The following is a 126,521-nucleotide window of genomic DNA, read 5'->3' as shown; positions in this document are numbered from 1 at the left end:
TCCTGCATGGCCATCACCTTTCCCTCAGCGGTCAGCCATCCCAGGGAGTCCGGCCCCTCGCTGGGGCCCTGGCTCCCGGCCCCTCGCTGGGGCCCTGGCTCCCGGCCCCTCGCTGGGGCCCTGGCTCCCGGCGGGACGCTGGGGCCCTGGCTCCCGGCCCCTCGCTGGGGCCCTGGCTCCCGGCCCCTCGCTGGGGCCCTGGCTCCCGGCGGGACGCTGCAGGAGGGGTGATGTGGTTATAAAGTTTCCTTCATATTTCTGCTGATGGTGTTTGGAAATGTGCGCTGAGGGAAAAGAGAGCATGAGGAGTGTGCATGTGGTTCCTCCTTCAGTCGACCAGCCTTCACTGTAAATGTGTGTGGATAGAAACTATTGAGCTTTCTCTGTTTGATTCTGAAGAATTAAATAAATGCAGCTTCTCAAAAGTCTAAATATATTTGTTTTGCATCTCTCTCTCTCTCTCTCTTTCTCTCTCTGTCTCTGTCTCTCTCTCTTGCTCTCTCTTGCTCTCTCTTGCTCTCTCTCTCTCTCTCTCCCCCTCCCCCCTGGGTCATCATAATGTTTATCTCTGACAAAAAGCTATTCTCTAAATCAATAATTGTTTTTATTAAACTCCGAGAGAAAAATCCCAGAGGAGATTTCAGCTTGTGGTCAGCAACACATTTCCAAAAGGTGTGTGCATGAGCACACACACATCGGTTCATCCTAGAACGTAACATGCTGCATGAGCGTATGATTCTGAAACCGTTGTTGTTTCATCACAACCTGTAAAACGGTGAGGTGTGTGTGTTCAGAGGGTTTACACACCGCAGCTCTTTAAGCAGGTCCTCCAGAGGCCTCTGCCACGAAGCAGGGTGTTTCCTTATCGAGGTAATGAACCCTGGTAATTCACCCCGACAACTTACTCTGAACCTCCAACCTGCTCTGGAGCAGGTTATGTTCGGGATAAGATCAGTGTGTACAAAAGCTCTGCCTCCTGACCAATCAGCTCTCTTGGAAAATGACCCGCCTATTTTTAGAAGCTCCTGATTGGTGTTCAGATTGTGAGAGGAGTTTTCAGGGAGAGGTGCACTCTTGTTGACGTCACAAAATAAAAGCTTGTCACTGAGCTTTGAAGGGTGATTTTGTTGTTCTTGACTCATTCCCAAGTCTGTTCAGTTCCAAGAGGATTACATCTGAAATAATGAGGTTAATAATAGTTTGTGATTGGTCAGATGCTGCAAGCTCCGCCCCATTTTACGTAAAGGCTCACTGAGCAAGACTGACAAAACCCTGGCTTGAATTAACGAGTTGATTACCTGCTTTGTGTTCACACTTGTCAATATGGAGGATATCTCAGTAAATCTACCCAGGTAACGGAGAGATATCCAGGTATGTTTGTCCTGTTAGGTCAGTCCTGGAGCTTTAACCTGGCTGAACATCATATCATCATATCAGTCCTACAGGCTCACGCTGGACAGGGTAGTGGAGTGGTACTGGTGCTCACACTGAAGGATGCTGGGTAGTGGAGTGGTACTGGTGCTCACCCTGAAGGACGCTGGGTAGTGGAGTGGTACTGGTGCTCACACTGAAGGACGCTGGGGAGTGGAGTGGTACTGGTGCTCACCCTGAAGGATGCTGGGAAGTGGAGTGGTACTGGTGCTCACACTGAAGGATGCTGGGAAGTGGAGTGGTACTGGTGCTCACACTGAAGGACGCTGGGTAGTGGAGTGGTACTGGTGCTCACCCTGAAGGATGCTGGGAAGTGGAGTGGTACTGGTGCTCACCCTGAAGGATGCTGGGAAGTGGAGTGGTACTGGTGCTCACACTGAAGGACGCTGGGTAGTGGAGTGGTACTGGTGCTCACCCTGAAGGACGCTGGGTAGTGGAGTGGTACTGGTGCTCACACTGAAGGACGCTGGGGAGTGGTACTGGTGCTCACACTGAAGGATGCTGGGAAGTGGAGTGGTACTGGTGCTCACACTGAAGGATGCTGGGTAGTGGAGTGGTACTGGTGCTCACCCTGAAGGATGCTGGGTAGTGGTACTGGTGCTCACCCTGAAGGATGCTGGGTAGTGGAGTGGTACTGGTGCTCACCCTGAAGGATGCTGGGTAGTGGAGTGGTACTGGTGCTCACCCTGAAGGATGCTGGGTAGTGGAGTGGTACTGGTGCTCACCCTGAAGGATCGCGCAGTTTGCACGACTGTCCACTTTCCGAAAGCAAAGTAAGTCATCATGTCATGATAAATATTATTGAAAGCTCTGTACTGCTCCTCTCCTCACAAACGTAAAGACATACCCACCCACTGCTCCCCTGATCTTCTACAAGCTCTGTGCAAAGTTGCTTTTAAAATTCTCAAAGGGAACATTCCGCTATCGTCTCCTCAATTTAGAAAACCGAGACGTCAGAAACAAATGATCAAACTACTGGCTGATAAGAAGGTGAACCTCGGGCCCTGAGCAGCAGTCAGGCGGGTTCGTCCGGACCCTCCTCGCAGCGGCAGTCCTGCTCCTCGGAAAGATCCTGATCAGAAAATAATGTCTCTGAAGACGGCAAACAAGATGTTTCTTGTTTCAGCCCATCAGTTGAAGAGTTTGACTCAACCCGACTCATCCATCCGGCAGCAGGCCGAGGACGCGTTGGATGAGAAAATGCGAGTCGGGGCGGAGTTCTAATGAAAAAGCCCAAACATACAGCGCTCTCCTGCAGCGTTACCTTACTCCAGTGAAGCAGGGGCAGAGTGACTCTCACTCTGAGACGGGATCTTGCGTCAGGTGTGTTGAAAATTCTGCGGCAGCGTGATCGGAAGAATGCGGGGTACATTATGCTGAGATTATCTGACAACGATGAGGGGTGGACCCCGAAGGGGGATTTTGTTCACAGAGGGGGTGTTGTGAACGGATCGCACATGATCGATTTATTGAAAAACCTCTCATCCTCTTCTAAAAGGAGTTTCTGACATACTCTGGCAGAGCTGAACTGACCCGGAACATCCATCAATGATGCTCACGCTGGCGAGCAGAACAGACGTCTCAAACCTTCTCAAAGAGAACAACAGACAGACAGACAGACAGACAGACAGACAGACAGACAGACAGACAGACAGACAGACAGACAGACAGACAGACAGACAGACAGACGTGACCCCTTCCCCACGGCGGACAATGTCTGGAGAGAGGCTTCCTAAAGGAGTTAAGGAAAGGTGTTAGGAGGCTTCCTGAAGGAGTTAAGGAAAGGTGTTAGGAGGCTTCCTAAAGGAGTTAGTGAAAGGTGTTAGGAGGCTTCCTAAAGGAGTTAAGGAAAGGTGTTAGGAGGCTTCCTGAAGGAGTTAAGGAAAGGTGTTAGGAGGCTTCCTAAAGGAGCTAAGGAAAGGTGTTAGGAGGCTTCCTAAAGGAGTTAAGGAAAGGTGTTAGGAGGCTTCCTAAAGGAGTTAGGAAAGGTGTTAGGAGGCTTCCTAAAGGAGTTAGTGAAAGGTGTTAGGAGGCTTCCTAAAGGAGTTAAGGAAAGGTGTTAGGAGGCTTCCTGAAGGAGTTAAGGAAAGGTGTTAGGAGGCTTCCTAAAGGAGCTAAGGAAAGGTGTTAGGAGGCTTCCTAAAGGAGTTAAGGAAAGGTGTTAGGAGGCTTCCTAAAGGAGTTAAGGAAAGGTGTTAGGAGGCTTCCTAAAGGAGTTAGTGAAAGGTGTTAGGAGGCTTCCTAAAGGAGCTAAGGAAAGGTGTTAGGAGGCTTCCTAAAGGAGTTAGTGAAAGGTGTTAGGAGGCTTCCTAAAGGAGCTAAGGAAAGGTGTTGAGGCTTCCTAAAGGAGTTAAGGAAAGGTGTTAGGAGGCTTCCTAAAGGTGTTAGTGAAAGGTGTTAGGAGGCTTCCTAAAGGAGTTAAGGAAAGGTGCTAGGAGGCTTCCTAAAGGAGTTAGTGAAAGGTGTTAGGAGGCTTCCTAAAGGAGCTAAGGAAAGGTGTTAGGAGGCTTCCTAAAGGAGTTAAGGAAAGGTGTTAGGAGGCTTCCTAAAGGAGTTAGGAAAGGTGTTAGGAAGCTTCCTAAAGGATTAAGGAAAGGTGTTAGGAGGCTTCCTAAAGGAGTTAGTGAAAGGTGTTAGGAGGCTTCCTAAAGGAGTTAGTGAAAGGTGTTAGGAGACTTCCTAAAGGAGTTAGGAAAGGTGTTAGGAGGCTTCATAAAGGAGTTAGTGAAAGGTGTTAGGAGGCTTCCTAAAGGAGTTAGGAAAGGTGTTAGGTTGCTTCCTAAAGGAGTTAGGAAAGGTGTTAGGAGGCTTCCTAAAGGAGTTAGGAAAGGTGTTAGGTTGCTTCCTAAAGGAGTTAGGAAAGGTGTTAGGAGGCTTCCTAAAGGAGTTAAGGAAAGGTGTTAGGAGGCTTCCTAAAGGAGTTAGGAAAGGTGTTAGGAGGCTTCCTAAAGGGGTTAGGAAAGGTGTTAGGAGGCTTCCTAAAGGAGTTAGGAGGCTTCCTAAAGGAGTTAGGAGGCTTCCTAAAGGAGTTAGTGAAAGGTGTTAGGAGGCTTCATAAAGGAGTTAGTGAAAGGTGTTAGGTTGCTTCCTAAAGGAGTTAGTGAAAGGTGTTAGGAGGCTTCCTAAAGGAGTTAAGGAAAGGTGTTAGGAGGCTTCCTAAAGGAGTTAGTGAAAGGTGTTAGGAGGCTTCCTGAAGGAGTTAAGGAAAGGTGTTAGGAGGCTTCCTAAAGGAGTTAGTGAAAGGTGTTAGGAGGCTTCCTGAAGGAGTTAAGGAAAGGTGTTAGGAGGCTTCCTAAAGGAGTTAGTGAAAGGTGTTAGGAGGCTTCCTGAAGGAGTTAAGGAAAGGTGTTAGGAGGCTTCCTAAAGGAGCTAAGGAAAGGTGTTAGGAGGCTTCCTAAAGGAGTTAAGGAAAGGTGTTAGGAGGCTTCCTAAAGGAGTTAGTGAAAGGTGTTAGGAGGCTTCCTGAAGGAGTTAAGGAAAGGTGTTAGGAGGCTTCCTAAAGGAGTTAGTGAAAGGTGTTAAGAGGCTTCCTGAAGGAGTTAAGGAAAGGTGTTAGGAGGCTTCCTAAAGGAGCTAAGGAAAGGTGTTAGGAGGCTTCCTAAAGGAGTTAAGGAAAGGTGTTAGGAGGCTTCCTAAAGGAGTTAGTGAAAGGTGTTAGGAGGCTTCCTAAAGGAGTTAGGAAAGGTGTTAGGAGGCTTCCTAAAGGAGTTAGTGAAAGGTGTTAGGAGGCTTCATAAAGGACTTAGGAAAGGTGTTAGGTTGCTTCCTAAAGGAGTTAGTGAAAGGTGTTAGGAGGCTTCCTAAAGGAGTTAGTGAAAGGTGTTAGGAGACTTCCTAAAGGAGTTAGGAAAGGTGTTAGGAGGCTTCATAAAGGAGTTAGTGAAAGGTGTTAGGAGGCTTCCTAAAGGAGTTAGGAAAGGTGTTAGGTTGCTTCCTAAAGGAGTTAGGAAAGGTGTTAGGAGGCTTCCTAAAGGAGTTAGGAAAGGTGTTAGGTTGCTTCCTAAAGGAGTTAGGAAAGGTGTTAGGAGGCTTCCTAAAGGAGTTAGTGAAAGGTGTTAGGAGGCTTCATAAAGGACTTAGGAAAGGTGTTAGGAGGTTTCCTAAAGGAGTTAGTGAAAGGTGTTAGGAAGCTTCCTAAAGGACTTAGGAAAGGTGTTAGGAGGCTTCATAAAGGAGTTAGTAAAGGTGTTAGGAGGCTTCCTAAAGGAGTTAGTGAAAGGTGTTAGGAGGCTTCCTAAAGGGGTTAGGAAAGGTGTTAGGAGGCTTCCTAAAGGAGTTAGGAGGCTTCCTAAAGGAGTTAGTGAAAGGTGTTAGGAGGCTTCATAAAGGAGTTAGTGAAAGGTGTTAGGTTGCTTCCTAAAGGAGTTAGTGAAAGGTGTTAGGAGGCTTCCTAAAGGAGTTAAGGAAAGGTGTTAGGAGGCTTCCTAAAGGAGTTAGTGAAAGGTGTTAGGAGGCTTCCTGAAGGAGTTAAGGAAAGGTGTTAGGAGGCTTCCTAAAGGAGTTAGTGAAAGGTGTTAGGAGGCTTCCTGAAGGAGTTAAGGAAAGGTGTTAGGAGGCTTCCTAAAGGAGTTAGTGAAAGGTGTTAGGAGGCTTCCTGAAGGAGTTAAGGAAAGGTGTTAGGAGGCTTCCTAAAGGAGCTAAGGAAAGGTGTTAGGAGGCTTCCTAAAGGAGTTAAGGAAAGGTGTTAGGAGGCTTCCTAAAGGAGTTAGTGAAAGGTGTTAGGAGGCTTCCTGAAGGAGTTAAGGAAAGGTGTTAGGAGGCTTCCTAAAGGAGTTAGTGAAAGGTGTTAGGAGGCTTCCTGAAGGAGTTAAGGAAAGGTGTTAGGAGGCTTCCTAAAGGAGCTAAGGAAAGGTGTTAGGAGGCTTCCTAAAGGAGTTAAGGAAAGGTGTTAGGAGGCTTCCTAAAGGAGTTAGTGAAAGGTGTTAGGAGGCTTCCTAAAGGAGCTAAGGAAAGGTGTTAGGAGGCTTCCTAAAGGAGTTAAGGAAAGGTGTTAGGAGGCTTCCTAAAGGAGTTAGTGAAAGGTGTTAGGAGGCTTCCTAAAGGAGTTAGGAAAGGTGTTAGGAGGCTTCCTAAAGGAGTTAGTGAAAGGTGTTAGGAGGCTTCATAAAGGACTTAGGAAAGGTGTTAGGTTGCTTCCTAAAGGAGTTAGTGAAAGGTGTTAGGAGGCTTCCTAAAGGAGTTAGTGAAAGGTGTTAGGAGACTTCCTAAAGGAGTTAGGAAAGGTGTTAGGAGGCTTCATAAAGGAGTTAGTGAAAGGTGTTAGGAGGCTTCCTAAAGGAGTTAGGAAAGGTGTTAGGTTGCTTCCTAAAGGAGTTAGGAAAGGTGTTAGGAGGCTTCCTAAAGGAGTTAGTGAAAGGTGTTAGGAGGCTTCATAAAGGACTTAGGAAAGGTGTTAGGTTGCTTCCTAAAGGAGTTAGTGAAAGGTGTTAGGAGGCTTCCTAAAGGAGTTAGGAAAGGTGTTAGGAGGCTTCATAAAGGACTTAGGAAAGGTGTTAGGAGGTTTCCTAAAGGAGTTAGTGAAAGGTGTTAGGAAGCTTCCTAAAGGACTTAGGAAAGGTGTTAGGAGGCTTCCTAAAGGAGTTAGTGAAAGGTGTTAGGAGGCTTCCTAAAGGAGTTAGGAAAGGTGTTAGGAAGCTTCCTAAAGGGGTTAGGAAAGGTGTTAGGAGGCTTCCTAAAGGAGTTAGGAGGCTTCCTAAAGGAGTTAGTGAAAGGTGTTAGGAGGCTTCATAAAGGAGTTAGTGAAAGGTGTTAGGTTGCTTCCTAAAGGAGTTAGTGAAAGGTGTTAGGAGGCTTCCTAAAGGAGTTAAGGAAAGGTGTTAGGAGGCTTCCTAAAGGACTTAGGAAAGGTGTTAGGTTGCTTCCTAAAGGAGTTAGTAAAGGTGTTAGGAGGCTTCCTAAAGGAGTTAGTGAAAGGTGTTAGGAGGCTTCCTAAAGGACTTAGGAAAGGTGTTAGGTTGCTTCCTAAAGGAGTTAAGGAAAGGTGTTAGGAGGCTTCCTAAAGGACTTAGGAAAGGTGTTAGGAGGCTTCCTAAAGGAGTTAGTGAAAGGTGTTAGGTTGCTTCCTAAAGGAGTTAGTGAAAGATGTTAGGAGGCTTCCTAAAGGAGTTAAGGAAAGGTGTTAGGAGACTTCCTAAAGGAGTTAGTGAAAGGTGTTAGGAGACTTCCTAAAGGGGTTAGTAAAGGTGTTAGGAGGCTTCCTAAAGGAGTTAAGGAAAGGTGTTAGGAGACTTCCTAAAGGAGTTAGTGAAAGGTGTTAGGAGGCTTCCTAAAGGAGTTAGTAAAGGTGATCACGGTGGTGAGGCAGTCAGACTTTCACTTAGTGACGTCATAATAAAGCGACGGCGGCTCTAGTTAGTGACGTCTGCCATGGTGGGGAAAGAACTACAAGTTTCTGAAAATGGACTAGAAAAAGTTCATCTGGGTTCTAGATGATTTCAAGTTGTTCTAGGCAGAAGCAACGAGCCTCCTTTCCTTTGCTTATTGAGAATTTGGACCGTCCTTATCATGGGGTTAAAGAAATGTCGATAGTGAAGGTGTTAGGAGGGACAAAGTAAGATCCTGTATGGGCGGGGACTGTGGCTGTGACTGTGTGGGCGGGGACTGTGACTTTGTGGGCGGGGATTGTGACTGTGCCTCTGTGGGCGGGGACGATTACTGTGTGGGCGGGGACTGTGGCTGTGTGGGCAGGGACTGTGACTGTGTGGGCGGGGACAGTGTGGGCGGGGACAGTGACTGTGTGGGCGGGGACTGTGACTGTGTCTCTGTGGGCGGGGACGATTACTGTGTGGGCGGGGACTGTGGCTGTGTGGGCAGGGACTGTGACTGTGTGGGCGGGGACAGTGTGGGCGGGGACAGTGACTGTGTGGGCGGGGACTGTGACTGTGTCTCTGTGGGCGGGGACGATTACTGTGTGGGCGGGGACTGTGGCTGTGTGGGCGGGGACTGTGACTGTGTCTCTGTGGGCGGGGACGATTACTGTGTGGGCGGTGACTGTGACTGTGTGGGCGGGGACAGTGTGGGCGGGGACAGTGACTGTGTGGGCGGGGACTTTGACTATGTGGGCGGGGACTGTGACTGTGCCTCTGTGGGCGGGGACTAGGACTGTGTGGGCGGGGACAGTGATTTTGTGGACGGGGACTGTGGCTGTGTGGGCGGGGACAGTGGCTGTGTGGGCGGGGACTGTGACTGTGGCTGTGTGGGCGGGGACTGTGGCTGTTTGAGCGGGGACTGTGACTGTGACTGTTTGGGCGGGGACTGTGGCTGTGGCTGTGTGGGTGGGGACTGTGAGGGCGGGGACTGTGGCTGTGGCTGTGGCTGTGTGGGTGGGGACTGTGGCTGTGTGGGCGGGGACTGTGGCTGTGTGGGCGGGGACAGTGACTGTGTGGGCGGGGACTTTTACTGTGTGGGCGGGGACTGTGACTGTGCCTCTGTGGGCGGGGACTAGGACTGTGTGGGCGGGGACAGTGATTTTGTGGACGGGGACTGTGGCTGTGTGGGCGGGGACAGTGTGGGCGGGGACAGTGACTGTGTGGGCGGGGACTTTGACTATGTGGGCGGGGACTGTGACTGTGCCTCTGTGGGCGGGGACGATTACTGTGTGGGCGGGGACTGTGACTGTGCCTCTGTGGGCGGGGACTAGGACTGTGTGGGCGGGGACAGTGATTTTGTGGACGGGGACTGTGGCTGTGGCTGTGTGGGTGGGGACTGTGAGGGCGGGGACTGTGGCTGTGGCTGTGGCTGTGTGGGTGGGGACTGTGGCTGTGTGGGCGGGGACTGTGGCTTTGTGGGCGGGGACAGTGACTGTGTGGGCGGGGACTGTGACTGTGCCTCTGTGGGCGGGGACTAGGACTGTGTGGGCGGGGACAGTGATTTTGTGGACGGGGACTGTGGCTGTGTGGGCGGGGACTGTGGCTGTTTGGGCGGGGACTGTGACTGTGGCTGTGTGGGCGGGGACTGTGGCTGTGTGGGCTGGGACTGTGGCTGTGTGGGCGGGGACTGTGGCTGTGTGGGCGGGGACTGTGGCTGTTTGGGCGGGGACTGTGACTGTGACTGTTTGGGCGGGGACTGTGGCTGTGGTTGTGTGGGCGGGGACTGTGGCTGTGTGGGCGGGGACTGTGGCTGTGGCTGTATGGGCGGGGACTGTGGCTGTTTGGGCGGGGACTGTGGCTGTTTGGGCGGGGACTGTGGCTGTTTGGGCGGGGACTGTGAGGGCGGGGACTGTGGCTGTGTGGGCGGGGACTGTGACTGTGTGGGTGGGGACTGTGGCTGTGAGGGCGGGGACTGTGGCTGTGGCTGTGTGGGCGGGGACTGTGAGGGCGGGGACTGTGGCTGTGTGGGCGGGGACTGTGAGGGCGGGGACTGTGGCTGTGTGGGCGGGGACTGTGACTGTGTGGGCGGGGACTGTGGCTGTGGCTGTGTGGGCGGCTGCCTTCGGAAGCGTTGCTGACATGACAAGTTGAGACAGAGTGGAAGGTGTGGCGCAGCGGGAGCAACACTCTCCCTCCCTCCCTCCCTCTCCCCCTCTCTCCCTCCCTCCCCCTGTGACGAGAAAACCGTGTGGAACCGTCGTTAATGACTGAACCGAGCCTGTGGCTGGAGCTGCTTCCTCTCAGGCCCTCCGGTTCTGGCAGGAACCGATCAGGACACACCTGGACTGAGCGTCACACCTGCTGGACTCTGATCAGGTAAAGTGTCCGAACTCATGGATCAAATTCAAACAAAAGTCGCTCCTGATGAGTGTTTAGGACATGAAGGCTGACAAGAAGGCTGACATGAAGGCTGACAAGAAGGCTGACATGAAGGCTGACAAGAAGGCTGACATGAAGGCTGACAAGAAGGCTGACAAGAAGGCTGACTCACCTGTCAGTCAGTGTTCATGGAGCTCGATTCACCTGTGTGAAGATAAGCAGGGAGACGCATTAACCCTTTAATGGCAAATTCGCAGTTTTTACCGTTTCTTCTAAAATACCTGTACTCGGAGACACAATGGAAATGTACCTAAAGGTTGTACTGTCAGATGTCTGCCACACAGCTCTGCAGCCACAACGAGCTTTCACTCAATATGGAAACCATCTGTCACAGAGATTCTTCTCACAGCGGGACGAGACAAATGTGAAACTTAAGATAAGATAAGATATCCCTTTATTTATCTCGCATGTGGAGAAATGTGAAACTTAAATCCGTAGACCTGTGGTCCCCTGCCCTCCTTTGGACTGCCAACAGGTTGGAAGGCTTCAGTGTAGGGGGCAAAGGACTGGCAACGAAGCGTGATAGAACGTTTTAGAACTGGTTCATGGGCTGATTGGTAAATGGTTTGTGTGTGTGTGTGTGTGTGTGTGTGTGTGTGTGTGTGTGTGTGTGTGTGTGTGTGTGTGTGTGTGTGTGTGTGTGTGTGTGTGTGTGTGTGTGTGTGTGTGTGTGTGTGTGTGTGTGTGTGTGTTAGGCTGTTTGGGCTGGGTAAACTCTTCTTAGGTTTTGGGATTTTGACACTAGCAGGAAATATATGAATATTCACTGTAGTATTTAAAGCTGAACTCCTAATGCCCTGCACTGAGCTATGGGCATCACCATCTGTAGAATGTAGTGCACTAGTACACATGTTCTCTAATTCAAATAGAGAAGAAGAGTATGCATTGTATACAAAAGGTCTTTTTTGAGCTGCTCTATATTGTCCACATCTGGGATGTGTAAAATGTACTCTTGAAATAATTTGGGAATTCCTTGCCTTCACAGAGAATGGTGTTGTTTTGTCATGACTAGTAGGATGTCCACTCTCTGCACTCCATGCAGTGCTAGAACAAGTACATGAAAGTCATACTTGAGTAAAAGTACAGATACCTTGTTTTAAATCTACTTTGGTAAAAGTGAAAGTGACCCATAAAATAATTACTTGAGTTAAAGTCATAAAGTACCTCATATGAAATGAATTTAAGTACCACAAGTAAAAGTACACAACTAGAAATACGCCTCAGAGCCAGAGGACTTACTGATAATACAATCCTGATTCCAACCATTGTTAGAAGCAGGTGTGCCGACTCTCCTCATGTATATATACATGATATAACAGCCCACTGAACAGAACGGGTCCTAAACAGTATGTTCTCTCTGTACTTCAACAAGACGTTCTCAGGGAAGCCAAAATGAAAGTATTTTGTACGTCATTCCTGGACATTGCATTCATGTCTGGTCTTGTAGAACAACTAAACAACAACAACAACAACAGAAAACCCCCAAAACAGTTTACTTGTTCAATAATAATACATTTTATAATGGGATCAGTACCTCTGTCCTTGTACTTGAGTAACATACACAACGGAGAGCTGCAGGCTGCACTGTCTCTCCAAAGTCCTAATACTGATGAATACTGCACTGTGTTTATGATCTGGAGTGTGTTCTGAAGTATAGTTTCACCACTTCATTAAACTGTCTGCAATGCATTCTGTAGAAGCAGTCACATGCGCTGGCAAAACAATGTAGACTTTCATTTTTGACTTTTTTATAAGTGCATTAGATTTATTTCTTTAATTTTAACCTCCTATTTTTTTCTTTTCTTCAGTGGCCCTAATACTCTTCCGTACTGGTTTAAAGTGTCGCGGGGTACGTCCAAAAACACATCGACGTTATAAAGAATAGACGCTGCATGAACTGCTACTACCTATTGGCGGTGGGGAGCACTGGCGAGCGGTGGTGAGCGGTGGGGAGCACTGGCGAGCGGTGGTGAGCACTGGTGAGCGGTGGTGAGCGGTGGGGAGCACTGGCGAGCGGTGGGGAGCACTGGCGAGCGGTGAGGAGCGGTGGGGAGCACTGGTGAGCGGTAGGGAGCACTGGCGAGCGGTGAGGAGCGGTGGGGAGCACTGGCGAGCGGTGGTGAGCGGTAGGGAGCACTGGCGAGCGGTGGTGAGCGGTGGGGAGCACTGGCAAGCGGTGGTGAGCGGTAGGGAGCACTGGCGAGCGGTGGTGAGCGGTGGGGAGCACTGGCGAGCGGTGGTGAGCGGTGGGGAGCACTGGCGAGCGGTGGTGAGCGGTGGGGAGCATTGGCGAGCGGTGGGGAGCACTGGCGAGCGGTGGGGAGCGGTGGGGAGCACTGGCGAGCGGTGGTGAGCGGTGGGGAGCATTGGCGAGCGGTGGGGAGCACTGGCGAGCGGTGGCGCCGCCATCTTGGTCTGGTCACCGCTCCGCTCAGTCTGATCTGTTACATGTAAACATGGAGGTCTGATACTGGACACATGTATATACGTATTGTAATGTCAATAGTGAGCTAAACAGTGATGGAATGTTCTGATTGGTGACATACGATAGGTCATTTGTAAAACACACACACACACACACACACACACACACACACACACACACACACACACACACACACACACACACACACACACACACACACACACACTGACAACTTCTCCTGTCCTGTCAAACTTATCCAGTTTAAAATTCTCACTGCAAACCACAGAGGACCCTCTCAGTGAATCCTTCCTCCTCAAAGCCGCCTCCCTCTTCTTCTTCAGATCTTCGTCTTTGAGAAAAACCTTCAAAAAGAAGAAGGGAGATTTGAGAGTCAAAACAAAAACCTTTAAAAAGGAGATGAAGCTCATTTTCTCCTCCTTTACTATTTTCTTCTACAATTTCTTACCTTTCTTCAACAAAACTCCTATTTTGATGCATAAATGTTGATAATAAACCAAAAGTAAGTTTGTTTCAATCTATTCTAGAGTCACATGTAGTGTCTCTGTCTGTCTCTCAGTCAGTGTCTCTGTCTGTCTCTCAGTCAGTGTCTCTCGGTCAGTCTCTCGGTCAGTCTCTCAGTCTGTCTCTCTCGGTCAGTGTCTCTCGGTCAGTGTCTCTCGGTCAGTGTCTCTCAGTCAGTGTCTCAGTCAGTGTCTCAGTCAGTGTCTCTCTGTCAGTGTCTCTCAGTCAGTGTCTCTCAGACAGTCAGTGTCTCTCAGTCAGTGTGTCTCAGTCAGTGTCTCTCAGACAGTGTCTCTCAGTCAGTGTCTCAGTCAGTGTCTCTCAGTCAGTGTCTCAGACAGTGTCTCTCAGTCAGTGTCTCTCAGTCAGTGTCTCAGTCAGTGTCTCTCTGTCAGTGTCTCTCAGACAGTCAGTGTCTCTCAGTCAGTGTCTCTCAGACAGTGTCTCTCAGTCAGTGTCTCTCAGTCAGTCAGTGTCTCTCAGTCAGTGAGGAGGAGACATGAGAGGAATCTGACTCCTGTTAGGGTGAAAGAATTACAAGTGTATAATCCAGCTGGTAAAATGTGCTGGTCAATAGTAATATTTGGTTTATTTCTACAATAGCATTCTTGTGTCAGTTGTAATCTCAGTCTGTGTTGTGGAACATTTGATTTATAAAGTCTCATTTGGATTAATAGTCAGAGAACAGCCTGTAAACAAAGCTTATGGCAGCTGGCTATGAGTTCACTGGACAAAAATAGAGTACAAGGTTCTATTCACAAAATTCAAACAATAATAATCTTCCATCTTACCTGTGAGAAGTAATCCCTTGAGCCCTGCTTTCTACAATCTGCCCATTTGTAGAGGAAAAACTCCACACATGTCTTGGCTTCTCTGCTGCTGCAGTTTGTGTTTACAGGCTTGATGACCGGACTAAGATGGTGGCTGCAGCATCTACTCTTTATTATGTCTATGAAAAACTACACTTATCAAAAATAAACGGACGCGTGGCGCCTTCATTTCCCATAATGCACCATTTTACAAGCCCACAACAGCAGTTTGGAATCTAAGATGGCCGACAATATGGATCGCCACCATCTTGTTCCAACTCACCGCCACACGCCACTGTCGGTGTGAGGTGGTAGTACATAAAATAGGTCCGCTTCTGCCGGTCACCGCCATTTTGTTCCAAAGCACCACCACAGCGCCGTATCAAGATGGCGGCGTTACGGGCGCCGACATACTTGTACATGGTCAATGTAATATTTAAATGGCAAAATGACATCAGTGGCTTCATGGATCATGTTCAGTTCTATGAAGCAGTGCTTTAAGTGGGCCGGTATGCACCAGTACACAGTACCGGCACTTTTAAATTTTACCCCTTGGTGTACTGGGACTTTTTTCTAGCGTACTTGAACTTTCCGTAATTTCCGGACAATAAGACGCTACTTGTTTCACACACTTTGAACCCAGTTGCTTAAATAATGAGGCTAGTTTGTTGATTTTTACGGTAAACGAGCTTCATATCGATAATACCTGGGTGATGCATTCAGGGGCATCACGTAACTTTGCGTTGCTGCACGCCGTGGCTGAGCAACGTCCTTCTCAGAGGAAAATATCCTCTCCTCATAATTACAATCCTCCAATACTATATGAACCCTCAGTGTTTGTGTATTTTTGCAGTAATCCACTTGCCCTCTCTCCCTCCCCCTCTTTCTCTCCCTCTTTCCCTCCGTCCATCGCCCCACCACTGAAGCAGTGTTTAAACCTCATTTTTTCTTTAAAAAAGTAAAAAATGCAATCCCGCTGTGAAATTCATGTTCCTGTTACAACGCAAACACCTGTGCTTCTAGACAAGTGTGGCCTATTGACCTTATTCTGCGCCAAAACTACAGCGCCGCCATATTGCATCATTTTGTGTGACAGCTTCCGGTGGGAGGGACGACTGTAGTGTGTCATTGTTCATAGTAGTGGCTCGTTCTGGACGGTGAACGGGATTGGCAATCTATCTCTGAATTAAGAGATTTAAACATTGCTCATGTGGATTGACGATCCGCGGCTGGCTGTGTGTGGATCAGTTTACTGTGTTTAGCCGCGGCTGGAGCTGAGTTGGTTGATGCTAGGGTTGTCAACTCCCTGCAAAAAAGTAAAGGACCCCCCACTGGCAGGCCGGCCGCCTCAGCTGGGTTCACCATGCAGTTCCTTGCATGCTGAATTAGTTTTTGCTTTTTTTTTCTGTGTGAAACTATTTTTTTTTACTATCTGACTTGAACCTGAATTTTGGTCGATGCATATTATTTGTGATAGGAACACATTTAAAACAAATTATTTAGCAATTTATTTTTATTGCAAAATACTAAAATTAACAGAATAAAATATGTATTTTTATTGAATAAATACATGTCTTGCTTCATAGAATAAAAATCGGTATTTCTTTAACAGAACTCCGTCTGACAAATTATAACAGAATAAATACAAATTTACTTAAAATTGTATGACTTGATGGAGTACAATAGAATGTAGAACATTCCTGTAATAATGCACATTTAGTGCAATAAGAAAAGTGCAAACAGAAACTGGAAAAGTTCTAAACATAAAATATTTGTTCCTCATAGTGAATGACGGCAGGAGTAAAAGAGAAAATAAGATTGAACTCATGAACTCAAAAGCTCAATGCTCCATCATGTACACTCAAAATAATAACTCATTGGATTAACTCGATTGTATTTTATGCAGGTTTTTCATCCAATAAAGTTTCTTTGCTCCAAATCAATCTGAGTTTGTTTCTGCTCAACAATCTAAAGGTTTTCATATTTTCCAAAACAAAACGACTCGCATATATGTAAGCTACTTTATTTAGTTCATTACTATTATTTTCAATTAAAGAGAGTTTCAACTAATTATTTGCATTGTCGTAATTATATAATTTTTCATTTGGTTAACCCAGAAAGACATAATTGAGAATGAATTTGGTTTTCTTAGATTATAAAGAAACACGAGAGTGAACCTGGTTGAGGTTTTCTTTAATTTAAATGTAATAAAAGCTTTACACAATGTACAGTGGAGGTCACATTTCAAAGAACCAACAATGTGATGAATAACATTCAAATAATAGAGAAAAACAGGAGTTGGACCCTTCGCGCATTTTCCAAAGAAGAGTATATGATAACACAATTGGCTTAAGATAATGTAGTAAGTTGAAATATTAAAAACATATCTATACTTAAGATACAATACAAATATATATCAAAATTCAACAGGTTAAAAGTACTGCTCTAGGCAGCAAAGCACCAGGGAGGAGCTTGTACAGAATAATGATCACTGTCTCACCTAAACCAAGTATGTTGAGAAGGGACTTTTACAATTTGTTGGTAAAATAAAGTACTTTTGAGAACTAAAACTGAGGTTCAAGCTACTAAGCCAAGCAATTGATTTTGATTGGGCAGCGACAACATCAACTCTAATGACAAAGCTTTGTTGTGTGGAGCCCAAACCATGTTCACAGTTCAAACCAGGATCATTTCACTGCAGAACAAACTGGGTTCAGTTCGGATCGGACTGAGTTCAGTACGCTGTCGTGTTCAGGATGGTGTGTAGTGACGTCCACTCAGCTCGCTCTCTTTCTTTCCTTTGATTTTTTGGGGGGAATTTTTAAAAATCTGCGCTTTTACTTACAACATGTATTTATAATATTTGTAGTTATTTTTAATCTCACACTGCTATAATAAAGCAGCCAGTGGATCCACACGCTGCACAAGGTGCCCTTATTTTACACTCAACACCTGCTGCTTCCCCGAACCCCTGAAGACGCTTCACCTAAACGAGCTGTTTTGGGCCTTTCAACCTGAAGAGCCGGTGCTTTAGAAGCATAAAAAGGGATTTTTTTGAAAACGGGTCCCAGAGTGGGGAAATTCTAAAACCCCGGCTCAAAGACGATCATCTGTGGAAAAAGATGACGTAATTGCCCCCTTCTCCCCCCACCGCGGTCCGCAATGTCATCAAATAACCACAACAATCGCGGACCACAAGCTCCGGTCACGCTGCAGAAGCTACTGACGCTAGTTATAAAGTTATAGAGTTGTAAAGACGTTTATGAGCAGGAGTCTACGTCTAGTTTACGCCATGGAACTAAAGTTCATTCTGTGTACACTTGCTGTGTACATGAAGGACAATGAAGTTATTTCAGCAAGACACTGCAGCTGTAACCACAGTGAAGCTCAGGGTCAGAGGTCAGCTGTAACCACAGTGAAGCTCAGGGTCAGAGGTCAGAGGTCAGCTGTAACCACAGTGAAGCTCAGGGTCAGAGGTCAGAGGTCAGCTGTAACCACAGTGAAGCTCAGAGGTCAGAGGTCAGCTGGAACCACAGTGAAGCTCAGGGTCAGAGGTCAGCTGTAACCACAGTGAAGCTCAGGGTCAGAGGTCAGCTGTAACCACAGTGAAGCTCAGGGTCAGAGGTCAGAGGTCAGCTACTAAACTGATCTGCCTCCTTCATTCATCCAGTGACAATGTGGCTGCATGAAGCAAAACAAAGGACCAGGATGGAGAATAACTGTAGTTTCTTCAGCAGGAAGGAGGAAATGTCCATGACAAACCTTCAACAAATACCTATGACAACTTTAAAAGAATCAAACCATCATAAATCATGTCATTGTTCTTTATTATATATACAAGCACAAGGATGTTTGGTGGGTCAGCCTGTGGCAGCGTGTGAGAACGTTCTCCCTCTGGTCATGGTGACCTCTGACCCCGGCTGGTTGATCCTTCAGACATCAGGATGTCGATGATCTAAAAAACAGTTACATGATGTACATTGGTAGGTTAACCAACAAATCCATCTTCTGTTGTGTAAAAACTCTCAGACTGACTGATGAGATGTTTTCTTACCTGCTGCTCACTGAAAGGAAACGTCCTCAGTTTGAGCTGCTGCTTCAGGGAAAGTGATGCTGACGACATCTTCCAGAGGTTTATTCTGTCTGAACAGACCCTCGACTCCATGACATCATCATGGAAGATCTGAAGACAAAGAGCAAAGAGAGAACATAGAGCAGCTCTAGAGAATAGAACCACTAACAGAACAGTTAGTTTCACTCTCCTTGATCTGCTCTCTGGAGAATACAGTCAGGATCTCCCCCCTTCTACACCTCAATCATCCTGCAGATTATAATCTGTTGTTAATCCAATAAAAGATGCAGCAGCAGCAAAGTTACTTTGATTAAAGTCAAACTGTCATTTAACAAGATTAATCAGCCAACTGGACACAAGATGTAGAATCAGTTGATGTTTTACTTTGACAATGTGATCAAACAACGGTTGATGGTTCAAACCCCTTTAGGAATGTAGTGATGTCATTTAAAGACACAGCGTCCAACACAAAGAGTCCAGAATAAATATCTCAGCCAAGTAGTTCAGTCCTTTCTGATAGACAGATAACTGGTATTGTCATTCTGACAATCTACATCAGAGATGCACCGCAGAGCGAAATTCCAATGCAGGGTCAACAATAAAACACACAAAGCACCTGAGATTTCTGCCATACGACACACATCTATTGAAAAACTGCACTAACTATTGTTGTAGTACCTGGTGCTCTCATTCGTGGTGTTACAGCCACAGCTGGATGACTCGTCCAGATGTTGGTGGGATTTTAAGACACAGTTAAGGCAAAGTTTTCTCTGCTTCCATCCCAGCATTTCTGTGTCTGGAGAAAAAATCCTGCAACACAAGAGATGTATTCACATTATTTTTGTTTGTTTATTTCATTTAAAATATATGAAATAAAGAACTACTTAATATGAAAGGATGAAAAGGAGAGAAGAACAATCTTATAGTGATCTGCCTCCTACACACACACTCATTATGAACCAATGGCTGCAGACAAAGCACTACTCTCCCATCATCTCACCTGGCAGAGGCTGAAGAACCAGGTGGACCAGGTGAGATCTTCATATCAGAGGTTATGTAGGAGGAGGAGTGATGGTTCAGGTGTTACAGGTTGTTGGTTCAAACTCAAAGCCCTCAAGGCTGAGCAGAGTCTGGGTCCATGCTGGAGGCCTGAGTGACGAGGCTGAAGAGTCCGAAGGAAGGAGAAGAGAGGGTCAAGCTTAGTGGGAGGAAGGAGCTGGTGTCACTAACCAGGTGTTCCTGTTACCAGCTAGTCTCACTGACCAGGTGTTCCTGTTACCTGTTGACAACTAGTCTCACTGACCAGGTGTTCCTGTCACCTGTTACCGGCTAGTCTCACTGACCAGGTGTTCCTGTTACCTGTTGACAACTAGTCTCACTGACCAGGTGTTCCTGTTACCTGTTACCAGCTAGTCTCACTGACCAGGTGTTCCTGTTACCTGTTACCAGCTAGTCTCACTGACCAGGTGTTCCTGTTACCTGTTACCAGCTAGTCTCACTGACCAGGTGTTCCTGTTACCTGTTGACAACTAGTCTCACTGACCAGGTGTTCCTGTTACCTGTTGACAACTAGTGTCACTGACCAAGTGTTTCTGTTACCTGTTGACAACTAGTGTCACTGACCAGGTGTTCCTGTTACCTGTTGACAACTAGTCTCACTGACCAGGTGTTCCTGTTACCTGTTACCAGCTAGTCTCACTGACCAGGTGTTCCTGTTACCTGTTGACAACTAGTCTCACTGACCAGGTGTTCCTGTTACCTGTTGACAGCTAGTTTCACTGACCAGGTGTTCCTGTTACCTGTTGACAACTAGTGTCACTGACCAGGTGTTCCTGTTACCTGTTACCAGCTAGTCTCACTGACCAGGTGTTCCTGTTACCTGTTGACAACTAGTGTCACTGACCAAGTGTTCCTGTTACCTGTTGACAACTAGTGTCACTGACCAAGTGTTCCTGTTACCTGTTACCAGCTAGTGTCACTGACCAGGTGTTCCTGTTACCTGTTACCAGCTAGTCTCACTGACCAGGTGTTCCTGTTACCTGTTGACAACTAGTGTCACTGACCAGGTGTTCCTGTTACCTGTTGACAACTAGTCTCACTGACCAGGTGTTCCTGTTACCTGTTGACAGCTAGTTTCACTGACCAGGTGTTCTTGTTACCTGTTGACAGCTAGTTTCACTGACCAGGTGTTCCTGTTACCTGTAGACAACTAGTTTCACTGACCAGGTGTTCCTGTTACCTGTTGACAGCTAGTTTCACTGACCAGGTGTTCCTGTTACCTGTTGACAACTAGTCTCACTGACCAGGTGTTCCTGTTACCTGTTGACAGCTAGTCTCACTGACCAGGTGTTCCTGTTACCTGTAGACAACTAGTCTCACTGACCAGGTGTTCCTGTTACCTGTAGACAGCTAGTTTCACTGACCAGGTGTTCCTGTTACCTGTTGACAACTAGTCTCACTGACCAGGTGTTCCTGTTACCTGTAGACAACTAGTGTCACTGACCAGGTGTTCCTGTTACCTGTTACCAGCTAGTCTCACTGACCAGGTGTTCCTGTTACCTGTTGACAACTAGTGTCACTGACCAAGTGTTCCTGTTACCTGTTGACAACTAGTGTCACTGACCAAGTGTTCCTGTTACCTGTTACCAGCTAGTGTCACTGACCAGGTGTTCCTGTTACCTGTTACCAGCTAGTCTCACTGACCAGGTGTTCCTGTTACCTGTTGACAACTAGTGTCACTGACCAGGTGTTCCTGTTACCTGTTGACAACTAGTCTCACTGACCAGGTGTTCCTGTTACCTGTTGACAGCTAGTTTCACTGACCAGGTGTTCTTGTTACCTGTTGACAGCTAGTTTCACTGACCAGGTGTTCCTGTTACCTGTAGACAACTAGTTTCACTGACCAGGTGTTCCTGTTACCTGTTGACAGCTAGTTTCACTGACCAGGTGTTCCTGTTACCTGTTGACAACTAGTCTCACTGACCAGGTGTTCCTGTTACCTGTTGACAGCTAGTCTCACTGACCAGGTGTTCCTGTTACCTGTAGACAACTAGTCTCACTGACCAGGTGTTCCTGTTACCTGTAGACAGCTAGTTTCACTGACCAGGTGTTCCTGTTACCTGTTGACAACTAGTCTCACTGACCAGGTGTTCCTGTTACCTGTAGACAACTAGTCTCACTGACCAGGTGTTCCTGTTACCTGTAGACAGCTAGTCTCACTGACCAGGTGTTCCTGTTACCTGTAGACAACTAGTCTCACTGACCAGGTGTTCCTGTTACCTGTAGACAACTAGTTTCACTGACCAGGTGTTCCTGTTACCTGTTGACAGTTAGTCTCACTGACCAGGTGTTCCTGTTACCTGTAGACAACTAGTCTCACTGACCAGGTGTTCCTGTTACCTGTAGACAACTAGTCTCACTGACCAGGTGTTCCTGTTACCTGTAGACAGCTAGTCTCACTGACCAGGTGTTCCTGTTACCTGTAGACAGCTAGTCTCACTGACCAGGTGTTCCTGTTACCTGTAGACAGCTAGTCTCACTGACCAGGTGTTCCTGTTACCTGTAGACAACTAGTCTCACTGACCAGGTGTTCCTGTTACCTGTAGACAGCTAGTCTCACTGACCAGGTGTTCCTGTTACCTGTTGACAGGTAGTTTCCTCACAAGGAGGTAAAACTAATTGCCTGGTAGAATTGCAGTGACGTACGTCTCCACACTGGGAGTTCCTGTATCAGTAGGATATTGTGGATTTTATGGAGCAGCAGTGACAAACGGACCTGCAGATCTCTGAGCCCAAAGTCTTTTGTGGGAATTGAACCACTCACCATGCTGGTGTTTAATTTCTTTTAGTCAGGTCCTTGTTAAAAATGATGGTCAGTGTGAACAAACTGAGTGGACATGCCGGTGTGTCAGTTATATGTTCACTTCTTCTTCTTCAAACATTTAAGGCGCTTTATCACGTTGTTATCTAACAGTGGGAAATCTGTCATTCAGAGACATTTAGAGGCTCCAACATTTTAAATAAGTGCAATTAGGAAAAAGTATTTTAGGTAAGGTAAATTTCTTTCTCTTAGCCTCGTTTCCACAGTGCCCCTTGGTGCCGGTGTGGGTTGGGTGGGGGTCGGCTATCCGGAACCAGACCCGTATCAGTGCCACGTTTCCATTACACGGGGTACGGTTTGAAATGTAGGCGGGGTTATGAACGGTGGTGTAATCACGCAGGATGTGACGCCATTACGTGGCGGTCAACGCGGGAGATATTGAGGAACAAACATGGAGCGCCGTGTTCTTTCTCTATGTTCTCCTCGCCGATTATGGAGAGTAGCTCTGCGCCTCCTGAGTGGACCATGGCTCCGTGGACATTTTCAAAAAAGTTTCCTGATTGCTGCAGAAGAACTGATTGGCTGCTTGCTGGGAGAACAGGGCGTCACGGACCAATGAGCAGACGGCAGTGTTGAAGCTCCTCCCCCTCATATCCAGCACATTGTGCCTGGTACCCCAAGCAGAGGGGTAGCGAGAAATGGTTAGCAATGGTACCGTTTGGTACCGGTTCTGAGTCAGTGGAAACACACAGCAACCGGTCCCGACCTGACCCGTACCGGCACCAAGGGGAACCGGTACCACTGTGGAAACGGGGCTGAAGCAGCATTCAGACATGACGCCATTCACAGCTTTACAAAGAAATAAAATGAAAACATTTAAACAAAGATAAAGAAAGGCTATAAAAGGAGAGTAAAGTAAAAACTATTAAGAAAAAGGTAATTAAATAAGTTAAATCTATTGTTCATGGAAAGCCAGAGGTAATAATAATGTTTTAATTCCTGAAATATAAGAAGTGAGTCAGCAGTCCTCAGGTATTCAAGAAGTTTGTTCTGCAGGTGAAGAGGGAGGAACTTAGAGCTGCTTCACCTTGTTTCTCTGGGAACCCTTAGTAACCCTCTCTCTCTCTCTCTCTCCCCCTCTCTCTCTCTCCCCCTCTCCCTCTCCCTCTCCCTCCCCCCCCCCCCCCCCCCCCCAGACCTTCGGTCACTGTTTGCAGTTACAATGCGCAGGTTCAACTCTGAGGGATCCCTCCTGGATCTGGACTTCCTGCCATGGAAGAAGGTGGCGCTAAAGGACCCAAGGTGTGAGACAAATCGTGAATCTGGACTCTACAGGCCTCACACCGAGACTCCCACCGTCCTGGAGCCTGGAGGGGGTCTGAGCTCGATGGGGGGCCACAAGCTGCAGAAGGAGCACAGCCTGAGTGTGGAGAACCTGACGGAGCTGGGAAAGCAGGACCAGAACCTCCTGCGGGTGTGTGGGCTCAGCGAGGGCTGCAGGGCCTACAGTGACGGCCAGCTGGTTCCTGATGCTCTGGGCAGCACCGAGAGCGTGGGGGGGGGCGAGCGGGCCTCCACCTCTCTGACCTCCTTCAAGCCCCAGCACAGACGCCCACACCGAGCCAAGCTGTCTGCGGCCAAGCTGCACCTGAAGAGTCTGTTCGGTCAGGTGAGTCATCGACTCAAATACCAAATCAAATACCTAGGCGTGTTATCGACAAAAGATCCTTTCCAGTTGAAGGATGGTTGGCAGATAAACAGAATGATGTGTCTAGAGCCGCTCCCCCTTGATCTCGGCTCTAAAATTCAGATAGCTAAAGTGAACATTCACTACCAGAGAAAACACCATGGAAACGTTAGGTACCTGCTGACAGCAGGGTCGTCACTGATTGGACGCGCTGCCAATGATACGCTCATCGCTGATTGGACAGAAGCAAAGTCCGTCTCTGTAACAGGAAGTCATTCCTGCTCGCTGAAGCACGGTCCGCGTTCTGTGGATAAGAGACTGTCTTCCATATATAAGAGACAAGATATTGTGTCCTCATTGTGTCCTCATTGTGTCCTCATTGTGTCCTCCAGGTACTGACGGCTTTATTGAAGCTATGATCGTTCAGTTTAAACATGGTTTGTTATTTAAGGCTCAATGACACACAGTGCTCGAGGACATGATGCCTTGCCATGAAACAGGAAGTGATGTGTAACTCTCTTCTACATGCTTCAATCTGACTAAAGCTCTGACGTGCAACAACCTGAAAGTGCAAATGCCCGACTATCTGAATAAGGTCTCAAATTACTAATTTCACCAGCTGTGTAAATCATTGAATAATGCAAAGTGATATATATATATATATATATATATATATATAGATATATATATCACTATATATCAAAAAATTATATTATATATATATATATATATAATATAATTTCTTATCCCAAGAGGATCGATTCAGTTGTTATAATAAAATAAAATAATTTGGAAAGAAGTGGGACAGTGAGTGGAGGGATTAAATCAGTCCTGTCTGGGTTCTTTCACTATTTAACAACCAGCTCACTCGTTATTATTCCCTCTGTACACATTACTTGTGAAAAGTGATTCCACAGGCGCTGGTGTGTACGCTCTGCTCATTTCTATATGCTGTACAAAGATCCTGCATCTTTTCCAGTCGGGCCTGTGTCAGAAGATCGTCTGCTGAAAACATTTAGTAGAATTTGTATTTGGTTGGTAAAACTGACATTTTTAAAACAGCCAAGCGTCCTGTGTCATAGCTACACGTGGGAGGTTTTTAACCAATCAAATGATTTGGAAATCAGTCCAAAATTCTCTGAATAGATCTTCTTTAAGATGGAGTACCTCTTATATTACCTCCATAGATGTACGTGCACTAGTGCTTCTGCTAGCCCCGTACCAGGATGGCGTCTACATGTATTATGTCTCTGCTGTGGCAGATGTGTGTTTGTGATGCTGTTTGGGAACCGGAGCCACACGGACTATAAATGCTACGGTGGTCTTACTTCCTCATGTCTGGTCCGTGTGGAAAGCATAACCCAGCCTTAATGTGCTGCGGATAGCCGCGGTGTCTGTGGAAACAGGTTAAAGCCAGCAACAACAGGGCAAGCTTCAGCAGGTGGTGTGTTCAAGGTGATCTCCCACTATCCAGTGGTGTGGGCACACACTGAAATGTACTCGCTGAAGAGTCGCGCACACACAGGGACATGATCCAATATGGGGCTTCATGTATGAGGGAGGAATACACTGAGCGAGACGGCTGTAAAACCTGACGGTGTGCTTTCCTCTCTAACAACGGAGCATTGGCTCAGCTGCTCAGGTAAATACAATTTAGGACTACTTTAGTTGAACTGCTGGCTCGCTAGTTAAACAGAAGATTTTAAGCCGATAAGAACATATTGTCCAGTAAATGGACGAAATATGTGATATGTTTTAAAGCTATAAACATAATGGTCTGTAGCAGTATGTTTCACATGATTGATAAAACCAGGTTTGATGATAGAACATGGAACTTCATTCTTTTTGTCTCAGTCAAAAAGAATGAATAAATATACTGCAGAACAGGGGTATTCAAGTAAAATGTTCAGAGGTCCAGTCGGACAAGATTTCTTGAAGCGAAGGTCCAGAACATCAGAATGTCTCACCGTTGGTGTGATATATATTCAAGTATACTCTGGTTTCACCCCACAGCTCAAAAACACACGTGAGGCTCATTGGTGACAATAAATTGCCCTGAGGTGTGAGTGTGGGTGGTTCTCTCTCTTTCTCTCTCTCTCTCTCTCTCTCTCTCTCTCTCTCTCTCTCTCTCTCTCTCTCTCTCTCTCTCTCTCTCTCTCTCTCTCTCTCTCTCTCTCTCTCTCTCTCTCTCTCTCTCTCTCTCTCTCTCTCTCTCTCTCTCTCTCTCTCTCTCTCTCTCTCTCTCTCTCTCTCTCTCTCTCTCTCTCTCTCTCTCTCTCTCTCTCTCTCTCTCTCTCTCTCTCTCTCTCTCTCTCTCTCTCTCTCTTTCTCTGTCTCTGTCTCTGCCTCTCTCTCTGCCTCTCTCTCTCTCTCTCTCTCTCTCCCCCTCCCTCCCTCCCTCCCTCGTAGTTCTATCAACGTCTGCATGTAATCAGCTGCTAATTGTCAAATCGAATGAATTCAGTACAATTCAGAAACATATTGATCATGTAAACTGGAGCTGAAAGTACACGTATGAGTAATAGAATGTTCTCTCATTCACTAAATAAAAGTCAGGCTCATTTTCAAAATGAGAGAAAATGACTAAAATAATATGTATGCATGTTGAAATGCAGAGCTTGACTTCAGAACAATAAAATACACTTTCCAGATAATAAATCTAAACACATTCACTTCTGGATAAAGACTCACTTTCTTCCTTGGTGAGGAAGCTGAGCTCCTGTTTGACCTGACAAGATATTCAACCTGGACTTAAAGGAGTCCGGACCGTCCTCAGACACAGGTGGAGGAGCTCACTGGAACCATATTTAGTTTGGATTGGTCATCGTGGAGAAAGCTGCCTGGCAGTTGTTTATGTACGGAGCTGCTTTCCTCAGACCGGCCAGATCTGCTTGGAGATCAACCATCAGCACCAGGAGAGGCCCAACATTTACTCATTGAAAGTTCTCTGTGACTTCCTGTGAGAACCTCCTGACGTCTGTGATGACAAATGAATGTGAATGAGCACGGTGAGCTGGAGTCCAAAGCTGAAGCTGTCAACAAGAGAAGACCCATCTGAGTGAATGTTAGGATCCTGGTGGACTGGTCATACTGGACTCTCAGACCACCGATTCTCTGTGATCGCACTTCTGATTTGAGTGGGTTAGTGTGTTCATATGTCGGTTTCATGTTTTGCCCCAGGATACCGTTTTACAAGGGAACTTTTAATAAGTGCGACGTTTTCTGAGCAAATGAGACTCGCAGGTTTAGTGCCGCTCGTGGGAAGTATGAACAGAAATGACTGTCCACCTGGATTAAATGCTCTATTTTCACTTCTTTCTTTGGTCCCTGCTTTTCCTCATCTTTCTTCATCTCATCTCCTTGTCGCTCTCAGGTTTTTCTGTCCCTCTCTCGGTCCCTCTCTCTCCCCCGTAGGGCCCGTTTACACAGCAACGTTTCATGTGACACCTAATCCATAAAGAAAGTGCAGTGTTTCTACTGCAGCAGCAGACACACTGACAATGATGTAGTGAGTCTGCCGGGCCATTGGAGGTGCTGTTGGTTGTTTTTGTAATGAAACCACACAGATGTGTGCAGAGAACAGTACGCTATAAATGAGAACAAAACAGAGAGAAGCCAACATTTGTGTGGACTGATGATGTCAGGGGAGAGTCTCAACTATGAAACTTCCGATATGTCTATAAAACTAGGATAGGCGCTGCGAGTCATACCACGATGAAGGCCGCCATGTTTGTTTACTGGCGCACGAGCAGAAGGAACTATTTATCATGGCGCATGTATTTGATGTGTCTATACTTTGGTCCTGTATCAACTGAAACCAGTCTGTTCATACTGTTCATTTTCAATTCAATTCAACTTTATTTGTAAAGCGCTAAATCACATCAACAAACATCTCAGAACCTCTTACAATGATAGAGAACAACAGAACCCAACTAAACCTTCCAGAACCTCTTACAATGATAGAGAACAACAGAACCCAACTAAACCTTCCAGAACCTCTTACAATGATAGAGAACAACAGAACCCAACTAAACCTTCCAGAACCTCTTACAATGATAGAGAACAACAGAACCCAACTAAACCTTCCAGAACCTCTTACAATGATAGAGAACAACAGAACCCAACTAAACCTTCCAGAACCTCTTACAATGATAGAGAACAACAGAACCCAACTAAACCTTCCAGAGCCTCTTACAATGATAGAGAACAACAGAACCCAACTAAACCTTCCAGAACCTCTTACAATGATAGAGAACAACAGAACCCAACTAAACCTTCCAGAGCCTCTTACAATGATAGAGAACAACAGAACCCAACTAAACCTTCCAGAACCTCTTACAATGATAGAGAACAACAGAACCCAACTAAACCTTCCAGAACCTCTTACAATGATAGAGAACAACAGAACCCAACTAAACCTTCCAGAACCTCTTACAATGATAGAGAACAACAGAACCCAACTAAACCTTCCAGAACCTCTTACAATGATAGAGAACAACAGAACCCAACTAAACCTTCCAGAACCTCTTACAATGATAGAGAACAACAGAACCCAACTAAACCTTCCAGAACCTCTTACAATGATAGAGAACAACAGAACCCAACTAAACCTTCCAGAACCTCTTACAATGATAGAGAACAACAGAACCCAACTAAACCTTCCAGAGCAGCAGATGGAACAAGCAACAGAGGAAACCAGGAAGAACTCCCTCTCAGGAAGAACAGTTCATAAGAAGTCCCTCTTCAGGAAGAAAGGGGGCGGAGCCTAGACTCTGGAAGGGGGGGCATCCGCCTTGACCGGTTGGGGGGAGAAGTACATGGGATAGGACAGGGAGAGAGAGGAATAGAAGAGGGAGAGAGAGGAATAGAAGAGGGAGAGAGAGAGGAATAGAAGAGAGGGAGAGAGAGGAATAGAAGAGAGAGAGAGAGAGGAATAGAAGAGGGAGAGAGAGAGGAATAGAAGAGGGAGAGAGAGAGGAATAGAAGAGGGAGAGAGAGGAATAGAAGAGGGAGAGAGAGGAATAGAAGAGAGAGAGAGAGAGGAATAGAAGAGGGAGAGAGAGAGGAATAGAAGAGGGAGAGAGAGAGGAATAGAAGGGAGAGAGAGAGAGGAATAGAAGAGGGAGAGAGAGGAATAGAAGAGGGAGAGAGAGAGGAATAGAGAGGGAGAGAGAGGAATAGAAGAGGGAGAGAGAGGAATAGAAGAGAGGGAGAGAGAGGAATAGAAGAGGGAGAGAGAGAGTGGCAGAAACATCCCAGCATGCTCACAGACACTGGAACATCATTGTTGTTGATGTTTAAATGCAGTGTCTGTAGTGAATCTGTATCTTTGTTCCAGAGTCCTCATTCCTCGCACTCTAACTTGGCCACCACGGACCAGAAAGAAAGGTGAGAGCTCTGCTTCTTGTAGCTCACTGACCTTTCAACCACTCACACTCATCATGTGACAGAATCACAGGAGCTCACCGGAAATCTGTTTGAGAAGCTTCTGTCACGACTCGTCGGCTACATCCGAATAGTCCCTCCTTTCTCCTTTCCTATCTACTTTCCTTAACCTCGTGGATGATATCATGGAGTTAGTGAAAGGTGTTAGGAGGCTTCCTAAAGGTGTTAGGAAAGGTGTTAGGAGGCTTCCTAAAGGAGTTAGTGAAAGGTGTTAGGAGGCTTCCTAAAGGAGTTAGTGAAAGGTGTTAGGAGGCTTCCTAAAGGAGTTAGTGAAAGGTGTTAGGAGGCTTCCTAAAGGAGTTAGGAAAGGTGTTAGGAGGCTTCCTAAAGGAGTTAGTGAAAGGTGTTAGGAGGCTTCCTAAAGGAGTTAGTGAAAGGTGTTAGGAGGCTTCCTAAAGGAGTTAAGGAAAGGTGTTAGGAGACTTCCTAAAGGAGTTAGGAAAGGTGTTAGGAGGCTTCCTAAAGGAGTTAGTGAAAGGTGTTAGGAGGCTTCCTAAAGGAGTTAGGAAAGGTGTTAGGAGGCTTCCTAAAGGAGTTAGTGAAAGGTGTTAGGAGGCTTCCTAAAGGAGTTAGTGAAAGGTGTTAGGAGGCTTCCTAAAGGAGTTAAGGAAAGGTGTTAGGAGACTTCCTAAAGGAGTTAGGAAAGGTGTTAGGAGGCTTCCTAAAGGAGTTAGGAAAGGCAATCCCGTTATTTTGACAATCCCACTGCACTTCCACTAGGTGATGTAATAACCCCACTAGGTGATGTAATAACCCCACTAGGTGATGTAATAACTCCACTAGGTGATGTAATAACCCCACTAGGTGATGTAATAACCCCACTAGGTGATGTAATAACTCCACTAGGTGATGTAATAACCCCACTAGGTGATGTAATAACCCCACTAGGTGATGTAATAACCCCACTAGGTGATGTAATAACTCCACTAGGTGATGTAATAACCCCACTAGGTGAAGGTTAGTGACGTCTGCTGTGGTGAAAAACGAACCATTTCCAAAATGGACTACAAAAAGCACATTTGCACCACTTTCCTCTGAGGTTCTAACCTCTGGTATCGTCTCAAATATCTCAGGTTTCAATGTCAATCAAAGGAAAAGAGGAACTAAAGGGAAACGGCTGCCAGGTGAATAAAGAACCAATCAGAGTGAGAACAGGCTGCTCTAAAACTGGACTTTACTGTGTTGGTTCTACAACATCCAGAACATCCTAGTTGGGATTTGGGTTCTAGATGATTTCAAGTGGTTCTAGGCAGATTATTACTTTGGTAACTTACATGATCTGCTCCTTTTTCAGTCATCCTGAGTTTCCCTGAACGCTCCGATGAGCGGGTTCCTTTAAATGTTGTCATCGCAAGGAATTGTGGGGGAACATGAGCTGGTCTCCTTTGGTAAAGGAACCATCAGTGGTTCCTAGGCTAAAGGAGGTTCTAAAGGATTCATCAGTGGTTCCTAGGCTAAAGGAGGTTCTAAAGGAAGCATCAGTGGTTCCTAGGCTAAAGGAGGTTCTAAAGGAACTGGTGGGACTAGTTGGAGAGCGGAGGGACTAGTTGGAGAGCGGAGGGACTAGTTGGAGAGCGGAGGGACTAGTTGGAGATCGGAGGGACTAGTTGGAGAGCGGAGGGACTAGTTGGAGATCGGAGGGACTAGTTGGAGATCGGAGGGACTAGTTGGAGAGCGGAGGGACTAGTTGGAGAGCGGAGGGACTAGTTGGAGATCGGAGGGACTAGTTGGAGAGCGGAGGGACTATATGGATTTACCTGTCAAGTCAGCTGTGAATCATGGCTTCTTCCTGAATTGTGTTGACAGCGATGTGTTTGGGTTCAATCTGCTCCTGCTGATGTTTTCTGCCTCTGTCTTTGTACCTCAGTGTGACGGAGAGAAGGTCTCGGCTCCTCTTCATGCGTCAGTGGAGTCAGATGGGCCACAGTAAGAAGAAGGTCAGTCGAGTGGAGCTGGAAATGTGGGCCGAGTCATTGGAGGGCCTGCTGGCCAGTCAAAGTAAGTCTTTCTTCTAACCCTGGAGTGTTCCAGTGGAACATCTTCACACTCTCTGATCCACTTGGAGGCGGTTGTGGCTCAGGTTTACAACCCCTGTGGGTAGAAAAGATTCAGAGCTGAAGTTTGAGGGTTGATGTGAAGAGATCCAGATGCCAAGTCAGTCACATGGGTCAGTCGGTCTTTAACGGAGGCTACAAACGGTGACCAGGAGCACAGGACGAAGGACGACGTGTCCCAGCTCAACACTGATGATGACCTCTGCTTGAGATGAAGCAGAGATCACAGTGAAAACACAGAATGTGTATGAGCACATAAAAAGGTACTTTGGATCAGCTTTTGTCAGGTGTTCTGTTCGGTGGTTTTGACAGCCACTGTTGTCACTAGTGAGGTCAGACACTCCTGGATTAATGACTTGGTCCAATAACTTAGCAATACAGGAAATAAAGGAGCTGAATTGGTTTCAGGAAGTCGTGCCAGGCACCACTGGCTGGAGGCTAACGTGCTAACTGGCTGCTGGTGGAAGATGCTCCACTGAGCTTCGGTTTAATTACCAGGTGTGTGACGTTTTGGCTTCGTGTAACCCTTCGATGGTTAAAGTTGATTGGTTCTGCTGATCTCATTGATATCTCAGGTAAAGTTCAATTAGAACTCGGCTCTTGGTAAACTGAGCTGGAATGAATGCTGTGATTTCCAGGGAGATTACGGTGGGCCAGGTGGATTATTTTCTAATAGAAACAGTCTTCTTCATGTTTTCTTCATTACAAAACAATATAACACATATTTAGTCTGCTGATGACAGCAACATGTCGCACACTCCCTGAATTCTGGGAGACATCTACCACATACATTATATAGCTTTCAATGTTCTCAGAGGTCATATCTTTCAAGGAAACAATAAAAACAAATCCACAGTCCACACAGTGATGCGATGCTTCGCTCTTAGAGTCCAATATCAACAAGAGTCCTTTGGTTTGTACTGACAACATTTACAAGATATCATTAAGGGACCCGTTTCCACAAACTCTTTACTTACAGGGGGTCTGTTTACGCCACAGTGGCGCTCGGTTCCACTGCAACTGGAGCGTTTCTTTCATGACCAATATGGAGCTACCTTTTAGTAGGAGGGAAAAGCACCCTGGGTAAATTTAGTGGTGGTCTTACATCACTATTGGTCAGCGCATAGTCATGATTTGACTTGGTGGCTCGGATCTCCAGAGGTCTGGACTAGGAACCCTGATCAACAGATCCAGGATCTCTCCTTCCTGGGCTGACTGATCCAGACACTGGGTCCTGATCCTCGTTACTACCAAGCAGGTTATCAACTCACTAGTTCAACCCAGACCTTCACATGAAAGGGGCGGAGCTTGCAGCATCTGACCAATCACACACAGAGAAACCCTGCAGAGCAGTTTACAGATTTACTGAAGGAGCAGTTAATCTCTGAGATTATGAAGAATTCAAACATCCAGCAGCTCAAAGCAACACTGCTGCTGCAGCCAGAACCTTCCTGACTGGTAATCCTGACTTGGTGAGATTATATGATATTAAATAATCAGACAGTATAAACGGACGGCACAGTGATCACTCAGTTTCACTTTATTACAGCAGAAACGTGTCTGAACTTCCTCACTGATCTTCTTGTAGTTTAGATTTTCCATCCAGTTGTTTTGAGTTTCTCTTGTGTTTTGTGTTGGAATATTAATTCATCACCGTGACGACAGGAGCAGTTCCATAAATTCCTGTTTTTGCAGTTCTGTCAGCGTGAGCATTATTATTTTTCTTATCAGGTCAACCCTTGTGAAGCTAAACAGAGTCAAGAACAAGAACCTCCTTCAAAGCCTCAGTGACCAGGATGTATTTTATGATGTCAAAAGGATCGTTCTAAATTCATTTCTTATCTCCGCTGCAGCTCAGCGCTGAACCTGTGTTGTATTTGATGTTATTTAGATAAAGTTGAATTGAAACAGTGTATTAATCACCATCATGTAAGAATGGGCAGGTCCTTTTCCAAGAGATCTGATTGGTCAGGAGGCGGAGCTTTGACCTCTTACCAAGAACATAACCTGCTCCAGAGCAGGTTAGACATTCAGCGTCAGTTACCATGGTGACTTATCCTGGTGACTTATCACGGTGACTTATCACGGTGACGTATCCTGGTGAGAAGTGAACGAGGCTTTACTTCAATTTCTTTTATTTATTTATTTTTTGGCAGCATTTTAAATTTGTGTTAGCATCCACCCTGACACCTGTCGCTACAACTATTTGTTTCCCCCATCACTTATTGATGTTAAGGATCTGAACGAGGTATTAAGCACTTCAGGGATCTCTATATTAAAGGAGTAATATTATTCACAATATAAGTAACTTCACTTCCTGAAGGTTCTCCAGCAGTACTACTCGTCCCCATACCTGGACTGACGTCCCAGAAGTGAAGACAGTCTGTCCTCTCTGTCCCTGGCTTGTTTCAGGTTTTAAAAAGTGTGTTGCTCCAAGCAGCCAATCAGAGATCAAACCCTGTATAGTGTCATCAGGGGTTCAGCCAATCCCAATCAAGGTAGCCAATCCCTTTGACTCCTCCCACAATTAGGCAGCTCTGCTCTGGCACATGGCACCACGAGAGGAAGTACTTCCTCCTCTTCCCAAGATGGGCATGTGTGGGCGGAGCCAGTCCAGCTCACACAGACACAGCAGATTCTGAATGCAGCTCCTATGATCCAATATTCAAATGAGGAAAATCAAGGAGGAGCTAGAACCTTAGAATACTGAAGGTTTCTGGACCGACCAGACCATGTGAGTGTTGAAAAACTGGAAAGTAGGACCCCTTTTAAGATGCTATATATTTTTTAATGTTCAGACTTGTGATCTGGGTTTATTTTGCTGTGGTCTCGCCTGTTTCACCATCTCCAAACTGAACACTGTGCCTCCACTCTCTTCCCATGCTGTCCTTCACTACCTGCTAATCAACCCCGGGATGATCTCCTGTCACTGAAACCCAGTCACAAATCTCTACTATCTAGAATATACTTACAACTGGTGTTATTTGATGGTCAGTCAGTTACTAAACCTGGCAGGTCCTGGGAACTGGAGCTGGGTTAGAACCGTTCAGAACACTGGTGGGACCAGGCCGTGGGACAGCCTGTGCTCAGCCACGACTGATGCAGTTCTCCACTATCCCAACTATATCCTAATGTTGTTGTGATACCTGCCACACTTTCTCCTGTAAATTAAGTTATAGCTTCATTTTTATGTCCCAGGTTACAGATATTTGTACAACAGTTCTCCAGTCATGTCACAAGTTCTGGGGAAGAACATTAACACGAGTACTTCCTGACTATATTCCCGCTCTCGGACTCCTCCCAGATGGACCTCCAGTCCAGTCGGATGAATCGGCCTTTACAGCTGTTAGCAAGACGGCGTATTTTATTTCTGCTGAAATTCTGAAGAGCCATGGATTGTCTGCTGGCTGAGAGACGTTATGTCTTCTGTTGAATTAGAAAAGATAATATTGTGTGTAAAAGGTAACGCTGTTAGTTTGTTGGTTGAAGCCTTTCACAGATTATTTGTCTCTTCACCACTTATTTCAGGTGTATTTTATTGATCTGATTCTATTTTTATTGTTTCTTTCATTCTTTTCTTTATCTCATCGGTCTATCTGGGTTTTGGCTGCACATCTTGTGAATATACTCATCATAGAATTATTTTCTATATTTTGGCTTTTTTGAATTATTCACTTATTGTTTCATAGTATGTTATTATTAAGAAAAGACAAAGGTAATATGTGTAATGTCTTATATGTTCACTATAGTATTCCCAATAAGAAAAAGGTTAATAAAAAAATACAAAACCACATTTGAAATGAATTGTTTGGTAAAGAATTGGGCTTTCTTCAGATGGAACTAAAGTTGCTGCTCTTCCTCCACCTGAGACGAAGGAAGGAGGTGGATTAGAGAGGAGGTGCCGGCAGCAGAGCGGTCTGCAGAGCGGTCTGCAGAGCGGTCTGTGTTTCCAGCCTGTCTCCTGATGGTCTCTGGATAACCAAACTGCTCATCAGGTTGTTTGAGGCTTATGGAGCTTCTTATCATATAATGTCATTTTACTGCATCTCCGTAAACGTTTAGAACGATGCAGGGACATGAGAATTGTTTTTAAATGAGCAGCCTTGATTGAAGTCGTTTTGGTCGGCCAAGCATTCATCATGTTTGAATCTGAAGGAATCACGCCACACATTTAGCTTCTCTCTTCGGCGGCGGCTGGTATTGTTTCACCTCTGCTCTCCGACCTTCTGAGCAGAATTCCTCCCCTGACGTTTCACAGTCTCACCAGTTCATACGTCTAATTTATTCTGAAGTTCCTCCTGTGAGAACAATAAAGTAAAGAGGAGCACTTCCCCCTGAAGCTGCTGCTCTGCTACTTCTGCAGCTCGCTCTCACACGGTCTCACTGAATGATTGACCAGGGCGACAGGAACCAGGGTCATGGTTCAAGCACATGATCAGGACGCTGCAGCAGAACTGGGACTTTAACACCTTCATGTTAATTACATTAATTAGTTACAGTACATTAAAAATATCACCTTCAATTAATGAATGCTCTTTATACCCCAACTCAACGTTGCTTGGTGAGGAAGGTGCTTTCAGTTCATCACACACACACACACACACACACACACACACACACACACACACACACACACACACACACACACACACACACACACACACACACACACACACACACACACACACACACACACGAGGATGGAGGAGAGTGTTTCATTACTTAACCAGCATTACCCACCTGAGTACTGACGGTGGGTCAGTACTGTCCAACGGGCAGAAGGACATGATGCATGTGGACGTCCTGCAGACGTTCCGTCATTTGAGCTCCGTTGTGTCAGTGAGGATAAAACTGCTGATTCAGGAAGTGTTGAGCGTGGAGGAGGCTCTCCATAAACTGTGTGACACTGGTGCACAGTCTGTGTTGTAGTTACCGTGGCAACAAGTCACAAACACTGCAGGTCTCCCAAACAGCAATCGTCCTACCAATGATCTGCAACCCAAGAGGCGGCTTTAAAGAACTATTGGGTTTCACTAATATGAGATGAAGCCGACTTGTGGAAGAGACAGAGCGGCTGAGCTGCTCCAGTCAAATGTCTCTGTTCTGTCTCTTCTTGTCCTCGTCAGGCCGGAGTCATTGCTGAGTTATTTAGTTTTTTGTGGCGACATGCACTCCACTCATGTTCCTCCTCCTCCTCCTCCTCCTCCTCCTCCCAGCTGGTGTTTCGGTGTTCGGAGCATTCCTACGGTCGGAGTTCAGCGAGGAGAACCTGCAGTTCTATCTGGCCTGTGAGCAGTACAAACACTCCTCCACCAACTTCAGCCTGCAGAGGAGGGCCAAAGACATCAGCGCCACCTACATCCAGGCGGGGGCCGCCCGCGAGGTACACACTGTTTCCCCTCCTGAAGCAGGGAGTGGCGCTTCACTGTGTGGCTGCCTTCTCTTTGTCACTGCATTCCTTCAATAGCTGCTTTCATGTCGAGCCTTCCTCCTCTCACCGCCAGGAAACCACCTGAGCTCCAGGGAGGCAGCGGCAGGCGAGACGCTTTAGAGCGAGAACGTCGCCTTCAAAAGGCTTTTTCATACTTTTACACTCGTTGTGATGGAGCCAATCTTTGAGTTCATCACTCAGACATATGAGGGTAGAAACACGTGGCAGCTGGCCAATAGAAGGCGCGAAGAAGCAGAACAAAAATGACAAAAATAAATGGAGATGCTGTAATAACGTTCAAACTGTTTATGCCAACAAACAATCCATGAGGTCTGAACTGTATGTGCTTCATTTTCCATCGATAAGCTCCATCGGGGGTCCTGGAGGGCCGCAGCCCTGCATGTTCTCCATGTCTCCCTTCTTTAACACACCAGAATGTCCTGATGGTTCATCACCCAGTTCTACAGAACGCCTGATGACGAGCCGCTCATTGTAATCAGCCTGTTGAACAGGGAGACGAGGAGAAGCTGCAGGGCTGCACCTCCAGGACCGGAGTCACACCCCGGAGCTACAATAAGAGCAGATTTCTCTCTAGTGTTTCCTGAAAGCAGCAGGGGGCGCTAGAGAAAGGCCCCGAGGAGAAGGATTTAGTGGCAGTTTCATCGATTACTGATCAACAATAAGAGTTGATTAAAGCAATCAGCGCCAGACCAGCTGGGTCCTTGGCTAAAGTTCTGCTTTGTTCTGGTGTTTACAAGATGTAGTGAAGGAGGTAACAAGCAACTCTTAACTCTATTTAACCTTTGAAAGGAGAAATGTGGCTGAAAGCTGCAGGTCAGGTTAAACTTTCTCCCTCTGAGTTAATCTTGAAGGCACACAAACAGAAATGTGTTCAGGTTTGTTGATGGTTTAAGATCTCTTATGAGTTGATGCTCATATTTATTACTGAAAACCTAAGAGCTTAAAAAAGCCGTTCTTTTTTTACAAGCCTCTTTTGAGAAACAATTCTAAAATGCTTTGAAAGATGGATTGATGTGTTGAGTGGAAATCTACTGGTGGATTTAGTTTCACTAAACTCAGACTAACTGTCCTTTCCAGTAAACAGCTCGCTGCCTCCCCGTCGTAGTGTCGGTAGTTTCCTCTGTAAAATGCGTCTCAAAGCCTTCGGTTTTCCTCGACTCACAGTTTCCCTTTTTTCTGCAAACAAAGCAGGTCCGCTATCGTATCATCTGATCTTGCTGTTAAATTGTTCACCATCACCACCAGAACATCAGATAATAGTGCGTCATCACCACCTGCCCATGGGCCAATCAGTGAAGCTCATTTCAATGACGACACCCAGACCAGCACTAGAAACTCTGCTTGCCCTGGGGGTTCCGTCAACAACACATCACAATTTGATTGGCTCAACATTTTAACCCAGTAGCAGCGCCCAGCTTCCATCAGAGGTTAGCGGTGCAATTCCTGCTGGCCTCAGCAGAGGAAAGAAGCTGTGATGCATTTAGAGGACGTAGGAGATTTGAGCTCCACAGAACCATTCATTTTCTGGATAAAGTTGCAGACCGAACAAGCAGAATCACTTTTTAGTTATATAAAAAAAAAAGGAGAAATCATTTTTGGCAGGGCGAGCACTGCTGACCACACCACTGTTTATAAATGTACTGTATTTAAATGAAGTTAACATTGGCTGAAATTGAAGAATATAACAAAGAGAAAATTGCCCCCAGCCGCCTCTGGTAGGAACAGAAGTGTCGACACAGTCTCGCTTTCAGGAGGAAAAGAATTAGACCTGCTGTGCTCAGCACTGCCCCCTACAGTGAGGCAGAAGTACGTAGACCTCTCCATCCCCGTGCAGCCCAGGAGAACGTGAAAAGATGTCATTAATATCGGTCAGCTAAATACTTAAACTTCTCTACCTTCACTAGTTCACACCAGAATTATGAGTCAGTGGCCTGGTTTAGCTGCAATACTGCTCTCCACCATTTGTTGGAGCTACAGAGTTTCAGATGGCAGTACTTCTCCCTGCAGCAGTACTGGAGAAAACTCCCTGCAGTACTGGAGTAAACTACCTGCAATACTGGAGTAAACTACCTGCAATACTGGAGTAAACTCCCTGTAATACTGGAGCAAACTCCCTGCAGTACTGGAGCAAACTCCCTGCAATACTGGAGTAAACTCCCTGCAGTACTGGAGTAAACTCCCTGCAGTACTGGAGTAAACTCCCTGTAATACTGGAGCAAACTCCCTGCAGTACTGGAGTAAACTCCCTGTAATACTGGAGCAAACTCCCTGCAGTACTGGAGTAAACTCCCTGTAATACTGGAGCAAATTCCCTGCAGTACTGGAGTAAACTCCCTGTAATACTGGAGCAAACTCCCTGCAGTACTGGAGTAAACTCCCTGTAATACTGGAGCAAATTCCCTGCAGTACTGGAGTAAACTCCCTGTAATACTGGAGCAAACTCCCTGCAGTACTGGAGTAAACTCCCTGCAGTACTGGAGTAAACTCCGTGCAGTACTGAAGTAAACTCCCTGTAAAACTGGAGCAAACTCACTGCAGTACTGGAGTAAACTCCCTGCAGTACTGGAGTAAACTCCCTGTAATACTGGAGCAAACTCCCTGCAGTACTGGAGTAAACTCGATGTAATACTGGAGTAAACTCCCTGCAGTACTGGAGTAAACTCCCTGCAATACTGGAGGAAACTCCCTGCAATACTGGAGGAAACTCCCTGCAATACTGGAGCAAATTCCCTGTAATACTGGAGTAAACTCCCTGCAGTACTGGAGTAAACTCCCTGTAATACTGGAGTAAACTACCTGCAGAATTACAAGAATAAACTCCCTGCAGTACTGGAGTACCAACCGTTGCTGCTCTGTGTTTAGAACACTGGATTATCCATCATGTTAAAATCTTTGAGCGTTTTCTTTTTCTTAAACTTCGACGAGGGGAAAAGTTCAGTCAAAAGAGAAACTGTCACCAACGTCCCGAGTATTTAAAGTTTTTCTGAACACACTGGAGACAGACGGTGAGGAAGTGGAACGGGCTGAAGGGTGGAGCCTCATCCCTCCACCCGACCAGGGAACTGGAACATTTAGAACACTGAGATTCTGATGATAAAATACTTCAAATGGTTGAAATCAACTGGAGAGTACATACAAATCTTTTCTTTTCACCGCCTCACCTCACCTCACCTCACCTCACCTCACCTCACCTCACCTCACCTCCCTGCCTCCCTCCCTCCACAAAAAACAGCACTAGTGAAAGAACAGCACTAGTGAAAGAACAGCACTAGTGAAAGAACAGCACTAGTGATACCAGTAAGGTGAAAATAAAAGACTTTATCTTATCTGCATCTGTTGCAACATAATGATAGATCATAGAGAAGAATTGAACTGACATGTTATCCAGAATAAAAGCTGCACAATTATTAATTATCGAAGCATTTCAGATCTGACCTCGAGCACCACCCTCAGCATTAATGTACATCCTGTCATGGGAACAGACGGCCTCTTTAAAGTTCAATAAACGAGTGTGATTCCTGAGAACTCGATCCGATCTGGACAAACTGGTGTGACCTCTCTGCTGCGTCACAGGCGCTGCTGCTGTAACGTCATGAGATCAGGTACCGGACATTCTGGTTCAGGTTCTCATGCTGGCTGAACAAACAGCTGCGGGATCTCAGTGGATTCGTTCTTTAATTGATCAAACTGTGAAGCTGTTTGTTTAAATCCTGACTGGATCTCTCTCTCTGTCTCTCTCTCTCTCTCTCTCTCTCTCTCTCTCTCTCTCTCTCTCTCTCTCTCTCTCTCTCTCTCTGTCTCTCTGTCTCTCTCTCTCTCTCTCTCTCTCTGTCTCTCTCTCTCTCTCTCTCTCTCTCTCTCTCTGTCTCTCTGTCTCTCTCTCTCTGTCTCTCTCTCCCCCCCCTCTCTCTCTCTCTCTCTCTCTCTCTGTCTCTGTCTCTGTCTCTGTCTCTGTCTCTGTCTCTCTCTCTCTCTCTCTCTGTCTCTGTCTCTCGTCAGATGTGATAAACATTTTCTTACAAGTATAACCAACATCCAGACTCCTCAGTTTGCAGAATAACACGTTCTGGGCGGCTCTTTGACATGCTGCAGCGACATGGTGTAGCAACATAACATGGTGTAGCAACATGACATGGTGTAGCAACATGACATGGTGCAGCAACATGGTGTAGCAACATAACATGTTGCAGCAACATGACATGGTGCAGCAACATGCTACAGCGACATGGTGTAGCAACATGACATGGTGTAGCAACATGACATGGTGTAGCAACATAACATGGTGCAGCAACATGACATGGTGCAGCAACATGGTGTAGCAACATAACATGTTGCAGCAACATGACATGGTGCAGCAACATGCTACAGCGACATGGTGTAGCAACATGACATGGTGTAGCAACATGACATGGTGCAGCAACATGGTGTAGCAACATAACATGGTGTAGCAACATGGTGTAGCAACATAACATGGTGTAGCAACATGACATGGTGCAGCAACATGGTGTAGCAACATAACATGGTGTAGCAACATGGTGTAGCAACATAACATGGTGTAGCAACATGACATGGTGTAGCAACATGGTGTAGCAACATAACATGGTGTAGCAACATGACATGGTGTAGCAACATGGTGTAGCAACATGACATGGTGTAGCAACATGGTGTAGCAACATAACATGGTGTAGCAACATGACATGGTGTAGCAACATAACATGGTGCAGCAACATGACATGGTGCAGCAACATGGTGTAGCAACATAACATGTTGCAGCAACATGACATGGTGCAGCAACATGCTACAGCGACATGGTGTAGCAACATGACATGGTGTAGCAACATGACATGGTGCAGCAACATGACATGCTGCAGCAACATGACATGGTGTAGCAACATGACATGGTGTAGCAACATGACATGGTGCAGCAACATAACATGGTGCAGCAACATGACATGGTGCAGCAACATGACATGGTGCAGCAACATAACATGGTGCAGCAACATGACATGGTGCAGCAACATGACATGGTGCAGCAACATGACATGCTGCAGCAACATGACATGGTGCAGCAACATGACATGCTGCAGCAACATGACATGGTGTAGCAACATGACATGCTGCAGCAACATAACATGGTGTAGCAACATGACATGGTGCAGCAACATGACATGGTGCAGCAACATGACATGGTGTAGCAACATAACATGGTGCAGCAACATGACATGGTGCAGCAACATGACATGCTGCAGCAACATGACATGGTGCAGCAACATGACATGCTGCAGCAACATGACATGGTGTAGCAACATGACATGCTGCAGCAACATGACATGGTGCAGCAACATAACATGGTGTAGCAACATGACATGGTGCAGCAACATGACATGGTGCAGCAACATGACATGGTGCAGCAACATGACATGGTGTAGCAACATGACATGGTGCAGCAACATGACATGGTGCAGCAACATGACATGGTGTAGCAACATGACATGGTGCAGCAACATGGTGCCGATTGTGAAAATCTGCTGTTATTGTTTAACTTGATGGAGCTGAAAGCTTCTTTCTGTTAAATAAACGATTTGGAAACAGTCCTTCCTCTGAAGAATGGACACCCTCACTGTCACCAGAAAGACTAATTCTACAAATTCAATCTAAAGTTTCTTCTTACTCCTGTTTGACCATGTGTCCCTGGTTTACCTGTTGCAGGTGAACCTGGACAGTAAGACCAGAGACCTGACGCTCCAGCTGCTGCAGGCTCCCTCTCACAGCTCGCTGTCCCTGGCACAGAAACGCATCTACTCTCTGCTGGACACAGACTGTTACCCACGTTTCCTTCAGTCCAACGTGTACCTGTCCTTAATGGCAGAGGCCGACTAGAGGCTGGACTGAGACGGCTGCGTCCTCTGAGGACGTTTCACCTTGAACAACACTGAGAAACTGCGGGTGTCAAGTCTGTGAAAAGTGTGTATAAAGTACTGTTGGACACTGTGTGTCACTAAATGAAATGATGGGAGAATCCTTTCTGGCTGAGTCGTGCTTTTTCTCACTGCAGTGGACGTGTGTCATCACTGCACCAGGAAACTGTCTTCCTCAGTGTCTCCAACTTCATAAAGTGGAACACTGCAGCTGGTGGTTCCAGCTGCAGTGAAACAACTTCATGGTCCTTCAAGTACACAGCAAGTGTACACAGAATGAACTTTAGGATATAAAATGACAAAAAGGTGCAGTGGTGTGAAACGTAAATATAACCCAGAATATATACATTGGTATATATATATATATATATACATATGTAAAAGACAACCAGCCATAATCTACACAGCTTCACCAGCAGTAATGTACAGTAACACTGCAGAGAAGGACAGTAGTCCTGGAGAGATTCATCATTTCATCTCCTGACCAAGTCTTCATGTGACCAGGTTTATCTTTGCAAAGAAAGTTACCGATGACTTTAGTTTCCTGGATCGTCTTGGTGGGGATCGCTAAGCAACATGCAGGATAGATAAACTGAGGTAGAACTTCAATGATTTCTTTCACTCGTGTCTAAACATTTAGAGCTCCAGATTCTGGGGCGTTTGCTTTCTTTTTTGTCGGGCATATTCTACAGAGAAAGGTGAGAAGTCATGGATTATTGTGTATCGATCTTTTAAAAAATCCTGATTGAATATAAGACTAATATTATTGGATAGTCCTACTTTTGACCTCACTGCCAATACAGATTTAAGTACTTTATAATCTGTACTCAGGAATGTAATAGGTATTTGTTTGCTCATTAATCATTTATTTTTTCCTTATCTGGGTATTAGTTTAATTCTGCCTTGTTTCAGTCAATACTTCCTTCCCAGTAATACATTATTGACTGAAATAGCAACGGTTTAATTTATTTTCAGAAATGTTTGTAGATGTTTGCAGTTAAGAAGATACATACAGGTTGATAAAGAAATTTAAGATCTCCTTGGCTAAACTTTTTGCTCTAAACATTTTTCCCCGTTCATCATGAGTGTGATTATTTTACTTTTTTTCCTTCTTGTCTGTGTTTTTATAGCTTAGTGTAATATGATGGGGGGGGGGCTCTGGACCTTAGAAATGCTTTCTGAGCTTTATTCAGATAAAATTTATCTACCTGGAGGGACCTTCCAGTATACTTGTGCTTTAAGTGGAAAGAAACGAGACATTTATATTGTATTGGTCCCACACCAGCTGCTATGAAAGTGAAATGCAGAGACACTTCACCAGACAACAAACTGCAGGCAAAGACACACCTGAAGAGGAAGACATGACAGTATACGTACGGACACGGAGGATGAGCAATACTGCAGCACCCGCGTGTCTGTTGTTCCTCACGGCTTGAAGGGAAAAGCTCCGGAGTCTGTTCTGGCCTTGAGGCGATGGCCGGAGCGCAGCCTCGTGAGCAGCTCAGTGAGGAACCTTCTCACCCTCCTGCTGTGGAGCATTGTACCCATGGTGCACTTTGCTGACCTCAGCACCCGCTGCAGGACTCGTAGGTCACTGCAGCGTTGTTCTCGTACCGCTGGCTGATGTTCCCGGTCAGTACACTCCCCCGTCCCAGGTGTTGCAGAAGTATAGAAACATAAATAATGCACGTGACGTATATAAAGAACATTTAATAATCCAAGAGAGACACAATGTGCTGAAACATCAGTAGTAGTGACTCAACAGAATCATAAATAAGTAGTTCAGCTCCAACACCTATGGACTTTAAGATGAAGGTTGTTAAAGTGACAGTACATATTGTGAGTTCCTGCCTCCTGTGAGAACCACAAATTAAATCAAATGGGGTCCGACTCCTCCTGCCGCCCTGGATTCAGGAGGAAAACGGCTTTAGGGACTCATGACCCTTCATGATGTGGTGCTGAGGTTACCAACCAGCAGCGATAAGAAAACTTCAGGAATGATCCAATACATGATGGATAAAATGAAACTATCAAACATTTAGTGAGGCGGAGTTTGGAACTTAAACAGGACAGTCGTCGTCGAACTCTCTGTGGAGGTTCTCTGAATGAAAAGTGAAATTCAGCCGGTCATTCAGAGGAGCTCCGAGGGATTGGAATTAGTGGACAGTGTCTATTGTCTGACCTTTGATTGTTGCTGAGGAGCTTCTGACTAAAATCAATGCTCACGTCCTTCTGGATGAAGAAAAGCATCGCCACACCAGACTGCAGATCCATCGATGACAGGACCGAGGGAATGTTCATGGTTCTCAGGGTGACTAATGGTTAATGACATCTCCCACGACATGCATACATTCACCCTGTTTTTCATGAATGTTCCAACGTCTAGAATCCAGTCTGAAACATTCAAATCCTGGTTAAAATTGTTGAGGTTTACTAATTAAAATGTGGAGCTGAATTGTGTTAAAAGCATTCAAGAAATGTCCAACTCGCAGCCTCGCTTGGTCTTTGCTTCCTTCAAGATGTTTAAAAAGCAGATTCAATAGAGCGGCAGTGGCGTGGTCGACTCCCCGGCCAGCCCCGGAACACTGAAGGTCCCGTAGAGGAAGTTCTCTTCACCCTTTACGGCACAGAGCTCCTTTCCTTTCACCTTGTTTCACTAACATGTCCTCTCTCCTGGAGTCGGGGCTCTTCGGCTACTTCCAGCAGTGGAACTGGAACTCTGTGGTCGGAGCCTCCTGCGATCATCCGTCTGCAACAAGTGGATTCACGTCTGTTGAAGTGAACAGCGAATCCAGACCCGGATTAACTGTCACTGTCTCAATTCTACATTCAAATCTGTTCTAACGGCTGTCTTATAACTTCTCATGTCTATGGGACTTTCCTGTTACTTTCCCCTGGATCATCCAGTGTTTCAGAGAATCGTGGCCTGCAGGCGTTTAAAGCCTGAGCCGACTTTCCAAAGAACGACTGTCCTGTTAGTTTTCAGCCTGGCTGTGAGCTGGAGACAGGATGTTGTCCACTGGAGAGACTCAGACCTCAGCCTGGATCTTTGGACTGATCCAGTGTGTACTCTGTGTGTACTCCGTGTACGCGCCTCCTAAAAGTAACAATGCTTCTCTTCAAGTTTTCACTCCTTTTTCTCTTCATTCACGCTTAAGAAAATGTCATGGACACAAGTTCAAATCAAAACAAAGAGGAGGCTGCCTCAAAGAGTGTTAACCTGCTGGAGTTTACCAAAACCTTCTCACAGTGAGCAGACTCAGTGAGCAGAGCTGAGTGACACTGAGAAGGAGCAGTTCTCCACGGAGGGTTTTCCTCTCCGCAGGTAGAAAAGCTGTACATTTGGCTCAGAATACCACGTTTGTCCACGTGGGGAGGGGCGGGGCGTCGGTCCCAGAAAGGAGAGTCAACAAACTCTGAGTCGACTCACTCTGAGATAAAACTTTCCGGTTCCAGAACAGCTGATCAATCAACTCTGAGTATGTGAACCTTGAGTTACACACATGAACAACCACAATAAACAGCCATCATCAATGGAGCCCCGATACAACCAGTCACTATGGCAACAGACCCAAAACCCAGTTCTTTCACAGTAAAAGTACCAGATTAAAAACCCAGTTATTTCACACTAAAAGCCCCAGACCCAAAACCCAGTTATTTCTCAGTAAAAGTACCAGATTAAAAACCCAGTTATTTCACAGTAACGGTCCCAGATTAAAAACCCAGTTCTTTCACAGTAACGGTCCCAGATTAAAAACCCAGTTCTTTCACAGTAACGGTCCCAGATTAAAAACCCAGTTCTTTCTCAGTAAAAGTCCCAGATTAAAAACCCAGTTCTTTCACAGTAAAAGCCCCAGCGCTGCAGCAGAAGAGGAGAGAGACTGACTGGGTGAAAGTTGCTGCATGAGTCAACATATAAGTTTGAATGATCTCCTCCATTGGCTTAACATTTAACTTAAGATGGCAGCAGAGGTAGAAATAATAATTATGATGGTTATGATTACACCTCACTTTGATTTTAATTTCAGGATTTAAATTAATGTAGGCTATTAAATAAAAAGATATTCATTCAGTAGCTACTTCAAGTAGTAATTTAAACCCCGAACAAAATGTTGTTTGAACTGGTCCTCTGTTAATATCCTACTGAGGAGATTCATTAACAGTGTTTAGACATTCTTATTAGAGTGGAGCCATTTAAAATATGATGGTGTGTACATCAACACTCAATGAAATACTAACATTAACACACACATTTCTTTACCCTCCCAAACAGTTGTTTCAGTGGGAGGGTGATTCTCTAACCGCTCTACACACTGCTGCTTTACCAACATTAAGAAGAAAACTGCCATTTCACAAAACAAAGGTAATGCTGTACATAGAATGTGCTCTGGTGTGAGGCACGGCTCCATTCAGGAAAGAATTTCCCACATGGGGAATTAATACAGAGACGAGAAAATAAAGGACTCATCTGGACTGGAAGATTTTCTTGTGACGCAAGTTATCTCAAATTATTTCTGCCTCGATGTCGATCAGGTTTTGAAACAACAGAATCCATTTAGTGCTTCAGGTGGGAGGAGCCAGTAGAAACTCAGGGTTTCCTCTACTAAACCTGCCAGCGAGCAGGTTCAGTTCACCCCATGTTGACTGACTCAGAGTTTAATTCAGTCTCTTTCTGGAACCGAGAACTCAAGAGTTTCCCTCATTTCAGGGTTAACATACTCTGAGTTTTCACATAACCTGCTGTGTGGAAACCCCCCCAGGTGAGGTGAACACGGGCACAGTGGTGAAGTATCACTGAACGTCTGGAGGTCACCAGGGGCGGGTGCTCCTGTGTTCCTGCTGCTGCTTCACCCGCTGGGTGCTGCTCCACCGCCCCGCCACCGTCCAGGAGCAGCTGTGTGTTCGTGAGCCAGCCGAGGAGGCCTGGCTGGAGAGGACCTCCTGCTGTGAGGCGCCCGGAGGCCACAGGGACCTGAGAAGAAGCACCGCAAGGAGAAATGACTGCATGGTAACCGTTGTGCACACGTGACCAAAACGCCTCAAAATGTCCCACACCTCCGGTAAAGAGAAAAAACACATCCGAGACGTTGACCGGAGAAGAAGAAAACACACTGAAGGTCTTCCATACTCTGCCTCTGTAGCAGTTTTATGTTTGTACCATGTACTGATTCCAGCCCGTCGATACTTAAGAATAAAAACATTATTCTTTTGAAGGAAGAATAAAGTTTTGAGGTTTCAGCCACACATCTGCTCGTCATCTTCATGCTGTTAACTTGCTTAATAACAAACGCAGACATTACTGTGTAAATACCTGCTGAGTGGTGTGTGAATACTGGCCAACCTGTGTGTGACTGTGTGTCCTGCTGCATGTGAGTGAATCCGCTCTGCTCTCAGACCTGAGGAGGCACAAGGCACACAAGTTTGACACTTCTACACTACATCCTCCAGAAAGCTTCAGGAAGTCCTCTCCTGGAGAGGCTTCTACTGTTTTGGAGGAATTATACAGAAGGACTGACGTTCAAAAGAAACATCAGTTACACCGAGGGTGCAGACCTCATTTGGGGCTGGTTCATCTGTGAGGATTTTCTGTGAACCCCCCCCCCCCCCCCAAAAAACCTATTGAGGTTTAAAATGTGTTTAACAGCGTGGTGCTGTCTGTGCTTCCAGGTTTTAGTGGGACGTACAGCTGTGCTTCATCTGGATACTGACATTACGCTTGGTCAGAAAACCCTGTGGGTGTAGTCCAGGGGTCTTCAATAGGTGGAGGGAGCCACCCGTCTGGCCCGCGCTGGCCCATCAGCTGCACATCAACGTGAAATCAAGTGGGATTTGTAGGGAAATGTGCTGCTCTAACTAGTTTGGACCTCATCCCACACCGTAGTCGGAGCCGGAGTCTGTGAGCGTCTGACGTCATTACGTCAATGCGTGCTCTCCTCCGACTTCCACAGATTTCTATTTCACGACCCGCCAAGTAAAGTCAAGATTAAACAAAAACAACCTGAGCTGCAGCGTGAAAAAGCTCAAAGTGGATCAGGAAGCTTCAGTTGAACTGAACAGGTTAGTTTATATTACCAACCCATACCAGCTTCAGCAGGTTAGTTTATATTACCCACCCATACTGGACCTGCAGCAGACCGGAGCTGTGCGCTGCGGCAGGCTGCTGTGCGCCGTTGCGTATCGTAGTTTTCTCTCATTAATCTGTCAGGAATGTGGCGAATCGGGAGAATTTGGTATATTTAGTTGTGGATTTTGCTGTGAGACGTGTCCATCTGCCAGAGCGCACCGCTCACCAGAGGACATGAGAACCACCGTCTCAGGAGGCAGGCTGACCTGGAGAGCTTGTGGGGGTCGTTGGTGACTGAGTTGTAAAGTGGTGCAGACAATGTGAGATGTGGATGAAGAGTCAGTGAGGTCAGTGAGGGCAGTGAGGGCAGTGAGGCGAGCTCACCTGGAAGCCGTCTGTCCAGCAGAGCCACCAGTGTGCTGTCCAGGTGACGACTGTACAGGCTGCCTCTGGCAGCAAGGCCCTGAGGACTGCGGAAGAAAAACCACCAGCAGGGAGGAAACAGGGCAACAGAGACACGGGCACATGGGGGGGTGGCAGAGAAGACAGAACAAAGGAGAACAAATGAAGACAATAAATTTTACACAACTCAAAATACAGCCAACTGAAAAGGAAATAAAAAATGTGTCAAATGAAATGTAAAATGGTGAAAATACAACTGGAAGCCATTTTGTTTTGTCCCGTCTGAACATAGGACCTGAGACAGGATTCCTAAAGTGCAGGATTGTGAGAACAGTATGATTTGAGATGCATAAAAAGTTCTTAGTAACGGTGATTTCTCTCTTGTCCCTCGTTTACGCCGGCTGTGCCTGGAGCCTGTTTTGTTTTTTGTTTGTTTCCAAGGCAGAGTTTCAGCTTGCTGCTTCTAGAGGCTTGATCTCCTAACTTCTGTCTGCTGTTGAAATAATGACGTTTATTTTGGATCTGGATCTTGTGATGATGACAATATTCGCAGAAACTTGACATGTGAATGTTTGTGTGACAAAAGTCAATCTCACTGGGCAGTTTGGTGACAGAGATTTTAATGGGTTCTAAAAAAAAAAAAAAGGCAGCCAGGACAGAGCCATCATGTTCCCCCTGTGGGATCCAGAACCACTGACAAACCATAAGCAGCTCCTCCTTCCAATTAAACCATCATCCATTTTAGCGGCTGGTCAATGGAAGCCCAGCTCAGATCTATTGAGGGAACTAATGAGGCGTTGGCACGCCGTGTGGACAGTGACATAAACAACCAAATGAGAAGAGGACAAATGAGGTGAGTGGACAAACAGAAGCAGAAGGACAGGAAGAGAAAGAGTTTAGAGCTGGTTGTAGACGTTACTCCAGACAGACATTAGTAACTGCTAGACATTTACAACAGTTGTTATATAGAAAACATGCATCATGGGGACACTGCTCTTTCTCTTGCAACACGTTTACACCCTTCAGGGTGTTGACTTTTTCGTTTTTGATGTTTCAGTCCTGTTGTCTCCAGGTTTGACTGAAAGTTGAAATAATGAAGTGAAATTAAAGCTGCAAGCAGCGTTGACCAGGTCCTGGCATCCTTGCTCGTCAGCAACTAGAACAAATGTCCCCCAGGTGGCGCTGCGACTGACACTGTATTTGGGCCTATGGATGTGAGAAGGACCAATTGTGATCATATATCTAAAGTATGGCGCTGAGTGGAGCATGTACAGGCTATGAAGCACTCCTCCTAAGGGGTAAGTCCAAGAGACTTCTTCATAAAAATTGCACGCCTAACGCTAAATGGCGGACTTCCTGTTGGGCTTAGAATATTGGTGTCATGACATCTTTGTGTGTCCTGATGTGCTTCGTATCCCTGCCAATCTCAAGGATGATATCACAAAGTTATGGTATGTGAAAATGAAATGCCTGAAACTTCCTCTTACCTAAAGGTGGCGCTATTACTAGTAGTTCAAAATGTATGAGTGTGGATGTCTTCAGACTGGGCCTGGTGTCCAGCACATAAAGTTTGGTGTCGAAAATTTCATAGGCACAAAACTGCCACCAACACCCATACTCTTAAAACCAGGGGGCCTCAATCTTTCTGACCTTGGGGCCCAATCAACCCAGTACAAAGTGCCCAATTAAATATTACCACTTTCATTTCAACTGATCCGAGTCTTGGTTTGATTAGTTTTCAATAACTAAACCAAGTCCACTTAGATTAACAAGCGAAGACCTTGTAAAATAAATGACAGATCTGTGATGATCTCAAAAATGTTTATCTTGTGTATGTAAGAGTGTTTGGCTCTCGACTCACTACCGCAGTTCACAAGGCCCAACTTAATGAAATCAGGGTTGTACCTGTGGATATATTTTGCCTTTGAGGAGGGGGCAGCATCATTCTCATCTCTTTTTTTGTTTTAAAAATGTCACCCTCACTGCAGTCAAAAGTTTCTTTTCAGCAGTGTTAACCCTTCCTGTTCCAGTCTCCAGACTGTGGTCGGAGACAGGGAGACTAACTTCTCCTCCACAGCTTCAGGGTTAACTCCCTACAGCAGTCGCTTTCTGGGATCAACACCTGGAGCATTTTTTTTCCATAATTTGCAAAATAATTTGTTAATTTTTTAGCAACAAATTCAATAAATCGATTAAATCAAGTTCTTTTGTACATGTACAGCTCACCCCCCCCCCCCCCCCCCCCCCCACACACACACACACACACACACACACACACACACACACACACACACACACACACACACACACACACACACACACACACACACACACACACACACACACACACACACACACACACACACACACACAGCTCCAAGCAGCCAATCAGAGATCAAACCCTATATAGTGTCATCGGGGGTTTAGCCAATCCCAATCAAGGTAGGCCCTCCCTTTGACTCCTCTCATAATTAGGCAGCTCTGCTCTGGCACATGGCACCACGAGAGGAAGTACTTCCTCCTCTTCCCAAGATGGGCATGTGTGGGCGGAGCCAGTCCAGCTCACACAGACACAGCAGATTCTGAATGCAGCTCCTATGATCCAATATTCAAATGAGGAAAATCAAGTAAAAGCAAGAAACTTTGGACTTGTGGCGGAATGCAGAAGTTAAAGAAAAATCTGACCAATCACGTGCAAGTCAATCAAGTACGCTGTGATGCCACGCCTACGGTTGTTGTTATTGACACGCTTTAAAACCAACATAATTACAATAATCTTTATCTCTGTGATTGCAAGGGAGCAAACGGTGCAGGTGATTCGGTCTTTAACACCGTACGCAAGTTAAAGAAATAAAGGGACACACGGATGTTTCAATCTGTCAGGTGACACACAAAGAACTCAGCCCAGGGCCGCATGAATCACATGAACATTCTTACTAACTCCCTAAAAAGTTGCTATCCTCATATATACTCTGAACAGGTCATTTTCAACAGTTTGATGGGGAAATTAGATATAAGCAGAAGCACAGACCAGCCGGTCGGGAGGTCAGAGGACTAGAGGCAAGCTGTGCGCATACAGACTCCGCCCCCTGTCAGCCTCGGAGGTGAGCTGTCAGTATATTTTCACTCTCACCTGGTGCGTCTTGCTCGGCAGCGCTCGATCAGAGTGGACTGTGGGCTCTGTTCCCTGCTGCTCCCACCTGAGGAAGTCAGGGGGACCCGAGGCAGCGCCCTGCTGGGGGAGGAGTCCACGCTGACAGACTGGGAGTACTGGGAGAATGCCGACCGCGGGGAGGAGCGAGGAGCGGCAAAAGGCCACGGAAGAGCTTTCTGCTCCCGACAAAACACTGAAGTGGGGAAAAACAAGAAAGAAAAAGACATGAAATCAGCTCTTCATGTGTACAAAAGCTGCTCTAACTACTCTTTGATGATGTGTATTGTGATCGCCAATACATTGAGAACATTCCAACAAATCAAACTGGACTTAATCAGTGTGGTAAAGACAACATTCAGATGATTTGTTAGCTGGTTGTGTTTCCTTAGAGAGTGAAACTTTCTCCTTGTTCCTGAACTATTGTCTCAGTCTGGTGCCATGAGAGCAGCCTCTCTCTGATGGTCACATCTCACCACTTTAACAAAGTGTGAGTAATTCTGCCAAAGCTTCTGACTGTTTACCTTCTCTCTCCATCAGAGAGTAGGGCTTGATCTCTCCGTCCGGCTTTTTTGGGGAAACTTTTCTCAATGGGACCACTGTAAAAAAAGAAAAGAAGAAAAAAAAGAAAGAAAGAATATTCAGTTGGTTTGATATTCCCCATGACAGGGGAGGATACACCTGCCAACACAGTGCCAAGGTGAGATCATTAGCAGTTCAGGTCAGCTATACAAAGCCTCACAAACCGCCGACATAAGCTTTCCAAGTCCAAACAAACTCAAATCTGTCATTCCGGGTCAGTTCTCACAATCCAGAATTCAAACACTGCTTTGAAAGAGACGTGGAGACTGAAAGTGCTTTATAGAAACATTTTGGTGCATCTTACAAAGAAGTGAAGCTCAGGTTAAAATGACTGGAGGCCTCAGTCTGAATATTGATCTGTGTTACAATAAAGAGTCAGGATTTCAACGTGTTCACGTCATGTCAACAGATCTTTTATTGTCCGACTGAGCTCAGAGTCAAAAAGCACTGGTGCAAATGAATCAGGAAGATGTGACAAAGATCAGACTGGAAACCAAAGAAAACTGGAGTGAACCACTGTCTGGGAACACTGGGCGTAAGCTGCCTCCATTCACAATCACTTCAAGTTGGATAAAGCAGTACGGGGAAAGGATTTTTACAATAAGAAAAACACAGATAACATATTTGATTGAAAAGTCAGAAATATTCCATGAAAGCTTTTTTCAATTAGACGGCAGAAAGAATTCCAACCTCGGACAACAAAATAAAAGGGTGGAGAGCAAAATAAAAAGGACTTAATCTTTGTCATGTGGTATCATAAAAGTGTCCCCAGACAGTGGTTTCCAGTACTGTCTTAAATCTTTTGTGTTTCTGTGAATCCAGAGTGTAGGCGTCGGAACAGTCACAGATTTTGTTTCTATTTCTTGGCAGTTTGTCTCAGATTGGTGATCTTCTGAGAGACTCTGCCTCCTGAAAATATTCCGGTAATACCACTTATGATTGAATGTGATAAAGGGTTTCATTAAATGGGAAACATGTTTTTGATCTATGATTCTTTTTACATGTTTCTGTCAAGTAAAGGCTGGTGAAGAGGCCACCGATGGAGTTAACTCGGGCTTGTTGTGTACAGTTTTCACACTGGAGTGATTTTGTGAAGTCAGCACACTGAGAACATGGGCAGGTCACGTCCTGTCAGTCTGTGTGGCTACTGGAAACAGTACGTGCAATATATGTCAGGAAAAACAGCGCAAGACATATAGAGACATTTACGTTCAGAGGAGGATAAACACAAGAGAGGAAGAAAGTACGGTGGCCTGGAAGTACAAAACACTACAACAAAAGCACTAAACACACCAAAATTCAGAAAACAAAACTAAATGTGCAGAAAACACTACAAAACTCCAGAAATGCTACAAAATTGAGAAAACCTACAGGGCGTCAAGTGATGCAGTCACCCTGAGCAAACGCTCGTCGCTGGGCTCCCGCCCCTCCCGAGCACAGTTTAGCATATCTTTTACTTACCGGTATACCAAAATTAAGAGTCTATCCTATGATAATCCGACCATATGTCTTAATTCCAAAACAGCTAATCCAGCTGCTAATAAAAAGAAAAATACTGAATCCAAACCATACGGCAAAATTCACAGACGCAAAGAAACGTTAGGTACTTGCTGATGGCCACTGATTGGATGTTCTGTCAACGACAAACTCATCTCTAATTGTACAGAAGCTTGTCCGTCTTTTAACAGGAAGTTAATACTACTTCCAAACATGAGCAGCGGCATGATCGGGAGTCCTCCTCACAACTTAAAATTACCCCAAAGGACATTGCTGGACTAGAAATATGAGTAACAGCTATGAACTAACTACAGACTACTGCTACAGGAAACATGACGCCATCCCTCACCTGATACAGCAGAATTTAGTGTTTTGTTTTTATTTATTGTGAAAAGTTACAGAACATTTCAAATGTGACCTAAAAATACCACAAGTTCTGTTCACTGTAAATAAAAATGGCAGTATCACAAATGTGGATGGGTTTATTGTTACCAGGTTTGGCCCCTTGAGATCTTGAGTTCAGTACAGTGTCACACTGGAGTGGTCAAACTGGTCAAAGCCAAAAAGACAACAAATAATACAAAAGGGTTAAAAGGAGGACCCTCACCACAAGATGAGGAATTGGACAAAAGTGTGCTGCCACGCAACATTACTGCTTGGTCCCCTAATAATGGCAAATCTACTTTTTATTTTTTTTAAAGCCAGCAAAACTAGTAAATAAAACATGATCCAACTCTCCGGACTTGCTTTATGTGCTGGTCGGGGTTCAAATGGACTCTGTCCTAAATATGGAAGTCTCTCAGCTGCAGACCGTGCTTCAGTGGGCGGTATGGACTTCCTGTTAAAAAGACAGCATGTCCAATCAGTGACGACCCTGCTGCCAGCAGGTACAAACCTTTTTCATTGTGACTGTGAATTCATATTGTTTTCTGAATTTTGTAGTGTTTTGTACTTCCAGACCACCGTAAGAAAGAAAGGAGAGGGAATGAATGGCAGCAGAAGCATACATGATATGGAACTATCTATGGGGTAAAGGTAAGGGGACAAGATGCTTGGTCTGTCTGAGAAAAGAAAAGAGAAGCGTCCTTACAAAAAGCCGTACATCCTCTGATCCATCAGAGGAGAGCAGGGTGAGCCTGGGGGAGTTTGTGAAACAACAGAACTGGAATATAAGCAGTGGGCCAGTGTCCTGTTTACACTCATATCTCTGATGAAGGTGAATATGTCCCTACACAGAATCATGGGGAACAAAAAAACTCATGATGCTCAAACACAAGAGTTCATATCAGATGCAAAATGTTACACGACTGAAAGGGACAACATGTCGTCACAGTCTGGACACTCTGGGATAAAACTAATTTCTCCTACAAAAACGGAGAGTTGACTCAATGTTCATTCAAACGTCCAGAACAAAGCCAACAAACTCACCTGCTCTGGTGACGAAGAAACCCTCAAACACCACAAAGTTATTGACCTGGAGAGATACAGATCACAGAAACAATCATTAAAGAAAGTTCAGGATGAAAAGAGTGTTTGAACGCCCTGAAATGTCCATGAAAGGACATATAACAGTTACCACACCGATCAAAAACCTTCCAAGCAACCAGGGTTGACTGGTCATTTGGGGCCAGTGGCACCAGAAAGGACTGCAGGCAAAGTATGTCATTAATTGTTTAATATCATCTGTCAAATCTTCTTGTCTGTGAATACCTGTGGAGTAAAATTATGGAACAAATTGTGTGTGGAGGTCAAAGGAATATCAAACATAAGTCAGTTTAAAAAGAGACACAAAGAGTTGATTCTTGTAAAGCACATCCCCCTATGTGCTGTAACTGTATGAATGTATTAACACATGAAAACACATCAATGACACGTGAAAATACTATTGTGAAATAATACAATTACTATACTATCTTATTTTACTTTCTATTGTTGTTTTTTCAGAAAGTGAACAGAAATAAACAATAATGGAACAAACAGCAGGGAAAGATTTATCTCTGAAGTAACATCTCACACAAACATCACTATGCTCATGTGACCATATTAATTCTCTTTTAAAGTAGAGTTTGAGGGTGCGCCCCCCCATGGGGGCATGTTGTTACTACACAAAATCAGGCCTGACAGTTAAAACATAGATGAGCCATTTTCAACAAATTTCAGCAAATATATACATTTTCTTAATTTAAATGTGATTCTCTTCATATAGTATATATAGTAAACAACATCAATCCAGTCATTTATACTAGGTATGTCTCTTTTCAGCCATTTTCTGATCAGAGCCTTCCTGTTTGTGATTTACTGTCGTCTCAACATTTATCCCTCTTTCCACATTAAAGTTCCTCCATGTCGTTGAGGTCCATGATTTTAAAGTCCAAACTGATCTTAAATTTAAAAACAGCCTCCAGGATGCCATGGACATTTCTCCTAAATGGAGCCACAGATGGACAATCCCACAAGATGTGTAAGTGGTTGGCCAGTCTGACCAGAGCACTGAGCTTCCTGTGCTGGAGTCCAGAGGAACCGGGCCCAGCTCTTCCAGCTGGATTCCCTCCAGGAGGGAGAACTCATGTCAACCGTTGTGGTTTTGCAGATTCTGTTCCATTGTTCCACCGTTGTCGTGACGTTGGCCTCTGCTTCCCATCTTGTTTTAATGTGCAGAGTATGACCTCCTTTCAAATTCTGCAGGGCACCATATAGTCCTGATATCATATTTTTTTGGAGGTGCCACTGTTGTTGGCTTTTTGGAAAATATCCAAAATTTCGTCTCCAATTGTCACATCATCCTTCATCATTTTAAATCAGTGATAAACCAAGTGTAACACTTCACCTAAGAGTTGATTGTGTTTCACTGTAGATGTGAGAGTTGGTGAGTCTGCTTCAGTTTGACTTTAAGAGATATCTCCTGGTATTAATTCTGGAACTGCATTATATTGTGACCTGTTTCAGTGCTGCAGCAGGCTTTTTCTTCTCAAATGAAAACTGTGACAATTCTGTTTCCAACCAAATGTATTAAAATAGAAATAAGTCTCTAAAAACAACCAAAATAAAGGGTGCAATGCTTAAAAATAACCATCACAAATCTGCAATGAACATCATTTTGCTGAAGTCCCCGGACGAATGACAAGGCTAAATAACGTCAAACATATGGCGTGAGCACTGGCCCCCCACAAGGTTAGAGACAGCAGAAACATTAAATGTATTTTTTCTTCATGAATAATTGTAATGTAGTCACTGAAGATTAGGGATGGGAATTGATCAGATTTTTCCAATTCCGATTCCATTTTGTTTAACGATTCAATTCTTTATCGATTCTCTTATCTATTTATTTATTTATTTATTTTTTCTACTATTATTATTATTATTTTTTTTTTTAAAGGAGAATTAACAGGTAGATTACTAGGGGTGGGAATTGATAAGATTTTATCAATTCTTCTAACGATTCCTGAGTATTGTTTTGAGGGGGAAAAAAAGTAGTTTCACAATCTTCTGCACCAAAAGGAACTATTTAATTTTTTCCTAAGATGAAACTTGAATTATAATTTTTCCCTTAAAAAAGAACAGTCAAATGTGTATTTGCCTTCATTGGATGCCCCCTGGAATTTACACTTCTTCAAATTTTGCGCTGTTGACAAGATAACCCTCTCTGGGAGGCGGAGCCTGGAGAGGAATGAGGAAGTGACGTAGCAGGAGGAACGTTCTCTCGGTCTGCAGGAAATGCTGTTTTCATATTGTGTTGGTGCTTTGAGGGGATTTTCATCACAGAATGATCTAATACATACATACAGTAGTAGCCCCCTACTAGATTGTGTATGTCTACACAGTAGACATACTCTAGTAGAGCGTTTAATACTGTGACCACTGGGGGCTCACACATATAGTGAAGATCTACTAGCATATGTCTACGCTGTCGGCTCGTTGGAGCAGACATTCACTACACGGGACAGATTGACGGCAGAGTTCATTTATTAAAAGTCCCTCATTAGTAGGAGAGAACACGGAGAGAACACGGAGAGAACACGGAGAGAACACGGAGAGAACATGAAAACTCCATACAGAAAAGCTCCTGCCGGGATTTGCACCGAGACCTTTTTTTTGTTTTAACTTGGACCTTGTGGCTGTGAGGCGAGAGGCTGTGGACTCTGTGGATTCAGGACGTGGTGAGAGGAACATGTATTAACGTATGGGATTATTTTGACGTTTATCGTCTCCCACTTTAGACCTTCTTCCTCTCCATGTTTTCTCCTGGTTGAAGGAGGTTCTGCGTCGCAGTGTGACGTAACGCACCGCAACGCGACTTGACGTCGTGCTGGGAATGAATCGTTAAGAAGAATCGAACACATATAAGGTGTACAATTGCCATGGAATGGATCAATTGGAACTGGTTCTCAGTCAGAACCGGTTTTTGATTCCCATCCCTACTGAAGATCACTGTAACAGACCGAACACAGATCCGCTTCCATCAGATTTAAAAAGGTCAAATTTTTAGGTTTTATATTTTGGGATGCCGGAATAAGTTTTGTGGAAATGTGACTATGTTTTCCATCTCTCATCAGTAAAAACACCCTCAGGTTGGAATCACACTCCTTGTTCATTAAGCTGCTCAGGTTTTTGAAAAGATAATCAAATGTAGATGCTTTCATAGTACAGATTTACACTAAATCAAATGGAGTACTAATCACACTAACAGTTTTCTTAAATTTGAGTTAAATAGCCTTTAATTGAGGGTCTGTGTAATGGCTGAGGTAACTAATGGAGCTGTTTAAGAGCCCTGGTTTAATGCGTACCAGAGTGTCATAATATCAGCACGTACCTGAGGGACACTCTCCATTAGACAGAAATGCTTCGCCAGGAAAGACAGGAACTTGGGCGAAGGCCGGTCATATGCCATCTGTACGGGCTTTAAGTTCTTGTGCTGGAGGACAGGAAGTTAAATACAGTTAGTAAATGATCAGTACTTCAGGTAGGGATACGTACCTTTTACATTTGAACCGATACGGTACAGATATCCGGTACCTGGGAATCGATACCAGTTGTCAACGGTACCAATTTTTGGTTCTATTGGGTGTGTATATGTGGTAATAAATGCTCATTTGTTTAATAATAAAATCTCAACTGTGTCCAGCACAGTTACAAAGATTAGTTTAGGTACCGAAAAATGATACAGTTTGATTTTACATGAATCGGTACCCGGAAGTACTGACGGAAATCAGTCAGCACCTATAAGCCCTGTTGCCACTGCACAAAATGTGCCGGGATGGAACGGAGCAGTATGGCAAACTGAACCCAGACCTAAATCTGTTGCGTGTTTTCACTGCAGAGAGTACGGTTAAAATGTCGGCGGGGTTGTCAGCTCTGCAGATACGTGACGTTGCAACAGTAATCTCAGCCGGGACGGCCGATCTGGACCTTCTGAATCCTCTGTTGTTGTTTACATACTCTGCTTTGCACTAGTTGTTTTGTTAACCTTTTTTTGAAGCCACAGAGCTGCAGCCACAACTTCCATGTTGGTTCCAAGACAGCGAACGCCGGCCCTGGCCCCGTGGCGCAGGACGTGACACCGGTGACAGCCTCACATCACCGACGGTTTGACAACCGCAATTTCTGCGTTGGTGTAAAGAGAGCGAACACCGCCCAGCCAGGTGACAACGGAGCGCACTCGGGCGGCACAAAGATGGTCGGCGCTGTTCCTGCGATGCGAGAAGCGTTGCCGGTGACGCGATGCGACAGCCCCGTTTCACCGGCGACGCGATAGCCTCAACTTCCACGTTGGGACCGAGAGCGCGGACGTGATGCGAAGACAGACACCGGGGCTCGGGGCTCCAAGCAGCTCCGGTTCCCCGCCGCACCCTGTGTGGACGCATCACGTCGTGTCTCAAGCCGCTGACCGGCGCACCGTGTCGGCACACACTGGCAGGTTCCGGAACGCCAGCGTCGGGGCCCTGGAGCTCCGGAGCTGGCCAGTGTGTGCGGACATGCGCCAGCCCACACAATGGAGCACCGGCGCAGCGTACCTCTACGCTGCGCCAGCCCACACAATGGAGCACCGGCGCAGCGTACCGCTACGCTGCGCCAGCCCACACAATGGAGCACCGGCGCAGCGTACCGCTACGCTGCGCCAGCCCACACAATGGAGCACCGGCGCAGCGTACCGCTACGAGCGACTTGGTAGTGCAAGTCAAATTCCGATCCTGGTTTGGTTACAGCCGCAAAAAAAAAAAAGCAACCAGTGCAAAGCTGAATTTAACAACAGAGGATTCATACAGCCGACAGATTGAAATATTGTGAGCGTGTCTTAAATCACTGACCAATCAGCAGACGGCTCCTCAAATTCGGACCAGTTCAATTATCCTGAGTACCCCAACGGAAGGGCGATGGAAAAGCCTCCTGTACAATTTGGGTTTTCGTGCGTTTCCACTGCAAGAATTGTTGATCGTACCGAAATAACCACTCCAGAGGTTGATGCTTTTCTATTGACCACCTAGAGTTAGGAATAAGTACCGAATTCAGTACTCATTCCTAACTCAAGGTGGTCAATGTCACAACAAGGACACATTTACTTCCAAAATGTGTCAGCTGATGAGTTTATGTTACGAAGTGTCGGCAGGCTTTACCTGACACAGCTCGGGTGTGTTTCCACGGCTTCTTTCAAAAAGGATTTAATCCTGTGCAGTAAAACATCTCACATGAGTTACCTGATCAGAAAGCATTCTCTCCTTACCAACCAAGGAATTTTATTTAACTAACGTGGTGACCTCCACCAGGGAAACGGATGACCCCAAAAGGCCAAAGTTCTGTCCCCCGTGAGGCATGTCCCCAGGGCTCGGGAGATCAGTAAACCTTTCCCTACCCCGGAGGAGGATAATCCTCATTCAAGGTCAAGAATGCTCTCTTGTTGAACACAGAGACAAACACAAAGACCGATGCGACCCCCTGTGAGCCACTGGACGGTGTCCCAGGGGCCAACCAAAAGTCCCTCTCCATGGCCTCTCTGAACTTTTTCCATGTCACAAACTTTGCTTGAGCTCACGTTACAGCTGTAGCCCCCAGAGCCAACCAAACACCAATGGCCTGGTTTTTCAGCTTGACAACTTCTCAGACCGCTGCTGTCCATCAGTGTATCCTTGGGTTGCTTCCATGCCAGGAACCAATGATCTCCCGGCCATAACTGTGCACAGACGCTTCCATAAATGTCGTTTTGAAAGGGGTCCACTTAGACTCCATGTCCCCAGCCTCCTCTGGTACATGGGAGAAGTTCTCATGGAGGTGAAAGCTGAAATCGTTTCGGACAGAGTCCTCTGCCAGCTTTTCTCAACATATCCTCACTATGCACTTCAGTCAATAGTCGACCCAAGGACCTCTGGTACTAAGTACACTTATGAGCATCCTTTAGTTCCAACATGGTGTTTGTAATGGACAATAACAACTCACTGCTCGAGTTCAGATCCTGCAGGAGGTTCCTCCCTATCACCCGTTTGTGCCGGTCCCATTGAAAATGGACCTTATCTTTTCACCAACGCTCCTCAACTTTCCAGCTTTTTCATTTGCTGATGCGAAGGCCTTTGTAGCGGCGAATACAAAAACAAATAAACTTGAAAAGGGGTATAAGTTCTTCCATGAAGAATATCTCCACAACTATCAAGGTAAGGAAAGACGTAGTTCAGTGAGCTAACCGTTAGCTATAACATATGATGAACATAAACATGGTGATTAAGAAGCCTCATCTAGTCTGCTAAATTATTAGAGCTATTTAACAGAGGCATGATCTAGACTTTTAAATGATATTTTAACATTCTGATATGTGTTTGCTGTTATATTATGGAAAAGGTATGACGATGATGCCAGATGTTCTCCTTGACCCTGCTTTGCTTCTGCAGGCTTCTCATTGACAACTCTCACTTTGGACAGACAGATTGAAATACAGACAGACAACTCTCTATATGCATTGACAAATACTTTTGCTACAATAATGGCCCCATACCCCGCCCACTCGCTTCAAGAATACCGAATACTCTGATCTGCTGTTTGCTGCATAAGGAGCTTTCCTCCCTGCCGGACAGCAGGAGAAGAGCTGAACGACAAGAATCAAATAAATATATTTGAATTCAAAATGTCAATTATCTAAATGCATAACAACGGTGCACACAGTTGGATGGACAGTCACAGTTTGACTCAAAGATCTTTGAAGCAGCAGCGTTTTCTTGTCATTAGTGAGAAATGCTTCACCTGCAACATGAACTCGAACAGCTCCAGCCCATAGCCGTGTCGCTGCAAGTTCTCTGCTACGTAGAAGTCTAACACACAGAGCGGCTCAGCTTCCACGTGCACGCCATGCCGGTCCTGTGGAGGTAAACAAGCAAACCTGAGCAGGTCCAAACAGGCATAGACAGCTGGCTGATTATAGCAGCACTCAACACACGTCAGGACAGAAAGAAAGCAGTGACTCACAAGCAGAAATAACTTCTTGTAGCCGACCTTCAGGAACCCCACAACCATGCCCCGTCCTCTGTAAGCAGCACAGATTAACAGTGAGCAGGTCAGATGAGCCTCCTTAAACACAGGTTAGTGGTGACAGTACAAAGAGGAGCATGTGAGGAGTTACAGGTGTGACGTACCCACTACTCTCTGCATCCTTCAGCAAGTACAGCTGATGCCTCTGTGCCTGCAACTTGGAGGCACTTGTTATGGGAGCAGAGAGCTGCTGGGCCTGCGGGAGAAAAACTCTGTAAGACATGGGACATGCTCTGGCTCACTTCCCACTAGGTGTGGGAAGATAATCAGTAAATCAATTAATTGCACGATAAATGAAATGAACAAAATGTTGCTCTTTATACGGCCATATTACCACGAGGGAAAATAAACACACATGCAGTGTGCCCATTTCCAAACAGCCTGGATGACATGAGGCTTCACTGTGTGATCGTCTCAGGACATTGGTTTCATAGCGGAATGAAGGGAGTGAACACAAGACTGAACACTTGTGAATGATCTAGAATCTTTGTCTCTGTGGAGGGGGGCGGGGCCGCTAATTCACACACAGAGTGTAGACTCGTGAGGAGCAACCCGAGGTAGAAATTAGGAAAAACTAAATTATTGCGAACTTGATAAGCCATTTTATCTATTGTTTGGGGTGTGTATGGTTTTCTATTTGAGTGGAGTTCTTTTCTGACCTGAGACCTACTCAGCCCCAATCGACTCTCCTCGCCTCTATTCAACTCAGCCTCAGTCGTTTTCCATTCCAATATAGTACTACCACGGCGTGGGCAGAGTCATCTGAGCTTTTCCCCGTTGTACACGAATAATCACCCCGATATGATGCACAGCGAACATGGATATCAGCTCAAATAATAAATTTAATATTACATATTTTTATACATGTAGTATTAATATTACAAAATGTGGATGTTACGATTGTGCTTCACTGTCTGGTGTTTCAGTTTCACTGGTGCCCCTGTTAACTGGTGACTTCTGCCACAAACCGTGAGTAGCAGCCGATGTTAAATTAAGACAAACAAATAGTATAATAGTTTAAACTTTAAGGAAAACTCGGTAAAACAGTGTTTGCCAGGACAGCTACGGATTTTGGTTGGGTTTTTAAAAAGGGATGCACCGATCCACATTTTTTCCACTTTCCTGAATTTGGCTATCTGCCAATACCGATACTATTCCGATACCAGAGCTCTGTTTGCTTTAATATTATTATTACCAAAACTTAAGGATTGGGCCGAACAGATCTAGCGTAGGTATCGGGTTCCGATATCAACGTAATTCACAGATTGGAAATTTTCGATCCAACCTGCAGAGATTTCTGAACCATGAAGCCTCGTCTTCATGGTCCACAGTGCCCACAGTGTTTCCCTGCTGCTGCAGGAATCGGGATCAGATCGGAAGGGAAAACATGTGGACTGGTGCTTTCCTATCAATATTGTTGATTTTATTATATGAGGCTGTAATAAATTTTCAGGGGCCACTAAAATCCTGGTTCCATCCCAGCCGGAGCACTTCAATCACAGCCTACTGAGCAACTCCAAATTACTCATTGTTCTTAAAAAAGAGGTACAATTCCATCTTTGTGCATTTTGACTGTTATGATTTCTTTTATTTTTTTACATTTGTTACCTGTTTCTCTTCAGGTGTATGTTAAAAGCCTGTAAGTCCTCAGGTATTGTGCCTGTTTTCACAAACTCAGTTTTATTTGATAAGTATGTCAGCCAATTCTAAAAATATATCTTCACCTGGGCGGTATGGCCCAAAGTTCTAATTTAAATATTTTTTTCTCAAAATGGCAATATATGATCCAATTCAATATTTACCACAAAGACAATGTTGGGTCAAAATCACTAACAAACTGAAACACACTAGCTAATCACCAGCTCCACAAAATAAAAGTGATTAAAGTAAGATTCCCCCAGGTCAGTTCATGTGTCTCCCTGCCCATTCAAAAGCTTTTTCTGAGGCAGAGCTGGGTGCAATGACAGAAAACATTAAGGACACGCTCCCTCCTGGGGGGGCACAGCTCCGGAGGGGCTAGAATAACTTTATTGTGCTTAAACTTGTGCTCAAAACAGGTTTTTTGCTCTCACTGCAGAATTCATTTTTCTGCTTAATGTCAGAGGGACGAAGTCTCCATTTCCTCCGTTTCAACTTTTAAGTAATCTTAAAAGACAGACACTATGTCGTGTCTGTCTGCAAACTACACTCACCGGCCACTTTATTAGGTACACCTTGCTAGTACCGGGTTGGACCCCTTTTGCCTTCAGAACTGCCTTAATGTGGCCTAGATTCAACAAGGTACCGGAGACGTTCCTCAGAGACGTTGGTCCATATTGACATGATGGCGTCACGCAGTGGCTGCAGGTTTGTCGGCTGTACATCCAGGATGTGAGTCTCCCGTTCCACCACATCCCAAAGGTTCTACTGGATTGAGACCTGGTGACTGTGGAGGCCGTTTGAGTCCAGTGAACTCATTGTCATGTTGAAGGAACCAGTCTGAGATGATTGGTGCTTTATGACATGGAGCGTTATCCTGCTGGAAGTCGCCCTCAGAAGACGGGTCCACTGTGGTTATAAAGGGACGGACATGGTCAGCAACAATACTCAGGGAGGCTGGGGCCTTGACACCATGCTCAGTTGGTACTGGGGGGCCCAAAGTGTGCCAAGGAAATCTCCCCCACACCATGACACCACCACAAGCAGCCTGAACCCTTGATACCAGGCAGGATGGATCATTGCTTTCATGTTGTTGACACCAGATTCTGACCCGACCATCCGAATGTCGCAGCAGAACTGGAGACTCATCAGACCAGGCAACGTTTTTCCAGTCTTCTATAGTCCAGTGTTGGTGAGCCTGTGGGGGTTGGAGCCTCAGTTTCCTGTTCTTAGCTGACAGGAGTAGCACCCGGGGTGGTCTTCTGCTGCTGTAGCCCCTCCCCCTCAAGGTTCCAGGTGTTGTGCATTCAGAGACGTTCTCCTGCAGACCTCGGGTGTAACCAGTAGTTATTGGAGTTCCTGCTGCCGCTCTATCAGCTCCAACCAGTCTGGACATTCTCCTCTGACCTCTGGCATCAACAAGACATTTGGCCCACAGAACCGCTGCTCACTGGACATTTTCTCTTTTCGGACCATTCTCTGTAAACACTAGAGATGGTTGTGGGTGAAAATCCCAGTAGATCAGCAGATTCTGAAATACTCAGACCAGCCCGTCTGGCACCAACAACCATGTCACGTTCAAAGTCACTTAGATCTCCTTTCTTCCCCATCCTGATGCTGGTTTGACCTGCAGCAGGTCGTCTGGACCAGGTCTACATGCCTAAAGGCAGTGAGGTGCTGCCACGTGATTGGCTGATTAGAAATCTGCGTTAACGAGCAGTTGGACAGGTGGACCTAATAAAGCGGCCAGTGAGTGTAGATGTTAGTGGGACAAGCATGAAGGGAGGGGAGGTGAGAACAGCTTGCAGGTGACAAATAAGGAAAAGTAGTGACTGTTAAAACCAATATTTTATCCCAAAGCTAAATCGATTAAATTATATTACATTTTTCAATATTGGATCTTAGGAAAATCTCAAACTAATGTAAATCGCTCAGCCCTTCACTCGACACAGGGAAAGTCCAGAGTGCACACACTTAATAAGTGGCTCTCTGTGGGATGTCAGCCGGTGGATCCACTCAGACCCTGTCCTGGTGTGGTTCTGGCCCATGAGCCATAAGTTTGAGACCACTGCCTTACACTGACTCACCTTTGCTGATGCTTTCCCGAGTTCATCAATGACGGTGGCAATGTGGGCCTGCAGGTCTGGCCTGCACAGGAAAACAGCACAGACGCATTATAGACAGCAGAGGCTGGAGCTGGAGCTCACATGGTGAGGACAGGTCCCACCGGGCAGCCGAGCGATACTCTAAAGACCTGGGTGAAGTTAGTTAGTGACTTCAACGGTCCTGTAGGTGTCCTGAGAGGAAACGCTCACCTGCCCAGGTGAACCTGACTTCAGAGTGATCCGGATCAGAATTAATTCAAATTCGGATTAAAAAAAAATTCGATTCAATTTTATTGTATTTATTACATGACAAATTCAAAATGGTCATTCAAGGAACTTTTACTGTGAAAAACTCCACAATTCCACATCTGAACAGAATAACGGTGGAGTAAAGGGGCTGTAACTGTGGGGTAAACTGAGTAACTGTGAGGTAAACTGAGTTACTGTGAGGTAAACTGAGTTACTGTGGGGTAAACTGAGTTACTGTGAGGTAAACTGAGTAACTGTGGGGTAAACTGACGTGAGGTAAACTGAGTAACTGTGAGGTAAACTGAGTAACTGTGGGGTAAACTGAGTTACTGTGAGGTAAACTGAGTAACTGTGGGGTAAACTGACGTGAGGTAAACTGAGTAACTGTGGGGTAAACTGAGTAACTGTGAGGTAAACTGAGTAACTGAGTAACCGTGAGGTAAACTGAGTAACTGTGAGGTAAACTGAGTAACTGTGGGGTAAACTGAGTAACTGTGGGGTAAACTGAGTAACTGTGGGGTAAACTGACGTGAGGTAAACTGAGTAACTGTGGGGTAAACTGAGTTACTGTGAGGTAAACTGAGTAACTGTGGGGTAAACTGAGTAACTGTGGGGTAAACTGAGTAACTGTGGGGTAAACTGATAAACTGAGTAACTGTGGGGTAAACTGAGTTACTGTGAGGTAAACTGAGTAACTGTGGGGTAAAATAACTAACCAAATGGCTAACTGCAGGGCAAAATGACAACTGTGGAATAAAATGAGTAACTGGGGTAAACTGAGTAACTGTGGGGTAAACTGAGTTACTGTGGGGTAAACTGAGTAACTGAGTAACTGTGAGGTAAACTGAGTAACTGTGGTAAACTGAGTAACTGTGGGGTAAACTGAGTTACTGTGGGGTAAACTGAGTTACTGTGGGGTAAACTGAGTTACTGTGAGGTAAACTGAGTAACTGTGGGGTAAACTGACGTGAGGTAAACTGAGTAACTGTGAGGTAAACTGAGTAACTGTGGGGTAAACTGAGTTACTGTGAGGTAAACTGAGTAACTGTGGGGTAAACTGAGTAACTGTGGGGTAAACTGAGTAACTGAGTAACCGTGAGGTAAACTGAGTAACTGTGAGGTAAACTAGGTAACTGTGGGGTAAACTGAGTAACTGTGGGGTAAACTGACGTGAGGTAAACTGACGTGAGGTAAACTGAGTAACTGTGGGGTAAACTGAGTAACTGTGAGGTAAACTGATAAACTGAGTAACTGTGGGGTAAACTGACGTGAGGTAAACTGACGTGAGGTAAACTGAGTAACTGAGGTAAACTGAGTAACCGTGAGGTAAACTGAGTAACTGTGAGGTAAACTGAGTAACTGTGAGGTAAACTGAGGTGAGGTAAACTGAGTAACTGTGAGGTAAACTGAGTAACCGTGAGGTAAACTGAGTAACTGTGAGGTAAACTGAGTAACTGTGAGGTAAACTGAGTAACTGTGAGGTAAACTGAGTAACTGTGAGGTAAACTGAGTAACTGTGAGGTAAACTGAGTAACTGTGAGGTAAACTGAGTAACTGTGAGGTAAACTGAGTAACTGTGAGGTAAACTGAGTAACCGTGAGGTAAACTGAGTAACTGTGAGGTAAACTGAGTAACTGTGAGGTAAACTGTGAGGTAAACTGAGTAACTGTGAGGTAAACTGAGTAACTGTGAGGTAAACTGAGGTGAGGTAAACATAACAGGAGCTCTGAATGACATAAAGAAACAACAGCTCTTACCTTTCTGCTGATCTGCGGCCTGCTATCAGAGTGTGGTCCAGAACCGAGACCCGCTCCGAGAACAAGATTTGAATATCGAAGGGGAAGTCCATGACGAGCTCAGACCCAGACCCTCAGACTCTGATAAAGATCCAGACCTCGACCCTGATCCGGAACCAGAGAACAGCACCGCGCTAGCTGCGAGCTGCTAGCTGACTGAGCTTCTTCTTCTTGGGTTCGGCAGGCGAGACGCTGCAATGGCGTACTGCTGCCCCCTACAGTTTATTATTCACGTTGCATTTGTCAATCATTCATATTGTCTGGTGCAATCCAATACAAGTCCAACAGTTTCTTCATTTTAGTCCAGTTATCCCGGTTAAGCAATGTGCACTGATTGAAAACAGTTTCTCCAGCAGCTCCCAGGTCTCTGAACAGCGTTCTTCTTTTAACTGTGTAGTTCTTGCACTGGATGTAAATGTGTCCTACTGTCTCTGAGGATCCACACCCGGGTCCGGGTGCCATCAGAGCCAGCCCACTTCTAAGCCCACAATGTCCAAGCCTCAACCAAGTAATTACAACTGAGTCCCTCCTTTTACAGTTAAAATGATGTTTTCCTTTGGCCACTAATTTCTCTATGTATGGCCTCTGCACTTTGTTCTTTTTCTCATGCATTCTGCCACGTTTCCTTGAGTGACTTACTGATTATCGCGGAGGCTTCTGACAGTCTGAACTGCAGCAAAATCTCTATTTTCACTTCCTGGGTAGCTTTCTTCTATCTGCCAGGTAATCTGCTTCTTCATTTCCTTCAACACACGGGTCAAATGAAGACCTGCACTGGAACCCAGATAGAACCCAGCTGACATCCTGCTCTGTGAATTCTGTACAGTGTTTGGAATATCTCTGTCAGGATATCAGGTCTGGTCTTGGATTTGATTTCACTTATTGTAATTAAAGCTGCTGCTGAATCACTGCATATGACTGAGTTGTCTGGTTTATTTTCTTCTACCCACCAAAGTGCCCATAAAATTGTTTTCATCTCTGCAGTGAAAACTGACATGTGGTCTGAAATTCTACATCCTTTTTCAAATCTTAAGTCAGGGATGGAAACTCCCAATGCCACTTCTCTATCCTCTGGATCCTTCCATCTGCATCCATCTGCAAATATGCTCCCCATTCTTGTTGTGTAAGTTCATTGACTTTTTTCAGTGTATCTCCTGAGCTCCTTTCCTCAGCGCGCGCGCGCGCGCACACACACACACACACACACACACACACACACACACACACACACACACACACACACACACACACACACACACACACACACACACACACACACACACACACACACACACACACACACACACACACCTCGGTGTGACCTCCAGCCTGTATGACCACCATGAGGTCCAGATGTTGTACTACTGCAAACCCCCTGAATGTTTTTTACTTGCTTTTGAACGGTAGATTAACATGTTCATAGCGTATGCAGACCTTTTAAAAGTGCTGATAAATAAAATGTATTGTTGCAATGATAATAATGATTGACTATAACTACAAGTTTTATTTATAAGGTACCAGAAAAACCTTGACTTAATAGGACAAGATGAAGCGGTGCGATTTAATAAGTTTGTACTTCTCTATGGAGTGGTCTGCTGGAGCAGCAGCACTCCGGCTGCAGACAGGAACCAACTGAACCAACTGGTGAGGAAGGCCAGCTCTGTCCTGGGCTGCCCCCCCTGGACCCTGTGGAGGTGGTGGGAGACAGGAGGATGTTGAAGAAGCTTTCATCCCTGATGGAGACCGTCTCCCACCCCCTACATGGTACCGTCACATCACTGGGCAGCTCCGTCAGTGACAGGCTTCTCCACCCGCGGTGTCTGAAGGAGAGACTCCGCCGGTCCTTCCTCCCTGCTGCAGTCAGACTCTTCAACCAAGCCTGCTCCCAGTAGACCACTGCACACCACCACCGGACAATATCACTCCACTGCAACTGGACAAGAAGTGGTGCAATAACTATAATAATCTATAAGAACGTATTTACTATGTAAAATACATCCACCCCCATACTCTGTACATGTCCATACTTATAGGCACCGTGTGTATATTCTTCTATTATATTGTATTTTTATCTGCTTTTTGTAGTTCCTGCTATGTGTACTTCTTTCTCTGTACTATCCTGCTGTACCACTACAAATTTCTCCACATGTGAGATAAATAAAGGATATCTTATCTTATCTGATCTTATCTTCTAACTTATTTATGGATCTATTTTAGCAGCACTATCAATCTATCTTCAACTGTCAGGTACAGTTAACAGGAAAAGAAGCATGCTGAGAGAGAGAGAGAGAGAGAGAGAGAGAGAGAGAGAGAGAGAGAGAGAGAGAGAGAGAGAGAGAGAGAGAGAGAGAGAAGAGAGAGAGAGATGAGAGAGAGAGAGAGAGAGAGAGAGAGAGAGAGAGAGAGAGAGAGAGAGAGAGAGAGATTTCACAGTCTTTCATCGTAACTAAAGTGTCCACACGATGGCGCCACAGGAAAACGTACATTCATAAAACGGCTCCATGTGATTTCATCACAATGTGCTCAAATTGTGAAAAGCTGTGGCGGACCAGGGCCTAATATTCTGTAATAAGTCCATTAATGTCTGTAAGGTAAACATGTCAATGAATTAGTTTGTCCGAAGTTGTGTTCAACGTGTAGCACAGTTAGACTAACATTCTTAGGAGGATAAATCAAACAACTCAATAAATGAGGGAAGAAAATTATTCATAAAACCTTTTTAAATCATGGCTATCAAATCAGAACAAATCATACAACTTCAAATTATTAATAAGAGAGGAGGAAGTCATGCATACATTCAAACAGAGTAATGAAATAAGCTGTTGTTATATTTATACAGCTTTAAAGAGTCCGATCCAAATGAAACACTTCTTTAGGAGTTTGTCTTCACTGTGACTGATAACAAGCTATAATATGCAGAGAAACAAGGTTTTGTCTTACAAAGGAAAGTCACATCTCCCACATGTATGCTGCAAACATTGATTTATTTAAGTAGGTCATTGTACGTCATGTACTCTACTGTTAAGGTCACTACTGAGTATACCTGCAGATTATTACTTTAACGGATGTTGCATCAGTTTTTTCAGTGACTTAATCATTTTTATCTACATTTAACAGAACAAAATCTATTAATTAATTAACCTTATTTGTCTGAGAAAAGTGCTTTGAATGTAGAAATATACTGCACCTTTTGTTATTTTATGTTAAGTACATTTTATTGAATGTGGTAAAGATCCCTCTGGTATTAATACTCTATTCTATTCTATTCTATTCATTGTCAATTAAATATATAATCTGGTTAAAAATTATTTTCACTTTGGGAAAACAAGGATAATTTACGACAGAATAAAATATTTACTAATGTACTCATAAAATCCAAATAAAAGAAGTCAGGGAAGAATGGTAACCCCGGATCAAACTGTTCCATTTCCATCCACTGGGTTCCATTCTGCTCTGAAAAGGCCGAATTGGCACATAATCATGTGAAATCATAATGAAATCCAAATCGTGGCGCAGTGACGTTGTGATTTTGGGGTCAAACCACCGTGACCCTCCTTCATCACAGTGGAAAATGCATCTGTGTTGCAACATGAACAAACATCGTGCATACGCAACTGGTGTGTGGTTCACTTCTGAAGAGGAGGCAGGAAACCACCAGTTTCACTAAGTCTGTTTACCTGGTTTCAGCTGCCCCCCCCTCCCCGCGGGGGGAGGGGGGGGGGGGGGGGGGCGACACACTGCAGCAGCATGCTGCAGGCCTGCGTTGGCTCATTGCAGAGCCTCATTGCATAACTCTGGTTTTTCCTGTTTTCCCTCTATCATCACATTTCGTTTGGAGTGCCCGCTGGTCTGCTCCTGTGACTGAAATCATTCCTAAGCCTGTGGAGTGATGTGTGATTTCAATTCCTCAGTGTTCAGGTCAGATTACTTCCCCATAACAACCAAAATAGACAAACTGCAGAAATTTGCCCTTTATTTTTGGTCTGTGGGCTGGAATTGGCAAGTAGTCTGACCTAACCCCAGAATGAGTTTGTATAGTTGTATAGTTTAAAAACAGTAAAGGAAATCCTGAGTAGATGCTTTCAACAAAAGTTATTGATGTTTGTAATGTATGAGGTATTTCTGTGTTTGATTCAGAGTAGTGGAAATAACACTCTGAAAGCTGAGCGCAGATCATAGAGCTATTAAAAATATAATAATGATGAATCATCAGCATAAAGACACACCGTGAGGGGGAGGAGATGCTAAAACATATCAGCTGCAAAATGCTGCAAACAGAAGAATTACTTTATGACATTTCACTGTATTTTACACCAGGAGGAAACTTTAAACAGGACAATACGGCGAGTTCTTCCATTTTCCTTTTGAAAAGCTAATAAAGTAACTATAAACGACAGACCATATTCTATTCTATTCTATTCTATTCTATTCTCTTCTCTTTTCTTCTATTCTATTCTCTTCTTTTGTGTGTGTGCTTCATGTCTCCTTTGTCGTTGGTGTATTTCAGAATTTCTACAGACTTTCTTTGGCAATGTTGCAGAGCCACTACAATGGGTGGAAACGTCGTGGTGGACCGAAACATTCTTGTCTCCATGCTGACGGGGTCTAACCCGCCTACTTGGTTAACTTTAGTCATCGGGCTTCCCACAGGTGAGAATACTTACTTGTGTGTATTCGGCTTCATCCATTACACCCCCTCGGGTAGTTTTATATTTATGTCCTGACTCTGCAGGGATAGAGCTGCAGGGCCACAGAAGAACCAAAAGTTAAAGAAGATATTTTATTCTCAGAACAGGGATGACTTATTAAAGAAGATTTTAAAAGGAAAGTTTAAAAGAAGTTTAAAAGGATCATGTAAAGCACATTTGGACAGATCAGCAAGTAGTATGAATAATACTAGTAAGTACAAGGTAAAGTAGAGAGGCGAAGATGAGCTCAGATGACCAATCCGTCAAAAACATCATTAAACATTACAAGAAAGCTGTTTCTCACCTTGAAATGTAAAACAAACTTTTCAGATTCCAACAGAAATAAAACATAAATTTATCAATACGATCTCATCCAGCAGTCGGATGTGGACGTGGACAAGGCAGGAGGAGACATTCAAACAGCTGTAAGGACAAGCTGTGTTCGTCACCTGGTAACATCCAGGTCTTTCCCAGTTTTACAGCTTGATAACATCACTGTTCTGCTGCTATACAAACTTTAGATGAATTTAGATGTTGTCCATGCCGAGACATGAAGATCAAATAAAATAATCCAACCTGATAAATGAGTGGAGCTAAACCGACAGTGTGAGGTGGAGATGACTCTCACCTTTCAGAGAGGAAGAGAAGTGTGATGGGAGCACATGGGGCTTCCCCCTGCTGAGCCTTCCTCTGCCTTCGCTCACTTCGGTGGGACTCTTTCTCTTTGGCTCGGGCCTCTGGTGAACGTTTGCTCATGTTTTAGGTTACGTTTTCCCTAGATTCTCCACTTACTCCCACAATATGTGAGATTACCTGCACAGTGTCTGTTGAGCTAATGTCAAGTAATCATGCCTCACAATTCCTTCTATTCAAAGAAAGTAGATTGAGTCCATGTTAATTATGATATCTGAACAACATGTATTAGAATGAACCATTTTACAAAGAGAAACTCAACATGCTTATGGTAATCAAACACATCTCTGATATGGAAACTAAACAACTGCCTGAGTGGATTTTTTTGACTGTGGTAAATCCTCCTTTGCATCAGTATAAATGAAGTATGTGAGTTTCACGTCCCTTAAAATTCCTCTGTCCTGGGAGACAAGCTGAACCAGGCTTCAGAGTCACGCTGTGCCACATCTAACCCTGTAGGGATGCACTGAGCTCGTCTAGTCCTCATCACTCAACGGGCCATATTTGGTAACTTCCTCATTTCTTCCTGTTTCTTTCAAAACAGGAAGAAACAAGAACAATTCAAAATGAAAACATTTCAGTTTGATTTTCTAGAGTGCCAAAACAGAGAGTTGTTGCTGTTGTGGTTGGAGGAGAGAGGATAGAAAGAGAGAGGGGATGAGCCAGACTGTGTGGAGGGATCGCAGCCTTGGTTCTGGTTCTGGGAGGGAACTCAGCTGCTTGTGCTGAACGGGACACTTCTGCTCTGGATGGACGTACATACTGACACTCATGTGTTTTGTCCTCCACCCACAGTTATTGCACAAGGTCAGCTGATTGGAAATATTTAAAAATGTTATAAACTAAGGAGAATTGTGTCGAGCCCTTAACATCAGTGACGGAGCTGTAGGAAGGCAGTGAGACCGATCTTTGGGCTAAAGAGACTTTATATTGATAATGCTCCGTATGAGATACGTCATCAAGACCTTTTTATGGAAATACAGTGAGAAATAGATCCACTGAGACACATTTCAAGATGTAAATAATGGAGTTTTTGTGATTTTGGTCAGGTTTACTCTCTGTTCACAGGATTCTCAGAAGATCTTCACTGGTCTCCTTCCATACACTCTAGAGTCACACTGCCTGCTTCAGATCAAGGATCCTGAAAATGATTTATTAACTAACCGTGTTAATTATGAGCTTGGATTTTGTGACTGTCATCAGCCCACTGTTGTTTTGGAAGATGTCAGATAAGATCACTTGTCTACTATGCTTCCTCAAAATAAATCATAAACAGCTGAGAAAAGAAGAAGCTAAATATTTTTATTGTTTCACACTTGACATTACATATATGGATATCGTGCATCGTCATTCTGAGCTGTAAACCTCTTAGTGCAAGACCTTTCATGCTCGTGCTATTTAGCTCACCACAAGCGGGGTTGTTCTGCACTGACACATGAGGTTCAGTTCTGAGTGTCAGTGGTGTGTTTGTTCCCCCAAATTAGGAATAATAGGACCTTTATTGGCCTTTTTCAATGAAAACTGGGATTAGCCTCTTCTTTGGCATCCCTTGTGCAGGCGTCAGCATCATAGATGTCCGGGGCCTTTCTCAGTGAACTAGGAAGGATTTTTCTGTTCCTGTCACACTGCCAACCTGTAAGTTAGCAACCCAGTCTTAGTCCAAACTGTGGAATCCCTGCGTTTGTCCTCAGCTGGAAAATCTAGTCCTTTCACAAAATAGCACAAAATGGCTCATAAACTGTAACATGGGAAGGTTTCGTCTGACTATTCTTTTCTGCAGGCCTACTTCAGGTCACATGACTGCTTCCTCAGTTACTCCCGACAGGAAGATGAGACACGGCGGTCATCCCTTCTTTCTTCAGGGGAAGTTGTTCTGTTCTAAGATATTTTAAGATAGATTGGGACTTTCGCTTAATTTTGATAGCTTTTCTTGTGTACAATAGCTTTTTCAGTGTACAAATCTACACTTCATTTTGATAGTATCTATTTAGTTTCATGTATATGATCCATACTAGTTTAGAAAATACACAATTTATGTAATTTTATATATCAAGATAAACCTAACAAATGAAGACCATCTTTTATAACAGGTTTGAGTAGATCACAAACTATGATCCCATACAACAGATTAATTTCTGCTTAATTTGTTTTTATATATTATCCGTATATATTATTAGTTTTATGTAATTTTTTTTCATGATTTTTAAAAATAAATTTAGATACGTGCACAGTGCTACAGCGATTTTGTTCCCCTTCTGGGGTAAATCTGTCAATCCATCCATCCATCCACCCATCCATCCATCCACCCATCCATCCATCCATCCACCCATCCATCCATCCATCCATCCATCCATCCATCCACCCATCCATCCATCCATCCATCCATCCATCCATCCATCCATCCATCCACCCATACATGTGTATGTATTCAGTACAACAACATTGAGCTCATACTTTGTTTTAGATTATGAAATATGGACACACCAACAACAACAACATAGGAAATAAATCAACTAAATATAAAAAACATACAGTTATGATAAACAATAAAACTGTGACATTTTCTTTCTCAAACTAGAACATCATTCGGTACAATGCAGGCCTTCGCTAACGCCACATTTGTTAGCATTGCTAGCATGATAGCTGTTAGCTCATATCGATGCTAACACGGTCAGGTAGCACTGAGCAGGGAGCGTCTCCATGGCAACAGACGCTGATCTCCTTTGATCTCCTCCATGAGGTGCCTCTCTCATCTGCTTCTTATGGGAAAAGTTTTCTCAGTTTTGGGGGATTTATTCTCAAACGATCAGAGGTTAACGTGCTAACATCTGATCGACTAGTCCATCGATGATGACAAACCATTCCTGACAATTTCAGGCAATTCACGTTTATAGTTTTTGTCAAGAGTTGGTCAAATACACACACACACACACACACACACACACACACACACACACACACACACACACACACACACACACACACACACACACACACACACACACACACACACACACACACACACACACACACACACACACACACACACACATACACACACAAACCAATAAATTAATATACCTACAGATGATAATATAACCTTCTCTTTTGTTGGAAAAGACAATAATTAAAAGATAAATTCTACATACCACAAGGAGCAGGGCTCCCACTCCAACTCCATAAGAAATCCCTATCAGACGACATTAGAACTGTGGTGCATTAAAATCCACTAAATGCATCTGCAGTGAAGGTTTGTATTTACATTATATTTCTACTTCAAATAATGACAAAAGACAACCTTCTGCATTTTGGTCTTTATAAAATATTCCTAAAGGCAAAGGGGCATTCTTCTTTTCTTGCTGTTAGTCTTGGAACAAGACTGGTGTCAGACACTCTGAAAAGAGCTCCAAAGATCTCACTTAACTTATGTGTGGCTTTCAAACTTTAAATATCAGTTTCTGTGAGTGGTGTGAACACATAACAGAAATCCCCTCTTGTTTGGAGCAAATGTGACCAAGTGTTGGTGCTTTATGTTCAGATCAAATACATGAACCGAACAGCTTACTAAGCTATGAAAATAAACGGTACACTTGACACTCGAAAACTTATCAAATCAAAGCTAAAGCCACAATCTATCTTAAAATAAATACATTTTCACTGAAAATAGAAGGGATGTCTGCCACATTTTGTCCTCCTGTCAGGAGTAATTTGGCCGCCATGTGACCTGAGGTCTGCCTATATAAAAGTAGAGGCAGATGAAACGTAATCATGTTACGTGTTGCGGAGCCATTCTTTAGTGCAATTTTGTGAAATGACTACGTTTTTAGCTGTGGACAAACGTTGGTATGGCACAATTTGGAGTGAGACTGGGAAAATGGGCTTCACTCCATTTTAGTGCCTGAGCAGTCTTCCAGTCTCACAAGTCAAGGATTGTCCTACGATCCAGATTCTGAAGCTCCGTCTGACTTATTACATATAAGGATGATTCTAATGTTTCGTTTGACTATCAGACTGGACGTAACCATGGACCTGATAGAAAATAACTGCATTTCTCAGTGAAATCCATTGAACAGGGACTTTTTACTGGAGCTCATTTTGCAGAGTTGTAAATCTGTGGGGTAGTTCAATATCTCGATATTGCAGAGATTTATCTTAAACTCTAAACCAGACCATTGTGAACTTTTTCAGTTTCATTTCATAAAGAGGAAGCTGCGTTTGTGGGACTGTTGCTAAAAAGAACTGTGCTTTCTTCTATGACTCTGTGAAGTCATGAAGAATTTTGACTTTTGAGGTAATTTTAGAAACAGAAAAGGAAACTATAGATAGACAGCTGGAGTGGAGTTTTATTCCGATCCTGATGCAGACTAGCACAATGGTATTTGTATGTGTGTGTGGGCTGTCCACATCAGGGGGTTTCTGGAAAGAATACTCTCTTTTTGTCATCCTTCCTGTGTTATCAGGTATAATCCCCACCTACTTGAAAATGCACGTTTAGTCATTTCTACAAATGATAAATCAAGCTCTAAAGTTGTAGTAAACCTTCCTGTTAATTGACTTTGTATATCTTTATCTTTGGGTCTTGTCTGCTCTGAGGAATCAAGTTTAAATATAATAAGAAGAGTCTGTGTGTGTCTGTTTACTACCACATGATAAACAGACCCCCCCCCCCCCCCCCCCCCCCCCCGCATGCTCACAAACACACACCGCTAATGTGTCCTAAAGGCTGGACCAGTTCAAGGAGTTTTGTGGAGCACTTACACTGAAAGGATGGAAGTAATGCCGCCAAACTGAACCTGGATCCGTCCATCCATCCATCCATCCATCCATCCATCCATCCATCCATCCATCCATCCATCCATCCATCTCTGTGTGGAGCACTTAGTATCAGAGCAGATGTGTGGACCTGATCACATGATATCAGCTGTTTGAAAGCAGCTGATGATGAAGAATGCTGCTGTATTTTTATTTCAGTTCAACAGTGAGCATGACTTTGGCTCTCTGTCAGCAGTAACAGAAGGAAATACACCAACATCACCTTAACTCCACACAGGAGGAGCTGCTACGAGCAGGGAGTTGCTCGGGGTCAAAGGTCCTGCTCAGGGCACCACAGTGGTAATCTGTTGCTTTTCCCTTGACCACTGACTCACTCTGTGGATGATTGACTTCTTCCTTCACGTCCCAGCCCCCTTCTCTTCACTTCAGCCGGCCTAAATGCTGCCTGAGTGCATCCTCTCTGCAGGAGTGTGGGGAGAACTGGAGCCAAAACAAAAGGGATGAGTTATTCTTCCACAGGAGGAAGCAGTGAAACATATTTGGGTGTATTGAGCTTTTTGATTGATGACAAATTTCTCTGATGACAAGCTTATCTTGTGTAGCATGTCTGAGAAGTTTTCACACCTCACATCGGTCACGACCAGAAATAGAGTTTGTGTGAGAGACTCTCAGCAGGCTGAGTAGAGCCTCAGGTTGTGGGAGTCTTGATGGATGATTTGTGAACAAACAGCCTCATTTCTCTGCTAACAGCAGACATGACCTCACAAACAGATTTTCTTTTTGATACACTCCTGATGCTTGTCAGCAGTAATCTGAGTAACTCCCTAACTCTCCCACCAATACTCCCTCCTGCTGTCGGCACGAAACATCCACACTCCCCGTGACTCACCCTTCCTCCCACGGTAGTTTAATGCTTTCCTAGGATGTTTTCATAGACACCATTTGCTAGGAGGTAGAACTGGTCTGTTTGGACTCTTCAGGTGTTTGTTCCAGCTGAGAATGTGACTGCTGGAGCGTCAGACTGAGACGAAGCTTTGTGTTGAACAGACATGGTCTGGATACCAACACACGTCTTTGTAGGTGTCCAAACTGTTTGCAGGAAAGTCATTAATGCGTTGATAATAGATAAACCATGCATGCAGTGATAGTGGACACATTGTGGTTTAAAATACTTTAATGCAAATAACACATCACACTGTAGGATATTGTACTGAAGATCAACAGTGTTTACCAACCTCTTTCTGAGACCCAGAGAGGAAATAAGTCCCATTTACAAACCTTTTAAGCATTGAATAAATATGACTGTTTTCCATTTTTCACTCTCCCCACAGATTCAGGTTTGAACATTTTTTGCTTCATTAATTAAAAAAATTCTTGGTTATTAAAATTCTATCTAAACTTTTCTATTCATAGTGAGTGTCCTATAAAAGGTCAAAATGAAAGATAACATGACGGAGCTTTAATTTGCATGAGGGTAGTCACATTGAATCGTGTTCACGGTCAATGTTGTGAGGAAGTGTTACTGAGCCCATGCAGTGGTTTACAGTACACACTGATACCTGAAGCTTCAATTATCATGAAGTATTGTTCACAAGAGTACAGAAGTACTTCCATGTTTCAGAACAAGGTTTTGCTGCATGAGTTAAATTCTACAGATTAAACTGTAGGACACATTGCCTGGGTCAATCTTCACACTCCCTCCAGACCCTGAACCAGATGCTTCTTCCACTGCACCTCACCGCGAGCATGACGGCTCCTGTGTCCTCTTCCACAATCCAGCCTTTTGGTTTTCTGAATCTGCCCACAGCATGTTCACCTCGACACACCTCAGTGATGGTCCTTTTCCAGTCATTCCAGCCTTCAGCTCATGCTAACGGACCGGTTCTGTTCCCCAGGTAACAAGCTGTGTTGGACCTTCAGACTAACTCAAGAAACAAGTTTTCTGAGATGTTTTTCCACGGATTTAGATTAACGTCTTGAATCATGTGATTTGGACATCAGGTTTAATAACTGAGCACCAGTGACCTGTCTTCAGCCTCAATACTCTGTAATGTACTTTCTTGTTCCAGTCTACCTCTGATTGTGTGTGTCCTGTGTACTGCTCACCCGTCTGGATCTGGATCACATCCCCGAGACTCTGAACTACATATAGAGGCAAAAGATGGCCTGTGTTTGTAATACATACAGATCAGATCTCATTTTGTGACCAACTCATGTTTTAGAAATGTCACTGACTAATTCTCACACCTGGCTTTGGGATGAAGAATCACAGGAACATAAACAGCGATGACATTTCATATTACCTGTGTATTCCTGGTATTTGATGAATGTTCTTGTTTCTCTACTGTAGTTACAACAATGTTTGTTTTTCATGGGAAAAAAACCTTTTCAGTCACTTGTTTCTGAGTTACTTTTGTTTGGGAAAGATGATTTCCAGAAGTGTTCATTCAAACCAGAGGCCCTGCTTTATAAACAGTCTATTTTTAAAGAAAAGGGAAGTGAAACCGGACTGTCCAGAGCAATGACACCTTGGACACGGTCCACTTGTACTGCAGCAGTGCAACATCATGCTCATTCAGTGTGACTCAGACGGCACAGAGCCCGACACCTCCGGATGAATAAGGGAATGATGTATCTCTGGGCTGCTGCCCCAATTTCAGTGTGTGTGACCCACATGGAGATGGAGAGAAAACCACAACATATGCAAACATACAACGTCACAGGAGGTGTGTGAGCTTATCTGCGGTTTACACTTCAATTGAGCAGCAGAGTGTGAATGTGGCTATCAGAGCACGATGACGATGAGCAGTGAAGTTAGTTAGTTAGTTAACCAGTCACTGGACTGAGTCACACAATATCACTTTGGCTTTGTCATTAATATCAATCACATCATCAACTGCATGTTTTGTGTGATTTATTTATTTATTTTTTTAAATTTCAATTGACTTAATTTCAATCCTATTTTATTCATAAAGCTAAAATGACAACACTGAACACAGTCATCTCAAAGCTTCATTACAGAGACAAAAAAACCCTATGAGCAGGTAGAGGCGACGGTGGAATGGAAAAAACTGCCTTTTCCCATGAAGAAACCAGATCCAGGCTCAGTGGTGGAGACTTTCTGCTGTTTGACTGGAGTTAGAGAACAGAAAGAGAGGAGAGGAGAGGACAGAGGACAAACAAACAACCAGTGGTGGCTGGTGGAACATGTCTTTGGTGGGGCTCTTCATTATTGTTCAATTTCGGTCGGTGTTAACATAACAACAATTGTGCCTTTTGAAGGGGCCGTCCACATGAGAATGTTGCTTCACACTCACGCACCGTTTTGTGCCGATCATCCACAAAATGCTTTTCTTTAAACACAGGTCCCAAAGTGGGGAAATTCTGATATTGTTGATCAGTGATTGATGAAATAGCGGCCAAAGCTGCACACACACACACACACACACACACACACACACACACACACACACACACACACACACACACACACACACACACACACACACACACACACACACACACACACACACACACACACACACACACACACACACACACAGACTACTAGAGAGAGAATCAAGAATCAAGAAATCCTCTTTTATTGAAGAGTGTCGATACAAGATGAAGCACATACAGTTCAGGTTCCACCGTTAGTTTGTTGGCATAAACAAATAATTGACATTCTTACAGTTTATTAATTTATTTTACATATAGATTTTTCTCTTTCCTGGTCCGAGAGGGCTGCAAACTAGCGCCCTCTATTGGCCAGCTGCCACGGCAAGCAAGCAAACAAACAAACAAGCAAACAAACAAACAAACAAACAAACAAACAAACAAACAAACAAACAAACAAACAAACAAACAAACAAACAAACAAACAAACAAACAAACAGACAGACAGACAGACAGACAGACAGACAGACAAACAAACAAACAAACAGACAAACAGACAAACAGACAAACAGACAAACAAACAAACAAACAAACAAACAGACAGACAGACAAACAAACAGACAAACAGACAAACAAGTTCCTTGGGAACCCTTTCTTCCCGAGGAAGCTGAAGCCGGCTGCTCAGAAACGTCTCCTGCTCTGTGTGGCTCAGCGGCTGCTCAGCAGAAGACAGAGGGTAACGGTGGCACAGAGAATCATGGGAGTGGACCATTGAACATGTTCATTTACATTTATTACTCACATCAGACAATGCACCTCATTGCACTGATACACGTTGTACTGCATTAATACTTTTTCAAATAGGAAATGTAATACTTGTTTTTATAAGGCTGTTTGTTGTTTGTTGAGTGTCGGTATGTGTGTGAGAGACTTTTTGTTTTGCGTCTTGGAGTGTTACATACAGTATGTGTGCTGGATTTCTTAGCTGTAGCTGAAATCTGATGCAGGGACTGAATTTAAAAAATAGCAGGTGGCGTTGTTGAGCTAGTTTGCCACTTAAATGTGTATTTCCCCCTAAATCTTAAATGTTGGTGATGACTGTGGCAAGTTATGTAACCTGTTGACGATGTTTAAGCACTCAAATGCAGCTGTTTTTGTTTTGTTAGGAGAACGTTGCAATTTTTGTGAGTGGTTCCTTGGTGTTTGGATCTTAGTAACAACTTCTTGCATTCCAATAGGGTCTTCGCATCACTTGGTGGTCGTGAAAGAAGCCCAGAGTACAATTCCCAGCAGTCTTAACCTACATCAGCTCCAGTAGAAAATGGTCCAAGGTGACCTGAACCAGCTACAGTTGTAAGCTTTACTTAATAGAAAAGACTTAATTCTAACCTTAAAAGTAGAGACTCTCATCCTTCTGAACTGAAACTGGGAGCTGATTCCACATGAAGGCTCTGCCTCCCATTCTACTTTTAGTAAACCTGGGAACCTGCAGGAGGCATCACTCTGAGGTGATCTGGGACTCGCAGTTCTTTCATGGAGTCTTGTTGTTAAGAGCTTTAATGGTTAAAAGAAGGATTTTAAATTATATTCTAGATTTAAGCCAATGAAGAAAAGCTAATATTGGAGTGTGTGTGTGTGTGTGTGTGTGTGTGTGTGTGTGTGTGTGTGTGTGTGTGTGTGCGTGTAGGATGGTTCTTTGGTATTTCTTCCTCATCGGGTCTCCTCTCACACACTCTGACATCACTGGAGTTTCCCCTGAGGAGGAACCAGTTTAAAGAGCGTCTCCCTTCAGTCAGTGCACAGATCAGAGCGGCTGAGAGTCGACTTCACCTGAAACAACTCGTGGATTCACAACAATGGAAGGAGAATTGAAGGTGCAGGTGGAAGAAGATGCCGATCAAACACTGGACAGGAGAGTCCGATCCAGGACTCCTGCTGCTCTGCTGCTGTTCACCCTCTGCCTGACTGCCGCTGCTGCTCTTCTGCTCCTCTTCAGTGGACACACCAAGGTAGGTGTGTGTGTGTGTGTGTGTGTGTGTGTGTGTGTGTGTGTGTGAGAACCCGGCCAGTCTCTAATCATCTCACGCCTCTTCCAACAGGGCTCAGGAGCAGGTGAAGATGAATTCGGTGAGCATTCTTCAATAATACACACATGCAAAGAGAATGTATCATAGTCATGAGCTTTTTATTTGTAACTGTTGTACATGTCAACACTCAGCAGAGTGACAAATGGATTAAAATCTACTGCATTGTCTTTTGTTTAACAGATCTGCGCCACACACTGAGACAGCTTTCTCACGTCAGAGCGGCCATTCATTTACACGGTGAGCCCTTATAGACACATGAAGCCTCCATGATTCACTGAAAACACCCTGACAGGTACAAAGCGAGACGCTGGGCTCGTTTCAGCAGAACATTTGGACTTCTGCCATTCTTTGTGTAGAAGTTCCAGTCTCAGACTTTACTTGGAACATACACACATCACATAAACAAACTCAACAAACAAACAAACAATTAGTAACAGCAGAGCAGTATAATCTGGTTGCATGTCTGAAAAGGAGTACAAGGAAGTATAACATTAAAGTCCACCACTTCTCCATGAGTAATGCCTTTTTCTAGCTTCACAACCTCTTTCTTTAGTTGAGTTTCTGGGCTGATGACAGACGTGAGTGTGTGTGTGTGTGTGTGTGTGTGTGTGTGTGTGTGTGTGTGTGTGTGTGTGTGTGTGTGTGTGTGTGTGTGTGTGTGTGTGTGTGTGTGTGTGTGTGTGTGTGTGTGTGTGTGTGTGTGTGTGTGTGTGGAGCCACTGATAGGATGCTTTGAAACTTCTCTCCAACAACCAGAAAAATAATGAAATAGTTATTCATCTTGTTTTTTCCCCTTCTCTTTATTCCAGGAGTCCACAACTCCAGCGTGAAGACATCGGTGCAGTGGAAGGCTGAGGTGGACCAGGCCCACTCTCAAGGAGGTCTCCGCCTGGAGAACAACGAGATCGTGATCCCCAGCAGCGGCCTCTACTTTGTTTACAGCCAGGCGTCCTTCCGGATCAACTGCAACAGCAGGGACCCTGAGGACCGCTCCATGATCCACCTCAGCCACACAGTCAGTCGCTGGTCGGACTCCTGGGGCAGCGAGAGGACAGATTCGTCTTATCACCGCATCCTGCACTCCATACGCACCGCCTGCCAGAGGACGGCCCGTGACCCGGGGCAGGATGGGAGCTGGTTCTCCACCGTCTACATGGGAGCTGTGTTCAATCTGAAGACAGGGGACCACCTGAGGACGCGGATGAAGGAGGAGATGCTGCAGAAGCTGGAGGACGATCCAGACAACACCTACTTTGGTGTTTTTGCCCTGTAATGGGCCGTGACTGAATGTTACCAAGGAAGCTTCAGGTGTGTGTGTGACGCTGCTGTTACCTGGATGTCTGCCACACTGCGTAATGTCAGAACTCCACTAAAGACTCCTCAGGACCGCGGAGCTCCTCAGGGTGTGCCAATAAACAAGCTGTGGTCAGTGGAGCAAACACCTCCTCATGTAATGAACTACTGACTGCAGTATTTTGTACTGCTTCACCTCTCACATGAGCAGAACTTATCGTGCTACTACAGGCCGTGTATTTATTTCCCATGTTGTTACCGTATTTTCTATTTATTTATTTAAATATTTATATATTTATTTCTCTTTGTGATATTTGACATGTTTTGTTTGATAATTTATTAAATTATTTATTTTATGACTTCAATCAGCTTTATGTTGTTTTCTAATCATTTGTGTGTGTGTGTGTGTGTGTGTGTGAGCAATCACAGTTCTGACACACCTTGCACACTTTCTATCACTGTATTAATCTTTACAATACATCAACACCCCCCCCCCCCCCCCCCCCCCCCCACACACACACACACACACACACACACACACGACCCCTGTGGGGTCTGACCTACACTGGTGGGGTCCACATCAGCACAGGGACCTTAATAAGATCAATGTTCTGAACGTCACAACGTCCAAATCAAGATTTAAAGAGTGAACATGCAGCTGGTGTGGAGGAAGAGCTGTGACCACGTCTGTGACCACGTCTGTGACCATGTCTGTGACCATGTCTGCGACCACGTCTGTGACCTGATACTTTTTTCTTCCCCTTGTCCTGTTCGGCAGCTTGGGCCAACAATATGATGTGATTGAGAACTTTCTGGTGTCAGAACAGTTTTTGCTCTTGAACAGGAAGGGGGGGGGGGGGGGGGGGCAATACTCTTCTTAATGCTCCATATACTATTTACAGTTATCCCACTGATCCCAAAAATGTCCAACTGTTGTTAGAGTAAATGAGCCTGAGCAGCTCTATCTAGACAGTAACATGATTTTCAAGTAGGAACATGAATTAACAACAATATAAGCACTTTTGTTTTTTGCTCCCATTTTCCATGAACTGAAGTCAAAGACCTAAAATATTTTCAATAAACACAAAAGACCTATTTCTCTCAAATGCTGTTCAAAATCTGTCTAAATCTGTGTTCTTCTCCTTTACAGAGATAATCCGTCCCGCCTCACAGGTGGGGCAGATCAATGTCAGGCCAATAAAGAAAAACTGCACATTTCAGGGGTGTTCAGGGTATAAGAGTATTATCATTCTGTTATAACATCCAGTCACAGTTCAGGGGTGTTCAGGGTATAAGAGTATTATCATTCTGTTATAACATCCAGTCACATTTCAGTGATCTGAAACTCAAACACTTTACATTCAATTAGTCAGTTCATAGACAGGCAGCTAGATAGCTTGAGTTGAGGAGGAGTCGTGCTACTGAAGAGTGCACACTTTCATCACCCTTACTTCTTCACATTATCTCCACTGGTTTGTAACCAGAATATGGACTTCCTGTCACAATGCAGTAACACTCCACATTGTGTCCCTACGTTTGTCCACAGCTAAAAAACGTAGTCACTTGACTGAACTGCACATAAAAGCTGAGAAAACGTAACACGGATACGTTTCATCTGCTTATTCTTTTCTACGAGCGACTTCAGGTCACATGACAGCCGATACTCCGGCAGGAAGACTAAACATGGCAGACACAAGCTGGCCAATTCCAGGGTCTCATCGCCAGATCATCACCTTTACCCCGGCGGTACCTTGACCCCTCCAGCTTCTTGTGAAAGTTTGTTACTTCGTGTTTAGAGATACTCTGAGTTATCTAACCTTTATTCTCCTCTCCTGGTGTGCGCCGCTCTGTCCTGCTTCCCCGTGACGCCTTCCTCCACCTCCACGCCACGGATTACCGCTCCACTGGAATATCACTTCATAAATCCTTTCTAAACTGACCTTCCTCGTCCTGTCGGCTCTAGAATCCTTCACACCGCCACACCTCACACTCTGAACGGTTCGCTTTATTTTTTATAGATCATTTCCAATAAAAGAGAGGATTTCTTGATCTCTCGCTCTCTCTAGTAGTCTGTGTGTGTGTGTGTGTGTGTGTGTGTGTGTGTGTGTTAGCAGTTATACTGTAATAAGAGTAATACAGTTAAAACTCAGCTGTGTTTGTCTTTGCTCTTCGTTTATTCTCTTTGGAGACCGATGCAGGCGATGAGGAAAGCCACCCTGAGGAGGCGGGGTTTAGTAGTGATTCCACCAATGACTGATCAACACCAGAGTGACATGAAATTAAACTAATCAGCTTCATTTGATGTCCGAGACTTGGGGCCACTTTTAAATCGGCTCTCCTCAGACCTGCTCAGTGATTCGCTGAAAGTCAGTTCTGCTTTGTTCTGGAGTGTTTCTAACGCCTCGTTTCCACCGCACAAAAAGTACGGTAATGTACTGGTATGGTCCGTTACGGTTCGGGTTTCCACCGCACCAATTTGGGATTTTCCGCAAAATCCCGCTGCAAAGGTGGAGGCTTTTCCACTACCCCTCCGTCGGGGTACTCAGGACCATGGAACGGGTCTGAGTTTGAGGAGCCGTCTGCTGATTGGTCAGTGATTTACTACACGGCCTCAATATTCTGCCATGTCGGCTGTATGAATCCTCTGTTAACAGATTCAGCTTTGCACTGGTTGGTTTTGCTGCTCAACTTTCATGTTGGTCCCTAAAGAGCAGGAGCATGCAGGACAGAGACCGGGACTCTGGAGCAGACACTACGGCCGGAACCGATGCTCTACCGAGTCCACTCGTCGCGTCGCGTCGCTGGCCGGTGCTCTGTGATGCAACGCGACGATCGGACTCGGCCCACGGTGCACCGGGCCACTAGAGCTGCTCCGGGCCCAAAGCCCCAGTGTCCGTCCTCACATCGCGTCCGCGATCTCTGCTCCAATGCGGAAGTTGAGGCTGTCACATCGAGCGGCGTGACACCGGCACCGACGGTCTTTGTTCTGCCGGAATGGCTTCAATGTCGCATCGCTCTCTCGGAACCAACACGGAACTTGCGGCGCGGCACCAGAGCCGCACTCCGGTGCGGGGCGACGTAACCGCGGCTGGCTGGCGTTCCCTCTCTCAGAACCAACACGGACGTTGCAGCTCCAAAACAAAAGGTTAACTTGACAATTATTTCTAAGCGGAGGACGTAAACAACAACAGAGGATTCATAAGGTCCAGATCTGTCGCCCCGGCTGAGATCACTGTAGCAGCGTCACATATCTGCAGAGCTCTAAACCCCGCCTACATTTTTATTGTACTTTCTGCAGAGGAAACGCACATCAGATTTGGGTCTGGTTCCTCTTTGCCGTACTGCTCCGTTCCATCCCTGCACGTTCTCTGTGGTGGAAACGGGGCTTAAGAGATGTTGACACAAGCAGTGAGAGTAAATTTGGCTGAAAAGCTGCAGGACAGGTTCAACTTTGTCCGTCAAAGTTATTTTTAAATTCACAAAAACAGAAAATTGTTTAGAATTATGAAAACGTGTCCAGGTTTAGTAATGTTTATATATATTAATTAATTAATGTATGTTAATCATTAATTAATGTATGTTAATAAATCTAAGACCTTAAAAAAAAGTAGTTTATTTTGCACTTCTATAATACTTTGAAAGATGAATTGATGTGTTGTTTGAAAATAAACCTGATAAACCTTTAGTTTTTACTAAACTCAGACTAACTGTCACTTCCAGTAAACCAGCAACAAAACATTCATTTTCTAAAAGGGACTGATGAAGCTTCTGCTTCTATTTGTTTACTAGTATGTTAATAAAAGAGCCCCCCCCCCCCTGCAGTGTTGGATGCATGTAGGGGTGTGTCTTTGTGTTTTGAAGAGGTGGGTGTAATGTATAGACTACATGGTGTATTTAATTATCATGTTGACTCAAATGATGCCGAGTGATTTTCCCGAGTAGCAGACATGGTCGCCAATGAGATGTGGTTCAGAAGTACGTTATTATATTACTTTATTAGGGTTGCAGCACTGACAGTGCATAGGGCCCTGCTGAATTATTATTATTACTACTTTCAGCCCAAACAAACACGTTTTTGAGGACTGTTAAGTGAAAGTTATCAAAATCTCTCACAAAAGTATGGGGGCGTGGCCACAACCACGCCACCACGTTTGATGTTCGCCATGAAACAGAAAGTATAAACAGCTTAAACGCCGTCAGATCGGCCTCGGGTTGAAAGAGTGAATCAGAGTAATCTGAAGAGCTACAAAAATCGGCACACAGGCCAAGACAAGGAGAACTCTCTTATGGCCGTACTGAAAACTCAACAGGAAGTGGGATATTTGGAGGAAAATGGCGGATTTTGGTGAATCCTTCCTCAAATGTACTAATCTTTTAGAGCGAGATCGTCCCAGGGGGAAACTCCAATCTACTTCAACTTGGGCTCTTTTGATAGAAAAGGGGTTGAAGAGCAAAAGTGATCAAAATCTCTCACAGAAGTTTGAGGGCGTGGCCGTGGCCACGACACAAAGTTTGATGTTTCGTCATGAAACAGGAAGTGCGGTGCAAATTGGCTGAACGTGGTCAGATCAGCCTGGAATTTGACACGTTGCATCAGAGTCCGGCCCTGATCACAACCATATGAAGGTAGCGACCATCAGCCATAGCGCCACCTGCTGGAAGAGAATGTAAATACCTTGGAATATTTGAGTGCGACCTCGTCCGAGATGGTAATTCTAATTTATCAGAAAATTGGTGTGGTGATAGAAAAGGGATTGATGATCAAAATCCCGATTCTGACTCTGTTCATTCTCCTACTTGGCTTCTGCGTCTGAACCTCAGCCTGCACCACATGACAACAAAGTCTTAAATTTAACTTGCAGGAACTCTGCATGCAAACACTGAGCCAGACCGCCACACACACATTCACACCCAGGGGGAATTCATTCACTGATTAAAAACCCAAATAGGATCCACTCACAGGTCTGTTTACATGCAAACAGAGTTTAACTGAGATGAGAGAAGGATGTTATATAGATGCAGAGTGCCACAGGTAAAGTGAGAAAAGTTTGTAGCTGCAGTGACAAGAAGAAAAAGCTTTCATCATCAGTGACGGTGAATAAATAGAAATGCTGTTGCGTAACACACCCTGACTGTGAGCTGCGCTCTTATTCATTCACACAGTGAGAAAGTTTCCTGTGGTGCAACAGTTGCTCCTTTATTACAGAGTGGAAACGAAGAGGGGAACTCCCTGGTCGTTTGGTTATCCCCCCACATTTCCTCCTCCGTTGGCTCACAGAGCAACACTTTGAGTGGAGAGTATCGATCCAACGGTGGAAAAACCAAGACTTTCAATCGTCTCCCACCTCTTTCACTGTGTCATGTCTGTAACTGCTTCATGACAGGACATGTCCTCTCATTCCCTTTCAAACTCAAGCTATGTTAATCACTGGCTCCTCTGGGCGCCACGCTGCATAAGAAATGGAAAGAAACAAGGAATGACGATCATCAATCTCCTGAAATAGTTTTATAACGGTATCATTTTATTTATGTTCACGAATGTGAGGTGTGGTTCTAGGTTCTAGGTTGTGCAGGTCTGGGCTTATGATAAACTCTATTTTTAAATGACAGGTTGATGCAGGAGAGATTTTACCTTGCTGACGTGTTTCAGCTGCTGGGTTGGTGGATCAGATTATACTAACAGATTAATCCAATATGATTCAGCTGCATCAACACAACTTTTCAACAGGGACTTTTTTCAGATCTTCTTCAGTCTCTTCTGCTTTTCTTACAGGAACTATTGTGCCTTTTTGACAGATCAAAGATTTTACCTTTTCTTTTTTTTTGGCAACCAAAGTCAGATTATTTGTAACTATGCCCCCCCCCCCCCCCGCCCCCCCCTTTTTTTTTTCAACCACCTGTTTCACATTTCTTTCGCATCAAGATCTTAGAGAATCAGTGATCATCATGGGTGTTTGAGTTTCAGTGAATTCACCAGCATTCACCTCCATGAATAGAATAGAATAGAATAGAATGTAATGTAATGTAATGTAATGTAATGTAATGTAATGTAATAGAATAGAATAGAATGTAATAGAATAGAATAGAATAGAATAGAATAGAATGTAATGTAATGTAATGTAATGTAATGTAATGTAATAGAATAGAATAGAATAGAATAGAATAGAATAGAATGGAATGGAATGGAATGGAATGGAATGGAATGGAATGAATGGAATGGAATAGAATGTAATGTAATGTAATGTAATGTAATGTAATGTAATGTAATGTAATGTAATGTAATGTAATGTAATGTAATAGAATAGAATAGAATAGAATAGAATGTAATGTAATGTAATGTAATGTAATGTAATGTAATGTAATAGAATAGAATAGAATAGAATAGAATAGAATAGAATAGAATGTAATGTAATGTAATGTAATGTAATGTAATGTAATGGAATAGAATAGAATAGAATAGAATAGAATAGAATAGAATAGAATGTAATGGAATGGAATGTAATGTAATGTAATGTAATGTAATGTAATGTAATAGAATAGAATAGAATAGAATGTAATAGAATAGAATGTAATGTAATGTAATGTAATGTAATGGAATAGAATAGAATAGAATAGAGTAGAATAGAATAGAATAGAATAGAATAGAATAGAATAGAATAGAATGTAATAGAATAGAATAGAATAGAATAGAATAGAATAGAATAGAATAGAATGTAATGTAATAGAATAGAATAGAATAGAATAGAATAGAATAGAATAGAATAGAATAGAATAGAATGTAATAGAATAGAATAGAATAGAATAGAATAGAATGTAATAGAGTAGAATAGAATAGAATAGAATAGAATAGAATAGAATAGAATAGAATAGAATAGAATGTAATGTAATGTAATGTAATGTAATAGAATAGAATAGAATAGAATAGAATAGAATAGAATAGAATAGAATGTAATAGAATAGAGTAGAATAGAATGTAATAGAGTAGAATAGAATAGAATAGAATAGAATAGAATAGAATAGAATAGAATAGAATAGAATAGAATAGAATGTAATAGAATAGAATAGAATAGAATAGAATAGAATAGAATAGAATAGAATAGAATAGAATAGAATAGAGTATCTTGGACAAGAACAACTAAATCAGACTCATGCCCTGTCCACACCACACCATTTTATGTAAGGGCATTATTCTTGGCTGATCCTCCACACGGCGCAGCGTTTTAGAAGCTTGAAAACTTTTATTTTTTTTGGAAAGGCACTAAAATATCCAGCTGCAGGTCCTCACATTATGTTGGTGCTTGTGGATGTTCAGAGCTCCTTTGTCCCACTGCTTGGATAACAAGCTGATCCTGTTTGAAGCTGATGCCACCCCGGGTCTTTTTCTGGGCTGTGTCAGTGTAAGCATGTCATTTAGTGTTTTATACAGGATTTCAGTGAATCAGGTCCAAAGCGTCTCACCCTCATCCTGTCACCCCGCCACAACCCTAATGCTAACAGAACAGGAACCTGAGCCTTAAAACCTCATGTTCACACGTATCATTATGTGTTTTGTCCCTCACATTTATTTAGACCTGCTCTCAGGTCTGCAAAGAGAATAAACGAGGAGCAAAGACACACACACACACACACACACACACACACACACACACACACACACACACACACACACACACACACACACACACACACACACACACACACACACACACACACACACACACACACACACACACACACACACACACACACACACACACACACACACTCTGACCGCTGTGGGTGAAACTGATGTTTCCTCTGTTCCTGCTGCCACCAGCTTTACTTTCTGCTTCACACACCAAAAGCTGCTTTCGTTACGTGGCAGGGTGTGCTGTGCAGGGCGTTCTCAGTTTGTGTTACAGTCATTACTATAAGTACTCATTTGAAGTAATTTCAACACTAGCACTGTTTACACTGACTGAGTTTCGAATTCTTTGAGATTAAAGTAAATCAAGAGTAAAGTCTGAGAAGATGTCAAAAGGTAAAGAGCTCCACTTTGTCATGAATCCAGTTTTCAGCAGAACTTCACCAACATGTTGCTGAGAGTGAAACAGCTTCTGAAGTTAACAACACCAAGTCATCCCGGAATTGAAATTTCTCCAGGCTTCAAACTGTATTTTTTTGGTTTCATGTTTTCATTTAGAAATCATTATTCGGTTCTCATATGTTCGACTGCAAGGACTGAAATCGGCGCCCACCACCCACCAGGTGAATTTGTTTCCTGGCAGGTGAATTGAACCAGTTTAGAGCCACTGTGGCAGGTTGACTCCAGTCAGATCTGATCAATCTTAATGATTAAGGCATAAACAGTACTTTAAATGGGCTGGTTTGCACTAGTATGCAGTAGTCGACAATACATGGGTGATGCGTTCAGGTGCATCATGTAACTCTGCTCTCCGGGGCTGACCAGTCGTTCTCAGAGGAAAATCTCCTCTCCTCACGATCACAATCAGCAAATACTTTATGACCAGAGATAGAACCCTCAGTGTTTGTGTATTTTTGCAGTAATTCCCTCTCCCTCCCTCCCTCCCTCCCTCTCCATCCCTCCAGTCCAGTCCGTCCTCCACAGAAGCCATGTTTAAAACTCGTTTCTTTCTTATAAAAAGAAAGAAAAAACAAAGTAATCCCACAGTGAAATTCACGCCCTGTTACAACGCAGACACATGTGCTTATATACTGTATGTGTACAAATGTACTTTTTCTTTTTAAATTTGATGGGAGCAGCCTATGTTCATTTTTTAAATAGTGTACACTCTACTGTCTGTGGCTCATATTGACCTGATCATCGACAGCGTCAACAGTTTTCACAGTTACACACTTAAATACGTTATATTACTGTACAGGAAGAACTTTTCCTAAAACTTCAAATGAAATTGTTTTCATCAAACTGCAACACATTCCTGTCCTGTCCACTCCTACATGACCCCAGGTACTGCTGTGTCCATTTTCAAGTGGATTCACCGCAGCATTTTCTTCAAAATCACACTAAAATCACCCCGAATTCAAATATCGCTGTCAGGGCAGATTTAAAAATTCCCTAAAATATGTCATTGTTTACCTGCCGTACAAAATGTCTGTGCACGCCACTGAAGACTGTGTTTTTGTCCATATTTGTATGAGAGCCTGACAGCATGTCATCGAGGGGAGTACCGGCACTTATTTATTACCACTTAAAGCACTGGGCATAAGAGTGTACTTCCCACAACCCTGGAGTCAAACCCAGTCTAATTAGATGTTTCTGATTGGGGTTGGCAACTGTCCCTTGAAAAAAGAAATTGTCCCTCTATTTCCAAACAAGAGTTTACGTCCCGTATATGAGCTGAAAATGGACTTCGTCCCATATTTCTGTGAGGATCAAACAAAGTCTGTAAAATGTCAAAGGCATTAATGATTATCAAGGCGTTTCCTATGGAAACTTCTTCAGACGCTTCTCCTGCTCTGTCATAACTCATTATGTGACCATACTCACACACCAGTATGATAATACACAATTCTGCTTATCTCATCTTATCTTAGCTCAACAGCACTACAGAACCTCTGGAGCAGGAATACATGCAGTGGCGTTTCTGGATGTAAATAGACTGATTGGCTGGTGCCTCAATCAGCACCAGCCAATCAGCTTTGAGCATCTAATGACGTTGTTAGTGATGCTTCAGGCTTCAGGCCCCACGAGGCGTCAGAATCATGTAAACTGAATGGATGGAGCCACTTTCACTTTACTGCATCCAATACACACTGCATGGTGAGAGAGGGGCGAGCTACACTAATGTAATACACACTGCATGGTGAGAGAGGGGCGAGCTACACTAATGTAATACACACTGCATGGTGAGAGAGGGGCGAGCTACACTAATGTAATACACACTGCGTGGTGAGAGAGGGGCGAGCTACACTAATGTAATACACACTGCGTGGTGAGAGAGGGGCGAGCTACACTAATGTAATACACACTGCGTGGTGAGAGAGGGGCGAGCTACACTAATGTAATACACACTGCATGGTGAGAGAGGGGCGAGCTACACTAATGTAATACACACTGCGTGGTGAGAGAGGGGCGAGCTACACTAATGTAATACACACTACGTGGTGAGAGAGGGGCGAGCTACACTAATGTAATACACACTGCGTGGTGAGAGAGGGGCGAGCTACACTAATGTAATACACACTGCACGGTGAGAGAGGGGCGAGCTACACTAATGTAATACACACTGCGTGGTGAGAGAGGGGCGAGCTACACTAATGTAATACACACTGCGTGGTGAGAGAGGGGCGAGCTACACTAATGTAATACACACTGCATGGTGAGAGAGGGGCGAGCTACACTAATGTAATACACACTGCGTGGTGAGAGAGGGGCGAGCTACACTAAGGCACCATCAGTGTGGATCAGGAGGAAACACAACCTGGAGCAGGAAGAGGAGACCAGGAACCAGGGAGGACAGTCCACACAGTAATTATGTACTGTATAAGAGGAAGTTTTATTCACAGACAAGAAGATACTGTAGATAATCTTAAAGAATTAATAGCATACTTTGCATGCAGTCCTTTCTGATGACACCAGGTGGCGCTCAGCCCCACCTGCCCCTGATGACCAGTCGCCCCTGGAAACATGGCAGTCCAAGAGAACAGCAGACAGGAGGATGCAAGTTATTCAGGCTGCCGACATGAAGAACTATGGATCTACTTAAATTCAGGTTCAAGTCAAATAGTTAAATAAGAGTTTCACACAGAGAAAAAGGGCTTAAAACGATTCACCACGCCAAAAAGCGTGAAGGTAATGGTGTCGGCTGGCCCTGCCAGTGAGATGAGCTTTACTCATTTTTCAGCGAGTTGGCCACCCTTGTCAGACTGTTTAGTGCTGATAGTTATTACTCCGCGTTCTGAGCTGAGCTGGTTGTGTTGAGTTATGCCGACACGCCGAGATCTGCACGCATGCTCTACTATGAGATGCTCTACTATTTTGTACGGCACAGGACTTCTTGATAACGAAGCAATGCTTTCATCAGGTTTATCAGTGACTACAAAACACACAAAGTACACAGTATATGAAGGCTTGGATTTCTTAACATTAAAATTTGTATTTTCATCTGAAAGAGAACGTTTGCTGCTGTCGATCGCAGCAGGTGATTACATGGGTTCTTTGTATGTGCCAATTAGTGCATCGCCTAGAGTTCCAGCTGAGGTCATACATAAACCACAATTTATTCTGTCAGGACAATATTTGTTGAAGCATTTGATTTAGGCATATCCAGAAAGTTTAGAAATCCACAATGTAATGCTAATTTCTCAATGCAGTCAGCAGGCTGAAATTATTTGAATCCCCTATAAATTTGGCCGGTGGCGCAGTGGTTTGCACTCTCGCCTCACAATGAGTGACTGTAGGTTCAAGTATGGCCCAGGGCCTTTCTGTGTGCGTGTGTGCTTCGTCTGGGTAGTCCGGTTTCCTCCAACAGTCCAAAAACATGCATGCTCATTTGGTGATGGTAATTCCCAGTATGTGTGTGTGTGTGAGTGATGGACTGGCAAACTGTCCAGGTTTAATCCCGCCCCTCCCCATCGTGAGCTGGGATTGGTTCGACCACCCAGCAACCCTGAACAGGAGTAGTGGGATGCAAGGCAGGAGTGGGACTCATTATCAGACCTCAGATCCACTTTAGATCACCAACCTATTAGAATCATGTAATTATAATCTTAAATGTGAAGTCTATAGCGCTGTTCTGTAAAGCCTTGTAATTCAACCTATTTTTTTTAGAATATTTCCATTTCATTGCAAGTAAGAGTTGCTTCATAATGAAAATGTAGTTAACACAAGTTCACCAACATTATACAATACTTCTTTTTAATTTTTTTTATAATTTCAGAATCTATAGTTCAAATAAGTGTTAACAGACATCCAAACCTTAAAAATGAAACAAAAACAGAAAATATTAGATTCATAATATGGAATTAAAAAATGAACTCTCTTATAACACTATCATGTGTTTTTCAAAGAAACATGGCCGACCCTGGAACATGAATAAACCCTGCACAGTGCACTGGTCTCTGCCTTTGTTTATGACGATATCATTTTCCACAGACATGAGGATTCCTTCCTCAGTGCCCATGAGCATGAATGCTTCAAGTTTCTTCTGGTCAAAGTGCTCCTGAGTCTGTTTTTAATGAAATGTACTCTTGAGAAACTTCTCATATATTGGAAGTACTGCTTGATTGTTCACACACTGTTCCACAGCTCAGCTGTTCCTTCATAGTGACGGCCCCCCCTCCTCACCACTGGCTCTGCTTCTCACACTAAATCACTTTTTAAAAAGGATCTAAATTCTCAGCACAAACCTCCTCTTTTCACAAAGTTCAGCTCAGTTTCATTAATGTAGAGCTGAATCATCTAGAATCTCAGAGCGTTTCTTATATGGAGCAGGTCTCCATCCTGCTCTTCATTCGATGGATTCTAATAATCGGATCTATCCTGAGATCAGTTCTGCCTGCTTGGTGCTGCTGGGTCGGGGTTCTGAGGAGCCAAAAGACAAAGTTTCCCCGTTATGTGGCGTTGCATCAGACCATTAGTCAAATGATATAATTTCATGTTATTTGCCACAAAGCCACAGAATTCATTGACTTGATCATTAACAGGAACAGTGGTTTGGAGGTAAAGTTAACATCTTACCTGTTCCATTGTCATGTGGAGTTTCTAACCGTGAGCTGGTTTTAATGAACAAGTTGCCAATCTTAGGACATGTCGTTGCTTCTGTTTCCAGAACTTTCCTCTTTTTAATTCTTGCCTTCTCTGCTTCACCTTGATCTTTCTATCCATCTTTCAATCCCACTGACCGACTGAACAGACGTGTTATGTCGTCAGGGTGCGTCTGCAAAAAACCAAAAGAAGCTGCAGTGGCAAACTTAAAAAAAAAGTTTATTCTAAAAAAACCAAAAGAAGCTGCCAGTGGAGGGGTCGGGGGCGGCCCAGGAACAGCAGAAACATCATGTGATCAACATGGAGCTGTGAAAAACAAAGTGAACACTGGCCCTCGCGGCCCAAACATCAGACCGGCCCAGGGGGAATTGTCCCGGTCCTCCCGATCAGCCACTCCGGCCCTGGCGCGATGGATGGATAACTTTAGCTGTGATGAATAAAACACCATGTGGCGTGTGTCCAGCCTGGACATGTCATTGTCAGTGAAAATAGTCTTTTATGGCTGAAACTGAGAAATGAAAAGCGAAGCCCTCTCAGCAGAATGTTAGAAGAGCCGTGAGCTCATTGTCAACCACTTCTGTTGTTTCCATGTCTGATTGGTTAGTCTGATGTCTGATGACCACATGTTGCCTGTTTGATCCCTCTGTTTTTTGTTCTAAGTGTTATATTTTCTCTATAAGTGTTGATATTTTCCTTGATTCCTAAGCTATACTTATTTTAACATGGTAGTTCTTTTTGTATTGTTGTTTCCATGCAGTTATGGTCCAACACTTGGAATTGGGACATTGAGGTTAAAGGCTTATTGTTGTGTTGTGGTGAGACCTTTGGTGTTTAATAACTCAGCTGTGGTAAATTCTCTCCTTACACTCGGAAGACCTTTCCATAACAATTTACATTTTCCTTGTGTGGGTCCACAGTTGAATGTAGGGAATAATGAAGAATAATGAATTCTATCGTTGAGAGCAGATAATGTAACTAACCTTCTAATCATCTAATGATGCGATTGCCATTTCATTTGTGTGTGTCCAGTGCAGCTGAACACAGGAAATACGTTTATGTAGGCTTACTGTAAATTCCTGTGGGGAGATATTGATATAGAGTTTTAACCTTCATTTTGAACCACTTTATTCTCTATTGTTTGTTTTATCCAGATTTCATCTCCTCTTATTTCATAAGGATTGGATAGTTTTAGCCCTGTAAATTGGTATCGAATTTGTACTGAATAATCAGCTCTGGTAACAAGTACTGATTGGTAAGTACTATGGCCATGTCTTATAAGCCCCCAAAATGTTTCTAGGCATTGCACTGTAACTGTACACATAAACACATAAATATACATGTAGCTGGTAAACATTTTGAGTGGCTGGTAGATTTTAGGATTTACGAGCCACAGTGGTAGGTGGACCAAGTAGTTAATTTAAATCCCTCTTCTTCTGGCAGATATTTAGGGACCGAGCCGAAAAGACCAGGTCCCTATTGTGTTTCATACGCAACACAAAATGGCTAGAGAGCCAAAATGGCTCTCTAGCGCCACCTAGAAAAATGATAACGGCGACCATGGCCCGTAGGAATGTCGTAGAGAGATCAAACGAAAACTCATTTGTTCGTCTCATTGAGACCTACAAATCACGCGCTCTAACTTTGGACCTACTGTAAATCCAACAGGAAGTCCACAATTTGCCTTTCAAAATAAGATTTTCACCCAAAAAGGCCTTCACGCAAACGCTGTGTCATTTGTGATTCAAAAGGTCAGTGAAAATAAAGTCACATTATTTATTTGACATCGACAAGTAACAAAAGTTGTGTAGCAAACATAATAAAACTTACTTGATTTGTCACACAGACATAGATTACTATTTGTGGGGTTGCACTGTCCTTGACTTATGAAATCGAATTTAACTTTTGGGTAAATGTGCATGCATTTATCTATTGTATTCATGCTCACACACTTTCAAATGGTGACACAGACCATTCAAAAGCATAATGTACTCTGTGCTGTGGACAACTCGATCAATATGGTGTAAACTTTCGCAACAACCTTTCGCAAAGACAGTGACATACAACCAAAACAGAAACAATGCCATTGTTGTTTCTGTCCGTCTAGTAGTGCATGTGTAGAAGAACTATTGACCACAGCTGTGATGTGCATGTGCAGTAGCAGTGTTTCAGAAAAGTTCAGTTGTACCCTGTTTCCATGGCTATGGAGTCAAAACTTTTTCAAAAAGTTCCACCTTGGGAGCCGTTTTCATAAAGTTATGTTTTCAGTGGGTCCAAGCACCATTGTCATGTAAATGAATCCCCAAAATACAACTTCCATCTTTATTTGAAAATGCTGTCATGTAAACAGGACCTTAGAGTCGTGATGCTTGTCTGCTGAAGCGTTCAGGGGCTGTTGTTTTCTCTCTGTGATAACTCAATTGTTGCGTTCTCTACTGCATTTAACTGAATCTATCAGTTTACTCAATTGATATTTTGGAATCTGGGGCGTCAGTTATAAAACATTGCGGCGGATTCTTACTAAAAATGTATGTGTGCCCAAAAGCTGAAAATGGCGTGCATCAAAAAATATCTGGATTGATAAAACCGTGCGTACGCACATCTGCACGCATTTTCCTTTTATAGATCACAGTCCACCTAGAAGGTTGCGCAGCTCTCTCGCCCTCAACACTCCCACTTTCTACCAGAAATGGTCGATGCAAAGTGCCTCGTCAATATTTTTGTATCTCAATCAGCCTGTTGATCTCCGGCATTTGACGCTAAATCCTGGAAGAAAAGATGAAGAAAAGAAATTTTACAGAGAGCGAAAAAGTCATGGAGGAGGTGGAGGTCAGAAAAAGGATATGATTTGGTGTCATGGTAGTAGAGTCACTAATAAAAGAAAAACAAGCGATCTGAAGCGCGTCGTCACCTGTAAATAGTGTGAGAGTCACAGAGAGATCAGTGACTGCAGAGGTGGAGACGAAGAGTCTCACCTGAAGGTGGAGGTCAGAGGAGACTGACTTCATGGGGGTCAGCACCTGAAGACACCGCTGGACCCCAAAACAGCCTCCATGGTTGTGAGCGTGTGTCAGAGTGTCGGAGAGGGAAGCAGACATTTTGGTGGAGACACAGCAGACCGATAAAGTTCAGTTTTATCTTTTTATTGAATGTATGAATTAAATATTTGAACTTGGACTTGTAAAAAGGCTCAGAGGACTTTGTGTTCTATCCACAGTCACTAGAGTTGGAGGCGGAGGGGGACGAGGAGATCGTCTGTGTCCAGCACCGGTGTGCTCCTCACGTCCAGAGTGCCTGGTGTGCCAGCGCATCCACAGTGCAGCTTTACACACGGCTGTCACCGCGCTATTTATGTACTTACTCTGAAAATAGGCTGATTGTTACGCACCTTGTCACAGTTGCAATCAATCAGTTCTACCGACTGCTCTGTAAGATGAAAGTTTGACATATTAACATCGTGATGCAGATTCAGTAGTAATAGCTCACACTGCAGTTTGGCTGTTTATGATTACGTGGATCTATAAGTCTAATAACTGAAGACATTAAATGTATGAGATGAATCTGGCTTCAAATCTCCACCTCACCATCAGCGCTGCAGGTTCCCCGTCTCAAAAATGTGCGTGCGCAAGGTTCAAAGAAAGAAAAAAAAAAGGAAAAAAGAATGACTCGAGGATACCGGCCCTCCCCGACGACTAGTGATCTTTCACTGTTCCGGATGGGGGCGTGGCTTAAATCTGGTATGATGCCACGGGCCGTGGCTTAGATCTAATGGCATTGATCCCAAGATGAAAGGTTGAGTTCAAAACAGACCTTTGTGCCTTTGATGTGAAAAGAGGGAGATCGTGAGCTTCTACTACAGTTTCATATCAGCTGAACACGTCGGATGAGCTTTATTCTATTTGTGTTGATTTTAAAGACGAATATCTCAACTGTTAAATTGCTAGGACGTCGCACCTGTTGAAACAGTACTAGTAGTCAGTTAGTTAGTTAGTAGTTAGTAGCGACCACGTTTATCGTTTTTCTAAAAACAACTTTGAGAAATGGCTCAAAGGTACCTTCCCAGAGGAGGATTTCGTCCGGGCACTCACTGTGCTACTCAGCCTAGTGGTGCTCAAGAGGTTATGGAGATGCGCCGTAATATCGATGATCTCATGAAAACACTTCAGTACCGGGACCAGCATATTTTCGACCTGAACAATGTTTTGAACCACCAGAGACAGGAATTTCTGCAAGTTGAAAGGGACCTGGAGATAAAGATTTTCAAACTGGTGGTGGACCAGAGGAAAGAGGAGGAGGTGCAAAAATTCAAAGAAAGATGCCATAAGGAGGATCTCCAGAGGATGGCTGGACTGTTGGAGGCAGAAAGACAGAAGAAGACCTGGGCCTTCTCAGATGGCCAGGTACCTCAAAGAACAACAAGGGACTGCAAACGGGAAGTGGCTGAGCTGCAGGCGCAGCTCGATGTCATAGAACACACATATTCTGAACTCCAGAGGACAAATGAGGGTCTTCTTGCCAGGTTAAATCACACCTCCCAAAACCGGGGTGATTTAAAAAGCTCAGACCTCCAAAAAGAAGAGGACAGGATGGCAGGGCTCAGCGCTCTGGAGGAGAGGCTCCAGCAGGAGGTGGAGGAGAGAAAGAGGCTGATGGCTGAGAAGGACACCCTGCTGGTTCAGAATGAGATCCTCCAGTGTGAGAAGGAGTCCCTCCAGTCTGAGAAGGAGTCCCTCCAGTCTGAGAAGGAGTCCCTCCAGTGTGAGAAGGAGTCCCTCCAGTGTGAGAAGGAGTTCCTCCAGTCTGAGAAGGAGTCCCTCCAGTCTGAGAAGGAGTTCCTCCAGTCTGAGAAGGAGTCCCTCCAGTGTGAGAAGGAGTCCCTCCAGTGTGAGAAGGAGTCCCTCCAGTCTGAGAAGGAGTTCCTCCAGTCTGAGAAGGAGTCCCTCCAGTCTGAGAAGGAGTTCCTCCAGTCTGAGAAGGAGTCCCTCCAGTGTGAGAAGGAGTCCCTCCAGTGTGAGAAGGAGTCCCTCCAGTCTGAGAAGGAGTTTCTCCAGTCTGAGAAGGAGTCCCTCCAGTCTCAGGAGGAGACCCTCGAGTCTGAGGAGGAGTCCCTCCAGTCTGAGGAAGAGACCTTCCAGTCTGAGGAGGAGACCTTCCAGTCTGAGGAGGAGACCCTCCAGTCTGAGGAGGAGACCCTCCAGTTTGAGGAGGAGTCCCTCGAGTCCGAGGAGGAGTCCCTCGAGTCTGAGGAGGAGTCCCTCGAGTCTGAAGAGGAGACCCTCGAGTCTGAGGAGGAGTCCCTCGAGTCTGAGGAGGAGTCCCTCCAGTCTGAGGAGGAGTCCCTCGAGTCTGAAGAGGAGACCCTCGAGTCTGAGGAGGAGTCCCTCCAGTCTGAGGAGGAGTCCCTCGAGTCTGAGGAGGAGTCCCTCGAGTCTGAGGAGGAGACCCTCGAGTCTGAGGAGGAGTCCCTCCAATCTGAGGGGATCCTCCAGTCTGAGAAGGAGTCCCTCCAATCTGAGGAGGAGTTCCTCCAGTCTGAGAAGGAGTCCCTCCAGTCTGAGAAGGAGTCCCTCCAGTGTGAGAAGGAGTCCCTCCAGTCTGAGAAGGAGTTCCTCCAGTTTGAGAAGGAGTCCCTCCAGTCTGAGAAGGAGTTCCTCCTGTGTGAGAAGGAGTCCCTCAAGTCTGAGAAGGAGTTCCTCCAGTCTGAGAAGGAGTCCCTCCAATCTGAGGAGGAGTCCCTCCAGTCTCAGGAGGAGACCCTCCAGTCTGAGGAGGAGTCCCTCGAGTCCGAGGTGGAGTCCCTCGAGTCTGAGGAGGAGTCCCTCGAGTCTGAAGAGGAGACCCTCCAGTCTGAGAAGGAGGCCCTCCAGTCTGAGAAGGAGGCCCTCCAGTCTGAGGAGGAGGTCCTCGAGTCTGAGGAGGAGACACTCCAGTCTGAGGAGGAGTCCCTCGAGTCCGAGGAGGAGTCCCTCGAGTCTGAGGAGGAGTCCCTCGAGTCTGAAGAGGAAACCCTCGAGTCTGAGGAGGAGACCCTCGAGTCTGAGGAGGAGTCCCTCAAGTCTGAGGAAGAGACCTTCCAGTCTAAGGAGGAGTCCCTCCAGTCTGAGGAGGAGACCCTCCAGTTTGAGGAGGAGTCCCTCGAGTCCGAGGAGGAGTCCCTCGAGTCTGAGGAGGAGTCCCTCAAGTCTGAAGAGGAGACCCTCGAGTCTGAGGAGGAGTCCCTCCAGTCTGAGGAGGAGTCCCTCCAGTCTGAGGAGGAGTCCCTCGAGTCTGAGGAGGAGTCCCTCCAGTCTGAGGAGGAGACACTCCAGTCTGAGGAGGAGGCCCTACAGTCTGAGAAGGACACCCTCGAGTCTGAGGAGGAGTCCCTCCAATCTGAGGGGATCCTCCAGTCTGAGAAGGAGTCCCTGCAATCTGAGGGGATCCTCCAGTCTGAGGAGGAGTCCCTTGAGTCTGAGGAGGAGTCCCTCGAGTCTGAGGAGGAGTCCCTCGAGTCTGAAGAGGAGACCCTCGAGTCTGAGGAGGAGTCCCTCGAGTCTGAGGAGGAGTCCCTCCAATCTGAGGAGCAGTCCCTCCAGTCTCAGGAGGAGACCCTCCAGTCTGAGGAGGAGTCCCTCGAGTCCAAGGTGGAGTCCCTCGAGTCCGAGGAGGATTCCCTCGAGTCTGAAGAGGAGACCCTCGAGTCTGAGGAGGAGTCCCTCGAGTCTGAGGAGGAGTCCCTCGAGTCTGAAGAGGAGACCCTCGAGTCTGAGGAGGAGTCCCTCCAGTCCGAGGAAGAGACCCTCCAATCTGAGGAGGAGTCCCTCGAGTCCAAGGTGGAGTCCCTCGAGTCAAAGGTGGAGTCCCTCGAGTCCGAGGAGGAGTCCCTCGAGTCTGAAGAGGAGACCCTTGAGTCTGAGGAGGAGTCCCTCGAGTCTGAGGAGGAGTCCCTCGAGTCTGAAGAGGAGACCCTCGAGTCTGAGGAGGAGTCCCTCCAGTCTGAGGAGGAGTCCCTCGAGTCTGAAGAGGAGTCCCTCGAGTCCGAGGTGGAGTCCCTCAAGTCTGAGAAGGAGGCCCTCCAGTCTGAGGAGGAGACCCTCCAATCTGAGGGGATCCTCCAGTCTGAGAAGGAGTCCCTCCAATCTGAGGAGCAGTCCCTCCAGTCTCAGGAGGAGACCCTCCAGTCTGAGGAGGAGTCCCTCGAGTCCAAGGTGGAGTACCTCGAGTCCGAGGAGGAGTCCCTCGAGTCTGAGGAGGAGTCCCTCGAGTCTGAGGAGGAGTCCCTCGAGTCTGAAGAGGAGACCCTCCAGTCTGAGAAGGAGGCCCTACAGTCTGAAAAGGAGGCCCTCCAGTCTGAGGAGGAAGGCCTCGAGTCTGAGGAGGAGTCCCTCCAGTCTGAGGAGGAGTCACTCGAGTCCGAGGAGGAGTCCCTCGAGTCCGAGGAGGAGTCCCTCGAGTCTGAAGAGGAAACCCTCGAGTCTGAGGAGGAGACCCTCGAGTCTGAGGAGGAGTCCCTCGAGTCCGAGGAGGAGTCCCTCGAGTCCGAGGAGGAGTCCCTCGAGTCTGACGAGGAGTCCCTCGAGTCCAAGGTGGAGTCCCTCGAGTCCGAGGAGGAGTCCCTCCAATCTGAGGGGATCCTCCAGTCTGAGAAGGAGTCCCTCCAATCTGAGGAGGAGTTCCTCCAGTCTGAGAAGGAGTCCCTCCAGTCTGAGAAGGAGTCCCTCCAGTGTGAGAAGGAGTCCCTCCAGTCTGAGAAGGAGTTCCTCCAGTCTGAGAAGGAGTCCCTCCAGTCTGAGAAGGAGTTCCTCCTGTGTGAGAAGGAGTCCCTCAAGTCTGAGAAGGAGTTCCTCCAGTCTGAGAAGGAGTCCCTCCAATCTGAGGAGGAGTCCCTCCAGTCTCAGGAGGAGACCCTCCAGTCTGAGGAGGAGTCCCTCGAGTCCGAGGTGGAGTCCCTCGAGTCCGAGGAGGAGTCCCTCGAGTCTGAGGAGGAGTCCCTCGAGTCTAAAGAGGAGTCCCTCGAGTCCGAGGTGGAGTCCCTCGAGTCTGAGGAGGAGTCCCTCGAGTCTGAGGAGGAGTCCCTCGAGTCTGAAGAGGAGACCCTCCAGTCTGAGAAGGAGGCCCTACAGTCTGAGAAGGAGGCCCTCCAGTCTGAGGAGGAGGTCCTCGAGTCTGAGGAGGAGTCCCTCCAGTCTGAGGAGGAGTCACTCGAGTCCGAGGAGGAGTCACTCGAGTCCGAGGAGGAGTCCCTCGAGTCCGAGGAGGAGTCCCTCGAGTCTGAAGAGGAAACCCTCGAGTCTGAGGAGGAGACCCGCGAGTCTGAGGAGGAGTCCCTCGAGTCCGAGGAGGAGTCCCTCGAGTCTGACGAGGAGTCCCTCGAGTCCAAGGTGGAGTCCCTCGAGTCCGAGGAGGAGTCCCTCCAGTGTGAGAAGGAGTTCCTCCAGTCTGTTAAGGACACCCTCCAGTCTGAGAAGGAGTCCCTCCAGTCTGAGAAGGAGGCCCTCGAGTCTGAGGAGGAGTCCCTCCAGTCTGAGGAGGGGACCCTCCAGTCTGAAAAGGAGGCCCTACAGTCTGAGAAGGAGACCCTCCAGTCTCAGAAGGAGTCCCTCCAGTGTCAGAAGAAGACCCTCGAGTCTGAGGAGGAGTCCCTCGAGTCCGAGGTGGAGTCCCTCGAGTCTGAGGAGGAGTCCCTCGAGTCTGAGGAGGAGTCCCTCGAGTCTGAAGAGGAGTCCCTCGAGTCCGAGGTGGAGTCCCTCGAGTCTGAGGAGGAGTCCCTCGAGTCTGAGGAGGAGTCCCTCGAGTCTGAAGAGGAGACCCTCCAGTCTGAGAAGGAGGCCCTACAGTCTGAGAAGGAGGCCCTCCAGTCTGAGGAGGAGGTCCTCGAGTCTGAGGAGGAGTCCCTCCAGTCTGAGGAGGAGTCACTCGAGTCTGAGGAGGAGGTCCTCGAGTCTGAGGAGGAGACACTCCAGTCTGAGGAGGAGTCCCTCGAGTCCGAGGAGGAGTCCCTCGAGTCTGAGGAGGAGTCCCTCGAGTCTGAAGAGGAAACCCTCGAGTCTGAGGAGGAGACCCTCCAATCTGAGGGGATCCTCCAGTCTGAGAAGGAGTCCCTCCAATCTGAGGAGCAGTCCCTCCAGTCTCAGGAGGAGACCCTCCAGTCTGAGGAGGAGTCCCTCGAGTCCAAGGTGGAGTACCTCGAGTCCGAGGAGGAGTCCCTCGAGTCTGAGGAGGAGTCCCTCGAGTCTGAGGAGGAGTCCCTCGAGTCTGAAGAGGAGACCCTCCAGTCTGAGAAGGAGGCCCTACAGTCTGAGAAGGAGGCCCTCCAGTCTGAGGAGGAGGTCCTCGAGTCTGAGGAGGAGTCCCTCCAGTCTGAGGAGGAGTCACTCGAGTCCGAGGAGGAGTCCCTCGAGTCCGAGGAGGAGTCCCTCGAGTCTGAAGAGGAAACCCTCGAGTCTGAGGAGGAGACCCTCGAGTCTGAGGAGGAGTCCCTCGAGTCCGAGGAGGAGTCCCTCGAGTCCGAGGAGGAGTCCCTCGAGTCTGACGAGGAGTCCCTCGAGTCCAAGGTGGAGTCCCTCGAGTCCGAGGAGGAGTCCCTCCAATCTGAGGGGATCCTCCAGTCTGAGAAGGAGTCCCTCCAATCTGAGGAGGAGTTCCTCCAGTCTGAGAAGGAGTCCCTCCAGTCTGAGGAGGAGTCCCTCGAGTCCGAGGAGGAGTCCCTCGAGTCTGACGAGGAGTCCCTCGAGTCTGACGAGGAGTCCCTCGAGTCCAAGGTGGAGTCCCTCGAGTCCGAGGAGGAGTCCCTCCAGTGTGAGAAGGAGTTCTTCCAGTCTGAGAAGGACACCCTCCAGTCTGAGAAGGAGTCCCTCCAGTCTGAGAAGGAGTCCCTCCAGTGTGAGAAGGAGTTCCTCCAGTCTGAGAAGGACACCCTCCAGTCTGAGAAGGAGTCCCTCCAGTCTGAGAAGGAGGCCCTCGAGTCTGAGGAGGAGTCCCTCCAGTCTGAGGAGGGGACCCTCCAGTCTGAAAAGGAGGCCCTACAGTCTGAGAAGGAGACCCTCCAGTCTCAGAAGGAGTCCCTCCAGTGTCAGAAGAAGACCCTCGAGTCTGAGGAGGAGTCCCTCGAGTCCGAGGTGGAGTCCCTCGAGTCTGAGGAGGAGTCCCTCGAGTCTGAGGAGGAGTCCCTCGAGTCTGAAGAGGAGACCCTCCAGTCTGAGAAGGAGGCCCTACAGTCTGAGAAGGAGGCCCTCCAGTCTGAGGAGGAGGTCCTCGAGTCTGAGGAGGAGTCCCTCCAGTCTGAGGAGGAGTCACTCGAGTCCGAGGAGGAGTCCCTCGAGTCCGAGGAGGAGTCCCTCGAGTCTGAAGAGGAAACCCTCGAGTCTGAGGAGGAGACCCTCGAGTCTGAGGAGGAGTCCCTCAAGTCTGAGGAAGAGACCTTCCAGTCTGAGGAGGAGACCCTCCAGTCTGAGGAGGAGACCCTCCAGTTTGAGGAGGAGTCCCTCGAGTCCGAGGAGGAGTCCCTCGAGTCTGAGGAGGAGTCCCTCGAGTCTGAAGAGGAGTCCCTCGAGTCCGAGGTGGAGTCCCTCGAGTCTGAGGAGGAGTCCCTCGAGTCTGAGGAGGAGTCCCTCGAGTCTGAAGAGGAGACCCTCCAGTCTGAGAAGGAGGCCCTACAGTCTGAGAAGGAGGCCCTCCAGTCTGAGGAGGAGGTCCTCGAGTCTGAGGAGGAGTCCCTCCAGTCTGAGGAGGAGTCACTCGAGTCCGAGGAGGAGTCCCTCGAGTCCGAGGAGGAGTCCCTCGAGTCTGAAGAGGAAACCCTCGAGTCTGAGGAGGAGACCCTCGAGTCTGAGGAGGAGTCCCTCGAGTCCGAAGAGGAGTCCCTCGAGTCCGAGGAGGAGTCCCTCGAGTCTGAGGAAGAGACCTTCCAGTCTGAGGAGGAGACCCTCCAGTCTGAGGAGGAGACCCTCCAGTTTGAGGAGGAGTCCCTCGAGTCCGAGGAGGAGTCCCTCGAGTCTGAGGAGGAGTCCCTCGAGTCTGAAGAGGAGTCCCTCGAGTCCGAGGTGGAGTCCCTCGAGTCTGAGGAGGAGTCCCTCGAGTCTGAGGAGGAGTCCCTCGAGTCTGAAGAGGAGACCCTCCAGTCTGAGAAGGAGGCCCTACAGTCTGAGAAGGAGGCCCTCCAGTCTGAGGAGGAGGTCCTCGAGTCTGAGGAGGAGTCCCTCCAGTCTGAGGAGGAGTCACTCGAGTCCGAGGAGGAGTCCCTCGAGTCCGAGGAGGAGTCCCTCGAGTCTGAAGAGGAAACCCTCGAGTCTGAGGAGGAGACCCTCGAGTCTGAGGAGGAGTCCCTCGAGTCCGAAGAGGAGTCCCTCGAGTCTGAGGAGGAGTCCCTCGAGTCTGACGAGGAGTCCCTCGAGTCCAAGGTGGAGTCCCTCGAGTCCGAGGAGGAGTCCCCCCAGTGTGAGAAGGAGTTCCTCCAGTCTGAGAAGGACACCCTCCAGTCTGAGAAGGAGTCCCTCCAGTCTGAGAAGGAGTCCCTCCAGTGTGAGAAGGAGTTCCTCCAGTCTGAGAAGGACACCCTCCAGTGTGAGAAGGAGTCCCTCCAGTCTGAGAAGGAGTCCCTCCAGTGTGAGAAGGAGTCCCTCCAGTCTGAGAAGGAGTTCCTCCAGTCTGAGAAGGAGTTCCTCCAGTGTGAGAAGGAGTCCCTCAAGTCTGAGAAGGAGTTCCTCCAGTCTGAGGAGGAGACCCTCCAGGCTGAGGAGGAGTCCCTCCAGTCTCAGGAGGAGGCCCTCCAGGCTGAGGAGGAGTCCCTCGAGTCCGAGGTGGAGTCCCTCCAGTCTGAGGAGGAGTCCCTCGAGTCTGAAGAGGAAACCCTCGAGTCTGAAGAGGAAACCCTCGAGTCTGAGGAGGAGTCCCTCAAGTCTGAGGAGGAGACCCTCGAGTCTGAGGAGGAGACCCTCCAGTCTGAGGAGGAGTCCCTCGAGTCCGAGGAGGAGTCCCTCGAGTCTGAAGAGGAGACCCTCGAGTCTGAGGAGGAGTCCCTCCAGTCTGAGGAGGAGTCCCTCGAGTCTGAGGAGGAGACACTCCAGTCTGAGGAGGAGACACTCCAGTCTGAGGAGGAGGCCCTACAGTCTGAGAAGGACACCCTCGAGTCTGAGGAGGAGTCCCTCCAATCTGAGGGGATCCTCCAGTCTGAGAAGGAGTCCCTGCAATCTGAGGGGATCCTCCAGTCTGAGGAGGAGTCCCTCGAGTCTGAGGAGGAGTCCCTCCAGTCTGAGGAGGAGTCCCTCGAGTCTGAGGAGGAGTCCCTCCAGTCTGAGGAGGAGACCCTCGAGTCTGAGGAGGAGTCCCTCAAGTCTGAGGAGGAGTCCCTTGAGTCTGAGGAGGAGACCCTCCAGTCTCAGAAGGAGTCCCTCCAGTGTCAGAAGAAGACCCTCGAGTCTGAGGAGGAGTCCCTCCAATCTGAGGGGATCCTCCAGTCTGAGGAGGAGTCCCTCCAGTCTGAGGAGGAGTCCCTCCAGTCTGAGGAGGAGACCCTCCAGTCTGAGGAGGAGTCCCTCCAGTCTGAGGAGGAGTCCCTCGAGTCTGAGGAGGAGTCCCTCCAGTCTGAGGAGGAGTCCCTCGAGTCTGAAGAGGAGTCCCTCGAGTCCGAGGTGGAGTCCCTCAAGTCTGAGAAGGAGGCCCTCCAGTCTGAGGAGGAGACCCTCCAATCTGAGGGGATCCTCCAGTCTGAGAAGGAGTCCCTCGAGTCTGAGGAGGAGTCCCTCGAGTCCAAGGTGGAGTCCCTCGAGTCCGAGGAGGAGTCCCTCGAGTCTGAAGAGGAGACCCTCGAGTCTGAGGAGGAGTCCCTCGAGTCTGAGGAGGAGTCCCTCGAGTCTGAAGAGGAGACCCTCGAGTCTGAGGAGGAGTCCCTCCAATCTGAGGAGCAGTCCCTCCAGTCTCAGGAGGAGACCCTCCAGTCTGAGGAGGAGTCCCTCGAGTCCAAGGTGGAGTACCTCGAGTCCGAGGAGGAGTCCCTCGAGTCTGAGGAGGAGTCCCTCGAGTCTGAAGAGGAGACCCTCCAGTCTGAGAAGGAGGCCCTTCAGTCTGAGGAGGAGGTCCTCAAGTCTGAGGAGGAGACCCTCCAGTCAGAGGAGGAGTCCCTCGAGTCCGAGGAGGAGTCCCTCGAGTCTGAAGAGGAGACCCTCGAGTCTGAGGAGGAGTCCCTCGAGTCTGAGGAGGAGTCCCTCCAGTCTGAGGAGGAGACCCTCCAGTCTGAGGAGGTAACCTTCCAGTCTGAGGAGGAGTCCCTCGAGTCTGAGGAGGAGTCCCTCCAGTCTGAGGAGGAGTCCCTTGAGTCTGAGGAGGAGTCCCTCCAATCTGAGGAGCAGGCCCTCCAGTCTCAGGAGGAGACCCTCCAGTCTGAGGAGGAGTCCCTCGAGTCCGAGGAGGAGTCCCTCGAGTCTGAAGAGGAGACCCTCGAGTCTGAGGAGGAGACCCTCCAGTCTGAGGAGGAGTCCCTCGAGTCTGAGGAGGAATCCCTCGAGTCTGAGGAGGAGTCCCTCGAGTCTGAGGAGGAGTCCCTCCAGTCTGGGGAGGAGTCCCTCCAGTCTGAGGAGGAGACCCTCGAGTCTGAGGAGGAGTCCCTCAAGTCTGAGGAGGAGTCCCTTGAGTCTGAGGAGGAGACCCTCCAGTCTCAGAAGGAGTCCCTCCAGTGTCAGAAGAAGACCCTCGAGTCTGAGGAGGAGTCCCTCCAATCTGAGGGGATCCTCCAGTCTGAGGAGGAGTCCCTCGAGTCTGAGGAGGAGACCCTCGAGTCTGAGGAGGAGTCCCTCCAGTCTGAGGAGGAGACCCTCCAGTCTGAGGAGGAGACCCTCCAGTCTGAGGAGGAGTCCCTCGAGTCTGAGGAGGAGTCCCTCCAGTCTGAGGAGGAGTCCCTCGAGTCTGAAGAGGAGTCCCTCGAGTCCGAGGTGGAGTCCCTCAAGTCTGAGAAGGAGGCCCTCCAGTCTGAGGGGATCCTCCAGTCTGAGAAGGAGTCCCTCGAGTCTGAGGAGGAGTCCCTCGAGTCCAAGGTGGAGTCCCTCGAGTCCGAGGAGGAGTCCCTCGAGTCTGAAGAGGAGACCCTCGAGTCTGAGGAGGAGTCCCTCCAGTCTGAGGAGGAGTCCCTCCAGTCTCAGAAGAAGTCCCTCCAATCTGAGGGGATCCTCCAGTTTGAGGAGGAGTTCCTTCAGTCTGAGCCGAAAAGACCAGGCCCCCATAGGGGGCCTTGGCTCTTGCCAGGTCCCTATTGTGTTTCGTACCCAACCGAGAACAAAAACCGCAGGAGAATTTGCAAGACCGTGCAAATTGATATCGTTTGTCGTCCGTTTCTTCTTATTCTTATTCTTATATTACATTTTTATATTTTCTTCTTTCTATAGTTTTTTGCGCACCGCCACATATTTGACCCCCTAAACACGCTCAAAAACTCACCAAATTTGGCAGGCTCATGAAGACGGGCTGTCTTTAGAAGACAATGTAAAAAATAACCCCAAAAGTGCCAAAATGGCTCTCTAGCGCCACCTAGAAAAATCAAAACGACCACCACGGCCCGTAGGAATGTCGTAGAGAGATCAAACGAATACTCATTTGTCCGTCTCATTGGGACCTACAAGTCACACGCTCCAACTTTTGACCTAAATCCAACAGGAAATCCGGTTGAAAACAGGTCATCAAGACAAGCAAACTGCAGAACCACACTGGTACCGTCCTCATCTACCAAGCCAAGCTTGCTGCATGCGTGACTGTCGACCACAGTGAACCGTCCAGCCTCACATACGATGGCAGTAGTCATGCTACACATTAGCCCCGTTTCCACAGCGCCCCTTGGTACCGGTACAGGACCTGTGGTAACCGTTTGGTGTGCGTTTCCACTGCCACAGTTACCGATACCAACAGGTCCCATTGGTAACCATTTCTCGCTACCCCTCGCTACCCCTCCGTTTGGGATACCAGGCGCAACCTCCCGGATATGAGGGGGAGGAGCTTCAACACTGTCGCCTGCTGATTGGTCTGTGACAACCCAACCGTTACTCTACTGGCAAGCCAGCCGTTTCAAATCAGTAAAGAAAGTGAATAATGGATCCCTGGACGACGGAGGAAGTACAGTTGCTCCTCTCCATAATCGGAGAAGAGCAAATTCAAAGAGAGGTAGACGGGGCAGTAAGGAATGAGAAAACCTTCAGGGCGGTGTCGGAGAGGATGAGCTGTGGCGGCTTCAATAGAAGTCCGGCACAATGCCGGGCAAAATTAAAAAAACTGCGCAGTGACTACCGCAAGGTAAAAGACCACAACTGCCGCAGCGGGGTCCAGAGGAAGCACTGGCGGTGGTTGGACGCCATGGACCAAATTTATGGCCACAGACCGGCCAGTCAGGGCAGAGAAGCCGGTTTGGACAGCGCCACGGCCCTGCTGGAGTCTCTGGTGGAGGGAGATGGTAAGTTATAAAAGTTATTAAACTCTGAAATCCATGCTTTTTGTATCCACGAGGCGCGAGCCCGTTAGCTTTAGCACGCGGCTTAGCTAGTGAGCTTCAGCCCCAGTTATCGGCGCAGTCTGAACGTGTGGTTTGTTTACATTTCTGCAGGAGGAAGTGAGTCGATGGGTGAGGGTTTCACCTCCCCTGGACCCAGTAGTGTGGAGGGGCGGTGCAGCACACCGTCACTCCCAACCCCATCACCACCAGCGTCACCACCTCGTCCAGGGGTTGGGAATGTGTCGCTCCAGCAGCGCCCGGGTAAGGAGTAGCTTTTACATGTTGTTATTGCAGTACTGGTAGTCTGTTAAGTAGAAGTATATACATGCACCATTACATTGAATACTGTGATAAACACCTAACAATGCACAGCACAAATGATGCAGAGTACTGATATATTTTCTGCTGTTTTTGCAGCTGGATGTTTCTATTATTATATTCATGCTGTATATTTATACTTCTGTGAAGTGTCCTTGAGTACTGTGAAAGGCGCTGCCAAATTAAATGTATTATTATATTGTTACTGTCCAACGCTTTACTTAAGTTCTTTCGCCGTTTGCTGTTTAGGCAGGAGAAGGCGGGAGCAACAACAACACCACCACCTGACGGAGCTCCTGAGGGAGATGCAGGCCTCAGATGCGCGGGAGGCACACCTCAGTCGAGAGTTTTTGCGCCAGCAGATGGAGCAGCGGGAGCGTACGCGTCTGGAGGAGGTCCGGGCCCGCCAGGAGGAGGTCCGGGCCCACCAGGAGGAGGTCCGGGCCTGCCAGGAGGAGGTGCAGGAGGAGAGGCGGGAGGAGAGGCGGGAGGAACGGCGCCAGCTGGCTCAGCAGAGCCAGCTATTTAATGACACTTTCCTGCAGGGGGTGGCTTTGCTTGCCCAGGCCATGAGAGCCCAGCGTGGCACAGGGCCAAATGAATAGCCCGTTCAAATATGTAAATAATATGTTCAAATAAGTAAATGATATGTTCAAATATGTAAATAATATGTTCAAATAAGTAAATGATATGTTCAAATAAATACTTTTTTCACACCCCATATGCGCATCTACTTTTTGGTCAACACTTGTGATGTGCTGGAGGTCTCCACTCTGACTGGGGTGAATTGAGACGTATTTTGTGAGGAAAAAGTTTGGAATGAAAACTTGTTACAATTCAGATTATTTTTTCTGTCAGATGCTTTCAGAAAAACTTGGCTGGGGTTGTTAGCAGTGAGCTTTCTGATTTGTTTGGCTTGTAGATGGACAACAAGGGCGCAAAGATCAGTGTTGCAGATTTAATGCAGCCTGAAACAAGTAGAACAAGAAAAACTAAACAGTAACTCTGGTAACAGTAACAGGTTTTTGAAATAACACAACACTAAACAGGTTCTTCAAATATATACATATATCTGGAAGATGGCGCCAGTGTGTTTGGCCGGCCGTCTGTCGCTGCGCACTTTGGTTTTGTTTGTGGCACTCCTGTCATTTGTTGTAGTGGAAGTCGACTCCTTGCTGGTCTATGATTGCCAAACGCTACTGGATCTTCGATCCTCGAGTCTAGACTTGGTGAACATTGAATGGAAGAGACATGAAAGTCCCTGCCCTCCTCTCCTGTCTGGAATACCAGCTTACCTGCGCCGTGTGCCGGCTCCACCCTCGCGCAGAGCGCGACGCAGACGGCGGGGGAAGCGCAGTGGAAGGCTGGTCAAACTAAAGGCTAGCTTGTTGCTTACTGCCCCAGCGTGCAGCAGTTTTGGATTGACGCGTTTTTTTCCGACCAGATGCCTTGTTCCTGTGGTTGGTTTAGATGACGTGAAGACACGGCTCTATCGCCCCCCTTTTGCCCATGTCCAGCGGCGCGGAGTGAATTTTCACAATCTTCGACCGCTAAATCGGACCTTTTTCCGGGCTACTGCGGAGGCTAGCTGTTCTGTGGCTCCAGCCAGGATAGCGCTGGTAAACGCCAGATCGCTGGTGAACAAGACCTTCGTTCTAAAGGATTTTATTGTGTCTCACGGACTGGATTTCTTCTGCGTAACGGAGACGTGGATCGGTGTTGGTGAGACTAATGCCTTCGCTGAACTTCTGCCTGTTGACTTTACCTATCTGTCTACGCCGAGAACAACGGGGCGTGGAGGTGGAGTAGCGACTGTCTTTAAGAACTGCTTTAAATGTACACAGTTCGCTTCGAAAGTTTCTACATCTAGCTTTGAGATAAACGCATTCGTTTTGTCCTCTGATCTTCCCGTGTTGTGCGCCGTTGTGTACAGGCCACCCAAATACAACAAAGACTTCATAAGTGATTTTTCCAATTTCTTAGCTGAAATAATGCCCAAATTCGATCGCATACTGATTGTGGGTGACTTTAATATTCATGTATGCTGCACTGAGAAACCTATGGTGAAAGACTTCTTGGATCTTATTGAAAGTTTTAACTTTGTGCAGTCTATTTCTGGACCCACACAGGATCATGGTCACACATTGGACCTTGTTTTAACATACGTTCTTTCAGTGTGTAATTTGGAGGTGTGTGATGCAGTGTTTTCAGACCACCTGCCCATTATTTTTGATGTGCCTCTTTTGTGCGACGTCAACCTGTGCGCTCCTGTGCGCCTCTGTCGTGTAATTAACTCTTCCACTGCTGCTCAGTTCTCCACGGCTTTTCACCAGTCACTGTTGGCAAACGATCGTTCTTTTCTCGATTATGATATTGATGAGTTTTCCATACTTTTTGACTCAACTTGCCTATCAATTGTTGACACTGTGGCTCCGCTTAAACCAAGGCGTGCCAAACCTAAATCTGAGCCGTGGCTCAATGAGTCGACTCGTGCTGCTCGAAGTGAGTGTAGGAGAGCTGAGCGAAGATGGAAAAGGGATAAGTTGCAGGTTTCCATTCAACTGTTAAAAGACAGCTTACATACCTATCAGAAAAGTGTCAAATCTGCCAAGGCTATGTACTTTGCTGATATGGTTACGTCCAACAGAAACAACCCTCGGGTTCTTTTTAATATGGTGAATGCTGCTCTTAATGTTCTTCAATCCAATGGCCTAGAGGCAACACCTGAAGTGTGTGAAAACGTCTTGAACTTTTTTATAAATAAGGTTGTGAGCACTAGGGCTCTTATCAGCCCTCCCTCTGTAGGCATGTCTAACCATGTTTCTTGCTCAGCTTTATTCTGTCAGTTTGAGCCTGTCACACTCTCTAACTTGGAAAAGGTGGTCAGTCAAATGAAGCCCGCTGGTTCACCGTTTGATCCTATTTCCCCACGCCTGTTCAAAGATGTGTTTTCCACAATAGCACCCTTTGCTTTGCATTGCGTTAATGGTTGCTTGGCGAATGGGGCAGTGCCTGCAAGTTTCAAACACGCTGTTGTTCAGCCATTAACTAAAAAGCCGGGCCTAAATTCTAACGACCCTTCTAATTTCCGCCCCATTTCCAAGCTCCCATTTTTTTCCAAAATTTTGGAGAAAATTGTTTTCATTCAGATGAAGTTATTCTTGGATGAACATGAGATCCCAGAGGTTTTTCAGTCTGGTTTTAAGAACCTCCACAGTACTGAGTCCGCTTTATTAAGGGTTTTTAATGACATTTTAATGTTGAATGATGCTGGCCATACTGTGGCTCTGATGCTGTTGGACCTAACTGCTGCGTTCGAGACAGTCGACCATGAAATCCTCCTGTATCGCCTTGAAAATCTGGTTGGCATTCGGGGATGTGCCTTAAAATGGTTCAGATCCTATTTAACAGGGAGGAGTTTCTGTGTTAAAGTTGGGGATTGTGTTTCCTCCACAGCCCCCCTGTCGTATGGAGTACCGCAAGGGTCCATCCTTGGTCCTCTCCTGTTTTCACTGTACCTGCTCCCGCTAGGATCTGTTCTCCGTAGATTTGGGGTGTCATTTCACTTGTATGCTGATGACAGCCAAATCTATGTGCCCCTGAAGCGTGAGAATGCTTTCAGTGCCACTCAACTTTTGGAGTGTATTGAAGCAATCAAATCCTGGATGTCTGCTAACTTTTTACATTTTAATGACAGAAAGACTGAAGTCCTCCTAGTGGGGCCGAGCGCTTCTGGTACTGCCGCCCCGGTGAACCTAGGATCGCTGACACAGTTTGTCAAACCAACTGTTTCTAATCTGGGGGTAAAGATGGATCAACATTTTAAATTTGACAAACAGATCAGTGCTGTGGTGAAGGCCAGTTTTTTCCACCTGAGGCAACTCGCAAAGATAAAATCCTCACTTTCAAAACATCATTTTGAAATACTGATTCATGCTTTTGTCACGACACGGCTGGACTATTGCAACGCCCTGTACACCGGCACCAGTCAGTCCTTACTGACCCGCCTGCAGCTGGTTCAGAACGCTGCAGCGCGCCTCTTGACTGGCTCACAAAAATATGATCATATTTCACCCGTCCTCTCTTCTCTGCACTGGCTCCCAGTGCAATTTAGAATTGATTTTAAAATTCTGTTATTTGTTTTTAAATGTCTTAATGACCTTGCCCCTCGTTACCTGTCCGACCTGCTCGTGTCGTACTCCCCAGCACGTTCACTCAGGTCAGCTGATCAAGCGTTGCTTTCGGTCCCCCAGACGCATCGCAAACTCAGAGGAGACCGAGCGTTTTCTGTGGTTGGTCCCAAACTGTGGAATGAGCTTCCTCTGTTCATTAGACAGGCTGACTCCCTTCATGTTTTTAAATCACATCTTAAAACACGCATGTTCTCTTTGGCTTTTAACCAGTGTTGAAGTTGACTTTTACTGCTCAAAGTGTATTCTGTGCTGCCACTGTATTGTTGTATTTATAATTGTATTTTTATATTGTTGTACAGCACTTTGGTCAACTGAGTTGTTTTTAATAGTGCTTTATAAATACATTGGATTGGATATACAGCTCTATTTACAAACACTTCATGCATTTAGGAATTGCAGGAGTCCCTCTCTCACATCCCTGCCTTCCTCATCTGCACCCTGTCCCAGTGCCACCACAGGTTCAGCTGCATCGCTTGCCTCCACAGTGTGGCTCCATCCGTTGCTGTACTCCTCTCCATGAGTCTCACAAAGATTGTGCAGAGCACGACACGCCAGCACCATGGATTTTGCGAGGCTGACATCACTGTCATTCCGCTTCAACAGGCAGCGCCACCTGCCTTTCAGCCTTCCAAAGGCGTTCTCCACCACCACCCGAGCTCTGGAGATCTTCCTATTGTACACCTGCTGCCCTGCTGTCAGCCGCCCAGTGTCCGGGAAGGGTTTCATGAGCCAGCTCTGCAATGGGTAGGCGGAGTCACCCAGGATGTAGAAGCCTGCATCCACCCCGCCGATGTTGCTGGTGCATGCAGGGAAAAGGCAGCCACGGTCAACCAATTCCCAGAAGGTGGACAGTCTGAGAACACGCGCGTCGTGCAGACTGCCAGGCATGCCAGTGAAAACACTCCAGAACTCACCCCTTCCATCCACAACTCCCTGAAGGATAATGGAGTGCCAGCCTTTCCGATTGAAGTAATCGCAGTGGCAGTCCTGTGGTGCCAAAATGGGAATATGCGACCCATCTATTGCCCCAACACACTGCGGAAGCCCCCACCTGTTCTGGAAGTAGGCTGCCATTTCCTGCAGCTTCTCCTGGTCTGGAAATTTGATTTGTTCTGGAACCAGGAACTGACCAGCAGCGTCACAAAAGTCCTGCACACAGCGACACACTGTGGTCTTGCTGACACCAAACAGGTGGCCAATGCTGCGATAGTCGGCATTCGTTGCAAGTTTCCACACAGCTATGGCAACTCTTTTGGTAAGAGGGACACACACACATGGAAGCTTGTGTCACGCCTCTCCATCGCCGGACACACTCTCCCACACAGGTAGTGAAAGGTCTCTTCAGACATCCGGAAGTTCTGCACCCACTGTGTGCTTGTGAAGCAAGGCACTATCCTCTCCCACCAGTCGTTGCTTCGAGTGACAGCCCAACTTGTAGGCCTGTGGCGGTGTTGTTGCAGCGCTGCCAGGATGACCTGGGAGACATAACAGCACATTTATACACATTTAAACATCAATCTATTTCTATTTTATTATATTGTATTTTTAACTGTTTTTCTAGTTTCTGCTGTGTGTGCTTCTTTCTTTTTTACTATCCTGTTGTACCACTGCAAATTTCTCCACATGTGAGATAAATAAAGGATATCTTATGTCATCTTAATTAAAAGCCAGTGATATAAGAAAATTGGAAACACTTTTAAATTAATAAAAAAGCCCAGTATGAGGCTTCCCGTTTTCAGTAATACATAATCTGAAGAATTATGAATTACAGGTGAAATTTATCTCTTCCCAATAACTGTACAATAAACTAAAGGAAGTACAAATGGCTTCTGTAGCGGTAAAACAACTACTAGTAGTAACTATTGAAAAAAACAACATTTTTATGAAGGTGACATTTTAATGGCTGATTAATCATGAGGTGCATTTTAGACATGTAATGGAGTAAAAACTACAGATAATCGCGGCCAAACGTCATGGGGTGAAAGTAAAAGTATGCTCTATATTTTCACTGAAGTAAAGTACAGTTACCCGGTTGCGTCGCCTCTTTCTTCTCTCCCGCAGTCGTCTCTCCTCCTCCTCCCGCCTCTCCTCCACCTCCCGCCTCGTCTCTCCTCCTCCACCTCCCGTCTCTCCTCCTCCTCCCGTCTCTCCTGCTCACAGCTGTCCTCCTCGGCTTTCTCCTCGTCTAAAGCCTGGAGCCTTCTCTGCAAAACAGCCTGTCTCTGTTTAGCAAAGAAGCAAAAGGCCAGGAGAAAGAACACGACGATCTCAGAGTCCTCCATGTTTGTTCCTCGAGTTCTCCCGCATTTACCGCTGCGTAATGGCGTCACATCCTGCGTGATCACGCGGCCGTTAGTAACCCCGCCTACATTTCAAACCGTTCCCCGTGTAATGGAAACGCGGCACCTGATACGGGTCTGGTTACGGATAGTAACCGGTACCGGTACCAAGGGGCACTGTGGAAACGGGGCTATTGTCAGTCGACATGTGTTGGACCGAGTGAAGACGCGCTCCAGTCCGTTACGCAGACTGAAGCACAAGCCCAAATCGATGAGCTTACTTTCAGTCACGCCTATCTCGCCTGACACAACGTCATGAATAATAAGACGGAACGTCCCCCACCACCTCCGGCACCGCCACCTCCCCGGACTCCTGGGCCGTCGCCTCCCCCTGACACAAAAATGAGACAAGTTTTACTGCATGAGAAACCTGAAGGAAAAGGTGGTTCGGGTGCTCTACGTGAGACAGTGTAATCAAACTGGGACGAACCTGCTTCACTGCTGGGCTGGTCTTGGAAGCAGACTCGGTCAGGTGGACAGGTGAAGGTGTTGCCGGCACCTACAGAAGGACAAAAGTTCTTTAGAGCTGTGCACCCATTCATTTCCTCACTCCAACTCTATCAACATCAATCTCAAATCTATGGCACGTCAATCACATGTAAATACCAACCTGCCGCTTTCCCCCTGTACGCCTAGTCGCACCCCGCGGGGGCTCTGCAGAAAGAGAAACGGTGCTTTATAAACAGCCGTCTTCCCGTTTTGTCATTGACAGTGCATACGTGTTCATTGTGTCTCACCTGGCCAGCTGGTGGCTCAGCAGGACCAGTGGAGCCAGAAGAAGGTGAGACCTTCACCATGGCGTCCAACATAGCCCCGCTGAACCACACCGGGTTGGACGGGATGGCAGACTGTCGCACCACAGATGTTCCAGCCTTTGAAAAACAGAAAGAGACGGACTAAATTGTTTTTTTGTCCCAACAACACTGCACAAACGTCCAATCACACAACGAGTGGGAGAAACGCATTACCTGGCCCCCCTGTCCAACCGTCGTCCACTCCCAGGGGTCGCTGTGACGGGCCACCGGGACGTGACCCGTCACAACTAACCTGGGAGACCCCCTGGCCGGCGGCGGCGTTCGGGGAGACACCGGCCGCGCAGGGGGAGGCGGTGCCAGCTGCTGGACCGACGCGTCCCACAGCAGCTGCACCAGGACCGGCATGCCGTCGGAGTCGCTGAGGTGCACCTTGGGAAACAAGTCAAAGGCGTCAGACATTTCACGGCACATGCGTATCAGACACGGCAGAAGACAAACTCCTCCTACAACAAAGTGTGCTGTACTTACCCCGTCGGGGCACCACAGCTTCAACCGACGAACGGGGAAGTGCTGTGCCACAGACACGTAAGGGAGACCTGAAAAACACAAAGTACCAGGGTGTTGGATCTTCTCATGATGCAGTGACAAAAAAAAGAAAAAAAGGCTGTGGAGGTGGTTCACGACGCACACCCTTCATGCATTGTTTGTGTGTGTGAAGTATTAACTAAGCTTGATGGCCTTTAAGTACCAATGCCAGTACTCTGGATCAGCAAGTAACTAAAGGTTTGTACTTCATCAGTTTACAACCTAATCAAAACTTTACACTTTTATGTCAACACTTAAATTTTTCCTCTTAAGAAGTACTCTGCACTGTATTGATGTCATTTTACCATTTCCTCTTGTAAATACTGAATACATATTTATGTGACTGCATAGGAAAGTCAGCCAGGAGCAGTTCCAGAGAAATGGAGGGTGTGACAGGTCTGAATCGTGATGCATCGTTGAATTCAAGCTCAGGTGATGGAGTCGTGAGAGCAGTGAAGATTCAGTCATAAACTGACCCATGCGTGCTGCGACACGGTGGTACTCCTGGTACAGCGACTCTTAGAACCCCAGGTTCCACGTTCAAGTGCCAAGGGCTCTCGAACATGAAAACCTGGACAAACAACATTAAAGTGTTAAATTCATTCATTCCTGATCCTTTCATGAAAACTTTTCACAACACTTCCCCCTAAATGATCACATCAACAGCCCCAGGATTGGAAGGGAACAGCCAGAAGAAAACAATTGTTGGATTAAACTGCCCCTTACTTGAAAATGATGAATATAGAATACATTGGAGAAAGCTACACCTTTCACAGTGATTATAGAACACACACACAAAAACCCACAATTATTATCTGCAGCAATTCTCTATTATTTTGCTTTAGTTCATCATTAAACGTTGCCGATACCAGTAGACGGATAAAGAATCTCCTCACGACACTCGTCTGGTCCCGAGACACCGACGACAACAGCTGCTAAATAAACACACCTTGGGCCAGAGGCTGCAGACCGTCGCCAGGAGAGCACCGAAGTCCAACGCCGCCTCACCGATCGTCCGGCTCGCCGTGAGGTTGTTGCTCGGGGCCATCACGCACACCCCGTCGGGGGTCCAGGGGAGGGCAGCGTGCAGAACCTCAGTCCTCAGCTCGGCGGCAGCGGCTCCTGGAACCGACAGAAAAGAGAAGCTCACCTCTCCCTCCGGCATGGGAACGAACCCATCCACCACGGCCCTCAGGTGGGAATCGCCGACCACGAAGACGCTCTGGAGAACAGAGACAATGTTTTACAACACGGACATCAGTCACGGCCCCTTACAACTGCCACCGTCTCTACAGACAAGAAAAACTCATCCCTTCTTGTCTGGATCCCGGGCACCGGTGACCATCTTGCGGGACTTCTTGGTAAGCTTGGACGCCGGCCACTTCCGCACCCGATGACGATACCTCGTTCTGACAAGATCAAGTTCAAAGCAAAGAATGTAAAAACAAGACTTACACTTTAAATACCATGTGCATCAGCTCAACATTTCAAAAGTCTCCAATACATAAGAGCAACGAAGTCCGGGACAGGCGGCTCGGCCCTCCACTCCGCTCCTTGAGGGCTCGAGCCAGGCGGTGGGTCTTCCGGCGAGGCATCTACAATTTAATCCAACAACAAAACTCTTTAGTTCTACATCCTCAAGCTAGAAAGAGAAACCAGTGAATGTGATTCCATCATACTCACAAACCGCATGGTTTTACACAAACTTAGAGGCAGTTGATTCTGCAACAGCTGAATAAAAACTGTCTGTGTGTGCGTGTGTGTTAAAGCCACAGAACTTCTCTAAACATCCATCTACATTCACATAGGCACAAGCAGACAATCTTCCTCTCAAGACATCAAACTAGCATCTTAATTAAATATTTGCTGGCTTAGAGACAGCTACATCATGACATCTGACAACACACACACACAAGAGACAGGCAGGACCAACGTAAAGTAGAAAAAACGTCCAGAAAATGTCTATCCAACAATGTCCTTCACTCTCAGTGTCTCAGATCCCATAACCGCAGTAGATTTTGAAAAAATCTCTGACTCACGAGAAATGCAACGGGCTCCTGGCTCAGAATTGAGGAGGAGTGACGCGATCGGGGGTTCATCTGTATTTATAGTCATGACGCTGAACTGGTATTAACCAATAGGACAGCGCGGATTTTCGCCGGTTCGGAGCTGTCATTGGCTGTGGGATCTGACGCGTATAGTATCCTGTGGCTGTGGCTAGCATTCTTTGCTAGCACGAAAAGTAAAATACAATTAATACAAACCATCTGGAGCATCTTCAAACATAAACAGCGCAGAGCCACTCACCCTGGAGATGTACAATGAAACGCCGGGGGTCATCCGTAGTTTAACTTGAAGTGCCAGGTTATATTAGTCCCCGAAGTCCTGAAGCTAACGTTGATGGCTAGCGCCATTAGCATGTAGCGTCCACAGTCATTTCAGGCCTCAGACACAAAACCTAACGTTACACAAACAGCAGGACTTAGCGGTTGAGCTGCACAACACTAATACTGTAGTTTAACCCAGCGGGATGAACAATGAGGCACATTGATGGAGTTTTAATGGTAAACGAGCTTCAAGCCGACAATACCTGGTGATGCGTTCAGGTGCATCACGGAAGTCTGCATTCCGGGGCTGACCGACGGTCCTCAGAGGAAAATCTCCTCTCCTCACGATCACAATCATCAAATACTTTATGACCAGAGATTAAACTCTCAGTGTATGTGTATTTTCATTCACTTGCCTTCGCTTCCCCTCTCTCTCTCTCTCTCTCTCTCTCTCTCTCTCTCTCTCTTTCCCTCCAGTCCATCCATCGCCCCACCACCAAAGCAGTGTTTAAATCTCGTTTTTTTTCTTGAATAAAAAACAAACCCTTACAGAATGTCTGTACGCACCACTGAATATTATGTTAATGTCCTTATTAGTATTACAGACTGACAGCAGGTCACCAAGAGGAGGACCACCACTTATTTCTTTCCACCTAAAGCACTGTGTTTTATACAAGTTTAGTGTGAAGTTCAGGGGAAGTCACTTTATATGAAGAGAGACTGTGTCTCATGGACCAGCTCTTTTCTGTACAATCTATTCAAGTAAAAACACTTAAACTTTGCACAACAACCAATATTGAATTTGTTTAATCTTTCTTTTATTTGTAGAAGTGATCAAAAGGCCACCTTTCACTGTGTTTTCATACCTGGACCCCACTGGACCAGGTCCACATCTAAAGCCACTACACCTGGAGCTCTCCAATCTGGAGCAGATTATCCTACAGAGCTCAAGCATTCCTAAAACCACTCTTTCATATCGGTGAAACCTATTTTTGTGGAAAAGCACATCCTCTTCACTCTTCAGCCTGTCAGCACAGTCTTCCTCTCGTCACGCAGCTGGTTTGTCTGGGTCCTCACGGTCGTACACGTACAGCGCGGCTTCCTGGCCCCCGTCCCATTTCAAGAGAAAACCATGAGAACGGATCATAAAACTCAATAAAACATGAGCTCAAACAGAAATGTCATCGCCAAGCTTTTGAAAATGCCCAATCGCGAGGCCGTCATTGCAATCAGGTGTGTTGCACCTTGTGAGAGACCTGAACCATGGAGGACGGTGGCCCTCCAGGACCCACTGTGAGCAGCCCTGGAAGAGTCGTTCTTTATTGTCACTCTGGAAGCGGTGTTTAGTGCCAACAGCAGTGAAACATGCTCACAACCTCCTCTTCTTACCATGAAACATCAAGAAACACATTTTGAAAGACGTGCTGAAGCTTGAACAAAGCTCAGATACACACAGTAGATGACTGTTCTTTTCATGTTGGACAGTTAGTTTCATACATTTCTATTTCTATTAAGTTTTCATGATTCACATAAATGTTTGCTATGATGTGGAAGCATTTAGAGACAATATAGAGACATGACAGCCTCTAAAAATACATCTCACATCATCCCGACGTTCCCTTGAGGGGTTAATAAAGTTGCAGTGTGACAACAGCTTTGTAAATGAAACACTTTAATCATGGTCACTTAACATACTTCCAAACATTTCAACATGGATCCCAAATGAACTCAATGTGTTGTGGAACGCCGGGATGGAAGGAAAGAAATCTCCACACTGCTTGTTGCTGGTCCCAGAGAAGCTTGTGCTGCTGCTGCTGCCTCCCTCACACCTGTGAACTGATGAGCAAAGCATATTCACAATAAAAAACAACACATTTAGTCACTATGTGACTTTCAATACATCAACAGCTCATACAGCAGAGATATTCTGGGATGTAGAAATCTGCAATTGCAAAATGTTAAAATAATCACGTTTCATCTGCAAAATATGAATTAAAATGTTCATCGTGAGCTGTTATATCACATCTAACATGAATTATCCTCTAATGGTTTTTATGATCACAAAATACCTGAATTACCTTTAATAAAGGGGTAAAACATGCATTCATGATCCTCTCAAGTGGATAAACAATCAGTGGTGATCATCAATATTTGTTATTTTACGATGGCTCACGGTGGGTTATTAATAATTACAGCACAACGTTTCTTTTTTATTTATTATTCTCTATCAGTTTCCTACCTCCTGGTGTCCAGTCCTGTTGGTCGTCTGCCACCCTGGATGAAGCACTGGGGTTGTCTCTGCTCCGGAGTGAGACACGATGGCACTGCACTGTCTACCGTCTGCCTTCACGCGGACTGACTACCGACCAGAGCAGCGTGGGAGTATTTCAGTCCCTCGTCCGCCAGACTGCTGTTTCACTCACTTGGAGCCAATGTCTGCGTTTTTCAGAAACAAAAAACTAAACTGTCTACGCTAGCTTTGGAGTCATCTTCAGCCACAGATCGAGGCGAAAGCGCTTGTAAATAAA

General features: G+C 45.9%; 3 protein-coding genes across 9 annotated transcripts; 2 read left to right on the top strand and 1 right to left on the bottom strand.

Moving 5' to 3' along the window:
* Nucleotides 1–9,856: 9,856 nt before the first annotated feature.
* On the top strand, nt 9,857–43,421 carry LOC308122453 (uncharacterized protein). 4 transcript variants are annotated; one of them, XM_080484260.1, is made up of 7 exons: nt 9,879–10,115; nt 11,987–12,027; nt 23,023–23,495; nt 28,852–28,901; nt 30,826–30,895; nt 36,229–36,395; nt 42,174–42,488. In XM_080484260.1, the coding sequence occupies exons 1-7, from the start codon at nt 10,003–10,005 to the stop codon at nt 42,175–42,177; spliced, it is 918 nt and encodes a 305-aa protein (XP_080340386.1). In that variant the 5' UTR covers nt 9,879–10,002; the 3' UTR covers nt 42,178–42,488. The 4 variants fall into 4 exon arrangements, with proteins under 4 accessions (XP_080340384.1, XP_080340386.1, XP_080340385.1 ...); XM_080484259.1 differs by having other exon boundaries at nt 11,987–12,157; nt 30,826–30,956; XM_080484257.1 differs by having other exon boundaries at nt 9,889–10,115; nt 30,826–30,956.
* A 93-nt stretch (nt 43,422–43,514) lies between these two features.
* atat1 (alpha tubulin acetyltransferase 1) lies at nt 43,515–68,553 on the bottom strand. 4 transcript variants are annotated; one of them, XM_080484254.1, is made up of 14 exons: nt 68,336–68,542; nt 66,312–66,372; nt 62,691–62,782; nt 62,524–62,581; nt 62,302–62,415; nt 58,889–58,990; nt 55,507–55,552; nt 55,169–55,214; nt 52,524–52,598; nt 51,982–52,195; nt 48,831–48,916; nt 47,724–47,778; nt 47,196–47,354; nt 43,515–45,131 (listed from the first exon to the last, which is right to left on the bottom strand). In XM_080484254.1, the coding sequence occupies exons 1-14, from the start codon at nt 68,425–68,427 to the stop codon at nt 45,039–45,041; spliced, it is 1,293 nt and encodes a 430-aa protein (XP_080340380.1). In that variant the 5' UTR covers nt 68,428–68,542; the 3' UTR covers nt 43,515–45,038. The 4 variants fall into 4 exon arrangements, with proteins under 4 accessions (XP_080340380.1, XP_080340382.1, XP_080340379.1 ...); XM_080484256.1 differs by lacking the exon at nt 55,169–55,214 and having other exon boundaries at nt 45,046–45,131; XM_080484253.1 differs by lacking the exon at nt 43,515–45,131 and having other exon boundaries at nt 46,947–47,354; nt 68,336–68,553.
* A 15,170-nt stretch (nt 68,554–83,723) lies between these two features.
* tnfa (tumor necrosis factor a (TNF superfamily, member 2)) lies at nt 83,724–85,667 on the top strand. Its single transcript, XM_080484331.1, has 4 exons — nt 83,724–83,933; nt 84,024–84,051; nt 84,192–84,248; nt 84,821–85,667. The coding sequence occupies exons 1-4, from the start codon at nt 83,781–83,783 to the stop codon at nt 85,282–85,284; spliced, it is 702 nt and encodes a 233-aa protein (XP_080340457.1). The 5' UTR covers nt 83,724–83,780; the 3' UTR covers nt 85,285–85,667.
* Nucleotides 85,668–126,521: the final 40,854 nt, after the last annotated feature.

This window comes from Lipophrys pholis (genome assembly GCF_963383615.2).
Source record: "Lipophrys pholis genome assembly, chromosome: 17".
Lineage (NCBI taxonomy): Eukaryota > Metazoa > Chordata > Actinopteri > Blenniiformes > Blenniidae > Lipophrys > Lipophrys pholis.
The sequence above is the reverse complement of the archived record's forward strand: the minus strand, read 5'-3'. Positions and strand labels throughout refer to the sequence as shown.

Excerpts from the sequence above, each read along its gene's own strand:
- LOC308122453 (XM_080484257.1), top strand. The coding sequence starts at position 10,003 with ATGACTGAACCGAGCCTGTGGCTGGAGCTGCTTCCTCTCAGGCCCTCC. Across the intron at positions 23,496-28,851 it reads TGAAGAGTCTGTTCGGTCAG|AGTCCTCATTCCTCGCACTC; the intron begins GTGAGTCATCGA and ends TCTTTGTTCCAG. Across the intron at positions 36,396-42,173 it reads AGGCGGGGGCCGCCCGCGAG|GTGAACCTGGACAGTAAGAC; the intron begins GTACACACTGTT and ends TACCTGTTGCAG.
- tnfa (XM_080484331.1), top strand. The coding sequence starts at position 83,781 with ATGGAAGGAGAATTGAAGGTGCAGGTGGAAGAAGATGCCGATCAAACA. Across the intron at positions 84,052-84,191 it reads AGCAGGTGAAGATGAATTCG|ATCTGCGCCACACACTGAGA; the intron begins GTGAGCATTCTT and ends TTTGTTTAACAG. Across the intron at positions 84,249-84,820 it reads AGCGGCCATTCATTTACACG|GAGTCCACAACTCCAGCGTG; the intron begins GTGAGCCCTTAT and ends TCTTTATTCCAG.
- atat1 (XM_080484253.1), bottom strand. The coding sequence starts at position 68,427 with ATGGACTTCCCCTTCGATATTCAAATCTTGTTCTCGGAGCGGGTCTCG. Across the intron at positions 55,215-55,506 it reads TTTCTTCGTCACCAGAGCAG|GCTCACCCTGCTCTCCTCTG; the intron begins GTGAGTTTGTTG and ends AAACTCCCCCAG. Across the intron at positions 48,917-51,981 it reads TGCCGAGCAAGACGCACCAG|TCCTCAGGGCCTTGCTGCCA; the intron begins GTGAGAGTGAAA and ends TTTCTTCCGCAG.